Source organism: Melospiza melodia, chromosome 20, assembly GCF_035770615.1.
Source record: "Melospiza melodia melodia isolate bMelMel2 chromosome 20, bMelMel2.pri, whole genome shotgun sequence".
In the NCBI taxonomy this organism is placed as follows: domain Eukaryota; kingdom Metazoa; phylum Chordata; class Aves; order Passeriformes; family Passerellidae; genus Melospiza; species Melospiza melodia.
This window is the reverse complement of record NC_086213.1, coordinates 3,650,012-3,756,959: the sequence shown is the minus strand read 5'-3', so window position 1 is coordinate 3,756,959 and position 106,948 is coordinate 3,650,012. Positions and strand designations below refer to the sequence as shown.

Here is a 106,948-nt window from a genome sequence, read left to right as displayed (position 1 = left end):
AGGATTAACCCTTAAAAGCAACAGCCTGTTGCATATTCATACACCTCATACATGATCATAAATTCCATTCAAACACAGGATTCTGCGTGGTCAGTGACAACTTCTTCCTCTGAATCTTAACAGCGCCTTCAAGGTGGGAAGAAGTTAGTTTCTTCTGATAAGAGGGCAATAAATTCTTTTTCTCTGAAAGATTCAGGTGTCCTGGGGCTGCTATGTGGTGCGAGTGCCTCATTCCCTTTTTTTAAAAAAAATCCCACTTACACAGTTCTTATTTTAACTACAAAAGTTACCTTTTAACTACAAGACTACATTTATCATATTATTAAAATGTTTACACAGCACTAGTAATCAATACATCAAAATACATATGATAAATATCTGTATAGAGCCATTTATTATGCACTTTTCACACAAGCAAAGCAAGCCTCAGAGAGGCTGACATAACCATAAACCCCAGCTCCACAAACAGCCCTTGCCATGTCCTGGTGCAAAAATATGAAGGTCACTGGTACTGTGCAACTACAGATGTAGGGTCCCAGCTCTGTCTGGGTTCCAGGGATAACAGCATTGTTCACAATAACTTCCTTTCCTCCTGAATGGCCCTGAGAGCCCATGGGAAGTAACCTTTTCCTTGTGCAAGAGCACAAGAAACTGTTTGCTTTCTTCCCTAGAAAGTGGAAGAGCAGCATGCAAGAAAAGAGAAAATCAGTTTTGTAGAGTTTGTTTTCTGTTCTTTTTCCCCGGTTATCTTTCACTGCTGTTTTACTTTGGAAATTCCCTGGTATTCAAATTTCAGGCTGTTGCACAATTCCCTTTGGAGCTGTTGTAGCACTTCTCATTAGCCACTTTCCCACACTGTGATCATTGTAAATGTCTTCTTTAAATTTTTACACTCTTTCCTCTAGGGACATGCTGATATTATAGTCCCAAAATTTACTCAGCTGGAACACGGGGTAGAAAATGCAAGAAGTCAAATTTTGATCATTCATGAGCATGAGCAATGGGAATGGAAAAAAATCCCCGCTTTCCCACATTCAGAATCTGAATGCTCATCTTCATCAGTGTTAAATATATAGTGTAAGAACACCTGAGCTGAGATGCCTTAGTACATCTTTTTATTTCAACAGAAAATAAGCTGTTTTCAGAATTTCGTGCATATCCTCCCTTTCTTTTCTACTTTGCATATTAATTTTAATTTTCTTTGTACAACAGCTGGTTAAGTTTCTTATCATATTGAAGTGAGACATTTTCAGCTTATCAGATTGGAAAATGCAAGTAAGTTATTGTTAGCAATGCATTTTAGTTCTCAACCATGGTCCTTTCCCCATCATGTGGCAGCAGCTGTACCAGCACAGAACATTTCACAAACCTTCTCTGGATTCAACCCCTAAGCCAGTACAGTAATTTCCACAGAAATCATCAAAAAGAGAGGCAGTTGCATGTGGAAAAAGGACTTAAGAAAACCTTGAGGGTTTGTGAGGGGTTGTTTGGGGTTGGGTTTGGGTTTTTTACTTGAGTTGTTTGTTTGTTTGTATTTTTGGGGTGAATTGTTTGTTTTGATTTGGGGTTATTTTGTTTTGTTTTGGGGTTTTTTTTGGTTTTTGTGATTTTTCCAAAAAAGCAGAGCTGCTGGTCTCCATACCAAAGGGCAGATGGGAGCAGCAGCATTTAACAAAAAGGAACAGTTTCTCCAGGGTCAATGTAGAAAGGACAAAATAAATAATGAACACAGAAACATCTGGGGTTTGTCTGCAACAGATTAAAGGACTTCCAGCAGTGACTGGACAGAGTGTCCTAGTTTAATGAAAATTAAATTAATTTGAAAGCTTTTGGAACACATAATCTGGATCACAACGTGCATCTCCAGAGCTCCATGCTAGCAGGCAGGATGGAATATTGTCCTTCAGGCACACACACCAACCTCTCTGAAATTCAGGAAACCAAAACCCAGCTCCAGGTACCAAAGCCATGAGGCTGATGGCATCTTGGTTTCCCTTCTGACCTTCTTCTCCTTTCTGTCTGCACTGGCAATTTTCACAGTGTTTCCACTTTCACTGCCTCGTTCAGGCAGAGTCTTTTGGATGCTGTTCATGAGCAGTGACCAAACTTTCTGTCACTTCAGGCCCCTGGATGAGTTACAGAAATCCACAGCTCTCCTACCAGGTATTTCCATCCCTTTATCCCATCAGCATCTATCCTCCTGCCTGCTGCTTTCTTCTCTGAGCTCTGCTTCTTGTCCACACAGCTTTCCCAGCTGGCCATTCCTGGTGCAGCCTCTTGAGTGCTGCACAGCCTTGAAAGCATTCCACACCCAAACCATGTCGAATTTATAATCAGTTACAGAGATCCTTTGAGCTGCCCAAGAGCATGGACAGTGCCTCATTATTAAAGCTTCATCTCTGTCCTTTCTGGGACACTTGGTGCCTGGGGCTGCTGTCTCCCCAGCAGTTCCCTCCTGACATGGCCATGCCCCCACCACAAGGACAATTCTTTTCTTTCAGCAGCTCTGCCCAGCATCTATCACCTCCTGGAATGGGAAAGCCTTGTCCTTTAAATCAGGCAGCCATCACCAAGGCCCAAAGAAACAATTCTGGACTCAACCCTTTGCTCCTGCCAAAAGGAACCAGCACTTTTCCCTTCCTTTGCCTATTCCCATTTCCCACTGCCTGGGACAAGTGAAACCAGCTCCTGAATGTCAGTCTCTGTTTCATGTCCCGTGCTAAAATGGTGCCACATCTCTGTTTTGGAGTCAACTTGGACTTTCCCTTTTCTGCTTCCTCCCAAAGCCTGCCTTGCTGCAGAATCAAGGGCAAATGTGTGCTGGATTCCAGAAAGCTGCCAAGGACTCCCAGCAGACTGTGCAGGTTTTGTATTGCCTTGCCTGACATGAAATTCAGTCAGTCTGAACAGAGTTGGACACATAAACACACTCATCACACACATCAGTGGCCAAGATTGCCCAACACCATATTTTGGAGGCTTGTTTATTCAAGATTAACCAAATGGCCATTTTGAAAACATAAACACAGTAAAAACGAAAGTATTTATATTGAGAAAATGTTTATATTCTGTATATATTGTTTAGAAAGAGAAAAAAATTCTAAAATCCCCTGAAACAGTTCAATGTTCAAATGTAATAGATATGTCTATATAATGTCTGTATATATATAATGACTATATATATAATATGTCTACATAATGTCTGTATATATATAGACATTTTATATATATATATAGACATTTTATATATATATAGTCTATATCTATATATATATATAGTCTGTATATATATGACATCTATACATATAATATGCTTGTAATAATGTCTATACAGCACAAATCTGTCCTGGTTTCATGGTCACAGATATTGTTTCATCTAAAGAAAATTTGTCTCATTTCCTTACATTTCCATCCTTTCCAAACAATAGGCGTAGATGTTGACTATATTTATATTATTGTTCTATTGTTCTATTATTGTATATTTTGTTCTAATATATAATTTATATTAGAACAAAAAAACAGGCAGGTGGATAAAACTGAGAGCTCCACAGCACCTGTCTCTGACAGCAGCCAGCACTGGATGCCCAAGGAAGACTAAAGCAGGAAGAGTACAACAATAAATGTGTAGTGATTCTTCCCTAAATGATCTCTCAGCCTCCAAATACTTGGAATTCAGAAACTTCCTGAGCCACAAGTGCCTCTTTGTATCTGGTACCCCCTGATAATTCAGTTTAGGGGATTTTTGCAATATCATCCAGCTTCTGATTTACAGGATGATAAAAACTTTCAGAGCAAAACACCTCTTCTCTGCGCTGCTTCCCTTCAGGCTCATCACTCTTGATGCCCCAGACTGCTGCTACTCCAGCAGTGCAATAACAGTGGTGGGGCTCTGCTTTAGAAAAACAGAACAGCCCAAGGAAACACTGTCACTGCACCACTGGAGAGGACTCAGTGCTGAGTCCTGTCACTACTGCTGTCACCCCAGCGAGCCCAGAGCACCGATGTGGCCTGCAAAGAGCCACTCTCAAAGCAGCAGCTTCTGAATCCCTCTGCAAATCCTGTCCCCTTTGCCACCCTCCTGACTGCAGCACCTCGAGCCATGAAATGGCAGGAATATGTGCAACAAGCCAGAATAAAGGCTTTGGGAACATTTCCCAAAATGAGCAATCAGAGGGAAAGAAACCCACTGAGTGTGAGTCTGAGAGAGCTGCCTGTCCTCTGACCCTTTGGGCAACTGAGCCAACATCTCAGGGCTTTTCTGAAAAACAGGCTGAGCACAGTCACAGCACAGCAGGAGTCCTAGAATGTGAACTATAAAGGGATTCATAACAAGAAAGAAAAAGGGAGATTTAAGTAACTTCTTGCTCTTTCAAAAAACCACAGACTTTATCAATTTAGCCACAACCCTGCACCCAACAGCCAATGTTTAGCTCATGCCTCATGGATGTGTTGGACAGTTAAATATGATCTCGTGATAAATGCAAATACGTTGTGTCAGAGGAGTTCAAGATAAACCCAAAACCATCTCAACTCATAGCTTACAAATTAAAAACTTCATTTCCCATGACCCACTAGAAACCCAAAAGCAAGTTCCTATTATAGTTGAATTTATGCTGACACATGAAGTCACCTGAGATTCAAGGTTTAATTGTCAAAGCAATAATCACAACACAGTAACAACTCTCTGAGAACATGTGATAGACTGGAAATCATTTCCAACAGAGAACATGACAGAGAGTAATACTGACATCAGACTACAGTTAAGAGCTCTTCTCCATAATAGCCAGTTTCCACAAGAAATTAAAGATGGAACTTGCTTTTGAGTCCAAGCAGTTCCACTGATAGTTCCCAGTGATTCAGCAAAGTGAGAATTAATGGTGACTACTTGCTGCAGAGAACAGGTGTCTACATTTCTGAAACTAATAGTGCCCCACTGTCACTGTCATTGTCACTGCCACTGTCAATAACAAGGCTGGATGTTGGAAGTAGCCCTCAGGCACCTCCTTGCTCCAAGCTGATTTCTGCTCCGTTGTGACAGCACAGCATGAATTCTCATCCTGCAAATATAGCTCATGTAAGAGAATGAAAGTTTTGTTCTTCTTGAGGCTGTGATTTGGCATTTCTGATCAGCCACACAATGTTGGTAACAGTAAAATGATGTAGAAGTTGGTGTTTAGTCATTTCCTTTTACTAGAAGTAACAGGAATGTCAAATCCAAACACTCAGAGAACAGCAAGAGAGCAGTTTGAAAAGGACAGCAATAGGCAAGGAATTGCACAGCTGCAGCTCAGTGATGGTGGGGAAGCAGTGTGAATGCCCAGAGGTTAAACTATCATGGACAGGAAGAAAGGAACTCTCAGCATGCTAGAAATATGAGATATGACTTCTAAGGGTCAAAAAGCTCAACACATTTCTGGGAAATAAAGAAGAGGTTTTTTTAAAAAAAAGATACAGGCTTGGAAACAAAGTTCATTAGTGAAACTGGGAACTCTGCCCTCTGCCCGGACCTCTGTGCAATTCTAAACACAATTTGATAATAGGTCCTTTAGAAGGATTCAATGAACTTAATCTTTATTTACATAGGAGAGTAGCTCTGTCTCAAGAAAAATAAGTGTGTGTTGAGGGTGATTGTGTTAACCCTGGCTGTGCTACGGAAAAATTCATGGCATGGTTCTTTTCCTCTCTGGCAGTGACAGCCCCAGGGCTTTCACCATGGGTGGATGCCCTGCAGAGGGCTGATTGTAGAACCCCTGGTCCTGTTCCCTCCTGGTGACCTGCAGGGCCTGGACGGGGCTGCTCAGACAGAGGCAGAGGGGAACAAGGCTCTGGATGAGAAGCAGTGCTGTAATAATGGCTGGACTTGATGATTTTAAAAGCCTTTTCCACTTACATGACTCTATGACCTGTCTGTGTCTGCCCAAGAGCCACTAGACCCCATCCCTCACCCACCCTCAAGATGTCCCTTATCCATGGGGCACTCCAGTCCCCACTCAAAGGATCACACAAGTAAAAGCCCTCAGTTTATTGTGGTATCACCTCTGAACTCCACTCCTGCCATATGGCTCAATTTCTCCTTGTCAGAGCAATAATCTTGACTCTGAACCTTGACTGGGCTCTCAGCCAGAGCAACAGCCACACTTCAGGGCACATGGTGAACCCTATAAACTGTTTTGACAACCCCTCTCGATGTCCCTGTGTCACTCTACATGTAGATTTCTCTTTCTTTAGTTCCTAACTCTAACTCCATGTCTGTACTGAGGCTTACACCTTGGGATTACTGCAAAATTTGGGAAGGTTTAGGTGGGAATAAACCCAGCTGTGCCCAGTGGCAAAGCTACTGCTGTTCTCCAGAGACGCTTTGATAAGCACACTGTCCTATCAGGTGGGCTGTACTTTGACAAATACCTGTGCAGGATCCATCAGTGCCTCAGGGCATTTGGAAATTAATACACAATTTGGTGAATATATTGGGAGATGAGGACACCTACAGGAAAAAGGATCTTCCCCAGGCTGTTCCTGAAGCATTACTTCAATAAGTCTTGACATGACATCATGTTTTGTGCTGCACAAAACAGCTGATAGATCTGGAGATGACTGTCAGCACTCCAGGTTCAGCAATAGCTCTGCTGGCATTGACAGAGGTGATTTTTTAACCCCTGGAGCTGAACAACACAGAAATTTCTGGGCTTTTCTGCTAATGCATTTCAATAACTTTCAGCTAATATACTTTAGACGCCATAAGGTTGCCAATGTCTTTTTCTCCTCTGTTGTGGCTTGTTCAGCAACTCCTAAACTTCTGAACTTGAAGCATATAGGAACAAGACATGGAGGCATAAGGTACTTGCCATACAATCTGAACTCTATCCTTGAATGACAGCCCAGCCCAAGCACAATTCCTACTCTCAGTCAGTCTCTGAGCTCCCTAGAACAGGAACTGTTGATAGCCATAAACTTACACAGCACAACAGAAATAACCCCACACGTGGCACTTGTCTGAATCCCTTCCTCTTTGTGCAATAAACTGTATTTCATTTTAACCAACAGCAATCCTACAAATCATATTCATTTCCCACCACGGCAGCAATAAAAAATTTATATTTCCCCTCAGTCAAACGTTTTACTCACTCTCCAAACTTGCATGATTTACAGGCACCTATTGTGACATTCACTATTCAATATTTCATATTTAGAAGCAAGATTATAAAGTTTTATTATTTTGGAGAACAGAACAATGTGATGTTCTGTTTTTTATGATATTCCTGTAAGCCCTTATATACTGTAGGATTTATTTTAAATCCACTCTCATGATACAAAATAAACTTCAACCCAGGAAATCTGGCAATTGAGAATTTCACATGTAAAGGATGAATTTTTGGTTGGTAATCCATCTGCTCTGTTTCCTGCTGTGTGTGACAGGCATGAGCCTGGAGCCCCTGCACACAGTTTGCTTTAGGGTGGCTCTAAAACCCCAGGGAGAAAAGCAATAGGGCCTGTCCTCCTGGGCCCCAAATTTCAGTTCTGGGCCCATTTCTCAGTTCTGTTCAGTACTGCTGGAAATACACCAAGAAATCTGGTTCAGGATGAGAACAGGCTGTTCAAGACAGTTGCTCTCATTTCAACATTTCAAATGCTCTTGAACGCTTGGCTCAGCATCCAAAGCAGAAACTCTTAATTCCACCCTTAATTCCATCTCCTGTATGACTGGGAGATTTTATCATGACAAGTTTGGTTACAGAATTGGGCACTTGGAAGAAGAAATAAAATTAAAGAAGCAAATATTGGTTTGAGGTAAATCTGTTACATTCAAAATGGTGTTACATTAGAAACGCAACTTCAGCTCTCGTACTGCAAGGAAACAAATCCACCTTCCATCTTCCAGGAACAAGAAAGTGTCAGCTTCTGAGAATTTAAAAATAATATAAATCCAAAACATATTTAAAAGTGTGTTTGACTAAATACAAATGTCAATACCATGTCTGTAAGCATCTTCATGAAAACCTGTGGCCTCCCCCATTAAGTCAAATTAAAAAAAGAAGGTGGACAATTAATGTGAGTAATAGATTTGAAAGGTGAAATTACACCAGAAGTTGTTCAGTATTCACAAAAGTTTCTTGCATGAGTCCCTACTTTATGCCTCAGTAGACCTTATGTATTTGTTCTTTTTTATGGTCTTTTCTGAGGTCCTGTGACTGATCCTCCCTCATGGCTCCATGCAGCTCCCCATTCATGCACACTTCATTATGCTTGTCAGGCTGAAGCAGCCAATATTCAAGGCTTTCAAGTTTCACCTCCTGGTCACTCACCCCAGCAATCTACATTGATTTCTCTCTTCTTGACTGCCAGGAGCTAAAAACAACATGCTCTGAGAGCAAATTATTCACATGGGTAGAGGCTGCAGAATCAGAAAGGATAAAGATGAAAGCCAGTTGGCAGACAGCCATTAGTGGGAGAGACATCCTGCTTCCAAAATATGGCTTTCAAAAGGAAAGCAAAGATTATTAAAGGTATCATTAAATTGATTCTGTGCTCTTTAAGGATGGCAGTATCTGGGTTTAACTGGAAGGATAAAAATAACATGAAATACTGTATCAGTTACAAAACCAACCAGCTACAGCTTATTCCATTCATATTATAGCTCTGAACTGCCTCCCTTCCTAAGGCTATTATTTCTTCTTTATTATATTTCATTTTATTAAGCAGTTTAGAGCTGTATTTACTTGGTTTTTTTGAGTACAGGGGTTGTAAAAGGGACCTGGATGCCAAACTAATCCAAGGACCTCTTGCCATGGTTTTAGCTCAGCAGGTTCCTTGGGAATATTCACCTAACACAAATCTTGTAGCTGGAGAAGCTGCTTTTCAGGGACACAGACAGGGTGACCACAGTCACAGGTACCCAGCACTGTGCAGCAAGGACTGTCACTGTCCCTCTGCAGCAGGACAGATGCTTCTCCACCACACTGGTGGACATCCTGCAGCTGGGAAAACAATGGAAATGTGCCAGAACACAAAGAGGTCTGTGCTCTGAGTGAGAATAAATTACCTGACAAATAAAGATTCTCTCTGGGAGGCCCAGATTGCACAGCTGGAAACGCGCAGGATTTAGAGGCTGATTCAGGGCTCTGTGGCAAATTCCAGAATTTAATCAGGAGCCCACTCCTCCCCTGAGGCTGTGGGGAGCACTGTGCACACCCAGGTGCAGCCAAAGGCAGGCCCCTCCTGCACAGTGCCCCATTCTACAGCTCATCAGCAGAAGGTGACTTCGCTGCCAGGGGCACTTTGCAGAAACCTGGTGAACTGAAACATCAGCTCCTGCAACAGGAACATCAATTTGGCAAAGTATAAACAGCAAGCAGAGCTCCCACTGCATGCTTCGAGTATTAGTTAAAGCTGAGCAATTCATCCTTATCTTACTGCAACAAGATCTCGTTTAAGAAACAGGGAGATTTCTGGAAATGAAAGCAGTTATCAGCTTGAAACACTATTTCCTTCAAAATCAACAGGAAAAGCTTCTCACAAATGGCACAAAGAGTTTTCTTGCCCAGGCTAATCTTACTTAAAAACAGATTATGGACCACCAGAAACTAAAATGGAAAATGGAACCTTAAGTGTGGCTTTACTTTTCAAAGCCCAATCCCAGACCTCAACCTCTATAATAGAAAAGCAAAACTCAGTAATGGTCACCATATGCAGCTTCCTCAGACTCTTGATCCAAGAGTTGCTTTATCCCCCTGCATAATGCATTATGTTCACACACACTGCCACCAGAACTCATATTTTATCCCAAGTGTTGAAATCCTGAGATTACTTCTGCCTCAAGCTCCTGGATTCATGTGATTATGCAAGAAATCCAATTTTAATGAAAACCAGATTTCTAGCGCTTCATATGGTGAATAAAATCTTCAAAATGGGACTGCCAAAATTTCAAAACAGGCACAAAATACACTGCTTATTAAATCAGAATATTCTTAAGGTACTCTCAAGACTGTGGGAGGCAAGCTGGAGCTAGAATTCCTGATACCATGCTGTCATGCAACATCTTAAGCAATTTCTGCCTGCAGAAACCAGGCAAAAATATAACAAATTTGTAGAAATCATTATGAAAAATGACAATGGATGCCCAAAGAGCTGCACACACTCAAACTGGGTGGAGATGGGGATGCCTCAGCCTGCTGTGGTTCAAGGCTGCTAACATTTCCTTCACAGGAGAAGCCATCACAGGCACTGGGTGAGTTAATATTTAATGTTTTCCCACACTACACATGAAGTCCCATCTCCAGCCATGTGGAACTCTGACTGGCAGCCTTAGCAAGCCTGTGCACGTCAGGAACAGCATAAAGTTGGTGTCTGCATGAACTGAACAGCTTTGGAGTCAGAAGTTACTTTGATTGGGCTAGAAACATAATGACAGGTCTGAAAATTCCCCCTTTCTCCCCACCTATATGAATCCAGGCCCTGTTCCAGATGATTTCTCATGAACTGGTAGTCTGGTTTTGTTCCCATCACAGCTGAACACACTGGATATTTTCTAGTCATTTTACCCATCCCTGCCATATCAACACCCAAACAATTCTCCAGCCAAAAGAAAACATTTGACAGATCTCCACTGTTAGAACACTCTAACCTGTACTTACAGGAAGAGATTAAATTAACCCTGCAAAAGCAGCAAGGTCTGACCATGTTATCAGATGCCTGTGCTGTTTCTCTAAATTAGATTATTTCTAATTCGCCATTTCCTTTCATTAATCAGCAAAATCAGGTTGCAGTCACATGTTCCCACCTTGGACTTGTTTGCTGCATCTGAGTCAGACTTCAAGAGAAGCTGGAGTGTCCCAAAGCTTCTGGTTCTCCCCCTGATGTCCACCAGCTCTATAAAAGATGACATCTCTCACTACAAACACTTCTTTTTGAAGGGGAAAAGCCCCTTCCTAAAGCCTTGATATAACACTCCTGAACCCAAACTTCCCATCAATGCCCGTGGATGGTGCAGTGGTTGCTCCATATGGATTAATTCAAAGGTTTTTAGTACTGCTTTCAGAAAAAAAAAGGCTTTGTGAGCTCCAGAGCCAGCACTGTGAGCACCAGAACCACACAGTCTGATTCTTTACTTGTCCCAAATGTTTAACCTGAGCATCAGCAGCAGTGCAAGCTGGCACTGCAGGATTTAGAGACATTTTTCTTCATGGATTTTCTGGTAACTGAGTGTTGCATTAACTCCATATTCTAGGCACAAATTGAGTTATTAATCTTTATGACAATTACATTAACCTAATTAGCTCTGTAGAGCTTGATTAATGCTCTAGTGATTACACCAAGGTGACAAAATGTGAGGCTACCCAGGAGAGCTCCTGGTACGGCTGGTTAGTCACTTCTTTTCCTGTCAGGAACCTCTGACAATAAATGATAAAAACATAAAACAAGCCCAAAACCACAGAATCCATACTTGCAGAAAACAGCTCAGCCTCCAAATCCCTCAGGAATACTTCTCTCAGGAAAAACATACCAACAACAGATAAAAAGCCTTTCTTGTTGCTGTGGCTTCAAGGTAGCTAAAATTTGGGAGGAGGGGGAAAAGGAAACCTAGATAAGCAGCATATCAGAGGAAATCTGGGTAAGGTGACTTTTCTGGACTTTGGTCTTTGCATCTGCTAAATGAGAAAAAAATACATATGCAATCTTATATATACATGTGGAATGAGGGATAATGAACCTATACTGTTGATTTCAGCAGGCTCCAGAGCACACCAAATTGTCCTTCCACAGTTCTCCACAGCAGTCCCATTAGTGCTTCAAATAATTGGATACATTTCTCCCATGCAGCTGTCTGTTTAAACAGGCATCACTAACCTCACCTCCAGTGCTGCGTTTCCACATTTTCACCCAATCCTTTATTTCCTCTTGCATTCTTTCCCTGATCCTATCACCTGTGGCACTCACATTCTCTGAAATGAGAGAGACATAATTCTCTCTCTCAGGGCTTTTTTCCTGGAGAACCACAAAGAGAAGAAGAGAAAAACAATTCTTACCTCTACCTGCTGCTCCTGTTGTTTTGCACATGTAGAATGTGTTAGGATGATTATTTAACTAAAGGGATTTGTCAATTGGATTCTGCTGAAGATTGTTTTGTTTCCTGCTGAAATTTGTTTTGTTTCCTTGGCCAGTCACTCAAAGCCGTGTCCTGGCTGTCTAGAGACAGTCACGAGTTTTCTTTAACATCTTTTAGTATTCTTTGTAGTACAACATCTCTTTAATATAGTATAGTATAATGTAATAGAGTATAGTTTAATTAATCAATTGTTCAGCCTTCTGAATCAATAGAATCAGACACCAATCATTCCTCACGTCGGAGATTTCCTGTTTTACTATAATCACCCACTGAAAACACACCAGCTCTACGTTTCCTTAATTCCTGACACTTTCACAGCCAAGTAAACACGGCAGAATCCTTGCCATCAGGTCCAGCAGCTTTTTCTGGAGCTAAAGCAGCTCGTTATCCCCATCTGGAGGAGCAGTGTTCACTCACAGCCACTCTATACCTACAAAGGGACGTGTAGGACACGGCAGGAATCCCACCAGGACACAGCACACCCAGCAGAGGAAACCCCTGAAAAATGCCTATTTTATGACTGGCTTTTTGCAAATATTCAAATGAATATTATATGTGCTATGTTAGAAATTGATGCTGTGTTAATTTTCTTAAGTAGTGTGTTAAGTATAGTTTTAGGTTATAGAAAATGTTAAAATAGAAATTATGCTACGTAGGATGCTTTTTTAAAAGAAAGGACTCGCAGCGAGATAGCAGCCACAGGACACCTGAATTTTTCAGAGAAAAAGAATTTATTGCTCTCTTCTCAGAAGTAATGAACTTCTTCCTGCCTCAAAGGTGCTGTTAGGATTCAGAGGAAGAAGTTAACAATAAGCAGACAGAATCCTGTGTTTGAATGGAATTTATGCATCATGTATGAGGTGTATGAATATGCAACAGGCTGTTGTTTTTAAGGGTTAATCCTTTGTTAACGGGTGTCCTTTTTCAGGCTTATTTTGCCCAGAAAAAGGTACCCGGACGTCCGTAACTCTTTGTCTCTATTGTCTCTTATTGTCCTAATTCAAATTGTCCAAATTATTATTACTCTACTTGTATTACTCTTTTTATAACCATTTTATTACTATTAAACATTTAAAATTTTAAAAACGTGATTAGTGTTTTTCACAAACACCTTCACAGGGGCAGTGCAGGGACAGAACTCGAGGAAAGGGCACAAAGCTGAGCCAGGGGAGGTTTAGACTGGATACTGGGAAAAGGTTCTTATCCAGAGGGTGGCTGAGCACTGGAAGAGGCTCCCCAGGGCAAACCTGGCGTAGTTCAAGGAGTGTTTGGATAAGACCCTGAGGCAGGCACAGGGTGGGATTGCCGGGTGCCCTCGGTGCTCCCTGAGGGGCGCTCCCGGCTCGGGCCATTGCCCGGCCCTGCCCGCCCTCAGCGCGGGCCGGCTCCATGGCAACGCCGCCGTGACGTCATCCGCGCGGGCCGTGACGCGCAAGGGGCGCGCGGGCGCGGGGAGCGAACGGGGTCCGCGCTGAGGGCCGGGAGCGGAGCGGCAGCATGGCCGGGCCGCACCTGCAGCAGCCCAGCTTCCTGCTGGTGAGTGCGGGGACACGGCCTCCTCCTCCTCCTCCTCCTGCTGCCGGGGGAGTGCACCAGGGACGGGCCGGGCCGGGCGGGCACTCAGCGGTGTCTCGGTGCATGGAGCTGCTGTGCCGGCCGCTGCAGCCCCGGGTGTGGCGGGAATGCTGAGGGGGGATTGTGGCGGTGATGGCCGCGGCGAGTGCTGTCCTGAGGGAATGCTGAGGGGGATTGGCGCCGTCATGGGCGCGGTGAGTGCTGTCCTGAGGGGGAATTGTGGCGGTCATGGCCGCGTTAGGTGCTGTCCTGAGGGAATGCTGAGGGGGAATTGTGGTGGTGATGGCCGCGGTGAGTGCTGTCCTGAGGGAATGCTGAGGGGGATTGGCGCGGTCATGGCCGCGGTGAGTGCTGTTCTGAGGGAATGCTGGGGGGGAATTGCGGGGTCATGGCCGCGGTGAGTGCTTTCCTGAGGGGGGATTGTGGCGGTCATGGCCGCGGTGAGTGCTGTCCTGAGGGAATGCTGAGGGGAGATTGTGGCGGTCATGGCCGCGTTAGGTGCTGTCCTGAGGGAATGCTGAGGGGGAATTGCGGGGTCATGGCCGCAGTAGGTGCTGTGCTGTCTTATCCTGCCCTGCCCGGCTGCCGTGATCGCATTTCCCTTGTGGTTTGTGCCAGGCCACGCTGAAGGCGGATTGTGTCAACAAACCGTTCGCGCAGAGGTGCCGCGATCTGGAGACGGTCATCGAGGAGCTGCCTGCCAAGGTGAGTGGCCCCTGCCTCTCCAGAACCTCCCTGCTTGGCGTGATTCAGGGAAACTGGGTTTTATATTACTGCTTAGATTGTTCCTCTCTGTCTTATCAAGACAATCTGTGTGGAACGGGCTGCCCAGGGAGGTGTTCAGGGAAGTGGTGCTCAGTGCCAGGGTCTGGTTCACTCGGTGGTGTCTGGTCACAGGATGGACTCGATGATCTCAGCTCTTTTCCAACCTAACTGATTCTGTGATTCTGGGTTTGGGGGACCTCCAGTGAAACAGTGGGAATGCAGGGTTGCCAAGAATTAAGAACCTTTTCTAGTCATTATAGTGTTGTTTCATTTCACTTACCTTCATTAACACATTTCAGCCTCAGTTTACAAAGAAAACTTGTTTTTAAAATGTGGCGAATAACTGCAGATGATGCTGATGAGCATTGTTGTAACTTCAGTAAGATGAGAAATCGGGATAGCTCTCCCATAATTGAGTTATAGTGCAATGTTTTGAATGGACAGTCTGCCCAGTGATAACCCAGAAACAGACATAAATAAATGGCTGACATATCTCTGTGTGTTCTAGTACATGCAGGAGAGATTGTCCAATTGAGGGATTGTGCACATCAATTCTTTGTGTCTGTTTTCCCTGCAGGAACTCCATGGCATCTTCCCATGGCTGGTGGAGAGCATTTTTGGCAGCCTGGATGGCATCATCGTGGGCTGGAACCTTCGCTGCCTGCAGGGAAGAACAAACCCTAATGAATATTCTGTGGCTCTGGATTTCCTGGATCCCAGGTGAACTCATTCATTTCAGCACAGATTAAGAAATGGATTGGTGAACAATGACCAGTGTTTGGCCTTTTTTGATTGTGCAGACTAAGCTCACAGAAGTGAGGCAGCAGAGGGGTTTTTATTTACCATGGGATTCACTTTCTGATGCTTGTTTGCAGTGGCCCGATGATGAAGCTGGTTTACAAACTCCAAGCAGAAGAGTACAGATATGATTTCCCAGTCTCATATCTTCCAGTGAGTAACTGAATAGTTTGTAACAAGGGAATGTAGTTGTTGTGGAAGCTGGTGGAAATTTGCTTGCACTTTGTACCTACATTTCAGTGCAGGCCAAAGCGTGGCCTCGGTGCTCCAGGTTTGGAGCAGACCCATTTCTTGAAATGGCTCTTGAGTGGAGCAGGAGAGTTCCCAGCCATAAAATCTCTGGGAGATTGTGGTTCTCAGCAGCTGCATGTGTGTGTTCAGCCAAGAAAGCTGCACTGTTATTCTTACTCTGTCCCCAGAGAGAGTTGTGTGGTTATTGGTAGTTGCAGGATTGAAAGTAGTTTTCAAGCTTATCACAGAGCAGAGCCTTGTGTGCCTGTGTGTTTAAGGTCTGACTGCTGTCCTGGATGTGAAGTGTCACATTTCTAGCAAAAGTGTTCATCTGCAGAGTTTTTCTTCTATTGCTACCATTTACATGCTGTCTAGAAATTGGTTCAGATAGTTCTAGAGGCTTTGACAAAAGGAAACCTCATTTAAATATATGCTAATTGCTGGTCCACAGCTCAGTTACCTGGAGTAAACCAGCAGCCAAACACCAATACTCTGCTGCTCCCACTCCAACTGGGAAAATTACTGTAAAGTATTTTTTTTTAAAAAAATACTGAATTTAAATTTAGAAAATACTGAATTTCCATTTTCAGAGAGAAAGTTGACAGTCTTCAACTTTCCCTGTCCAACCCTGCATTTGGGCACAGAACTCCTGCAATGCAATAAAATCACTGAGCTGAATGTAGAGATCACCCCAGAATGCTGGAATGCACAATCTCACTATCTGAAAACATATCTTGCAGTATGCTGAGTACCCAGATTAATATTCCATTACTCTGTAATGAAATTATTAACATTTCCTTACTCTGTTTTTCAGGGCCCTGTGAAGGCTTCAATACAAGAGCAAGTTCTACCAGAATGTTCTTTATACCACAACAAGGTCCAGTTTCCTTCATCTGGGGGTTTAGGTTTGAATTTGGCTCTTAGTATCCTTTTAATTGTTGAGTATCTAATTATTTTTTTTTTAATATCTAAAACTGAGAGATCATGAGTGTTTCTGTTAAACATTTCTTATCTATGTGGGGTAAATCATGGTCATGCTGGAGAGTTTGGGCTGATTAGGAATGTTTAGATTTACAATTTAAAATAAACGTGTCCTCTTATAAACCCTTCTTGGAGGAATTTCTGGCCTTAATCAAGTCAACAACAAAATTCCCAGTGTTTCTCAGCAGAGTCTGTATTTCACAACTTTTGTTTTTGTAACTGCTTGTAGTTTATGCAATATGGCAGGAAAAGGGCACGTTCACTTTGCATTTTTGGAAGCAGTGTAGCTGTAGCTGGGCTGGTTTCAGTTTGAAGATGTCAGATGTGCCAGGAGTAGCACAGAACACTTTGTCACACAGAGAGCACCTCAATCACCAATGTTTCAGCCAGCTGCAGAGCGAGAAGCCAAGGCTGGATTTGCACAAAAGCTCTAGCAAGGTACATTAGCATTGAAAAGGGCCAATGTTGTGTCTATTCAGCACCTCCCAATATCCAACTGCTGTACCTGCTTTTTGTTATGTGATCCTTAATTCTGTTCTTCCAGATCCATTTGAATACTACATGTTTTACTTTGCAATCAGTTTGATTACACAGAAGGTAAGTACCTTTCACATTTTTCTCCTTAAAATAGTATTGGCCTTTCTCCATAATACTCTAAGAGCCTGCTGGGGTGCTGTGTAGCTAAATTAACAGCAGTTTCATCTGTTCTGTTGGAATTTGTTCACTTGGTGATCCAAGACTGGATAATAAACAAAATACCCCCCTTGGATTCACCAGTGAGCAGCCATGGCAGCAAGGAGCAGGCAGTGGGTTCCAAATGGTTTCTGTCCCCCTGTACCCAGTGAGGGTTTCTCTACAGTCAGAACCACAGTGTGGTGCTGTGGGCTGTGGTTCTTTGGTTCCTCTGCCTGTTGTTCCCTCTCTTCTGCCTGGTTGCAGTCACTGCTGCAGCAGCCCTTCTCTCACAGCTCATTTTCCTTTGCTCCAGGGGTGTTTGCTGCCAGTTCACCCTTTCTAACACTGGGCTTCTGCTTTTTTATGCTGAGGGGGTCTGACATCACCCCCAGCACTGCCTTAAAGCAGCAGTGTTTAACCCCAGGTACATCTGTGTGTCTCTTGCAGAACTCACCTGCCACCCATCATGTCAGCCCTTCCAACAGTGCTTATTTCATCCTGGTGGACACGTACCTCAAGTGTTTCCTGCCCACAGAAGGAAGTGTCCTTCCCCCACCTTCTTCAAACCCTGGGGGAGCCATCCCTTCCCCTACTCCCAGGTAATGGCTCCAGTGTCTGGGGCAAATTGTGGGAGCAGTGCAGGCAAAATATGGCTTGTTGGAACTGTCTTGGTTTGGAAAGACAGGAGTCTGTTAAGGAAGGCAGGAGCCTCCCTTGACTTGGAGAATGTAAACCCTCCCCACCCCTCCAAATTGCTATAAATTTTGAATTAAGGGCCTCTCAGGCAAAAATGTGGGAGCAGGAAATAACAGTTCTTTAATAGGGAAGAAAAAAAATAAAAGGATAAAATAAACAATGCAGTACAGTAGAACAACAGTGACAGAGTCAGAACCCAACCTGACACCCTGTGGGTCAGGGTGTTGGTGGCAGTGCCATTGGAATTGTGGCTCAGCCCTCCTGCAGTGTCAGGGGTGGTTCTGCTGGAGCAGGGATCCTGTAGAGAAGGATGTATTCTTCCTCTGAAGATCCAGTGGCAGGAGAGGCAGCTGCTGTTCCTCTGGGGAATCCAGTAGAGAAGCCGTGCTGGTGTCTCAAAACCTCTGGATTATATCTGGGTAGGAATGCTTGGCTCCTCCCCCTGGGCTCACATCTCCCAATGGGATGCTGTAGTTCTTATCAGTCATGCAGGGACATTCAATAGCTGTTATCACAATGTCCCCTCCCAGGGAGGTGTGAATGTGGTCACTCAAAGAGAGAGATAAGGCAAACTGCCCACTTGACAAAGGTAATCTGCCATACAGATGGGAATGGAAAACATCTTGCATTGCAATTTTCAACAGGAATAAAATCGAATAGAAAACACCTCCACACTTCATCTGTATGTACTTATTACATAGGAACAGTGGTGCAGTGCTTGGTTATAGTTAGAGCTGAAGTAATTGGTAATTACAGGAAGTTGCAGAAGTTTGAAATGTGCAATCAATTATGCAGTTTGAAAGACTGTTTCAAAGTGTATAAAATACTGATTCAAACAATGATGCATCCCTCCATCCCCCTGTGCTGCACCAAGCCCTCCTGACCTGTGTCATTCCGTGCGTTTGTCCTCCAGGTCCCCAGCAGTGCCTTTCTCCTCCTATGGCATGCACCACACCAGCCTGCTGAAGAGGCACATTGCCCACCAGCCCTCTGTGAACGCTGACCCAGCCTCCCAGGAGATCTGGAGATCAGAAACACTGCTTCAGGTACCTGCCATTTAAGGAAGGAAATGCCCTGCTCACTGAGGGATCTCTTCTTGTTAAAGCACTGGCAGATTGGCCAGTTTGTTTTAGCTTGGTTTTGGAATTGAGCAGTGCAGCTGCTGCTTCCTGTTATTGCAACAAAGAACCATTGTGAGGTGTTAAGTTGTAGCTTGGAAAGGCACTTAATACCTTTTCTTAGACTAAGGATCTAAGGCATTTGAGTATTTTTTTCTGGAAGAGTTTCTGCATCTGATTTTCTTTTTTAAATCTTACACCACTTTTCTTTTTTAAATCTTATACCACCACTGCAAAAGCAAAGGTTAAACACAGCCAAGTTGGTATTGTTCATTATCAAGGGAAGGAAAAAAAAATCTGGATTTAGCAGTTATTCTGAAACAAGTTCCTATCATGCTGCTGAGCTGACAAATTGATGCCTGGCAGATGCTGAGAGTTTGTCATCTCAGCCATTGGCATAACCTGGAACATCTTGAATAGTGCTGCCTATTTGCCAGTACAGCTTAGTTTTCAAGTTGTATACTGTGGTCTTTCCTATATTATCTTCTGACTGACAGTGTGGGATTACTTCTCTTTCCCTAGCTGAGAAAATATTTGTTTTACAGATCTTTGTTGAAATGTGGCTCCATCATTACTCACTGGAAATGTATCAGAAAATGCAGTCCCCTCATGTCAAGGTAATAGTTTGTACTGCCCTGCTGAACATCACCTGGTGGTTGAGCTCTTACCTTGGGGTAAATCTCCTGTTGTGTGCAGAATTTATTTTTGTGTATTGATCCAAAGGAAAGAAATAATTTACCAGAGTATCTACATAAGTGTGCCAGAGTTGATAATCCAGTTACAAAGAATGTTGTGAATAAGTGTGTCATCCAGATTTGCCTTCATTGCAGAAGTTGTGTTAGTTTTGTTCTGTTTTTGTTTCTTTTTTTTGTTCAAGATGAGTTTGTGGGATGGTCACAACAATCTGAACATCAAAGTATTAATGATTGAGAAGATGCCACTATAAAACCATTGTGTTAAATCCCACTGGGGCAACATGACTGCTAAAAATAGCCCAAATTGATTTCCAGCAGAGATAGCAACTGTTACTGAAATACCAATTAGTAATTTCTAACATCCATAACCCTTTTTAGCCTAAATCCAAATTTTAAAAAATCTTTCTAAACTGCTATTTTTATTGTTTCATGTTCCAAAATATGCTTTTCACCATAATGGTGTCAGAAGCAGTTCTGTAGCTGCAGAATTTGGATTATCTGACAAGCTCTTGCTCAGATAATGCACTGTTGTAAGCAGTTTGTGGTGGCCTGTTCAGTAACAAACTACTGCATGTAAGAAGTGAGTAAGTGTTGGGGAGGCTAAGATTGAAGGCATTATAAATGTAAAGGGAATTTGAAGGAGAAAATTCTGATCCTCTGAATTCCCTCTGGGTCACAGTGGGACTTTCATAGAAGGGGAGAGAAATGATAAAAGCTACTCAGGATTTATTCCTGTGTGGAAGTGCAATATGGGAGTTGACTGAAAAATTCTAATCCTTCACTCCACAGGATATGAAATAAAACACATTTATATTTTGCTAGGGAAAAACATTGGAGAGCTGAAATGTGATGGGTTTTGTCTTTTACTCTCAAAGTTGAGGTCAAAATGCAAACTCACTAATGTTGCAAAGTCTCCACTTGGGACTCCCAGCAGCATGGCTGTGCACCTGTGATGGAAAGGCTTTGCTTGAAGTACCTTTGGTCTGTCTGTCTGTCCAGTCTCTGTGCATCAAGCGCTGTGCTTAGGGCAGAAATGATGATTGCTTTAAACTTCTCTCCTCTGTTCACCCTCTGTATTTCAGATGCTTTCTTCTAGCACTAGGGAGCAGCAGTTGCAGACAATGACTCTGCACCTTATGGTGGAGTAGGGCCTAGGTAGAGCTTACAGTTCTCTGAAATCAGCACTTCAGGATCCTCCACAAGGTGTGTTGAGCCACAGCCTGAGGCCATAACTCCCTGATGGTATTTTAGTTTCATTTTTGATGGGAAGTAATCATGAACATGTAAAATAGGAAGTCTTCCTCTTTGGGAGGGGGGGTGGAGCAGTGGAATGGGGGACTGGAATTCCCCATGAGATACATGAATGGATGAAGGATCTCTCCTGCAGCACTGAGGAAAGGTTCCAGATCAGGGCAGGACTGTTCATTAGCCTGTGATGCTTAAACTGAGCTTTGTAGTCTGGGTGGGCTGAGGGGAGAGCAGGCTGCCTTGTAGTTCCTCAGATGAGCAAGTAGAACATCCAGAAGCAGAAGTTCTGTTTTAGCACAAGCATTAAAGACCTTGACTGGAAACCCAAGATGGCCCTATTCCTTATTCTTAAATTATTGACAATTCTGCAGGTTCACTTGATAGCATCCAGCCTTGTGTGTGCTTGGGAGGAAGGGAATTAGTGACATTCAGTGCTGGATCTAGAGCTGTTTGACCATCACTGATAGGAAATGGCTGCATGTCTGTTTTGGAAGGTGGGGTGAGGTTCTGCAGAACTTGCTCACTCTATCCAACAGCCAGATTTGTTTGCTGTCATGGGCCAAACAGATCTCAGATAAGTAACTTTCTTGAGAAGGAGAGTCATAGATTTTTCTTAAGCCTTGGTAATGTCATCACAGACTTCCCTTTATAAGTAGAAGGCAGTGGAATGGGAATGAATAGTAAACAATTTCTTTTGAGAAGATACACATTACAGCTTTGAAATCTTCTTGGGTCTGCTACGAACCTGAGGTTGATGCTATTTGCTATGCTGTCATTGTTTTCCCTTTCAATTCAACTGTTTTCCAATTCTTTTGTCTGTTTGTTTTTTCTCTCTCTAATGATCTAGAGTCCAAGTGTGCAGCAGCTTTTTTCCTATTCCCTTCTGCTGTTACCACAAGAAACACTTAAAAAGAAGTAGTTTGATCAAACTTTATGTCATGCTTCCTGACCTTCCAAAGCCAGGTGTTCAGCCCCCAGCACTGCATGTGGAACAGCCATGAAAATCCAGGGGGTTGCAGGTTCCTGTGGCAGGGGAGTCAGTTTGGAAGCAGAAAATCTGCCCAAGCTCTTGGGGAGCCTGCAGGAACCATCCTGCCACTCCAAGGGTGTGGAACCAGAAGCTGCCAAACTGGCAGCAGAGGAGATGGGGTAGAGGCTGTTTAAAGACAGCAGAGGTGTGATCTGGAGAGTTAGTTTAGATGCCTGACAACAGTCATTGGGGTCTGTGTAGTGTACATTTTTTGTTTTATGTTTTTTCATTAATTTCATACATGTGTGTCACTGTTGCTACAGTATCCTCTTCACTGTCATAGTCAGAAAATGCTGATCAGGTTGTTCCTTCAAAAAGGGATCTGGCTGAGGCTTGCAGAGACTTCATCGTTATGGCAAGGTGCCTTTTGCATCAGCATACCTGTGCTAGGTATATCTATGCCTTTTTAGATGTGTAATGTTTCCCTCACAGCAAAAGTAATTTCCTTGTTTGAGGAAATTCACAAGACCTGCAGCCTTCCCAAATAGCCTTTAGTAGAGAGAAGACACAGGATTTCTCTGGACAGGAAAGTCCAATTTGAAATTCTTCCACATACAAACTGTGCTTCTCCAGCAGAACAGGAAGAAATGACAAAGTTTTCAAAACAAATGTAAAAAAGCTTGCAGAATATTGCTCTCTTACTCCATTTTTAATAAACAGTGTGTAAATCCTTGTTGCTGCAGTTCAATTCGCTTCTGAAATGGGGAATTTATTTGGCAAAAGCTCCATATCCTCCACTAGTCCTTGCTCTGAGCTCAGCAAAGACAGCGGCCAATTTTTTGATACTTGCTCCCAGTTGTATTTCTAAGTGGATAAGAAATACTATGAATCAATCTACTCAACACCAGAAAGAAGAGGATACTGTGGCTGCAGTTGTTATTGTGATATGTTGTCCCTGACTGTATTTGTGATGTTCATTTTTCCCCCCACCCTTCTTCCTTGGGCTCATTCTCACTTTTTTTTTCTCTTGCTCTCTTCTCTCCTTTTTTTCCCTCCCCCCTTCCTTTTTGTTTCTGTTGTCTCAGCTGGAGGTTCTCCACTACCGACTCAGTATCTCCAGTAAACACCACGGTAGTCCTGCCCAATCCAGCTACCAGGCCCTCCACGCATACCAAGTATTACCATCTTTTCATTTGGTTTCCTTTTTTAAGAATCTTGTTCCATCCTATAATCTGCCAAGTGTATTGGTGCTGGCTGTACAGCAGCTCCTTCTGCCAAGGTGTGGTTTTGTAATTGGGAACGTTGCATTGAAATTCACCAAATTGGTCAGTGAAACTGATACTGAGAGATGTTAGCAAAGGTGATGGAGAAAAGAGTTAAAGTCTAGCATGTTATGAGGACTGATTGGAAACTGTATTTCTAAAAATGCATTTTTGCAATGTAAGACTTACCAGCTATGCTGTTTTTTGGCACCAAAGCTGTCTCCACCAATGGCAGATTTCTGCCTCTCACTCAGTAGTCATTTAATCAAACCTTGCGTGGAAGAAAAGATCAGAATTTGCATGGCTGTCACCCAGATTAAGGTAGGTAACATCTGGGGGTTTTTAGCCAAGGAAATGTCATTGGATAATACTAAATTTGTGGTGGCAATGTCAATTTGGCTGTCCACTTTTGCAAAAGCACAAGTGGTACATTTGCAGATTGTTCAGGAAATGTGCATGCAAGAACATTCCTGTTGGAACAGATTGCTGATTCCTCTTTTCCTACTTCAGCCCTTTATTCATTGGGTCTTCATTTTGGGAATGGGGAGGGTTGAGCTTATGTACTGTAAAGCTCTTTAGCCCTACATGGCATTTCCCTGCTCTTTAATCCTTTTTTTTTGTTTTGATTTGTTTTAATTAAGTGCTATGATATCTCAAGGTGCTGTTTAGAAAGGGACACAGAAAGTACTACCTTAAATCTATTTTACTTTATATTCATGTAATTACTGTATTAAGAATTAACAGTGGTACACATCCATCCTGTACAAAAAGGTTTAACAACAAAAACACTTGTGGGGAAAAGCAGTTTTTAGACCAGTGACATTCACAATGGTGGTGATCCAGGCTAAGAGGAAATTGTATGTGGAGAAACTACTAACATCACCCAAAATGCTGTATTGAAACAGGGTGGTTTTCTAAATTCCAAAGGTACCTTCAGGGGTGGCTTGGGGCTTTTAAAATTACACCTTTCAAGGCCTGTAGCAGAGTACTCAGCCTCTGTAATTGCTGTGGAGATCCTGGTCCAAACTCCAAGGCCAACACAACTTCTTGGAGTTCTACCTTCTGCATAAACTCATCAGGACTGTGGGAAATGTGCTGATACAAGTTGGAGCTGTCAGAAACAAGCCCAGCCTTCATTAGAACTGGTAAAGGTTTAACCCTCCCTCCCTTAGGAGAGTCCCAGGCCTGGCTGCACTGCAGGGCTGTGTCTGTCATGGAGCCTGCAGTGAATGTCACAGTGTGTTCAGAATCTCAAATCTCAAAAGGCATCTGCTGTGCCTCAGGCATTGCTGAGAGAGGACATAAACACTGACACTGACACTCCCTCCCTGCCTCAAGCACTAGAAACTTCTTGCAGCTAATCCCACACACCTTTCCAGCACTTTCCATTATATTTGCAGCTGTAAGTTACATTTCATGTACACCATTCTTCTCAACTTTTGTGAAACAGAATACAAATCTCAAATCTGCCTTTAGTGGTGGATTGGTATTAGCTCCCTACTCTTAGAGCAGATTACAGCAGCAATGGAGTTTGTGCTTTGAAGCAGCACTTCTGTGCCTCGTGCACCTCCCTGCTGTGTCACACTCCTCACAGTAACATCACTGTAGCTCACCATCACTCCTGGTGCTGCTCCCAGCCAGGCTGTTCTCCCCTGAGGGTGCTGGAACCAGCAGGATCTCACAGGACTCAAACCAGTTCCTGTTTTACTGTAACTGTCCAGGATTGTTCTCTCCTGTAAGGCCGATGGTACCAGCCTAGGAAGGAGAACTCAGTACAGCCAGCCATGAGTGTAAGCAAAGGACCTGCTGTGCTTCTGCAGCAAGGAACTTGTAGCCATAATGAAAGGCTGAATATTCTTTTTTCAGAAAAGGGTAAGTCAAAATCTACAAGTTATTCTGTTCTTTAAAGCTAGCCCAAAATTCAGTGCATTAGAGAACTGTAGATAACTTTTCTTACAATCCAAATTTGCTGCTGTTTCTTAGTGAGCTGATGGCAGAAGATTGATGCAGCTTGTCCTGGGGAGCAAACCTGTCCAAAATCAGGTGGCACCAAACTATGGTGAAGAACCTAGAAGGAAAAGAGCATTTCCTTTATTTTGATCTGAGAATATAATTTTCCTGAATTCCCTGGACATTTAGCAAATGACACTCATTAGTGCCTCTCTTTTGCTTTGAATCCAGGAGTCATTCAAGCCCACTGAAGAGCACGTGCTAGTGGTAAGACTGCTTGTGAAACATCTGCATGCTTTCAGCAACAGCCTGAAACCAGAGCCTCTCTCCCCTTCAGCCCACTCCCACACAGCCAGCCCACTGGAGGAGTTTAAAAGGTTGGTACATGAGCATGTCTCTGAAATGTACAGAACTGGAAAGCTGAGCTTTCTCCATGAACATCTCAGCTTTCCTTGAGAGGTTGAATTAGGCTGTTTTGATGCTAAAGAGAGAAGTACATTATTAAAAATACATGAGAGCTAATGGATTATGTTTCTCACATCCTCTGAGGGAGGGCATCTTCAGCAGCAGCTATTGCACCAGTCTATAGAGGAAAGAAAATGCTACCAGAGAATTCTGGCCAAAATTAGTTTAGTATTTGGTATTTAATAATTTGAGTTGAAATTCAATGGCTTGAAGTAGTTTCAGTTAAAAAGGAACAAATTTTGCTCAGTTCTTTCTCTATTTGCATTTGTGGAAGTGTGCTGGGTTGGGTGTTTAGTTTTCAAAATTTGCTACCAGTTTTATGTATGTGACTGTCTTTGAATCTCTTTGCAGGGTTGTGATTCCTCGGTTTGTCCAGGAGAAGCTTTATATCTTTTTGCAGCACTGTTTTGGGCACTGGCCTCTGGATGCCTCCTTCAGAGCAGTATGTACTTGCTTCTCCACTTAGTCTGTACTCAACAGAACTACTTATCAATTACTAGGACTAGTTATTAGTTACTAGAACTAGTTATTAGTTATTGCTGTTTAGCAGCTGTTTCTTGGTCTTTTTTTGTTGTTGTTGTTTCTTGCTCATCTCTCTTTTCTAGACCAGTAAACTTTATATAACAAATTTAAAAATCAACAAAAACCCTTCCTCCCTTCTTTCCAATAAAGTCCTGGCACTCATGTGGGTTTATGTGTGACTTTGCCCAGGTTCTGGAGATGTGGCTGAGTTACCTGCAGCCCTGGAGGTACGCGCCCGAGAAGCCCCCGCAGAGCACGGAGCCTTTGCCTCGCAGCGTCTCAGAGAAATGGTGAGGAGGGGAGCAGCTGGGGCTGATCTGAGCCAAACCTGAGTGAAACAGCAGGATTTCAGGAACTGTGCACAAACCTGAGTTAAATTCCTCAGTTATTCCTTAGTTATAAGACTAGAGAATGATTTCTTAGAACACTAGTTTTTGTTCTGAGAGTATTCTTTTCTCTCAATGTAAGTTGACCATCTTTCCAGAGACAGTATAAAACATTCCCTTAGTGCCTTATTTGATAGAAGACAAAATAACAATTCTTTAAATAGCTGTACTCACAAATCCTGTACTCACTTTGACAGGGCTGCCTTCATTCAAGAGAACCTGCTCATGTACACCAAGCTGTTTGTGGGATTTCTCAACAGAGCTCTTCGGACAGACTTGGTCAGTCCAAAAAATGCCCTCATGGTGTTCCGAGTAGCAAAGGTCTTTGCTCAGCCCAATCTAGCTGAAATGATCCTCAAAGGTAAAAGGATACTTTGACATCTTCTGTTGTCCTGTCTCAATCTTTCCTCACAATAGTTGCATCTTAACTCATTAGCAGAAGTGCACTTCTCTCCCATTTTTCATGCTCTTTTCCCATTCAAAATCTGTCTTCACTAATGTGTCTCAATTGGTTTAGTAAGTCTGTAGTTCTCTTCTAATCACCATAGATTGCATTTCACAATTTTTCTTTAAAGGATAAAGAGCCCAATTACAATTGTCAGTTTTTCTTACACTTCTATTATTTCATTACATACCTCAAGATTTAAACTTCATATATCTCTGAAAGTCTCTGTACTTAGTAAAAGAGTCATGCATGCATTTCAGGATAATTAGGATATAGTGAATTTGGGAGTGGTGACATTTGACAAGTATCAATATCTGAAGTATGTTTCTCCCCTGCCTTTTGTTGAAAAATATTACGAATTTTAAATGCTGCTTTGTATGGTCTGCATTAAATGCAGGCTGACATTTCCTGCTCTGGGCAGAGAGAAGTAAGTAATGAACACTAATTAAGGCCTCCTTCCCCTGCAAGACCAGTGTTATGCAACCATCATCAGTTCTTTTTTCAAATTCCAGGAGAACAGTTATTCCTGGAGCCAGAACTTGTGATTCCCCACCGGCAACACCGACTTTTTATGAGCCCCACTCTTGGTGGGAGTTTTTTGTCATCACGGTCTCCAGCTGTTACAGATGCCTCATTTAAGGTGAAGAGTCATGTTTACAGCCTGGAAGGACAGGATTTCCAGTACAAACAGATGTTTGGCACAGAAGTCAGGAATTTGGTAAGCAACAAGCTCCTTTGCACCTGCCTTTCTGCTGTGACAGATGTTCCTCAGTGCTGAGCATCCATATCAGAAGCTAAAAGTAGAAAGCTTCACACCCTGCATTACTGAATAATTTCGTTTGCTTTTGGACCCTGAGGGGTCTCAGTCCAGCACAGCTGTAAAAATCTGCTTCTCTTTGATAAATAATAAGTTAATGTAACAGCTTGCTGCCTTGGAGCAGGACATGGTGTTTCCTGTCAAACATGCTTACTGTGATCTTCTGATTCATCAGTACCTACCAGCAACTCAGACAAAATCAGCAGGAAAAATTTAAAAAGCAGCTGAAGAACCTAAGCAGCTCTGAGGGTTTTTAAATGCTTCAACAGAACTGTCTCTGCCCTGTTGGAAATCCAGCTAACAGCACAAACCCATATGCACTAAGGGAGTGGGTTTGCTGGGATTGCACTCACTTGCAGCTGTCAAGGCACAGTTTTATCCATGTATTGATGCTTACTAGTCCTTTATCTTCATCTCACACAATTTTTGGTGTTTGTTTTAGGTGTTAAAACTGGCCCAGTTAATTTGTCAGGCACAGCAGACAGCAAAGTCCATATCAGACCATTCTGCAGAGACCATGGCCAGCCAGTCCTTCTTCTCATGGTTTAGATTCACACCATCTGACATGAATGGTTCCTACACAGGCAATGACCTTGATGAAATTGGGCAGGACAGTATCAAAAAGACAGATGAATATTTAGAGAAGGCACTGGAATATTTGTGCCAGATCTTTAAGGTAAGTAACATCTTTCTAAGAACTTGGCAGTGAGAACAAAAGTCAGGATTTGTCAAATGTACATCTGTGTCTCTTGTACTGTGTGGGGTCACAAAGCTGTCCAGAGACCTTGCTAGTAAATTTTAACATCATCTCAACTTTGCCATTTTCAATGTAGATGGAATTAGGTGTTTTGAATTTCTAAGTATCAAACCTACTTTGTTTAAGTGATGACTCTTTTGGACTGTATAATTTACACCAAACCTGTTTATACCAAGGTGTCCTCTTGTTTCCAAACAGGCAGTTTTAAAAACTCTCCTGTATCTTCTAAATGTAGAGCTGTAAAAATACAACTGCAGCTATGGACAAACTGTTAAACTTAAAAATAATAGATTATTTCTCTGCAGCCACACTCCCTTGTACAGAATTGCCCTAGGAGACAGCTCTTTGATACTCCTTGGGAGCTAAGGGAGATACAAACCAGAGCACTGATCTAGAACTGGACAAGAACAAGCAAATCTGGAGAGGTTTATCTCATTTTAATGTCTAACTGAGGTGCTCTTAAACAGTTCTTGTTATCTGAGCTGGCTGTCAAAGACTTCCAAGGCTAATGACTTTGTGAAGTGAGAAATAAATTAAATAGAGGGTGGATCAGACACACCTGCTTTAGAAGTGTGTTATTTATTCTTGCATAGCTGAGTGAAGCCCAGCTGACCCAGATGATGATGAAGTGTGGGACAGCCCAAGATGAGAATGGAAAGAAACAGCTTCCAGACTGCATTGCCAGTGAGAATGGCCTCATCCTCACCCCCCTTGGCAGGTACCAGGTGAGAGAAAAACTACTCCAAATCACTGCCTGGGCTGTTCTTGAAAATACAAGAGAAATGCACCTTACCTGGGGCTGAGAGGTGCCAGTACAAAGCTGTTTCAGGTGGGAGCTGCAAGATGAGGTGTTTCTTTTCCCATTTGTAGATCATAAATGGCTTAAGGAGGTTTGAGCTGCAGTACCAGGGGGACACCGAGCTCCAGCCCATCCGCAGCTACGAGAACGCGGCTCTGGTGCGGCTCCTGTTCCGCCTGTCCTCGGCGCTCAACGAGAGGGTGAGCACAGCCCTGCCCTCCTCCTCCTGCACCTGTTCCTGTTCCTCCTGTACCTGTGGGACACTTGGTTTGTTCTTACTCCATCTGTACTCTTCCCCTGTACTCGGCACTGGTGAGGCCTCACTTGGAGTATTGTATCCAGTTCTGGGCCCCTCACTTTAGGAGGGACATCGAGTTACTTGAGCGTGTCCAGAGGAGGGCAACGAGGCTGGTGAGGGGCTTGGAGCACAAGCCATAGGAAGAGCAACTGAGGGAGCTGGGGTTGTTCAGCCTGGAGAAAAGGAGACTCAGGGGCGACCTCATCGCTTCTACAACTTCCTGAAGGGTGCCTGTGCTGAGCTGGGGTCGGTCTCTCCTGAAGGGTGGCTGTGGTGAGCTGGGGGTCGGTCTCTCCTGAAGGGTGGCCATGGTGAGCTGGGGTCAGTCTCTCCTGAAGGGTGGCTGTGGTGAGCTGGGGTCAGTCTCTCCTGAAGGGTGCCTGTGCTGAGCTGGGGTCAGGCTCTCCTGAAGGGTGGCTGTGCTGAGCTGGGGGTCGGGCTCTTTCTCCGGGCGACAACAGATAGAACAAGAGGACACAGTCTCAAGCTGCGTCAAGCCAGATGTAAGTTAGAATTAAGAAGGAAATATTTCACAGAAAGAGTGGTCAGATACTGGAATCATTTACCCAGTGAGGTGGTGGAGTCATCATCCCTTGAAGAATTCAAAAAAAGACTGGATGTGGCACTTGCTGCCATGATCTAGTTGAACAGTTAGAACATGGGCTGGACTTGATGATCTTATAGGTCTCTTCCAGCCTTGAACTTCTGTGATCTTCTCCACTGTGGTCTAGACGGGTGTTGTCTAGTAGTATTAGCCTGCTTCTCTACCTGTCATTCTGCTTTTCCTACACAAAACATTGCATTGTGATTTATTAAGGGACTTATGGTTGATGAACAAGGGAATAACATTCATAGTGAATGCTTCTAAACAGGAAAAGTAAATTCTTTTCTTAGTGCAGACTTGCCCTGTGTTTTCATACCTAATGGTTTTTATACCATTTCTGCTGTTAAAAAGTGCAGTTTGATCCTTATAATACTCATTCTCTGTATTAAGAAAATCATAAATAAGTTACTTTATGACAGCATTTGCAGGAGGAACTAACTTTTAAATGCCTCTTCCCTCAGTTTGCAGATCAGATGGAAGTGCTTTGCTCCAGGGATGATTTTGTTGGCAGACTGTGTCGCTACCACCTGACCAACCCCCAGCTCATACAGAAAATCAGGTACAGCCCCGTGGTGAGGGACAGAACCAGCCAGAACTGGGGACCCAGGATCAGCCTGAGGTTTCTGGCCAGCTACAGGACTCTGATCTCCTTGCTGCTGATCTACTTCCTTGCATCCTGGTTTCATATTGGGCCAGTTGGCTGCACATTCATTATCCTAACTGGATATTTTCTGTATGCTGTAATAATGACTTTTTTCTTTGAAGGATGGAAACCACATGAACACTAGTGTCCTCTTCCTGGCTTCTAGAAATAAATGTTTTAAGGATGAGCCTAAGATTCCATGACTAAAATGTTTTAATTATATCAGCTCTTCCTAAAATATTTTTTAATACTAAAGTTAATGGAGTTTTATAAACATTGATGTGGCCTTGTCAAGATAATCAATGTAAATTTTATTTTTATAAAAGTCTTCCTGTAGACTCGAGTGGATATATTGTTTGGGTTTTTTTTTTTGAGGGGGGAGAAATAAGCCTTGAGTATTTATAAAACTGCAGTGCTGCCACAGGTGCATCATCACTGACCTCCTGACCAGTTCTTCCAGTTCACTGAGGACAGGAAGGATGTGGTGCATGACACTGAGCCATTTGTGATTTTGTCCCCTAACCTTCACTGCCTGTGAGTTTGCACTTCCCACAGAACACAGCAACCCTCATCCCATGGTATCCTAACAGGGGAGGAGCAGTGCAATGTCAGCATCCAACAGAGGAATAATAATAAATTTATTACAGTAGAAACAAACAGATAATGCATTAGCTCATGTACAAAATCCTGACAGCGTTCTGCTGCCTCAGTCAGTGCTCACTAAGTACCCACATTTAAAAACATCCTAGAACTGATGACACCACATGGATTTACAGAGGTCACAGCAATTTCTTGACACTGCTGTAAGAGAGCCCAGCTACTCTTTGAGGTTTGCTGCACCATACAGAGAGGTGGGGCAGGATATAATTGGAACATCTGATATTTGAAATTCTCCTGCACCTCGGGAACTCAAGAAGGAGCAACTTGGACACATGGGGAAGTATGAAAAATGCATTAAATTAGAGTTACATGTGGTAAGTGTTTTCATTCAAAGTGCCCACACTAAGGCAGCTGCTGACTGATCTGAGTGCCCACCACAGCTGAAGGCACAATGGATTAATTGTCAGTTCCACTCCTGAGATGTTGTTTTTTTGCCTTTTTTGTTTAAACAAACTGATGTAGTATAGAAACACTTTCAGTGCACTGCATTAACTCCCACTGGAAGCCAGGTGCCTCAGAAGGAATCTGAAAGGAAGAAATGCAGCAACAAACCTGCTGGACTCATCATGTCACTTGGCCTTTATGCTGTTGGTTCCCCCATCTTTATGTGCACATTTAGTGAATTTACAGAGCAACTCAGTGTGCACATCAGGATCTCTTATTTCTCATCAACCTTACTCAGCTGGGGTGAGAAACCTGGTCCATGCTAACCAAAAACCATTTATACAAAGTTGCATTTAAAATAAGCTACAAAAGGTTTTATAAAATTAAACCTTTTTTGCTCTGTTTGGTTCCACATTCCCACCCCCAAGCATAATTATGTAGATTTATCTCACATATTTGAGGGATGCCATAAAGGATGTTATTTATCCCATCTCTGGGCAAAGCTAATTCATAGTCACAAAGATTTCCTGCACCCACTGGCAAGTTTTGCAAGCACATCTGAGTTGCAGCTCATTTATTTCTGGGGCAGTGTCAGGTCACAAAACATACAGTGTGAAAGAAATACTGGCACTGAGCAAACTTTGAAGCAAATTAGGACATTTTTCCCTACCCCCTCTTATACCAGACTCCCTGATGGAAGTCCACAAATAATTTCTTCTCTAAGAAGACAATAAAAAACTCATCCTAAATACAGTCTTGAGAACCATATATACACATTTTGTATATCTGAAAATGCTGGCAAAAGTCCACAGAGGCAGAAGATAAAAAGCATGAAAGCTAAGTCTAACCTCAGGTTCTCTACTGAACCTGCCAACCTAGGAACAAAACAACATAAGGCTTCTTTCTTCTGAAGTCACCTCCCATGCTGTGGTTTTGCAGTGGCTTGTGGAAGATGTTGGCCAGCTGTTGAGGGCTCCTCCTGGCTGCATGAGCAGGAGCTGTTATGCAGCAGACAGACAGGCCTGGCGGATGCTCTGTGCCCAGGTGTTCAGCAGAGCTGTGACTGAATGCTTGTCTGGCAGCTGCAAGAGCTTGGAAGTCATGTATCTGTACACTGACTGCAAAAAGGGATTGGCTGCTGGAGAAAAAAAGAGGTAACAGATAAAGGAGGTTGTTGTAAAATCATATTTAAACATTAAAATAAAATAAGTGTTCACACTTCCCCACTACTGGCACACACACAAATGTCATACCATACTGCCTGGGGTTCTTTATCCACAGAGGGCTCTGATCTGGATAGTCTGCTGGAACACTGAGCTGGAGTGGGGGGACATTTGGAAGATTCTTGTCATCTGAAAGGCAAACACACTTCCATCAGGGCAGAGCATTTCCTGCCAGACAGGAGGCTTAGTGCACAGCTGAGCTTGATTTCTAGCCTGTGAACCCCAGGGAGGAACCAGAGTGCACACCTCCCCCTTCCTTCTTACCTAGCTTGCATATGAGATGAACTGTGCCATTATTACTGCAGTGTGAAGGGTCCAGGTTCACCAGGAATTTAGGATTTAATCTTGCAACTTCTCCTTGTAGGACATTTGGGATGGTCTGTCTTTCATCCTCCTCGTATTTCCGCTTCCGAGGGGAAGCAACGGGGGCCCTGTGTACAACAACACAGCCCACAAAAGGAATCATTAAACATTCCAGACACGAAAAAAGGAATCCACAAACCCATCTGTCCTTTGAATGATTCCACAGAGGGATTTCTGCTCCACCCAGAGCAGCTGGGTACGTACGTGATGGGCTGCCCGTGGATGGCCGTCATGGCCGGCATGAAGGTGCGGTACAGGGAGTGGTTGAACACGGGGGAACGGATGTTGGCCAGAACAGCATCCAGCAGGGGCTGGCACAGGTACTGCTGCTTGGTGGGGGGCACTGGGGGAGGTGGTGGAGTTGGCTGAAACACAACAGAAGCTTTAATCATCACCAAAAATAGAAATATTTACTGTTGAGTCTGAAAAATTTTATAGCGGTAAACTTCCGATGCAAATGATTCTCAAAACTGTACATAGTAACATTAAGGGAGGAAGTAAACAAAAAAACCATAGGCAGTTTTGGTTTAGGAAGGCTGTCCTGAAATTAGCCACAGTCCAAAGAAACATTTACTCAAGTCTTTGCACACAGCACAAGAAATTGAAATTCACTCAAAAGATGCAACTTACACGAAAGTACATGCTTGCCCATTTTTTCTGTTTTCTTATTTTGTCCAACCTTACTTGAAGTTTTAACAGCATTGAGTAATAAAACTCAGTAATAAAAACTGTAAAAATGAGTAATAAAAACTGCAAAAATGATCCTGGCCAAGTCTTAACACCTTTTGGAATGAGTTGCTTATCTCTGCTGCCACAAAGCATTACATACCACAGCCATATCGTTTTTCAGCTTCTCCAGAGCAATTTCACATTTCTGCAGCGTCTTCAGGGGGCACCTGTGGGAGAGGAGAAATTTCATCCACGTCAGCCACCAAACAGGCACCTCAGCTGGAGTTTCTGCTGTGTGAGCCCCAGACAGCCTCTGGCAACAGGGCTGGGGCCAAGAGCAGATTTCTGCCCCAGCTGGGAAAGCTGACAGGAACAGTTACCGTTTGGAAGGGTCTGTCAGGATATCCAAGAGACTCTTCATTTTACTCAGGTCCTTCTTCCTGTCTGAAACAGTGTGAGAAGCAAACACTGACTACAAGAAAAGCTTCCGTTCTTGCAGACAGAGATACAGTCAAAATGAAAACATGAGCCAATACTAAAGAAAGTAGTGAGGATTAAAGATCTTTCATCTAATCCCAAGTATATCCAAAGCATGAACTCTACATGTTTCAAAACCATCAGAAGTAAAAAAAAAAACAAACTGATGAGAATTTAAGGATAAGAGTTTTGCCCATTCCTCACACTAAAGTCTTTAGTTAGAAGCAAGAAAGAACAGCTCTGACATTTTAAATCCCTGGAAAAGAAGTCACCACAAAAGACAAAGTATTGCTTCTCCCAGCAGGTAAGAGAGCTCACACAGGTAAATGCATGGCCAAATTCAGGAAACCTCACCTTCATTTTTATCTATTTTATTGATCATCCTCCGGAGTGGCTCGATGTATTTTGAAAGTTGTTTGAGTTTTTCCAGGTACTGTTGCTCCTCTGACTGACCAGAACTGGCTGGACTCATGACAGAATTTGGATTTCCTGGCAAAAAGGAAGACTGCATGTCACAGGGTGATAAAAGATACTTTTATCTTTTATCAGAACATTACTCTTAATTAATCTTGATCTGAAACGTGGCACTCTCAAAGTGTAGCACATGTCAAATATCCAAATCTACAACTGGATGCCCTCCATAGTTTAGGTGCTTGCCCAACCTCAAGTTTTCATATGGAAATAACATGTCCTATGGGCAGAACAGCAATTCCCACTTAATACATATTTTTCTGCAAAGTTCCACATACCCATTTTCTAGGTCTTTATTTTGCTTTCACTCTGATGCTTTAAACACAAAATAAACAAAATAAATTCACAGCGGTTTTTGTTAAGTGGTCCTTCCCTATCTGCAAAGCACACAGCAGTGGTAGGAGAAGGAGCCAGTCTGTGATACCATGAATGGAAGTGACAAACTGCTTATTCTGACTGGGAGGGAAGTGCCAAGTGCCAGAGGACACCTGGGAAGGTGTTCTGGAGCAAAGCAGCCTCATGCCTGGGATGAGCTGTAGTGCTGTCTGGGATGAAGTGGTTTTGTCCTTTACATCTGCACAGCGTCACTAAGCGTTCCTTCCTGTTGGAACTAAGGAATCATTATGCCTCTATAAACTTGCTCCATTAAATTATCATCCTTTTTTTCAAAGACTGGGGATGTCAGAAAAACCCACTGGATAGTTCAGTGATGAGAAAAGAGGTTTCAGTGGATTTTGATTTGGGAATCCAAGCAGTTCTGTTATGTGGTGTGTGTGACCTGCTCACTACCTGCAATACCAGCTCCTACCTAGAGCTCTTGGAAGTTCACACTGTGCCAAAAGGAACAGGTTTCCCAGGAATTATCACAGTTCCCAAAACACAGCCCAAGCCCTGGAGTGCAGCACAGCTCTCAGATGATTTACCTGGAGTGTTGAGAGGACCTGGGGATGGGACACTGAAGTTCTGGGGTGTTCGTGCAGCTGCTGGGCTCTGTGATGGCTGTGGAGAGGGACTGGGGAGAAAGCTGCTGGGTGATGGAGCAGGGCCAGAGCTGGAAAATAAACATAAATTAAACCTGTCAGAACCTGACAAGGAAAGATCCTCAGCCTGGAAGCAGATATGACTTTAGTTGTTGGGATCTCTAGCTGGTCAGTGACCCTGAGATTGTTGAAAGTCTCTTTTCCCAGCCCAGTGCTTGAAGAAAGAGCCAGAGCTCTTCATTTCTCAGTCTCAAGGTTGTTCATTGTATTTTATCTATAAAATTCTTTCTCCTGTCCTGCCAAGGTCCATTCAGCATGACAGTCAGAGGCATTCAGTGTTACACTAAAAACTAGGTGTACATTATTTACAATTACTTTCCAATACCTATGTTAGACAGTGAGCTTCTATTCTAAACCAATCTGTGAGTGCCAACATCACAGCAGAAGATGGAGGCCAAGAAGAAGGAGAAGAAAGGCTGAACACACCCAGTTCCCTCCATCTTGCCTCCTGAACCCCCATACCAAAACCCCAAAATCTACTTTTCCACCTTGTGATAAATTCACTATCATTCTACTTAATTTGTCATGGCTTGCAGATCTTCATCTAAGGTTGGTAATTTGCTCCACGGGTCATAATCAAACCCACAGGTGTTTTGGGCTCTGTGCCAGGGTCTCTGAGGGGTCCTGGCTGCTCAGGACAGCCAGAGGGATGTCCTGGCTCCTGACACTTAGTAAGCATCATTATGGCAGCCTGTAGTTCTGCCCTGGTGAGATTTCATACACAGACTCTTTATGTAAAATGTGACTTTTCAGAGTGAACTCAGCACAGTCTCACCAGTGGAGCTGGTATTAACATTCATTCATTTCAACAGAAGCAGAGTAAGGTTATTGAATATTTCTGAAAACCTCCCACCTGTGGCATGAGCAGAAGCTGCAGTGGGGCTCACCTGACATTGGAGTTTGGCTGGGAATTGGGCTGGCCTGGCTGAGGAGAGGGCTGGGGCTGAGGTGGGGGAGGCATGGACTGGGGAGTCTGAGCCTGCTGCACAGGAGATGGGGAGGACATCATGGTGATGTTGCTCTGGCTGACCTGCAGGGTGGGAACAGACACCATCAGCAACAGCAAAGGGAGCAGAGCAGGGGAACCTAACTACAAGGCTTTACCTGTGGAGAGAAGAGTTCCTCAGGCCTACAAGAAATGAAAGCATTAGTTTCCTTTCCCCCCACAAGGACACTCCCACCTGGATCACTCCTGAAGCTCTCAGGGCAGTAAATTCATCAACTTCAGTAGAAATGACCATTAAATCTGCACATAACCTGAATTAACTGCATAACAATTATTTTTCACTGCCCAAACCATCATGTTGCAATTAAAATGTCAGAAGTGCAATGTGAAAAACCTGTATTTTATTAGAACTAAAGAAGAGCAGGAAGAAAAGACATTTCCCATTTGATAATTAAGAGTCAAAAACCCCTCCTTATTTACACATTTTAATTACAGCCTTCAAAGGTCTGTCAGACTCTGCAGCTTCTCAACTGGTTTTCTTTAGGAAGAAGGAAGAAAGAAAATTAAGGAAGCCAAATCACCAACACCTTATTTAAATACTGAAAATCTGGGTTGAGATAAAAACTCCAAACTGAGCAGCTGGGTGGAATAAAAATGAAGCAGCTTTCTGACCTTTGGAGAATGATGAGGTGTGCCTAAAGGACAAAAAGGCAAGTAAGAGCATTCCAGAACAGCACCAAACAACCAAGTTTATTCTGTACACCCTGCAGTGCCAGAGGAACACTAAAATTTGAGCAACTTCTCACATTTGTTCTAATTCACATTTTTCCCCTTAATCACTTAAAACCAAACAAGAAAACCTGTGCAATGGCAGAGGCATGGGACAGTAATGCAAGTATTGAGTGATCACATTTGTTTAAGGAGCATGCAGAGTTCTTATGACTTGAGGCTATAAATCAGGACATACAAAGATAAATGGAATTAGCCTGCAGAGATTGTGGCTCATTAACCCATTGTCCATTCTGTAAGTCACTGATGAACACCTTGGAATTAACAACTCTTTCCCTCAGTCTAAACCATTTTTAAGGGAAGGTTCCAGTAAACCCACAAGTCCCAGGCACATCACAGGCACTGCAAACTGGTGTTGCCATTCACTCTCTTGTTAAATAACCCAGCTGTATGCAGAGGACAAGATATTTAGCACACTGAAAAATATTGCATTGTCTGCTTCTGCATGGACACACTGACTGCAACAGGAGCTGCTCTGCTTGGTGCCTCACACTGCAGCCATGCAAAAGGTCATGTTCCCCTCCAAAAAGGCACAGACAATCCCAGCTCAGTGTAAAACTACTCATCTTGAAGACACCAGTTTGTCACCCATTACAGAACAGCTCAAAACCAAATGCAGCCTGACACACTATGATTTTTTTAATCTTCAATAACCCCAGTACCTTTGCAACCTCTCACACAAAGTTAATATTAATACATGGAACAAGTGAGGCTGAAATTAAATATCTTCCTTTTCTCCATAACCAAAACTACAGAGCCTGGGCTTCTGTTCTCCAAAGGAGGTGGGTTTTTTACCAGCACATCTCTCCTCAACAGCTGGAAAAGCCTTTCTGAGGCTGAAAGGCACAGTTTGCCTCCTGCAGACACCACGTGTGGAAGGAAGGATGGACACTGCAAAGAGCATTCCCTGATCCTTCACAAGACCATTTAATGTGCTATCAGACAGAAAGGGATTTGGAATTTACCCCTATGGGTACTGCACCCATTTCTCATCAAGTCAGACTAACACCACCTGGAGTGGTTCATGTCTTCCTGAAAATCAGGTCCCTGTTAAGTGTCTCAAATTGGTTACAAAAAGGACTTCTGAACACTTAAAGCCTTGTGTTTTGGGAAGGAAAGAGAAATATCTCATTAGGTTTTCTGCCAGATTTAAGTTGCTGTGTGTAATTCAGCACCAAGGATATTATTTACATTAATTTACAAATGCTGCAGAAAAGTGAAGGAAAGGACACGCAGCATTTACTGTGCACAAAAGCACTGGATGAACTGCAATTTTTGCACTACCCCTTCTCATCCAAATACTTGCACAGGCAAACAGATTTCCTCTTTTCCAGGTTTGCTCTCTGCCACCTTCATTTCAGAACAGCAAAGGCCAATGCTTAACAGTAAGCAAAATTGTGATATTTTCAAAAACGTGCATTCAGAAATGTGCAGTTCTGAACTTACTGTCTTGGTTTTATTTGACAGCAGTTCATTGGCCACATCACTTCAGAACAAGTTTAAAGATGATTTCAGATTTAGGCTTCTACATTGTTTGTAGGATAAAGATTAAGACTGTAACAATTTAATGAAATTTCAACTTCTAGGGAATGCTCTTTGCAGCTGAGTAAAAAGAAGGCTTAAAAAATAAGAAAAACAAACAAACACACTACAAAAATAGCTATGAACCCAAAAGACAAAAACTCCCCTCCTCCAGAGTTTTAACTCCACTGAATGCATTCAGCTCCAGAGTTGGGCCATGGTTAGTGCTCATTTGTACACCCTGCATCTTCAGCAGACACAAGGAAACCCAAGCACACATTTTTCACTGAGGGATGTGAATTTCTGCACATAAATCATGTCCATGGACAGCTACTGCAGCCCATGAGCATCAATCTGCTCTGTGCCTCTACAGTGACCTGATCATGACACACACTCTCATTTTCTGAAGTCCTACCCATAAGGAACTTAGGCTTGCATGATAAAAGATTGCATTTACACCCACTAACCCAAAGCTTAGTGCTCAGAGCACTGTCCTGGAAGATAGAGCCAGCTGTGAGTTCCAGCTCCAGTTTGCTGAGTCTCAGGCACAGAACAGCACTCAGGAGATAAGGCTGGGAAGGGCTCTCAGTTCTGGCTCTGTTGTACATCAAAACACCAGGTGGTTGTGGAATAAAGCCTCATATCAGTAATTTTTGTATTGTTTGAAAAGACTGTAAGAAGCAGAAAACCCCAACCAAACAAATAAACTCACTGCAGAATCTAATGAGTATTGTGATAAAAAAGGCCAGACTGTTTTGTTATATGGGGTAAAAATAAATAGCCACAAGGTATTGATATCATATCTGGTCCTTCTGTTGAAAAGCTTTCCTCAGTGCAACACCAAGATTCTTTTCTAAAGAGAAAATACACCCTGAACTACCTGTCAGCACATCTAAATGGATTTTGATGCTCTGAAATGAGTGATCAATAACCACATACCTGCTACAGCCCTTCACTCCTGTTGTCAGCAGCTGCAAGGGCTCTGATGAGCAGGAAGTTACACCCAGCAGACAGCAGCAGTTTAGCATTTTATAAAATTAAGAGATGTAAAAGACAACATTTCTAATTTCTAATCTACCTAGAGCCTGAACCAAGTGTTTTGGCAGACAATGCCAGAGATTCATGCTGGTCCAGAGCTGTCAAGTATTTGCAGTAAACCATGAACCACTCACTCACCCCAGCACCTGCTTCAGAACCATTTTCACTACAATCATTGCTCATGAAAAATTTCTCTTATTTTTCTGCTTTGACCAGTTGTTCAGCTTCTACATCACCTTCCCACTCCCTGGCATGCTACTGAGACATTTCTGATGAGCAGCTCACTGGTGTCAGGAGCCAGAGCTCCTCAGTGACACTGGCAGTGCTCAAAGATCACCCCATCACTGAATGTCTGAACTAGAAGCCTTTTGCTATCAGTAAAGTGTTAAATAGAAGCAAAACTAATACTTAAATATCCATGAGAAAGCCTCAAATATTGTGGATAGAAGCCTTGTAACTAGATATAACTTGTAACTAGATATAATATTGTAACTAGATATAATATTGTAACTAGAAGCCTTTTGCTATCAGTCAAGTATTAAATAGAAGCAAAAATAAAATATCCATGAGAAAGCCTCAAATATTGTGAATAGAAGCCTTGTAACTAGATATAACTTGTAACTAGATACAATATTGTAAGTAGATATAATATTGTAACTAGATATAATATTGTAACTAGAAGCCTTTTGCTATCAGTCAAGTATTAAATAGAAGCAAAAATAAAATATCCATGAGAAAGCCTCAAATATTGTGGATATTTCAAATGGGTGATGATTTTCTCAGTCAGTATTAACTGCTACAGTGACCAAAGCACAAATTCCCCTCTGACTCCACAGCTAGGGCTGGGGTTTGTGTAAATTAACATACACACTGCCCTGGATTGAAAAGAGCATCCATCCTCAAGCAGAAATGACAACAGATGTGTTTGCCTGGGACTGCAGAATCTTTCTGGTCACTGTCAGTGCCTTTGCAAACTCCTGAGAGGAAATGAAGTGCTCTGACCTGGTGCATTTTCCAGCAGCAGCTGGATAGGAGCTGCCAGCCTGCCGAAAAACAACAGCTCAAATTCTTCTGGGTCCCTGATGCCATGCCAAAGCTGCTCAAACTGCATGAGCCAGGTTTAATACCACAAGAATCACCTGTACATGAACAAAGGCCAAGCAAGGTCCTGGGCACAGCTCAGCCAGGGACACTGCAGTGCTGACCTGCAACACTCAGAGATGCACACTCGTGGAGTGTGGACCTGTAATCTGAGGCTTGAATCAATTCTGAACACAGCACATCTCAGGTTTCTGTGGTTGAGATGGCTCCTGAGGTGTTAGAAAGTCTCTTTTTTTCCCAGCCCCATGACCAAAGAAGTTGAGATTCCTCGGTTCTGCTTTTCAAGGCTGTTTATTTTCTCTTATCTTTACATTCCTTCTCTGACCCGCTGTGATCTGTCCAGCAGGTCAGTTTGTGGCACAGTCCCTGCCCTTGGGGTGGTGTTGGCTTTTTATACTAAGAACTACCTGTACTTTATTTACAATAATTTTCCAATAACTATCACCTATGTTAGACAGTCTGTCTCTACTCTAAACCAATCATGAAGTGCCACCACGACAGCAGAAGATGGAGGACAAGAAGGAGAAAGACAGGACATGCCCAGATTCCTCCATTTTGCCTCTTGAACCCCCATTCTAAATCCCCAAAATTCTACTTTTTCACCCTATGACAAACTAACTATCATTCTACTCAAACTCTTGTGGCTTGTAAATCTTCACACAAAGTTGGTAACTGTTTCCATGGGCTAAAATCAAAGGCACAGGTGTTTGTGACTCTGCGCCAAGGTGTCTAAGCCCCTTGCCAGGGTACTGAGTCCTCCAGGGCAGCCAGAGGAATGTCCTGGGTCCCAACAGGCAAAGTTTTAAATGTTAAAATAAATATCTACCCCACTTAAAAAAAAAAAAGCTTTATTTGCTATCCCAAGAAAACCTCGCACTTAAAATAAAAAAGTATCCACAAAAACCACACCAACACTCTGAGTACAGCAGCAAGTTCACAGTTTGATGCACAAGTGCCCATTCCCGTTGCCGGGCAGGGCAGCTGTGCCCGAGGCTGTGACCCAGTAAATACCTGTGGCATCGGCTGTCCGCCCAAGGGCACGGAGCTTGGAGGTGGAGCCGGCACCGCGGGGGCAGGCGGGAACCGTGGTCGGATTTGCATCCCGCCTCGGGCCAGGGGTGCGGTGATCATCTTTGAGGACAGAGGGACAACAGACAAAAGTAATCGCAAAACAAGAAATGCAGTGCACCGGCAGGATGAGAAGCACATGCAGCCTGCGGGGGCTGGGGAGGGGGAGCGTGGAGGGGAGGTTAGTGAGCTTTTCTCTAAAGGGTTAACCTGCCCTGCTGGCCTGGAAATGCAACTCCTTCTTACACTCCTCCTCTCCATCTTCAGAGAGCACCTCATGAACCCCTGGTACCCTGACAGAGCCCATGGACAGCCTGATTCATGGCTCAGGGGCTGACTATCCTGTCATTTCCATAAAGAGCCTTTCCTTAATTTTTCCTGACATCTTGAAGTCCTCCAATCTTTGGAAATAGGTCCTCCAATCTCTGGAAATAAGCTCTCCAATCTTTGGAAATACTTCCTCCAATCTTTGGAAATACTTCCTCCAATCTTTGGAAATACTTCCTCCAATCTTTGGAAATACTTCCTCCAATCTTTGGAAATACTTCCTCCAATCTTTGGAAATACTTCCTCCAATCTTTGGAAATACTTCCTCCAATCTTTGGAAATACTTCCTCCAATCTTTGGAAATACTTCCTCCAATCTTTGGAAATAAGTCCTCCAATCTTTGGAAGTAAGTCCTCCAATCTTTGGAAATAAATCCTCCAATCTTTGGAAATAAATCCTCCAATCTTTGGAAGTAAGTCCTCCAATCTTTGGAAATAAGTCCTCCAATCTTTGGAAATACGTCCTCCAATCTTTGGAAGTAAGTCCTCCAATCTTTGGAAATAAATCCTCCAATCTTTGGAAATACTTCCTCCAATCTTTGGAAATACGTCCTTCAATCTTTGGAAATAAACTCTCCAATCTTTGGAAATAAGTTCTCCAATCTTTGGAAATAAGTCCTCCAATCTTTGGAAATACGTCCTTCAATCTTTGGAAATAAGCTCTCCAATCTTTGGAAATACGTCCTCCAATCTTTGGAAATAAGCTCTCCAATCTTTGGAAATACTTCCTCCAATCTTTGGAAATACGTCCTCCAATCTTTGGAAATAAGCTCTCCAATCTTTGGAAATACTTCCTCCAATCTTTGGAAATACGTCCTCCAATCCTTGGGAATAAGCTCTCTGCTGTCAGAAGCTCTCCATGTAAGAAGCTCTATAATGCCACAGGTTTCTGGTGTGCTTTCCCCACTGTGGGCCCCACGGGTTCAGCAGTGCTGGCCATGTCCCCTCTGTCACAGGACATTTTGTCACACAGCTCAGCAGCAGCTGGCAGTGCACTGCCCCACAGTGAGCAAATTGCACACCAGCCCAACCTGTGCCACTACAACAATGCCAAAGATGACAAAAAGGACTTCTAGCTTTGAAAAATCTATTTCCTTCCTTTTATAACCCATACAATAAGTCAAGTATACTTTTTTAATTACCATAATTTTGACAAATGTGTATTTGCCAAATGCACACCTTCTGTATTTGTCAGAAGCACACCTTCTACTACTAAGGTGTGCTAAATTTTTCTGAGTCCGTGATTTTCCTCAAGCTTTTTGATTCTCCAGCTGTATAGAGTGAGCACACCCTAAAGTACAATAATTTAGGGTAAATGATAAAGGTGAGCATTAGAATCAATTTTTATTTTAAAATAGTATTGGGACTGTGCTGCTCTGCAGTGTCTAAAGTACCTTTCAGCCTGCATGAGCCACAAAGATTTAATTTTTTATATCTATATAACCCTCTGCTAATTAAAATTTGATATTACCCCACATACTGAGAATTTACAACAAATACAGCATATATTTGAGGTAGTATTCAGGTAGCTTTAGCAGATTCATTTATCAGTGAAAAAGCTTCTCTTTGGAGCTTCAAATATCTACAGAAAAGTTCTCTGAGCTACCTTTTTTCCCTACATAAAGGGAAAATCCTACACAATCCTAACTGACCTAATGTAGTCTCCTTTCCTGTAAAGGGTTTGGGGCACTCCTGCTGGGGGTTTATGTAAATGGACTGAAGCAGCCAGCAACACATCTCTAGAGTCAAAGAATGCATGTGCTTACAATTGTTAAAAATAAATAAAATTAAATACAACATAGCAAGACTGAAAAAAAGAAAGCAATAACTGATAAAGAAAACAGTGTCAAATTCAGCACAGCTGTTAGTTGACAACATCAGAGCAATGCAGTCCCTTTCCATCCAGCAAAGAGGGATGGTCAGAGACAGGATTTCAAAGGGGAACAGGGGGGTGCCTCAGACACACACACACATGCACACGTGCACACACAGCATGCAGCAGCTGCAGAGCAAACACAACAACCCAGCAGTGCCACGGAGCACAGGGATGCCAGGAGTGCAGTGAAGAGCTACAGTGTCAACATGAGAGCTGGTGAAGCAACATAACCCTAACAAAACCAAAAATAAAAGGGGGGATTGCTGGGGTGGGAGGGGAATACCCTTTCAGGCACAATCACCCCATCTCAGACCCTGGTGAGTGCACACAGATCTCTGGAGCTGTGCAATCCCAGGCAGGTTGTGGTGACCCACATGTCCCATCTTGGGCAAGTTTCTGAAGCCACACCACCAAAAAGTGAAGATTTACATTACTTCCACTGAGGCAAAGGAAATTAGAAGAATATTCACAGGTTAAGTGTCTGGCAAACCACTGAACACCAGCATGACAAACTCCAATTCAAGGTTTTCAGCTGTTTATAGTATTGTGGTTGGTCAAATGAGTGCACATGCTTCCAATTTTGGGTTAGGATTTTTTGTATTTTTTTAAATGTGTGCTCTGGAAAGGAAATACATATATAAAATGACACCAATTCCACTCTCTTAACAAAAGCAAACTATTTTCCCCCACTCTCCAGCTCAGTTATATTTACAAAACCCATGACCCCTTGATAAAGGAGTCAGGAAATGGGATTCCAAAGTAGTATGTCCATAAAGGAGTTACTCTTCTTGTAAAATAAGAACACAAGCAGAAATGTTTAAGTACTTTTAAGATTTTAACTGAACACATATCTTCCTCCACAAGTGAAATTGATTGTTCTGAGGTAAAATTCCAGACCCTGTAAATTGAGATAAATCAGTGAGCAAGAAGAGGATCTCCCTCCAAAGTAAGCTACAAACCTCATTATTTGATAAAAATGAATTGGAATAGAACAAATAGAATCCAGAGCCTGCAACCTTCTTTTATTTAACAACCAAACATTCAGCAGCCTATAAATACACAGCTTCTGGTGAGCACATGTGTTACAGTGCCAAAGGCAGCTCAGATTTTCAGTCAGCATCAGCCACTCTGCATCCTGAGCACCTGAGGGAATTGCAGTGACTTCACTTTACTCATACTTTACTTGAACTTTACTCACACTTAACTGCAGTTGATTACAGATCTTTTTCCTTGGTGCTGCATGGATTTTGTGTAGGTCTCTTAGATGCTCACAAGGACTGGAGCAGGGTGACACTGACCTCTGTGGGGTCTTTATAACTTCAGAGAATTTCTCACATGAATCCACGTTTAAACCTGGCACTGCTTTTGCTTTGATGTAAAAAGGATTTACAGAAACTTTATGGAAAAGGAAAAATGCAGCCACAGCAAGCAAAATTCCCAGTCTGAAAGCCCTTAAAGACTAAGTTTAAATGTAACAAGGAAAGATTAAGATAGGGTTTGTTTCTAAAAAAAACTTCCCTGAACCAAATAAAGAAAACAAAGCAGATTTATTAAAAATGCTGATGCTACTGAAAAATGTACTAAATAGAAAGCAAAAATCTAGTCTTAAAAGAGTCTTCTTATAAAGGAAATCCTTACTCTCAACACTGAAGCTGCATTGTAATATTATATACAGCCACAATCTTAAACCTATTATATACAGAAAATATTTAGACAAGTACAAGAAACCCATTTAGTTATTGGACTTCATTGTGGTAGGTGAATTTTAGCAGACTCATCTTGCACTGGCATGAACATCAGTGGAGTAAAACCTGTGTGTGGAATATCCCAAACTCCACGTGTGGCAGATAAAGAGCAATCCCCACACAGGACTGGATAAAGCTGCAATACAAAACTGGCTGTCAACCATGTCATCATCACCCAAAGCTTGCCAAATGCACTGTGCTGTTAAGCCACTGGCACATGAAGCCACTAAAGGGGCAGGAATTCAGCTGACTCTACATAAACACAATCCATCTGTTCAGAGTTGAAAAGAGCACCACTGAAGTTAGGAACAAGAAAATAAAGTCAGTGTCTCCTTCCAGTCAGCCTAAGTCCCTGCAGCTCCCACCTGGAAATTATTTAAGACACAAACAAGTTTTAATTCACATTTCAGCTGTAGGAAGAGAATTCTGCATTGCTGCCAGCACTGTCCCAGCTGTACTTACCACTGCCCAGCTTTACATCCTGTGTTACACTGACACAAGCCAAAGGAGAAACTCAGAAACAGAAAGTGGTCACACCAGCAAGGATGTGGCCAGCTGAGAGGTACCATGGTGCAAGACACTGTCCCTGGTACAAGCCTGGGAGGTGTTCACTGGAGAATCACAGCCCACATTAAAAGCTTCTTCCTGAATCTATAAAATGACTTGTGCCCTGAATGGAAATGGTGCTTGAAAACCATGGAATGGCTGGGAATGCATAAAGAATTCTGCCATTAGTCCCAGTCAGCCTCATTTCATCTGTCTGCCTCTCTCTTCATCTACAGAGTGCTGATATTTGTACTTACCCTTGTCTGTAAAATGCCTCAATATGAAGCACTACACAGGTAAGCCACACAAGACTTCCACATTCTTGTGGAAAATGGGATAAGAGGTTCAGCTCAAGCCATTCCCCATTTTTTCCCCATGTCTCCTTCACACCAGACACACATCAAGAAACAACCACTGGGGCTGCAGGTGTATTGCAGGATAGAAAACCATGTTAGACAACAAGCTTTCACCCAGCACTTTTCTTTTTTCCATGTAACTCTGCACTTGTGACACACACCATTTGTTCTTCACAATTCACACCCAGAACAAGAGCATCTAGATCTACTGCCCATCTCACTCAGAAGAAAATGAAAGATGAAAGGACTGAAAGGGGAGTGCAGAGAGATTTCATCATCTATACTATTTTTTTCTAGTCAATACATGAAGATGGAAGGTAAATCACATGTGATTAAAGAGAGCAGGCAAAGATTCACAGTACAGAAATCAGTTTACACAACACAGCAGTCACCTAGGAGAGTCTAATGAAAGAAGAGGTGATACACTCCAGGTACCAACAGTCAGACTTGTAGTGTGCCCACAGGAGACCATCTGTGCATTCCTGTGTCAGTACAGGCAACACTGGAACCTACTGGGGACAGAGAGCATGCACAGAGAGGTTGGCAATGAAATCCTGCCTCTGACTCCAGGCAAAGGAGAAACAGCAGAGAAATCCACACCCCCTTCATGGAGGGGATGAGCAGTGTCAGACCCCTCACCAGGAACCACCAGAACCCCACTCCATGCTCATCTCCAGCATGCACCTGGCACAGGCTGGGAGCTGTGACACTGGGCCCTTACCTGCCCTGAGGCTCCCATCTGAGCAGCCTGGGCCTGAGCTGCCTGCACTGCTGCTGCTGCTGCCTGCTGCTGCTGCTGCTGCACCAGCTGGGCTCTGACCTGGGGGATGACAACAGAACCCAAAGTAAAAATGCATACCTGAGCAGGGGAGGACACTCCTGTTTCAACTGCATTGACTATGCCCATTAAAAGGGGTATGGAGACAAGACCAGCCTCACCAACTGAAGTTTTTAATTTATTTTTTTTTTTGTGAAAACAAGTTCCCATGTTTAAAACATTTAGAATAGTTTTCCCACAGACTGCACAACCAGTTCAACAACTTCTTGCACATCTTACCTCTACTATTAGGTCTTATGAATAAAAATCATAGGCACTTAAATTTTTAGCAAGCCTACCAATGACCAGCATTGCAAATGTTTATAAATTCATTACATCTGTCACTGTGACAATCATGACATTTAGCTACTTCTAGCTCAGCTGGGAGTAGTTAAATGTCACTTCACAAAGTGGAGACATCAACTCATCCATTTCTGAAGTGTGGCTGACACTCCATTCCTCCCCAGTAAGGCCCAAAGAAAAACAGGTCTGAGCTTTGGTTCAATAGCAACCTATGCAGCCCAGATTAAAATGACTCTAACACTTCAAAAAGCTGCACCATTGCAGCTTTGACCCAGCAAGAGATTCAACAGAACAGAACTATTGTCCTGCCCACCTTCTCTTCAAGGCAGGAACAACAGCACATCAAACTGTGACCAAATCTCCCAACATGGCAGAGAGCAAACACTGGCTGCAGTCTAGAACACTCCCCAGTACCTGCTCATGTTCTAGAAAAGCAAACTGCATGGAGGTCATTTTTCTTTAACCAGAGTATTTTTCTTTTCCTTTTTTTCACTTGTCCATTCAAGAGCAAGACAAGAGATTATTTTTTAAAATATTAGCTGCAGTTTTCACAGATTTTCAGAACTCTTAGGTACAAAACTGTTCTCTATTGGCAGGACAAGATATAAACCTTTAAACACCCTGTATCATAACAAATTATGGTTTTCCTACTTCATTATCAGCAAAAGTCAGATATATGTTTTATTTCTCTAGATGGGCATAACAAAACAACATCAGCCAGTCTCTAGCCCTTACCTGCATAGCTTTTAACTGCTGTGGTGTGAGAGTGACAGGCATAACCTGGCTGGGAATTTGTCCTGAGATTGCCTGAGGCTGAGACACCATGGGCTGGGGCTGAGGCTGGGACTGTGGTGGGAGCTGAGACTGCTGTGCCTGAGCAACCTGTTGTTGCTGCTGCTGCTGCTGCTGTTGTTGCTGCTGCATCTGTTGCATCTGCTGTTGCATGACTTGCTGAGGTGCCTGCTGCTGTATCTGTTGCTGTGGTATCTGCTGCTGCTGTTGCTGCTGCTGCTGTGCCTGCATGACCTGTGCTGCCTGCAGCTGCTGCATTTGAGCAATCCGCTGCAGCTGCTGCTGCTGCTGTTGCTGCTGCATCTGAAAAAGCAGGAAAAGACAGCACGTTAAAGCTTCCAGCAATGCAACAGCAGAGTTATTTTATAGTATAAACCAAAAACAAACAGAATCCTAATACATCAGATTGATGTTTTAAGCCCAAAGGAAAGCCTAACCTTTTTATCCACTCATCCCTCACGCATCTCAACCCTCAATGGTTAAATACTCTGCATTGCAACATGACAGGCTTTGCTGTAACTTTAAAAAGCAAAGGTGAAGTCTCCATCAGCTTCTCTTGTACAAATGGCCTCAGATACAGTTTTCCAAATGTGATCACCCCCTAACAAAAACTGCACAAGAATATGACAGCTGAAGTTTCCTCCCTGCTTTTGTACCTAAGGATTATATATATATATATATATACACATACACATTTTTCAAAGTGGCAACACATTAGTCACACAATGACAAAACGGCCATTATTGCTACAGTAATTCAAAGGCTATTCTTTCCCAGTTTCCGTCAGAATGAAAGACTAGCCTGATATTTATAAAAAGAAAGAGACAAAGATTTTAATTCCCTATTGCTATGACAAAAGAAAGCAACAAAACATCTTTAAAGCCTTTCCTCCAGCATGTAACATACTGCTGTCAGTTAAACTGCCAATCTAAGCTGAAGCCCTACCCTGAAGTGGAGATGTGTTAGTAACAGGCAGAGCTGATACTTCCACACAAGCCAAGCCTCACCTGACAAGAAACTGATTGTCTTAGGTTACAATGCAAGATGTAACCAAATGTTTGTATTCTATCACCATCTGTTAAAACCAGGTGGGGCAGTGCTCTTTATCTCTTCCATGACCCACCCTCCCTCCAGGAGATCTCTGCTGTCCATGGCCACTGAGTGTCCCTGCAGGGCTGATCCAACCCCAGCATCCCATGGGGAGATGCTCCGCCCAGGGGAGGAGCCAAGCATTCCTGCCTGGATCCAATCTGGGCCTGGCACAGCACAGCAGCCTTTGCCCCCTGCACTGCCAGAGGAGCAGCTTTCTGCTGCCCTGCATGGCCAGAGGGAGCCCAGGCCCATCTGCAGCAGCCCTGGAGCTGCAGAGGAAAACTCCCCCCTTGTGCAGGATCCCTGCTGCAGCAGAGCCACAGCTGGCACTGCAGGAGGGCTGAGCCCCCCTGGGATGGGGCTGGGACACCCCCCTGACACACAGGGGGCAGGGCATATTCTCACTCTGTCAATGGTTTTGTACTACTACATTTAATTTTAATTTCCCCATTAAATCACAGTTCTGACTTGGGATCTCCTATTGGCTCCCTCTCAAACCAGCACACCCATCACCACATTTGCCACGGGAGCTGTTTGCCATCACCTGCTGTTGGTTTTGCTGCTGCTGCATCTGCAGTTTCAGCATGTGCTGCTGCTGCTGCTGCACAGCCTGCAACTGCTGCTGCTGCTGCTGCTGCGCCACGGCCGCGGCCGCCGCCTGCTGCTGCTGCACCTGGAACTGCTGCTGCATGGCTGACTGCTGGGCCTGGAACTGCTGCTGCTGCTGCAGGGCCACCTGCTGCTGCTGGAACTGCTGCTGCTGCTGCTGCTGCTGCTGGGCTATCTGCTGCAGCTGAAGCTGGGCTGAAGAGAAGATAGACAGGACTTAAAATATGATACCCAAATAATGCGAGATTTATTAATGTCCTTCCTTAGCAGTATACACTTCTGCTTCCTCAAATGGATTAACAGCAGAATTAATTACACTTTGTACTACCAACTTGTAATTCACTCTCCCTTCATTGAGAGTAAGTAGAGAGTAAAAATGTGCAGGAAGAAATGTGCACTGAGGTCAGCAGCAGGAAGCATCTTACCATGGAAAACATGGGAACATGTTTGCACAGGCAAAAACAATGTTCTCAAAAAAACATTGCTCTGAAGCTGGCATGATGAAAGAACTTTCTCATACAACAGCTACACTGTGCTGGCTATACTAAGGAAGACATTTATCCAATTAGGCAGCAGTACTTGAAATCGATTATTTCTGAGTTCACTTGGCTGATTTAGCCAGAAGGATGACATCTATTATGACATTTAGTGTGACATCTCTTCAGCACCCTTTCCCTGGGGAAAGGCCTTATTATGCAAAGCTGATCCAACAACCTCAGTGGCTGAAGCAAAGTGAGCACTTACTCTGCTGAGTAGCTGTGGAGACACCAGGCATGCCGTGAGGGGCCATGGCTGAGGTGCCAGGAGGCTGCTGCTGCCCTGGGAGGCTCATCTGCTGTGCCATGGGACCAAGGCCTGTCATGCCACTCATCGGTGCCCCCTGAGCTCGGGAGGCCATGCCCATGCCAGGTGCCCCTGCTGCAGGACCCCCTGTTAGATTCTGCAGGGCATTCATTGGATCTGCAAAGGAAACAGACACTGAAATGCAGCCAGCCATGCCATTCTCCACAATCCCCTGCTCTCTATCATCCACTCTCGGCTCTGGCAACTTCAGACCATGACTAGACCCAATATCCTGACAAAATCAGATTCCCTGCCCTGCCTGTGAGGCTTCTGGCACATCTCTGCCTCTCTGTAAAGAGTGACGATGATTTAAAATGCTCCCGTGTTGTGAAGTTCCACACAGATTTTAAATACTTATCAGCCATCTCCAACTTGGTACACAAGTCAAGCCAAACTGCCAACAAAACTCCATGAGGATATAAAGCTTTTAACCTCAAAAACCAAGGGAGTCCCACTGTGGATCTTCCTCCTCAAGTCACAGAAGCAATGCTCAGAGCAGAGGATGGACTTTGCTACACATTTATATCTCTAATATCACTGTTATTAGGCATTGAATAAATTCAGTGCCTTTCAAGACAGTTTTCATCATCTGAATGCTGGGCACACAGAAAAGTGAAATTAGAGAGAGAAAGGCAATTCAAGAGGCCAAAACACAACACAGGGTGCAGAAGCAATATGAACCAGGTACAGAACACACACCACCTCCTTCTCAAGAATACTTATAAAATAATTCCCAGCAGGCCAGAGGCATGTTCATGAACCCCAGAGTGCACATTTGCCCTGCAGAGGGATAAAAGCACAGCACCACACTATGTCCCTAACACCCACTGCAGTGAGAGGGAGCGCAGGGGCAGAAGCCAGGATCAGATCTAAGCTCAGCAAATGGCACCACAAATATTTCTGCCTCAGGTGCAACACCTGGGGAGCCACAGCAGCCAACAGGAACCTGGGCTGCTCAGCAGGAGATTATTTATCACTCTGGTACTTTCAGAACCTGATTGCTGTGAGCTAACAGAAGTACAAACAGGGGCACAAAGAAGCCTGCAGTGTTACACCCAAAGCACTGGCCAAGCCTGTCACCCTCAGCACTGAACAACCCCAACCCTGTCCTGCTCCCCTTCCTTTACTCCAGCAGCATTTAATACATTTAATATCCCAGCTAGGCAATACACAGATGCTTTATTCTTAGTAACCACAGCCCTGATGTCTAAGCTGCTCTATTTAGAAATGGAGAGTATGGCAAGGAAGAAAACAACAACAAAAAAGGAACTCTTACCACTGACTGAGGCTTGAGATTTCTTATTGTCTGCAAAGAAAAAATGATGAATCATCTTTGTTAATAGTGTCACATTGACCTTCTGGATATACCCTCTACAAGAAATATATTCACATTGTAATTTTAAAACCCCACTATCTACTGTAGCTCTAATAAAATACATTAACCTAAGCCAATTTGGTAATCAGAATGCTATTTAAAAATATGAAAGATGCAAAGATACAGAAAAAAATTAGGAAGGAGGAAAAGCAGCAAGTTTAAATAATTTCTCAAATACTTTTCAATTATAGATGTTGTATAAAAGAAATAGGATTTATAAATTAGGCATGCATACTACAGGAAGATTTTTAAAGCAACTTTTTAAGAATCAGCCCTAAAATTTACTTTGCTTTTATGATGATTCAATGAGAAACCACAATTGAGAAGAAAATAAAACCAAAAGTAAAAAATTACTTACGAATGTCTCGGAAATGGATAATGAGCCTGGCCACAAGAGAAAGATATTCCTCCTAGAGGTGAAAAATGAGTATTTTAGCATAAGAAATGAAAACAGAATAACCATTACATTTTGGTTCTTCAGGATTCTTCCTCAACACACTGGATTTTACTCCACAATGTGTGTGGGCTTTTCAGAGCAGTTCAATACCAAGAACTGTCTGTTTACAAACCAGGAATATTTTCACTAACACGTCATTGTGGTTGATGGTAAAAGAACACCAAGAAACCACAAAATTCCCAGGAAAGAACCTCCCTGACAGCCACACTAACAGCACCACAATATGCAAATATTACAAACCAACATACATTCTCCACTTCTTATCCACTATAATTCCTTTTTTGTAAGGACAGAACCTGCTTATTTGCATATTGAATTATTTAAGCCCTTGAATTATGTTAGAGTTATGCAGTAACTCTTTTTAAAGCTGAATTCATATTACAAATACAAGTAAATTAATAACTTGGAAAACTAACGTGACAGAAGAGTCAGAATTGAAAAGACAAATATTCTTTGAAATGTTTTCTTAGTGTGCTTCATAATTTGTAGGAAGTTGCAGAGGCTGAGACAAACCCATGAAATAACTCATCAGGAGGATGCCAGCAGTGGGTGCAGATTTGTGGCATCAGCATTGTAACATTTTCACCAAGAAAAGTTCTATTTCAAACATAGAACTTGTTTGGAGACAGCAACACTTTCCAATTTCTCATAAAAGCTCCAGGGAAGAAGTTTATGATTTGGTAAGAGTGTAGAACTGTAATTACAGCCAGACTTTCACAGAGACCACTCCTCACTTCCCCTCAAGGTAAAAGAAGCCGCACATAAAAATCAAAATTTCACATAAATCTGTATTCTTAAGTGCACTGGCTTTGCTATTTCTGCAATTCATTACAAACTTCTGACACCAAATAACTTCTGGAAGCAAATAGAGCCTTACCCTTGTTTTGGCCTTCATAAACACATGGCTCTCCATATCTTTGCTAGATTTGTTATGGGCAACACCAGCTTTCCTCATGGCTTCATCACTGAAAAATAGAAGAGGAAAAAAAAACAAGGCTGGATCTTAATTGAGGCTATTACAAATATTTCCTGCAGTTAGAAAGGTCTGTGAAACAGCTTTTTACCCTTTCTCATTTATAGATTAAAAACAAACAAAAAACTCGAATATCCACCACCTATTACTTAAAACTGCCACTTTTATAAAGTTTCTTCAAATAAATAATGGAGAAAAAAGCCAACTAATTCCTAAAAGGCAACACAAATATTCTTTGCAGAAATTCAAGGCCAACTGCTAAACAAGTCATTATTTTACTGCCTGATGCATTATTTTGAAAAAATACCAGCACTTGTTTATTTGAGAAAAACTAAATGACAGGATTAACGTAATCCATGTTTGGCAAACAATGAGATTGAGCTTCCTAGCATCAGGGTTTTCCAAAAGAGTTCTCTAAACATAAGGTGGAGGAATAAAACAAAAAATGTTGTTTAAAGGCACAGAGGCTTTACCAGTGAGTGAGGACAACCAGGGGGAGCATGGGCTGGGGACAGAGGAGCTGCAGCATGGGCAGGGTGGCAGGGGACATGAAAAGAAGGGACATTTGCAGCACATCAAAGAGCAGCAACTAATTCACTGTGGAACATGCAAAGAAAGACATCCCAAAACAAGGAGTTCAGCCAGGTGAAACCCTGTTCCAATCCTCTGAAATTCTGAGAATTTCATTCTCAGAAACTTCCCTGCAAAACCTGTTCTTTTCTAAAGCAGCCTGGCAGTTACAGTCTCAATTCCACAAACCAGTGGTCAGGAAATACTTTCACTTCATAATTAACATATCAGAAAGTTATTTCTTGGTGCCTGCCTTGCATGAGCAGCTACCCAGCATTAAATGCAGGTCGGGGCAGTGAGCCCTGGAAGTTTCAGCCACTCTGAAGAGACACTACTGCTTTATTTCCCCTGAATTTCTGTGACCTCCCATGCAGCAGCAATGGGTAAATGGGTTCAGCTTTCTGAATCAACTCAATGACTGCTGGAATGTTGGGGAACACCAGACAAAGATGGACTTTGGACCTGGTTAACAGCAGAGATTTGCTAACAGGATGCCTTGGCAAGAGCAAACTTTGAAAATTAGACTTAGATTGCAAGAAGATTAAATCAAAAGGAAATCTTATTAAACTTTGGACAGTCTCAGCAGAGAAGAGCAGATGTTTAAAATGCAGAGCTTAGGCTGTCACAGCTCACACCCAACACTGCACCTGCTGCAAGGTTCCCATGGGAACCTTTGTGGGGTCTGGCAGCCACCAAAACAATGCTGTTTGTGTATGAAGCTTTCCTAAACTGCAGCAGCATCTGAACACAGCGCAGAGCAACTATTCCTCCATCAAACAAGCCCTGAAGTGAACTGCTGATAAAGGAGCTCTGCTGTGGAGGAAGAAACTACACCCAATTCTCTATTAACAAGTCCTTTTTTTCACTTTCCTTTTTGGAAAGGCTGTCTCTAAATCCACACTACCCTGAATCCTCCTGAACTTTCCAGTCCCAGTACTATGAGAATGCTTTTCATGTTGAGAGCACTGAAAACTGAGCAGACAAAAAGAGAAGACAAAGATTGCACAGAGAGAAGCAAAGAAAGTAACAGGTAAGGTAGCACCTAGGGGATGTGATAGAGACAGTGATCAATATGGTATCAGGAACCTGAAAAAAATCCACAAAGCAAAGAAAAAGAAGTCCAAAAAGCAAATAAATTATCTGCTTTTATATGAATCATCTCCTCTTGACATTACAGAACATGGAAGATGTATTATTGTGGCTACATCTGCATTACTGAAAATGTCCTGTCTGTTAGAGTTCCAATAAAGGTTTAGACTGGGAAACAAAACCACACAACTTGTTCCTTGTTCACATATTTAACTGCAATCAACATAAAAACAGTTACATTAAAAGACTATGGAAGTCAGCTAAAACAGAGTCATAGCTTTAGCACAGAGCACATTCCTTGCAGAAATCCCAGCTCTACAAAACTTTGGGAATGAGAAGGTACCAACCAATTCAGCCTCCATCTGCTTGGTAAGCACTTAGGAAATGTGCAGATGTGCACTAAAAATCTGATTTCATGCAGAACACCCAGAGCTGTGTAGATGTAGACTACTGTAGATGTGTAGATGTAGACTAAATGTGTAGATGTGCACTAAAAATCTGATTTCATGCAGAACACTCAGAGAGAGCTGTGGTTTCACAGGATGCAGCACTCAGCACCAACAGAAGCTTCAGGAATTCCCCCTCCACTCTCACAAAGCTTCTTTCCAGCCCAAATATGTGCAAGCTCTCACTCAGGCCAGCTGGTCTAACAAAAATCTTGCAGAACATGTTCTCCTTCCCAAGGGCCCCAGCTCCCTCCCTGGGCAGAGCACAGCAGGGCTCTGTGAATCACAGCAGGACAGGGAGATGCAGGGCCAGCAGCTCCCAAGGCATCCCAGGGAGCATCAGAGCACAATTCCCTGCTCACACAGCCTCAGAGTGAGTTTACAGCCCAGATCAGACCTGTCCTTCAGGCAATACCAACATCCAAAGGCATTTGAATGAAAGGCCTTTAGGAGGGAGAATGTACTGGAGCTATGTAAGGCCAGGATAAAGTGGTGCCCTCCAAGCAGAAGTGTTTCTCCACACTCCCACAGCTCTGCTGGCTCCTGGAACACCCTGGGAGAAGGCAGAGGTGCCCCTCAGCCACTGGAGCTCAGCATTTCCCAGCCCTGCTCCAGTATGGAAGTTCTGCTCAGCCCTGCAGCCCCACGGCAGCCAGTGCTGGACTCAGGACATGAAAAGCACAATTCTCAAATGTCCACGAGCAAACCAAGCACCTGGAGCACTGAGAGATTCCTCAGACACCCACTGCCCACACGGAAAGGGTCACTCACAGCATCACTCCTGACAGACAAAGCCAAAGCCCAGAAAACTTCGGGGCTGTCGTGAAAACCCAAGTGTGGAATTGCAACAAATGGAGACACCCAGAGCCAGCAGCTCTACAGAGGCTGCCTCAAAACTCAGAAACTACTCAGATAATCACATAACTCATTTTGTATTGTTTCATGCTTTCAATGTTCAAGAGTTAACATTCATCCTGACAAGTGTCACCTCTTGCTTGCAGGATGAGCTGGAAGATGTGCACACATGCAAGACTTTATTTCCCAAACTGCTCAGAACAACCTTCCCACAGATTATAAAAACCTTCAGGTGATTCACCAGATGTTTAATTACATCCCTCTTCCACCGACTACATCAGCCTCTAATGACAAAGCTGGGAAAGAAACAGGAACTTGGAACTTCTTTCTGGAAAGAAACAGGAACTTGCTGCATGGAGAGCTCCAGGTTTTAGCAAGTGCATTGATTTTATTTCTCATTCCTCTTATCCCAAGAGCCCCATGGAGCCGGGCCAGGCTGTTTTGGATACCTAACTCACTCACAATAATTTCTTTTAAAGTCTGCTGCAGTCACTGTAACAACTCATCCCAGCCATCCCAGTAACAGTTTTGCTTGCTTTTTAAACAAGGCCATGAATGCAAATATCTGATCCATCCTGTAAAACTGGAAGTGACAAAAAAAAAGCTGTCACAACATCTAATAAAAGGTACATGAATCATACAGAGACATTTGTGCACTTGTGTAAAAGAAAACAAACAGAGGGCATGTATTAAAAGTTTAGGATTACTGTCATCTCTTCATTTGGCATTAAATATTTTTTGGTCAGTAGCAGTAATTTTTTAATCCCTTTTTGTGCACTTCCACTGAAACATTTTTGAGCATTGTTTGCTGCTTAGAGAAACCACACTGCAGTTTGCAGGGCAAATACAAATGCAGGTTTGGTTGTGTTGGGTTTGCAAGTGCTTACTCACGTTTATTCCTCAAATCACAGCACTCAGGGCACTCCTGTTTGCTTGTTTTGACAAAGCAGCAGAACAGAGAGGAAGGAAGGGATTAATCTAACAAGATTAATGACTTTACAGAAAGTTTAGAAAGTGAAACATCCCTCGTGAGCACCAAGGAAGTCTGGCTGGCTCTGACACACAAACATCATCCTACTCCTTCAATACTATAACAGTTTAATTTTGGAACAGCACCCTAATTGTAGAAAACCCACAAACACTCACACTACTCATCTGTCATAGAAAACCAGCCCAGTTTTAGACATTGAAAGGAATATCAAGCTTTCCAAAATACACGAATTAGCACTCCAACATTAGTTTAGAAAGAACGAACAGGGCTTGCCTTCTGTGCCCATCACCTTACATGGAGCAGAAGAACCTTTAAATATAGAAAAAGCCTGCAGAGCAGCAAAGTAATTCAAGGAAAGCAATTGTTTCACAAAGGAAAACTGAAAAGGCAACAAGCTGAGCTTCACATTAACCCACCAGCATTTTAATTTCATATTCACCCCCAAAAGCCAGACACAAACCCAATAACAGTGATTTTCATAGGGCTGAATGTGCCAAATTTCACACATCACGGACACTGGCAAAATCACAGCCCCAAACCACACGGTGTCAGGCAGGGTAGGAAATCGGTGTTGCTGAGGAAGGGGAAAGTGAAGGAGAAGGAGGATCGGGAAAATCCAGTCACGGACCGGTCCCGGTTACCGCGCACAGAGTCTGGGCAAATCTGGCAACGAGGCCGCTCAGGAGAGGGCCACGCTTGGGGGAGGAAACAGCGGGGAGCGGGTACGAGCCCAGGCAGCCAGGGCAGGCCCGGAAAGCCCCGCAGAGCAGCGGGCACGGCCGGGACACGGGCGGCCCCGCAGCCGAGGCCCGAGCGCGGCCTACCCATCCCCGAGCCCGCGGCTGCCACTCACATCTGGCTGACGAGCTTCTGGCGGAAGTTGGTGCTGCGCCAGTCGGTCTCGGGCCCGGTCACGTCCATGGCGGCCCCCGGAGCGCGTCCCGCCGCCTCCGCCGCTGCCCTGGGCCTCCGCCGCGGAACCGCTTCCGCCGCGCGAGGGATCGCGGGAAATGCAGTCCCGGAGCGAGCCCCGCCGACTCGCGCGGGATCTGCCTGCTCGGAGTGAGGCTCGCTGGGAAATGTAGTCCGGCCCAGGAGCGCTACTCGGCTGTGGCGGCCCGGGCGCGCCCCGCGCTGGCCCCGAGGGTGGCGGCCGCGGCAGCCCCGCGTTCCCCGCGGCCGTGACCGGCCCGGCGCTCACCGGGCACAGCAGCGGCACCTGGCCGGGCGGTGCTGGGGCCGCCCACGCCGCCCGCCCCGGTTCCGGCCGCCGCCGCCCCTCCCTCGCCCGGTGGGTTCCGGGTCGCACATGAAGGCGGAGGCGCCGCCGCCGCTCTCGGTAGGTGCTGCGGCGGGGGCGGGGGAGCGCGGGCCCCGGCCGGGCTGCTCCCCTGCCGGCGGCACCGGCGCTGCCGTTCCCGGGGGGCCGCGGTGGGAGCGTGTCCTGGCCCGACCCCGGCCGAGGCCGCGGCCCCCGCCTCAGGGCTGCCCTCCTCAGGGCTGCCCTCCGCGGGCACCGGGGCAGGGAGGGCGCCCCACGGCCGAAGCCGCTGCCGGGGCCGTGGCTGCAGCCGGCGGCGCGACCCGCCCGGGCCCGGCAGCCCCAGCCCAGCCCCGGCAGGGTGAGGCCGGCCCCGGTACCGGCACGAGGGGCGAGCACGGCGGGTGTCAGCCCTGCAAGGGCAATGGCAGCCCGGCAGGAGAAAGTAAAACCGTGACTGGGCTCGACCTGGCTGTGACCTCCTCCTCTTCCTCCTCCTCAGGGCTGGTCCGGAGCCAGCTGCCTCAGGGAGGGGCGAGCGGTGCCAGGTCACCTTCCCCCGCAGGGAACGCTGCTCGTTCTCTGGCACTGCTGAGAAATGGCGAAACCATGGGGCAAAACCCCACAGACTCCTGCCAGGACAAAATTCATGTGGTGAATAATGTGAAAGAATTCCTGTTCATGAGAAACTGGAGCTGGAAATGCTGGAAGAGGCCCTTGCTCTCTTCCGGGTCATTTAAGTGTTGTGTTTGGCATAGGAATAATTACTATCTAACTTTTTTCCTCCTTGTGTTTTAGAATGCTTAAAAAGTCACTATGTGATTTAAGCAATTCAGTCAATCAGGTTGAATTCTTGGCAGCTACCTGAGTTTCTCAAAATTCTTTGAGCAGATTGCCTAATATATAAATTGCACAACAGAAAACATTACAGTTCTATGAATGTGGGTAAGTTGCAACACTGAAGATACAACTAAGATAAAACACTCAAATTAGAAAGCTCATGTTCTGTAGGTTGTTAGTACAACCTAAAGAACATGGGCTTTCTAATTTGAGTGTTTTACCTCATCTGTATCTTCAGGGAGGAAAAAATACTTAAATTTTAAAAATTATTCATGGGAGGAAAAAATATTTTTGAATACCCGTTTATTTAATTATAGATATACTCCATGCCGGTGTTGTCATATACATTTTAAATGAGGTGCTTTATTCTGGATATGTCTTAGAAATAACTTGTAATGATTTGGGAGGGAAAAAAGCAAAACCAAAAAAAATCAGGTGTTTGCTGAAAGGAATGAATGCCAGCATTTGTGAGACAGCAGCATTTGCAAAAGCTGTTTCCCAAGACACACCTTTGGGTTCCTCCCACTGTTCAAGTATGCTACTAATGCTAGAAACTGAAAATGGCTCAGAAAGTCAATTCAGAGTGTGTTCTGCTTATTCCCATTAGTGATGTGATGGAGGACTGTGTGTACAGACCAGGCAAAAGCACATCATCATTTGAGTGCTCAAAAATAATGCTGAGATACGGAATAATACCAGATACCCTCCTTTCTTTCCTTCTTTTCCTAGGGACCTGGTCAAAAGGAGTTGTTTGGGTTGTTCCTTGTATTTGTAGGAGGTTCCTGAAATGGAGTATTTTAGAATATTTATTTTTGCACAGTTGTGAATGCATAGAGGGATCCTGAAAGAATTACTGATAAAAGCTTCTGCCTTCCCGTTTCCTTGCAAAAGCCTGAAACTGGCTCAAGTTTTATCTACACATAACATGAACTCAGTTGGCTTCTCTGTAGCAAGTGCCCATTACACATTATCACACAGCTGGTGAATTATTCTGCTATTTGCACTCCAGTCAGAATGAACAATAGTTTTGCTTTTCATTTTACATTGTTTGTGGCATCGCATTTGTTTTCCCAACTATTTTGGCAGGCACCCAGCTGCCTCCCTTGCTCCTCATTCCCTGAGTTAGCTGATGTGTGTTTGTGTGTCCTGCCTGCAGATCCCCAGGGCTCAGCACTTTGCTCCTGCAGCTTGTCTCTTCAGGCTTGAAACCTGCTTTAAGTCCTAATCCTTGTCGCTCCCTAGGGAGAGATGAAGGTGTGGGCAGCCTTAGGGCACAGATTTCCAAATTCTTCCAGTGCATTAAAAATTTTAAGTGCCTGATGTGTTTGGATCCCAACCAGCAGAGCACACTGGCTGTTCTGTGTCGGGGAAAAGCCCCTGCAAGAAGGGACCAAGAGGAACTACATCACTTTGAGCAGCAAAAGCAAAGTCATGCTGGGTGAGAGGAGCTCCAGATGTCACAGCAGGCAGGAGACAGGCCTGGCTGCAAGGCAGCTTTGGAAGGAGAACCCTGGGGGTCCTGATGAGCTGAATGCGATTTCTCCAGTGGGGTCCAGCTTCATTCTGGGCTGTGTCAGCAAGAGTACAGCCAGTAGATCGTGTGGATTATTACTTCCCACTCTGTTAAGCCTTCATAATCCCAAAAAACTGCCCAGTTTTGAGCTCTCTACTGAAAGAAAAAGCTGAGAATTCAGTGGAGGAGCCATATAGGGCAGGAGCACTTACAAGAGGATACAAGCACCTGCAAGGCAAGAGCACTGGATTTTGTTCAGTACAGGGCAAAAAGAATAAGGGCAGAGCCAGCTGACATTTTTTAAGCTACCTAATGGGCACAGGACAGTGTAGAGCCAAACTCTCCTTTGTGCATGCCAGGGATGAGAGGCAACTGTCACAAATTGCAGAGAGAAAATTCACACAGCTAAAGAAAAAAATAAATCTGCTGGTTAAACAATCAGTTTTCTGACTGCTGACAAGGATGGAGATTTTGCTCTTGACTAGACAAGGCTCTCCACATCCTGACCTGATTTTGAAGGTTTCCCTGCTTTGAGCAGATTGGACTAGAGACCTCCCAAAGTTTCTTTTTCAGTCTAAACGATTCCACACTTCTAAGAAAGCAAGGGACCCCCACCAAGCTGGAGCCACCTGTCCATATGGCAGTGAGCTGAACAGATTTGGATACCCGACACCAGCAAGCCTGAGTTTATTTTGGGCACAGCTGATGCACAAGAAAATATCACTGTGTGCGTAAAACACCTCTTTGGAGTGATGTAACTGACAGCCACGAGCTCCTGAGTACAAAAATGGCTGAGTTTCCATAGAAACTAACTTGGTTAATCCTTCCTGCATCCAGCCATTTCTCTACAGGAGAGAATCAAGGCTGTCAGCACAACTTTACAAGAAGACACCCCCAAAGGCACACATGCAGGTGACATCAGGGGCATCTCTGTGAGCTGGATGCTGGTCAGCAAGGGGAGAATACCTGGCTAGGTGTGTATCACACCACACACACCAACTACTTCAGCACTGGAAATGAGCTGTACCTTGTTAGAGCACAGCATCCTTCTCCAGAAAAGAGAGGCTGAGTTAATTCCTGTAATAATCTATACCATGTTAAACAGCATCCCTCCCCAGAAAAGATAGGCTGAGTTAATTCCTGTAATGGCAGCACATGTGTGACAATGGATCTGTGCTGAAAAACATCATTAGGACAGACATTGCATTCTTCTCTATCTTATCTGTCTTGCCATGCCCTTAACTTTTCCCTTCCCCTCTGCTTGTAGTTGAGTTACTCCATTTCTAGACCTTAAAAGGTGTTCTTAAAAGGATAAGGATTTTTAGTGAGCATACCAGTTTCTCACCATTTTGCCATTGATCAAACTACAGTGCATTCCCTAAATTCCTCCTGTCCCACTGCCAACTTCCTCAATCATAACCCACATACCTTTATTATGAAAGCAGATATTCTGTTGTTGATCAGAGAGGAGATTTTATTTTTAAAAATTACCATGACTCTTTTAATGGGTAGTTAATTAATTATTTCAGTTGAATAATCAGAAGGCTAAGACCTCTACTTTTCTTTGTGCCAGTAATCAGCAGAAGCATGTTGTAGAATTTGAATACAAGACAACCACAGAGTTATCTGCAGGTCACTGAGACATTCAGCTTTCACTGTGTCCATAGCTGGTGATTCAGTGAACTTTGTGTATAATACAGGAAAGAGAAGAAAGAACTTCTTTGCTCCCTCCATTGCAAGGCATGGCTGCCTTCTCTTGGTTCCCAGATGGAATCCAGACACAGAATGTAGAAGATTTCAGTCCACTGAAAAAGAGCAGCCTTGTGTTTCTAGGTACCCCTGAGGGTTTTTCCATTTATGGGGGATTTTTCTGCCTGTTGTCATTTTTTTAACTCCTTGATTCAAAGTGACCAAACAGCCAACATCTTTCTACACTTGCCTGCAGACATGCACATACAATTACTGATCTCATATGCTTTCTTCTTTATGTACTGGAAACTCAGTTGTAATACCTTAAAATTGATCACTACATCAACCCACATCCTCTAAAATACAAACTAACACAACTGCAGGGTCAAATACATTGTCCAGCCAGCAAAGAACATGTCTAGCCTGATTTTCTCTGCAGTTTCAAAGTGGTCAGAACAAGGACTTGCCTGTTTCTGCAGACAACATCCCACAGCACATGAGACAATACTTGTTGTCTTTGCTACTGTTAAAGATGCACAATGAACTCAAAGAATTCCTCATATTTCCCACCTGCAGGGTTAGTTCTGCAGTACTCAGCCACTGAACTGACAACTGACCACTGAGAAATTTTCTCAAGAAGAGAAGGGAAAGCAAACATATTACTCAAATTTCTAAGAGCTTGTCTCAGTCCCAGAGCTGTTTTCACAATAACAGAGATAAGAGAGCAGAGAAGCCTTAGGAACATCCTATGAGCAAGAAGCTGAAGGTACAAGCAGGAAGCTGAGAGTAGAGAAGCTCAGGTTGGAGGAACAAACCTGTTCTGTCTCTCTGTCCAGAACTGTCCTGCTTACATTACATTTAGGCAGCTTTGTGTTGGTTTTGGGTTTTTTAAAATAAAGATTAGGCAAAATTGATTTTTAGACAGCATCAAATGCACAAAGCACACTGGTCAGACCACACAGTTTGAGAAGCAGGGTGCTGTGCTAACAGCAACATCCCTCCTCAGCAATTTTGTAATCAGATTTAGAACAATACCCAAAGAAATACACAAAATGATCAATCAACTCAGCGAACACACTGCATTTAATCCAGAAACCTCAAATCCCAAATCCATCCCACTTCTCTTTGAAAGAAGCCCACAACACAACCCCACTAACCCTGCCTGAGCAGCTGCTCCTGGGGCAGCTGCTGCAGAGCTGAGCACCCTCAGCTGAGGGAATCCTGCTGGCCACATCCCCACAGCCACCCTGTGGTCCTCTGCCCTCCTTGGGCTCACGCCTCTTGTCTGACAGCTCCTGAAACTGCCCAGGTAGGAGTTAAGAGGGTTTTGGCTCACATCTGTCAGTCAGACTTTATAGATTAATACGACAAATGTTCACCTTTAATTGCTTAGGCTGGGAGCAGTTCCTCAGGATGATGTACAAGCACCACCCCGAGGGACAGTCCAGCTCACCAGTGACAGCTGGGTACAGCCCAGGGACAGGAGTTGGGAACAGGAGGTCAGCACTGCCAGAATTCAGAAAGGAGAGCACAGCAAAAAATCTGCAGGTTCAGCTGTTACCCAGCCAAAAATCAGCTGTGGAGGATGGCTCAGCTGCACTCCCAGCATCTCCTCTTGCCCACACTGGGTGGTCACAGCAGAGCTGGTTGGTTCAGCTCTTGATAATGGTTGTGGCATAATTGAAGTATCTACTCCAATTAAGTGTGAGATAAACTCCCTGCAGATCTGCAGGACAGCTCCCACTTGTCACTGAGAGCTGTTCAGATACTAATGCTCACACTGGCTACAGAATCACTAAATAATTTATCCTTTTAATGTATTTCTATTTTCTCTCTTTCATAATACCATTTCATCTTCCTGCTTCCAGTTACATTTGTAAGATCAGATCTCTTCTGGGGCTTTACTTGCTGAAAGCCTCATCCTCTTTCTGTTACTTTTTCAGATTATTCAGCTCGAGAATATATTCTGAACAGTTACTATCTTCAATAATATTAAATAAAATTAAATTAATAAAGGCTTGCATTATTGTATGGGTTTCCCACTCTACCCTGCATGTATCTCTGTCTGTAACAAGCTTCCCCTACAATACATTTATTTTCTAACACTTATTACAGGGCTTCAGTGCCCCTGTAGTTTTATCTCTCTCTTATCTTGCCTTGGCCTCTCTCCCACCAATGACTGCAGTATAAAATATAGGATTGTATCAAAGGTCCCCCTAATCCTGAAATGTCCTTGGATTCAGAAAATAGTTAATTTGTTGCTTTTACTTCTGCTTTTTGATACAGTAATTTTACTTCCATAGGGACTCCTTTTGATACAGCTCTCTAAGAGGAAAAGATAAAACCTGTTTTGGAGCTTTAACCACATTAAACCACATTAGCAGAGTTAATCTTAATCAGTTCCTCATTTGGACCATATGTCACCCTACTTTGGTTTTGCTGTATTTCCTTTTAGTGAAATGGGAAATTTCTGATCAACATCATGTAACACTCACTGCTTCACTTGCCTTTCTTACTACATTATTTCCCTTGCCTCAATCCATCACTCTTAGTATTCCCCAGGAGCAAATGCAATGATACACTAATGTTTTGTCTGCTTTCATTTGATTTCTAGGAAAAGCATCAACCTGTCATGAAAAATAAGCCATTACTCATCTCTTCAGCTGATGATGGATAGTTTTCCCTCTCTAATCAACCTGAGTGCTCCCCACAAAGCTGTTTTGTCAGAGCTGCTCTTGGTTTTGCTGGCAAAGAGCAGATAAACATTAATTCACTTTCTCAGGGTATTTTCCATCCCATTCACCTTTTGTTTTGGGCAGTGTAGGGTAACTTCCTCAGGCAGAACAATAAACATTCTCATATTTCTTGGTGTCATCTGGGCAGCTCCTTCCTGGCTGCCATGCCCAGAGTACCTGCAGTGTTTGAGATCTGCAGTGCTGCCCTCACTGTCTGTGGCTGCCACAATGAAACAATGGTTCCATTTCTTCACTCTCTGTTTGCATTTGCTGGGTTTGTTCTCTTCTGCTTCCCTGACTGCTGCTAACCCCTTGTGACTGTCCCTTGTGGTTCTAAGCTATTTCCCAGGCTGCTGAAGAGAGGATCATCTGAGTGTGTCAGCAGCCAAATCAGCTCACTTATTTCCTTTGGCTAATGGGGGGTGTTTTTTAATGTGTGCTGACAACTGGATAGAGTCTATAAGCCCTGACTGCCACAACTTCTGACATTCTTCAAAGACAATGGACAGGGTAAATTACAGGATGGTAGAAGAGGACTCATGAGATTTTGATTGCTTAACCATAGACATGAAACAATCACTTGCAGAGAGTTTTTTACAGATGTTTCCCAATGTGCCGTAGGGGACCTTCCCAGTGTGTCAGTGGCAGCCCTAGAAAAAGGTACAGGATAGCCTTGGACAGTGCCCATTCTGGAGGAAATACTTCCTCTCTGCAGGGAGTCATGGGGAAGTGGAAAGTAGCTGTGCATGCCTGCTTGAAATTGCCAAAATAAAGAAACTCACTTTGAAACCTGCAGTTTCGTACAGTATTCTGCACAATTAAGGTTGGAAATGTGCTTAGCTACAGAAAATGCAAAAAGCAAAAACAGGGAGAGAGAGGAGAGAGGAGATTCTGTGATGAAATATTAATAGAAAGATGGAAGGTGCAATTTATACTGCTGAAAAGTTACCTGAGAATGCCAGGCGCTTGGAATTTGGCATAATTCCAATTTGAAATTTGGCAAGATTACCATTTGGAATTTGGCAAAATTTTGGTCCATTTTCTGTTGCAGATGATGCAGAAATACAAAAGAAACAAGGGGGTTTGGTAATGGATTGGCAAGTGAAACTCTTGCTAAGAAAAAAAATACCTGCTGACACGTACTCTGATATTGGTGTGAAAACCCAGGAATCAGAATACCTGACTCCTGGGTTTGGAAAACCTTATTCTTATTTGGAAAACCTGTTTTTGGAAAACCTTATTGTACCCCTTTGGTGTGCTGATGTCCATCTGTGTGTTTTCAGTATAATTTGGAACAATTTGTCCAGGGCAGAGCTGTCTCCCCATTACCTGAAGAGTCGCGTTATTTTCTGCGACGGGCAAGGCTCAGAGCGCCGTCTGTAAAGCAAAAAGCACAAACCTTTGCCGATTCCGCTGTCTCACAGATTTCATTCTGCTGCAGCTGGTGGCCGAGCATTTGTGCCTGGGATGGCTGAGGAGCAGGAGCTGACTCAGGCCCACAGAGGTGCCCTGGAGGCGCCGGTGCAGCAGCAGCAGCAGCGCAGCAGCAGCACGTACCGCAGCGCGGAGCACTCGCAGGCGCTGCTCAGCGGGCTGGTGTCGCTCCGGGACAGCAGCATCCTCTTCGATGTGGTGCTGGTGGTGGAGGACAAACCCATCGAGGCTCATCGCATCCTCCTGGCTGCCTCCTGTGACTACTTCAGGTATGCTGCTGTCACCCTGGTTCTTGAAGTTTTTCTGATTTTTACATTCTTGTAACGAACTTTCTCACATGCTTTCTGTAAATAACTTATTGGTTTGCATTCTTTTATGGACGAAGAGAAATTTGATAGACTTGGTTTGTCCAGTGTCATTGGAGAGGTGGCACTGTCATCCTCCAATCCACTTCTGGAAATTAAAAAACTTTTGGAAATCAATAAATGTTGGAGTCAGAAATTAAACGCCCTCTTTTACCTTAGAAAGTCCAGTGTCCGCTGTGGTGGTGTTTGTAGGGGTCTTAGGACGAGGGAAGAGATGAGATTCTTGACCCCATGTTTCAGAAGGTTGATTTATTTTATGATATATATTATATTAAAAGAAAATTATATATTAAAACATATATTTATATATAATATACAATGTATACTATATTAAAAGAATAGAAAAAAGGATTTCATCAGAAGGTTAGCAAGGAATAGAAAGGAATGCTAACAAAAGCTCATGACTCTCAGAGAGTCCGAGCCAGCTGACTGTGATTGGCCATTAATTAGAAACAACTACATGAGACCAAACAAAGATGCACCTGTTGCATTCCACAGCAGCAGATAACCATTGTTTACATTTTGTTCCTGAGGCCTCTCAGCTTCTCAGGAGAAAAAATCCCAGCAAAAAGATTTTTCATAAAATATGTCTTTGAACGTCCGCGTTCTTTTATTTCGTGTCCTAGAGCGACACACTGCAGCAACAGGCACTTGTGGTGTTGTTGTGGGTCTTAGGATGAGGTGAGAGATGAGAATTGACTCCCAAGTTCTCAGAAGGCTGATTTATTATTTTATTATATTATATTAAAAGAAAATGATATATTAAAACTATACTAAAGAAAGAGAAGGGAGATATCAGAAGGCTAGAAAAGAATGAATAATAAAAACCCCTGACTGACTAGAGAGTCTGACACAGCTGGACTGGGATTGGTTATGAAGTAAAGACAATTCACATGCTGGGTAAACAATTCTCCAAATCACATTCCAAATAGGAAAACATGGAAAGGTTGAAGCTTCTCAGGAGAAAAAATCCTGGCAAAGGGATTTTTCATAAAATATCACAGTAACGGGCACGTGGCTGGCTGTTAGTCACAGCTGTGACACCCAAAGCTTCTGGCTGGGCAGACTCCTTCTGAATGGAAAATCAGACCTGTAAGATGGAGCTGAGGCTGTTGTAGCCACATTTCTCCTCACAGAGAAAAGCAAGGCAATCTTCCCAAGAATATTTCTGGGATTCACATTCTCTGAACCTCAGAGAACAATCTAAACAATTCTCATCTCATTTGCTGTGCCTGTGTTGTGCAAAAGTAGAATGCAATATGGAGATTGTTTACCCAGTGATGGAGTTTTGTTTCCTTGGCCTGTCAGGGCCAGGTGTGTGTGTGTGTCTCAGGACTGGTTCTGTGCAGTGGAGTGCAGTTGAGTGATTGGCACATTCAGTTTAGATGTAATGTAACATAATGTAATATAGTATAATAAAGTAATTAATTAGCCTTCTTTTGCTCTTTCTACAATACTGCCTCCTGCCTGTTCCTGTGTTATTCTCAGCACAAGAGTGACAGGCTGTTTCAAAATACTAACTATGGCTTTATTCATCTCTCTGTTATTTCTCTGCAGAAATAAAGCTCTTGTTCCTGCACACTGAGCTTACCTCCACTAAATTCACTGTGGTACTTGGAGGTTTATAAAGAGGAGAGACTATCTGAACTGGTGTCTTCTGCTTAAGTGCACTCTAAGTGGCTTTTAACATATCCTTGGCATTGTAAGACTTTGCCTGTGGTGGTGATCATTTCATAATACACAAAACCTCACTGGAGCTGGGTCACTGCTGTGTGCCTGTAGGGTGACTCACTGGCCATTAAACCAGGCAGTCCCCAGGCAATGTGATGAGCAGTTCCTTTGTTTTCATAGAGCAAACACCCAAGTCAATCCAGACAAATTTCTAACTGAAGGAAGAACTGCTCTGCCTTGGAAAAAAAATCCCACTGTCCCGAGTTCCTCTGTTTCCTCTTCCCCCACACCCAGAGTATCTGCCTTGGGTGGGTATTTAAGTCCTTCACTTGTGAACTGTCCCTTCTAGGTTGCCCCTACTGCTTTCCTGCACAATGAAGTGTTACTTTCTTAGGACCTAAAGGCCTGTACTCTTAACTTAGATCACATTAAAGTGTCCAGCTAGGTTTTTGTATTTCCGAATATTTTTTATGTTCCCAGGACAACATAAGATGAGCAAACTGGAAATAGCTTCAATGCAAATCTGCCATAGCATGTGCCATTGTCTGTTTTGCAGAGGAATGTTTGCAGGAGGATTGAGAGAGATGGAACAAGAAGAAGTTCATATTCATGGCATCACCTACAATGCAATGTGTAAAATCTTGAACTTCATTTACACTTCTGAGCTGGAACTCAGTGTGAACAGTGTACAGGAAACCTTAGCTGCAGCCTGTCAGCTCCAGGTGAGGTACTGGGAGATGTGACAAAAAAGAAACAAAAGCAATGATGAAAGAAACAGAAAACATGGATATCTAGTTAGAGGGAGGGTTAAGAGGTGAGCAGGAGCTTGGGCATGATAAGAAGGATTTCTGGGATGCTGTATCCACTGCAACTAACTGTGGAAGGGTAGGAACAATGAATGGGTACTTGCACATCTCATTTGTGCCAGTGGTTCGTTAGTTAAAACATTACCCATTTCATCTAGAGAAGTATTTTATGTAGCATTCACTTTCACTGATGTGTTTGTGAAAGTTTCCCTGAAACAGAAAATCCCTGGCCTATGGTAAAGAATTGGGTTTGCTGCTCAGAAATTGTTGTGCTGCTCAAGGTGAGTCCACAGGCACATGAGCTCTCCTGACCCCATCACTACAGGAAATCCTGCCACTATGGTCTGCACTGAGTGCAGGGTTCATGTGCTTTTAAGACAAGTTTTTTTCCTTTCTAATTTCCCCTGCAGCTAACTGCTGCACAAGGCTTTGGTACTAAATCCTAAACTTTGTGAGTGCTTGCTTGGGTTGGTTTTTACATACTTTGTTAGCAGAGGGGCTCCTGGACAGCAGTTAGATCTTTGTTCCTCCTGCCAGATACAACTTCAAATTGTGTTCAGAAGACAGTACTAAATATTCATTTTCCTTTCCAATGGCTTCCTGTGCTCTTGAGTGAAATATTTGTTAGAGATACAATCTTTGATATAGCATGTCTGTAGTGCTCTGGGAAAACAAGCACAGAGTGACTGTAATCACCTTGTCCTGTGTGTTTTCCTGGCTGCTCCAAGCAGGCAGCAGAGCAGGCAGTGCCCAGGGTTACACATGTCCTGGAAGGCACATTGCTGCTGCACCTGAGGCCAAGCTTAGCCTTGCAGCAGAGCATGGCTAGAAGAGCTGTGTTATATTCATCCACACACCCATGCTGAGTTCTGTTTCTCTAGGGAAAGCTGAATAGGGCACAGGTGACCACGGTGCTCAGACTGTGAGGAGAGCAGCCATTCTCTGGACAATTTCCATACAGTCATCCCAGGCTTCAGTCTCCTGTCTTTTAAGTGTGGGGCAGGTGGTGTCTGAAATGGAAAACCTCTCTGTCTTGCAGATTCCAGAAGTCATTAAGTTCTGTTGTGATTTCCTCATGTCCTGGGTCGATGAAGAGAACATCCTTGATGTGTACAGACTAGCTGACCACTATGACTTGAAGCATTTGAGTGAGCAGCTGGACTCCTACATTCTGAAGAACTTCACAGCTTTCTCAAGGACACAGGTGTACCGACAGCTGCCCCTGCAGAAGGTCTACTCCCTTCTCAGCAGCAACCGCTTGGAGGTTAACTATGAGTTTGAAGTTTATGATGGAGCACTTTTTTATCATTATTCTCCAGAGGAACTGGAGACAGATCAGGTCTCCCTGATGGAGCCCCTTAAGCTACTTGAGACAGTTCGTTTTCCTCTGATGGAACCCCAGATCCTGCAAAGACTCCATGACAAATTAAGCCCATGTCCTTTAAAAGATACAGTTGCAGATGCATTAATGTACCACAAGAATGAATGTCTTCAGCCAATGCTTCAGAGCTCCCAGACACAGCTGAGATCAGAGTTCCAGTGTGTAGTGGGATTTGGAGGGATGCATTCTACTCCCTCCATTGTCCTCAGTGATCAAGCCAAGTATCTGAACCCTTTGTTGGGGGAGTGGAGGCACTTTACAGCTGCACTAGCCCCCAGAATGTCCAACCAAGGGATTGCTGTTCTCAATAATTTTGTATATTTAATTGGTGGAGACAACAATGTAAGTGGTTTTCGAGCCGAGTCAAGGTGTTGGAGGTAAGATAAGGATAATCCTGCTATTAATTTTATTGCCTATTTCTGATTCAGTAAGCCAGCAGACAGTCAGTACACTTGCCAGCCAAAAGATCAGGAACTGAGCAGGAGCCTCACTGAAAGCAAACACAAGAAATGAGCTTCATTTAATGAGCTTCATAGTAACAGGAAGCTCCCAGCAGTGCTTGTGAGACAAAGCTGAGCCTGACAGTGTAGAAACAGCTACTCCTTCAAGAGTGTTACTTGTGCTTCTTTCTGCCTTGTTGGAGGAGGGAGTATTAAAGGTGTGGGAAGCAGTAATGAGCCTGAACTCTAGGCTGTCTAGATGTTCTCTAACTAGCATTTTCTGGAAGTCTTCTATGTGTAGTTTTTGTCCCAGTACAAAAGGATTTAAAATAAAATGTTCTTACCAACAGATTTTCAAGAATCTGTGTGCACAAGAGCAGCATTCCAGAGTGCTTTTATATTACTGTGTGACAGGGAAGAGCAGGAGGGAGGAGCAGGTTTAGACCTTCATCCCCTTTACATTGCAAAAACAGATATAAACCCTTCTGTCTTTATATTGTGCTCAGTTCACAAGTCTTAGCTGAGTTGCTCTTATTTTATGGCATGGATAATTTCAATTCTCAACCAGTTTTCTCTGTAACTAAAATTTCCAGATGAGAGAGTTAGTTTGACATGAAAGTGAATAATGAGATTCACTTTGAGCAGCAGATATTTGGGGAAAAGAATCAAAGATATTTATATCAAAGAATCAACATATTTATGCCATTCTTGTATTCTTGAAGATCCAGATTGAGTCTTTGTGCTATTTTTAGATTGTGTTACCTTGTAGAATGGCTTTGTGCAAACAGAGATTGTGATGTGTAACCTGACAGCAGTGTACAAGATAATGGAAAACCTAGGCTTTGATAGCATCATTATGTCAGCCAAACTACATCTTCTATAAATAGAACAAAACAACTTTGCTAATAATAAAATGCTGACAAGGCCAAATTTCACATCACTGAGAGATGAGTTCAATTTCAGCTGAAGCCAGTGCAGTACCCACATCCCCAGAGCTGTCTGGTATTCCTGCAGTGATTCTGCAGCTGCAGGAATAACTTTCTTTGATCCCATTCTTTTGCAAGGTATGACCCACGACACAACAGATGGTTCCAGATCCAGTCCCTGCAGCAGGAGCATGCTGACCTCAGTGTTTGTGTCGTGGACAACTATATTTATGCCGTCGCAGGCCGAGATTACCATGAGGACCTGAGGGAAGTGGAGAGGTATGACCCTAAAACCAACACTTGGGAATATGTGACACCTCTGAAGAAGGAGGTAAGGAGTGCATTAGCCACACACACTACCACAGTCCCTCAATTCCTTATTTAAGCTTGCTAGATGTTTTTCTCAGGTGTAACTTTTGATTTGCTGATATTCAGATGGGAAGCAGTAAATTCTGTAAATGGAGTAAATGGATGACAAGAAAATGAAATAATAATATATGTAAATTACATTTTCCAGTTAAATGTTATTTTTTTCCTCTTTCTTGTTGATTTTGCCTGCATCTTTATTGTGTTAATCCTTAAAGCTATTAATAAAACAAATAATAAATGTGTGTCACTGCTGGAAATATAAAAAGCCTGAATTAAGTGCTACTGAGTAGAATAACTTGCATTCCTGATAATGCTGCTTGTATAAGAAAAATCACCAATAAAAAGGCTTCCAGGTAGATTAGGGAGTAAGGTTATAGTATGAAGGAACAATAAAGACAGAGAATGCTGCATTTCTGGAACTTTTAGAAATTCTAGTGTGTTTCATTAAGAAATTCACAATTATAATATCTTAAAGAAAACTGTCCATAAGAAAATCCTTTCTGCTTTTGATCTCTGCATAACTCATGACCAATATCACTCCCTTCATGTCTATTCCCTGCTTCCAAACCGGGAGAAATACCCAAGGTGTTGCTTTGCCGCGGTTGTGCCGTGCAGGTGTACGCGCACGCGGGAGCGGCGCTGGACGGGAAGATGTACATCTCGTGTGGCAGGAGAGGAGAGGATTACCTGAAGGAGCTGCAGTGCTACGACCCCAGGACGGAGCGCTGGGACGCGCTGGCCGACGGCCCCGTGCGGCGCGCGTGGCACGGCATGGCCGCGCTGCTGGGCAAGCTCTACGTCATCGGGGGCAGCAACAACGACTCCGGCTACAGGAGGGACGTGCACCAGGTGAGAGCAGGGCACGCCTTGGGAGATCCACGTCTCTGGGCTGTTGTTGGAGGCCCCTCTGGTTAGTTATGGACCCTGGCCTCTCGGGGCATTTCTGGGTCACTGCAACCCCAAGGTTGTTCAAAGTCTCTTTTCCCAGCCCGGTGCTTGAAGAAGGAGTCAGAGCTCTTCATTTCTCAGTCTCAAGGTTGTTCATTGTTCCTCATCTATAGAAAATTTTCTCCTGCCCTGCCCGAGGTCCGTCCAACAGGACAGTTCCAGGCACTCTGCCTGCCCCCAGGGCAGTGTTATGTCTTTATACTAAAAACTACGTGTACAATTATTATAAATCAAAGGCAACTCTGACAAAGGGGAGAGAGAATGATGCATCTGACTCCATCATCAGAAGGCCAATGAATTACTTTATTACACGATACTATGTACATTGTATCTAAACTGAATCTGCCATGCACTCACCCTTGCTCACAACTGCTCACACTGCACTCATCTCTGATTCTCTCCTGACTGTCCCATTACACACACACCTGGCCCTGATAGGCCAAGGGAACAAACATCCTCACTCTGGGTAAATAATCTCCATATTGCATTCTACTATAGCACAACACAGGCACAGCAAGTGAGATAAGAATTGTGTTTTCCTTCTTCTCTGCTTGTCTCACAGTTTCTTTCTGTTCAGAGGGCATGTGAATACAACATACAATGTTTACAATTGCTTCCCAATACCTATCACCCATGTCAGACAGTGAGCTTCTACTCTAAACCAATCTGTAAGTGCCAACATCACAGCAAGAGATGGAGGCCAAGAAGAAGAAGGAGAAAGGCTGGACACACCCAGTTCCCTCCATCTTGCCTCCTGAACCCCCATACCAAAAACTTTAAAATCTACTTTTCCACCCCATGATAACTTCACTAATATTCTACCTAAACTGTTGTGGCTTGCTGATCTTCATATAGGGTTGGTAATTTGCTCCACGGGTCATAATCAAACCCCCAGGTGTTCTGGGCTCTGTGCCAGGGTCCCTGAGCCCCCTGGCAGGGGTCCTGGACAGCAGAGGGATGTTCTGGGTTCCCACACTGGCCCACACGGTCCTACATGGACAAAGCAAAAGACAAGAAATACTCTTCTCCACGTGGGGACAAGTGTCCTGTTTATTGGCTTGGGAAGGGACACCTCAGACTCTGGCAACCCCCAGGCAGAAAGAGAGGGTTCCCTTCTTGCAGGAGACTTTTATACCTGAGGAATGGGGCAGGGGAAGAGGACCCCAGCCAGTGGGATACCATTGAGGAGGGGTAACCAGGGGCCAGACCACCAGGGGTTATAGGATGAGGGAGAGACCATGTGATGGGAGAAGGGAATAACAATCCATGTGACATAACATAAACTATTTAGTGCAATACAACAACACCTGGGTCTTTTCTTGGCTACTTGTGGATGCTGGCACTTAGATGTAATGTCTTTCTCCTACTGAGTGTGCAAATAAAACTGTCTGCTCAGCTAGATGAGCTCTCCCCCACTCACCTGCAGAACTGGCAATGATTTCTTTACTGTTGTAAATAAACATTACTGTCTTGAACACTTTGTCTCACCCACAAAGCACTAAAGCTCCAGCACTTGGAATTCTTACCAATTTTAAAACATCTCTGATGGATAACTTCATTGGCATGCATATGCCCAGTAAAACATCAGTTAAATTTCCTTTATGCTGTCTTTCCATTAATTTTTTATAAGTGGAGAACTTTTGAATTACCCATGTGTAATTGCAGGGCAGAGCTGTTAAGGATGTAAATTCCTACATATTGCCCCTACTTGGGGGTATGTTGGATGGCAGTTGTATAATGCAATTAAAATGTACAGTATGGTAAAAGACATCTGGAGAGAACCTTATTGCAGCTTCTAGAACTGCTAGAGACTTGAAAAGAAGAAGAAATGCAGAGAAATGCAGTAAGTTCCTGCATATTCCCCTTACTTGGGGGTACTGGATGGCAGCTGTATAATGAAATTAAAATGTAATTAAAATGTACAGTGTCTGATTATAAGAGACATCTGGAGAGAATTCTCTTCAGCCTTATTCCAGCTTCTAGAACTGCTAGAGACTTGAAAAGAAGACACAAAAAGTAACTGTTTTTATAGAGCCAGTGGAGATGGCAGAATTAAATCTAGCTGAAGAGTGTGTCTGAATGATAAGAAGGTGCCTACAAATGAAAGCAGTTAGCCAAGTAGGTACCAATGAAATCTGAAGCTCTCCAACATATGGCACAGAGGCAGCTTAGCAGATTTGTCATATTTGTATGTTCCAGCATTTCTTCTCTAATATGCAAACAGGTGAATTATGTCTGGGCTTATATTAGCACGTGTCCCCATCTCTTTCACTTTTGTATACATTTTAGGAATGACATAAGCTGTTACTCCAGCAGCAGGGACAGAACTTGTGATTTCAAAACTATGTGGCATCTGTGCACAAATTTCTGCTGAGTACTGTACTTGTATTAGGTAGTCACATGCTGGCTCCATTATCAACTGATGACATTCCTTCCTAAACAGTTTACATTATGGCCAGCCTACAAGTTTATGGCCAAGGATAAACTGGCCAAGCATAAAAATATGGCCAAGGATACAAGTCCAGTTTTGCCTTCTCTCATTTCTTTTTTTTTATAGGTTGCCTGCTATAAGCCAAGCACTGATCAGTGGACAAATGTGTGCCCACTTCCTGCAGGACATGGAGAGCCAGGCATTGCAGTCTTAGACAACAGGATTTATGTGCTGGGAGGCAGATCCCACAACAGGGGAATCCGCATGGACTATGTGCACATTTATGATGCAGAGAGAGACTGCTGGGAGGAAGGGCCCCAGCTGGAGGATGACATTTCTGGCATGGCTGCCTGTGTCCTCACATTGCCCAGGGCTATTTTAATGGAAACAGAGAAGTGGCTCTCAGAATGGCATGCAGACAGAATGAAGCATCATCTTGACTTTCCACCAGAAGTTATGAGTGTATCAGACTGGGAGGAATTTGACAACTCAAGTGAAGATTAGAAAATTTTAATTTTTTTTCTTTTTTGCCAGTGAATGAAGAAATGAAGGCTTGGGAAAAGTACTTGAGAGATTTTATATGTCTTTCTTATATCATAAAAGTATTTAAAGGTTTTAAAAAGAAGTGTTTCGCACAAGATGCCATTCACAGTCAATACCTGCCCACCTGCAAGTGTCCTGCACAAAATGCACTGGCAGTCAGTACTGCCCCCCTGCCAGAAAGCAGCATTTTCACAGTAACCACACAACTGCCATTTCCCCCAGGTGTATAGAGGTTCTTGTACTTTGGAGGAGGCTTTTCTCAGCCTTCAGCATGGACAGAAAAAAGCACAGAAGGCTCAGCTTGACTAGCTTCTTTCCTTCCAGCTTTCAGCTCAAAATGGCTTCTTGAGATTTTTTTTTTCCTTTTCTTTTGGGTAATAAAACTTCCTAGCCAGCTTAATACAGGAAGGTAACACCTAGTGCTGCCCTCCTGTGCCAGGTGTCAGACAGCTTGATTAGGTTTTCAGCAGGAGTGAACATACAGAAACAGGAAGAGTAGCAAGTCTGAACCTTCATCCCATCTGGGCATGCAGCCATCCGTGGAACTGGCTGAGAGTCTGTGAACTGACACCCACTCCTGAACTTCTATACTGCAAGTTCTGTCAACACAGTGGAAAGGAGATTTCTAGAAAAATCTCTCTGTACAGAATATGGCAATCTCATAATTTCATGGTCAGACACATTTCATTGTTCTCAACCAGAAATTAATAAATTCTTGTCAGAACTTTTTTAACTGCTGTCTCCGTTTTATTAACAGTGATGTGGTGGCTGAAAGTTTCATTATATCCTGCAGCAGGATTGGCAAAGTTACTCCAGCCTGGGAGATGGGCAGGTTTTTCATTCTTTTATTATAGGCTTTACAAGAGAATAAAGACAGCAGACATTGGTTTGCCACAGCAAAAGAAAAAAAAATAATGAGATAACAAGAAGTATGGGAGATTACACTGGTCCAAGACTCTGCAGTAGCTGAACCAATGCCAGGAACTACAGCTGAGAAAGATAAGGCACAGTAAATCCTTCCTTCATGGGGCCTTAAAATAATTGGTTCCTGACTCCTATCTTGCTTACCATTAGGTTAGAAGCTGATTTAAAGTCTGAACCAGTGTGGTACTGAACATTGTGAGATCCTTCCTGTAGGAGGGGTGGAGTAATCAGTGCAGAAAATCCTGAAAAACTCCCAAAAGCTTTTAAATCTTACAGCAATAATGGGCTTGCAGAAAGGCAAACCAGTGACAATCATGGGACTAGGCAAGTGTCATCACTTGTGACAAATACTGCACTTGGATGTGCCACTCAGAGAAATGCAGGAAATTCCTGCATATTCCCCCTGCTTGGGGTATTGGTTATGGAGGCAAAGATGATTTCAAACCAGACCTCAGTTACTCTGCTTTAGTAGACTGGGCTGCTGGAACAAGATTAAGAGTACTTGCACATTTGTTTGAATAAGTTCAATAGCTTTGTCTTGGTAAGAGGGACATTTGTTGGACTTCAGCACTGTCAATTTTCTTCAGCACTTCTTTCACTGTCATTTCTTCAGCACTGTCAGTTTTCTTCAGCACTTCTTTCACTGTCATTTCTTCAGTACTGTCAATTTTCAGCTCCATCTCTGAACCTTTGCCAATTGGCAAATAAAACAAAAGACCTGGTAACAGCAGGAAACCCTGATTATGAGCTTTTTCAGAAAATAATTCTTTGATAGTGAACTCTGGTCTGCGCACAGGGTCTGGAAATACAGACTTTATTACACTGCAATATTAGAGACTGATAAATATTCATTTTTTGCCTGCAGAGTTACTTGTGATGGGTAGGAATTCAATGTAGCCTGCAGATGTAGGGACATCCCTCTCTGACCCGGCTATCACTAGAACCACCCCTTCCAGACTGCAGGGGGCAATTTGTTTCCTCTGCAAAAAAGTGATTAAAATGATTGTTTTCCATTTTCTATTTTAACCAGCACCTCTAGACAGACCAGTGATGTTATACAAAGATATTGGGTTATTTTTGTTATTTAGATGAAACCTTACTTAGCCTCTATAACAATGAAAAAAGAATTAATCATTCTTTGTCTAGCTCCTTTTCCTGTGTGTGCCACTAGAGGGTATTACTCACTGTTACAAATAACCAAGCTAATTCTTAGATTACAGAGAACAGAAGACATTCATGAGTAATTAATGAGCCAAAGGAACTTCTTGAGAAAACTTTGGGGGAGAAGGTTTCCATCTTTCTACCCTGTCACTCCTTCTGTGTGTGAATACTGAACCATTATTCCATTTATATGCATATGCTTTTTTGTGAATACTGATTGCTAGAGAGCCATCCATTATTCCATTTTCAGGATATGCTATTTTGTGATTTTATTATTCACTAAATGTTGCAGTTGGATGCTCTGCAAAGCTAATGAATGTAAGGCTCAGGATGCAGTTGCAAGGGAATTACTTAAAGCAGATGATCACCTACCTTAGCACATATATATATATATATGCCAGTTATATACTATATATTATATAATATATATAATATTATATATTTTTATTTATATATATTTATATATATTTTTTATTTATATATATATATATATATGCCAGTATATATATTATATATATATATATATATATATATATTACCAGGTAAAATAACCCTAAGTTACATGAACTAACCCTAAGGACAGGTAATATTTGATTAAAATATAACTTTTTGTTTTCAGCCCCAAAATTTCTTTACATCTGAGCAAAATATGATTGTTAAATATTACTCTATGCACTATCTTACTTGCATGTATTTCATTTAGGTAAAAAACCAAAGAGTTTAGCTCAAACCATCCCAATCATTTTTTTAGCAGTTGCTCATTTTAGGCCAGCATGTCTTTTTTTCCAAACTCTCACACACACACTAAATAATAATAAAATTGCTTTGCTTTAAAAATGTCAATTTTCTCTTACTCAGCAGACATAAAGCACTTCTTGTTTACTGCCATTACCTACATAAACAAAATAGGAAAGATTTAAGGTTTGATAGGAGGATTTTTCAGGATTATGCAGGAAAAATTACAGGTTGATACAAGAGCTGTAATTATTATTGATTGGTTTTCCTTTCAGGAACTGAACTTTCATGAGCCCACTTAAGCTTTCTGTTACCTCAAGAAAAACATTTACTCATAGGGACTTCCAGCTGATTCTGTACTTCTTTTTAATTTATAAATTCTCTGGTGTCCTAAATTTGTCAATCTTGTATCTGACAGTAAAAGGCTTTTTTTTTTTAATTTTGTTTTTACGGTAAGCTCTCTGAGCCAACAAGACATTGTGGGCAGATGGACAATGAACTAAGAAAGCTTTAAGTTATTTCTGATCTGTGAGAGAACAATCAAACAGCTCTTCCAGGACTGAGTGATCAAAATACCAACACTCAAACTGCTGATACATTAGGAAGTCCAGAAGAATAGTAATTAGCTTCCTTGATGATCTATTTTCCTATTTCCTGCCAGCACAGAGGTAAAGCTGTACAGGCATATTTGCCAGATTTGTAATTAGTGGACTTGTATCCTGAAGTATTTCAGGCTTCCACATTTGCAGAAGTGATTGTGATTGCTTCAGTTTTGTTTCATAACTGCTTTCACTACTGTATTTCTTCTCCAGCTGTCTACTTCCAAATCCAACAGATCCTTTCCCATTTCCCTCCTAGTTTAAATTATGGTTGTTAATTTTGCATTGGAAGCATAGCCAGTACTTGATTTGAAACAAAATAAGGATTTTTATTCTGTCCCCTTGACAGAAATTTACTTTTTACTTAGGGATGAGCCACATGTACAATTTATTTGGCACTCAGCCCAACTGATGGGATCAAAAGCTTCTGGTGAAGGGAAGAAGGAACAGCTGGGCACAGGAAAGAGGTGCAGGGCCTTCTCAAGGGAATATTCTGCCAGCTGAGGTTTGTTTCATGGGCAGCTGATGCACTTTGGAGCTCCCCATCTCCTCCACTGCATCAGAACTGGCCCTGCTCAGCTGCCAACAGGTAAAGTCAGAGAGAACAAAGGTTTTTATATGTGCTAAAAGGGTAAAGTGGTACCAGACATGCATCCATTCTTCCTAAACCAAATGCATCTGTAGGGGTGTAATACACCTGAGATGATTTGCTGTAGTCTAGGGAGTTGGAGCCCAGTCTTATCAGAAAACATTCATGATGAACAAATCACCTTTTTCTCATATGGAAGCAGAATGTGGGATCTTTTACCTAAAATACCTGGTTTAGTTTAACCACAATTGCTAAAATTGAGGAGGGAATTACTTAAAGGATGCACACATCACACAATACAAGTTCAGAACATCTAATTTAAAAATTCATTCAAACTGAAAACCTCTCCATGCCTTAGAATCCTCTCTGGGTGGGAAGGTGGAAGTGCTGGTTCTTCAGCAGCAGTCCAGCACAAAAACTGGTTTATAATTAATACTACCTATTTCTGACAAGTTCCAACTATTTTGAGATTCTTGTATTATCTCTACAAAATGGAGGCAAAATCACTATGTATTATTGGTTTTTATTTTAACAAAAATTGCAATTCAATCAAATGAAGCAGCAGGAATTTTTATTTCCTTTTTATATACTATGAGTAATTAAATCTGCTGCAAACTTACAGCTTTTGTAATTATTTTTAAACATTATTTAGCATATTATTGCAAGTCCAATTGCTATATTTTGGTCTGTATTTTGGCCATGGTCAGACAGAAAGCAAGCCAGATCTGTTCAAATGACACAAGAAAACATCATAACCTTCATTTTGTATTGTAGCCTGACTACAGGTGTTTAAAACTGACTTACTGGCAGATACAAGCACTCAAACCAGGAGGAATGGATCAGAGGTATAGCTACTAAGTAAGATTTCCTAGTAAGTAAGATTTCCTAGTAATGGATGAATTTTTTTTTGCATAGATGTGACTTTTCAGATGCAATTATTCATCTCTAGGTCACTGTTCTGCTGTACATGACTAACAGCTGTTGTTTTCCACCCAGGAGATGGCTGGATGTCAGCAGCTAGTAAAATGATACCTGCACATGGATTTAGGGACTGCTTTAAGATCGTTTCATCTTAATGATGAGACTTTTCCTGGATGGTTTTGCCTAAAACGACACTGGAGAAGTCTTCCATTTTAGATCATTTGGACTCTGCTAAATGCCTGCAGAGACAGAGCCCATATGTTCCAATCCAGACACCTCAGCTGGCACTGGCTGCCAACGCAGGATGAGGAACAAAGAGCAAAAAAATGACTGAGTAATGACTGAACTTTTGGAAAAGAGCATGAAATAAAGACAGCAAAGCTGCAATAACACTGCACAACAGTCCAGTTAAGGGCTTCAAGACAGACATCTTAAATCTATTTCTCATTTAAACTGGATTTTTTTTTTTCTTTCAAGCGCTGCTTCATTTCACGTTGCCAGCCCTGAAGCAAAACGAATACCAGAAGCACAAATTAAACGAAGTCACAAGACTGAGCTAAAATCACACCATTTGCAGAGGTTTCTACACCTCCGGGGAGCAGCGCCGTTCTTCTGTCGCGCCCTTGCCCAGTGCGGCTGGACAGAGCCCCGGCACTGAGTCAGGGCTCCCGGCGCCAAGCTCAAATTCAAACAGCTCATCCGCACCGTGTGCCAAGCGCTGCCCCCGGGCCCTGCTGAGTCCTTTCCGGGGCTTCCTTCCTCTTCAGCGGCTGCGGCACCATCGTCCGTCCCGCCTGGGCCACGCCGGGCTCTGACCCCGTTATCTGGGAACAGGGCTATGAAGAGGCAGGAAACGGCCCCTTAGAGCACGTAGGAAATTATCTGGAGATCAGAGATGATTATCGCAGCGGGCCGTTTTGTTCCTTAAAAGAAAATTAATTAACTAGTAAAAAGCAGCAAAACCTCAGGGGAGGTGGTGTCTGTCTGCAAACCGCCTGGGGTTAGGGTGCTGGCACCCCTCAGATGCAGGAGTAGTGAGAGCGGCCCGAGGCAGCCCCGGGGAGCAGAGCCTGGGGCTGGGCGGCACCGAGGGGACAAGATGAAGGGTCCCCCTCAGATACCTTAAGGCCAAGGGCTGGGGAGTTTCTGGGGGTGACCCGTGTCAGAGCGCGCCTGCCGCATCCCCTCACAGGGCAGGGCTCCCTCAATGCTCCCTCAATGCGGTCACCCCCGCCTCACTCACCGCACTGACCGGGGGTGCACCGGGGACGGCAGGAGTGACTCGCGCGGAGAAACGGGGAAGAGGCGGCTCTCCCGCACCCCCGGACTCCAGGGAGGGGCGCCGGGGCACGAACCCCCGGGCCAGCCCCGCCGCCCGCCTCCGCCCGGCCCCTGAGGCGGGCGCGGCCCCGCGCTGCCGCCGCCGCCATGGCGCGTGCGCGGGGCGGTGTCTCGGAGGTTCGCGCGGCCGGCGCAGCCGCCATTTTGGAGCTCGGCTCGCGAGGGGAGGAACCCGCGGGAGGAGGACGCGGCGCCCGGCGCTTCTGCCTCTCCGTCCCGCCCCGAGCCGAGCCGGCTCCGCTCGCCGCCTTCCCGGGCCGCCTGGCCGTGCCGGCCGCCGCCGCTCTTCGTCACTCGCCTGGCCGGGCCGGCGGCAGGCCTGAGAGAGGCGGGAAGGATGCCCTGCACACCCCGCCGCTGAGGGAGACTCGGGGGCCCTGCGCGCCGCGTCTGGCCAGCCCCACCCCAGCCGCCGCTCGGCCCTTCGCCGCCAGCGGCGCGGAGCTTCCTTCTCCCCGATCCCCCTTCCCCTGGGTTTCCTTTCCCCCGGGCTAGGCACGAGCCGCTTCCCCCTCGCCCCCAGCCCGCTCCACCTCCCAGGCCTCTCTGCCCAGGCCTCCTCCGGGTCTCTTCCTCCGCCTGGGCCTTCGGGCTCCTCACCTCCCTTCCTCCCTTTCCTTCCCCTTCCCCGCCCGGAGCCATGTCCTCCGCCGCTCGTTTCGATTCGTCGGACCGCTCCAGCTGGTACGTGGGCCCGGTGTCCCGGGCGGAGGCGCAGACGCGGCTGCAGGGGCAGCGGCACGGCATGTTCCTGGTGCGGGACTCGTCCACCTGCCCCGGGGACTACGTGCTCTCGGTGTCCGAGAACTCCCGCGTCTCCCACTACATCATCAACTCCCTGCCCAACCGCCGCTTTAAGATCGGCGATCAGGAGTTCGAGCACCTGCCCGCCCTGCTGGAGTTCTACAAGATCCACTACCTGGACACCACCACCCTGATCGAGCCCGCGCCCAGGTGAGTGTCGCCCCCGCCACACCCTCCGCCACCTGTGCCCGAGTGGCGCCCGAGGTGCGACCGGGGGCGGTGTCACAGGCCAGCCCAGTAGCTCCGAGCCTGGCGCTGCGTGTAGATGCTGTGAATAAATACTAATAAATTCGTTTCTAACACTGGGCCTTCTTAACTGTCTGGACCTCGCCGACAATTGAAAGTGTTGCTCTTTCAGTCAAATCATCCACGGTGCCTGTGCTGACCTTGTGCGTGGAGGTTCCATGTACCTCTGCACGGGCTGTAATTGCTTTGAGAGAGGGTGTGGCCGCACGTCACCCTTTTTGTGTTACCCTTTTCTTCTGGCATTGTCTCGGTTCCAAGGATGGTTGAGAAGCTGGTTCACCAGTCCTCTCCCTGATGGAAGTACAGCCTGTGAGCTTAGTTTGCTGTCTACCCCTGCACCCACACTGATTACAATAGAGCTGGCTTTTATGTGATTAGACTGCTTTGCCCTGTTAAGTCAGCATTAATACATTCTAGGGCAGCATTTCCCAAACTTCTAGAGTGGCATTTCTACACGAAAAAAAAGGGAAACACTTATTTCTCACAGTTTGCTCATGGCACTGTTCATCTATATGTGCATACACCATACGCGTCACTGAGAAATGCTGTTTTAGGAGATGGGAAAATGTGACTTGGCTGTGAGCTCCTTCTTTGTCCTGGTCCCAGCATGGGACATACCTGCAACATGCATCAGTGAACTGCTTATGAAGAACCCTAGAACACATTCCTTGCTTTTAATTAATAAAACCTTTCTCAGTATCTTTTGTCAAAACTTTAGGGCTTCCTGGATAGAATGAAATTAAATTAAATAAGAGAAAAGTAGTGACATATTAAAAAAATAAATCCAAATTGGTTCACTTCTGAAGTCTGCATTTTAATATCTTATTATGTTTTGCAGATTAGCAAGCTCTTAGGAGGGAAGAATAACTTTGAGGTTTATAATCACAATTGAACCTTGGCATGGACCAGTGCTTAATGACAGTCACTTGTCAAAGATTGACAATAGCTTGTCAAGTTGAAAAACTCAAGTGTTCAAAAGTCATTCTGAAAGCTGTCAAGTGATGGGCAGGATGTGACAGCAAGCACAACCTTCAGGAGCCCTGCAAGCTGCTGGCAGCCTTTGGTAGTGATTGTGGCTAGAGAGATGGGTAGATGAAAAAAAAATCATTTCCACCATTGCAGGAATGGAGCTGCCCAGTGTTACATGCATGCTTAAACTTGTGGAGAGTTGGGAAGGAAAAATGCTGAAGCAATCTTCATGCTTACATCTGCTCTCCAACCTGGATATTCCTGAACCTTTCTGGATGCAATAATTTGTTCTTAATCATTTATGGCCATGACTGGCTTGGCTTTCTCAGAACACTTGAGAACTTAGAGCTGATTGCACTTGCACACTTGGTATTTGTGAGGAGTCCTGTGTGAAATGTTCTGTGAGCATTTCAGTGCCACCTTATTTTCAAGGTTTTGGTTGCATATTGTTCTCTCAGCACAGAGACAAATGGGACCTAACCTGCAGTGAATTGACTTTTTAATAGAGCTACAAATGGGATCAACTTAGCATGACTTTGAAAAATCAGAAATCTTAGAAATTCAGTTATATGGTTGATGGTTTTAAATGCTGTGCAAAGGAGGCTTCCTGCTGCAAGAGGGAGGATGAAAGGTAGCATTCCCAGATTTTTGGGATTTTTATTTTTAACCAACTACATTTAGAACAGGGGTATGTGCTTCAGAACTGTTATGTTAATTCTTATTTCTCTGGCATTTTCCTGGGCACAGATGCTCGTGCTTTTGAAAGCTGTTCATTCTTTTAATTTCACAAAGTACAGTCTGAAAGGTGGTTTCTATATAGAGCTCTTCAGTACTTCTGGATCTTGGAGATGACATCTTAAACTTTTAAAACAGCTCTAAATGGACCATTTTAAACTTTGTTTTTTTGCATCTCTAGTAGTGAGCTCTGACCATCCCTGCTGATGTTCCTGAGCTCTTCCTGATGCAGAGCAATGCTCCTGAGGGGTTCCCTCTGTCCCCCTGCCGTGGCTGCAGCAGGGTGTCTGAAAGATGGAATATCGTTATCTTCAGGGCTTCTGGCAGATCTTGCAGAAATCACAGGGATTTGACTTCCATGGTGTTTTGCAAGTAGCAGAAGAGAATTGAAGTAGGCTAATGACATGCATTCTTGCTCCCATAGCTTAGATAATAACTATCTGCTGTGGCCTATATCCACTGAGGCTTTTTGACAGCTGCTCTGAATAAAATGGGTGACATTTATGATGAAAATAGTGAAAGCATTCTCATTTGATGGACAATCTTATATATTAACACAGACAACAAAGTGAGTGTATTTGACAAATTATGGACATAGTAATAATTATGTAAATAAATTATAGATAATATGGTTAATAGGCAAAGGAATATTTATGGAAGGCTTGCTGGGTTTTTTTCCCTAGTTCCTTCTTATCAGTGGATGCAAGTATTTCATACAGTTTTTATGTCATACCATCTTACTTCTGTTCCCTTTTTCCTCTACACTGCTTCAAGTCTAGCATTCACTCACTGAATTCTTTAGAGTGGATGCTGAAGTTAAAAACAAAATTACTTGGATGACTTTGGAAGTAACACAGGACTCTTGGAGAGATTCTCAGCTACATTTTTATGTGTTGCCCTTCCACCTCAATCACCCAAACAGTCTTAATTTGGTTTTCTGTATCATTACTCTCATAACTTAAGCTATAGAATTAATTTGACTCTAAGATTTTCACGACAGTCCAGAACAGGTGGATGAAGATTTTTGCATTATTTCTCCCAGTTTTCTGCATCCCATGATAGATTATATTTGGCTTCTGGGGAAGCTACTTTGGGTATTTAAGTCATTATTTGAGAAGTGTGAGTTGCTCATTAAATTCCTCACAGTGCCACCAAGCAATGATTTTGTTACAAATCCAAGCAACTCTTCTCTAGCTGATGTTCCCACTGCAGACCTGGCACTTGGCTTTGTTCCTGGAAACACAAACCAACAGCTTTCCTTTTCCCCACCCTCAGGTACCCCAGCCCCCCCATGGGATCTGGATCTGCCCCTGCCATGCCCCCTGCAGAGGAGAACCTGGAGTACGTTAAGACTCTCTACGACTTCCACGGCAACGACGCCGAGGATCTGCCCTTCAAGAAGGGAGAGCTGCTGGCAATCGTGGAGAAGCCAGAGGAACAGTGGTGGAGTGCCAGAAACAAGGAGGGTCGGATTGGGATGATCCCTGTTCCTTATGTGGAAAAGCTGGGCAGACCCTCAGTGGGGAAGCACGGGAACAGGAATTCCAACAGCTACGGCATCCCAGAACCTGCCCACGCGTACGCGCAGCCGCAGACCGCAACTCCCCTGCCCTCGGCGTCCAGCACGCCTGGAGCTGTGATCAACCCTCTGCCATCCACACAGAACGGACCAGTCTATGCCAAAGCTGTCCAAAAGAGAGTTCCCTGTGCTTATGACAAGACTGCGCTGGCATTAGAGGTAAGTGTGTCCTCCAGTCTCAGAGTTTTCAATTGCCTTGTGAAGGAAGAAACTAAAAATTGTTGTGGTGACTTCATGTGGAGTCTGCTGGTTTATGTCGAGGGACTGAGAAGTTAGGTTACATTCTGAAGAAACATCCACCAGAATTGCTTCATCTCTACCACTTCCTTTGAGAAAAGTGACCTAGTAAATAACTTTAGACCTGTATTTTGCCTCCCTGCTTGCTTGTTCAACTGTGCAGATGTTACAAGGGTAACATGCTGAAGAGTGTACCCATGCTGAAGAATGTTAGTGAGAGAATGGCTTTGCTTCTTCACCTAATCCTGGGGCAGGAAAGAGATGTTGCCTTAATCATTGTAGAGTTGCAGGCTAAGAGCTGGCAGTGGCACCCTCCAGAGAAAGGTAAAGGTTGCTGGCTGCTACACTTGGTGTTTCTGATCCTCAGCTGTGAGATGCAATTAAAGACCTTGTGCTGATTGATCTTCAGTCTGGGCAGAATACATCAGACATTCTAGTCCCTTTTGCTTTGTTTTTCAAAAGTGGAATTTAAGAAACCTTAACACCTAAACTGGGGATGAGGAGTGTAGTGTAACCTCTAAAGTGCTGCAAGTTTTTGTGCTTGCTATTGCATTTTTAATTTTATTTTTATTAGAGATACCTTGTAAAACTTTAGAGTGTTGTTCTGTAAATAGTAAAGAATTCATATCATACTGGAACAATGATTGATTGGAACTTGTTTTTCAAAGCTATATCCAGAAGACTGTTACTTTTACATTTAGATTATACTGAAGGCTAATTAACCTGTAATTCAAAAATATCTCACCTGGAAAAACTGAAATTTGAGCATGCTGCAGTACTTCCAGGCACAAGTGCAAGCAAACAAGCATAGAAAGCAGCAACATTTTAGCAAGTAAAATAATAATGGTTTTTAAAATACTTTAGAACCTTTCCTGTTGTTTTTGCTCAGTTACTTTGCAGGTTAAAGCTGTTACCTATGGCTGCTACTTTTGACTGAAATTTGGAAGGTTATATTTGTGACTTCCCATTTTTCAGAGTGCTCACCCTAATTGCTTTACTCCTGTATTTGTAACACTTCTAAGGTTACTCTTGTGGGGTTAAAAGTTAAATATGAATCACTGGAATTTCTTTGTCTTGTGAAATCTAGCAGCTTGTTATTTGTGAACAGTGTGTGAAAAATTACCATAGAACAAAGTGTAAATTCACTGCCAACTGCACTGTACAGAAAATTCCTGCCAAAACTACTCATGCTTCTGCAAGCAGAGCAAGGCAAGAGATTGATTTTGTTGTGCTATCAATGTGTCATGGAATGACTTCAGGGAGCAGAACCCCTTGGAGAGTTGGTCCTTACATGAAGACGTTTCTGACTTGCCCTGTAAGTGACCCAGTTAACCCCATCAGTTCAGCTCCCCTAGGACACCAGCAGGATTCTTTCTCTGGCCAACAAATAGCTTTGACTTGGTTTGAACCTTCAAATTACTCAAGTTTTGTTTGAGAGATTCTTCTCACCCTCTAATCACTTACTGCCTCATGTTTTTGTGTCTGTTTTCTGTGCCAGTGCACCTCATCCTCACTGTGCCTTCTCAAGAGGCTTCAGAAGCAGAATTCTGGGAGCTGCTCTGCATTTTCATTGAAATCAGAGATTGCAGTTTCTCCATATCTATCCATGCACAGGGAACTTCAGCAGCTTCATTACAGCAGTATTTTTTTTTTTTGTCACATGGGCTATGCTTAAAGAAAAAAATAATTCAGTTTCTTTTCATTATTTTCTTTTAGTTTGCCAACCCCCTGCAGGACCCTGATTAAATATTTAATCCCAGCCCTCTGAGAGCTCTACACATTACTAAATAAACTGAACCATTTGAAACTTCTGTTTTGTAAGACCACTGAAAGTGGTGTTAGACAAAAAACAGGTCATGGGACTGTTTTGGGGAAGAAAGTTAATGGTGTTCTTTGATAAAAATATTATTTGACAGTTGTCCTCCTCAGAATAGGGGTGCCCTGAGTGGCTGCTCAGCTGCTGCACCTTGGGAGTGTAATTACTGATTGTGCAACCAATTTCAACTGATAAAGCAATGTGAAAGCAAAATATCTGTTTGCTGGCTGGAGCCTTGTGTGGTCAGCACACAGACAGTACTAAAAAGGAAGAGAAGAGCATCTGGAGTAAATAAAGGCATGGCACAGTAATCTGCTCAGCTTCCTTTTAAGTGGAGCACTGTCATTCTTCTTGGTTCAGCTTGAAAATGGGACAAGCTCCCTGCCTGCAAGTCCAGTGGTTCCATTGTACACCATTATTGTTTACAGAGCTGGCAGAGTTTTCTTTAAGAAAAGGTAAGAATTTATAGCCTGTTAGAGAGAAGTTTGTTTCTTAAGCAAGTTTTTTTTCAGTTTTTTTTTTTTTTTTTAATTTCTTACATGGAAAATGTAAGTGACCAAGTGACTGTTCTACAGAAAATCTGAAATGAGATCTGATAGACTGGATAAAGATTAATTCAACAGGTGAATTTAAAAGTGTGACAGCTTAAGAGCAACTACAATTTTATTTCTCTAAGATAGTCTATAGGGCATTTATTTTTGCTGGGCTAAGCTTATTTAACATGATACAGAATCACAGAGTGGTTTGGGTTGGATGGAACCTTAAGAGTTCATTTCATCCCACCCCCTGCCATGGGCAGGGACACCTTCCACTATCCCAGGTGGATCCAAGCCCTGTCCAGCCTGGCCTTGGACACTGCCAGGGATGTTCACAGCCTCTCTGGGTAACAATATTGGTGTTTTTGAAGTTACTATTGCATAAATGTTGACTTGATCCTATTGTGTTATTATCCAAAATGAAAAATTAAATTATAATCTGTTTAGAGGCTAAAATGGTAATTGTAAGTATAGACACTATCTCAAAGCTTACAGCAGGTGGTACATGGAATTTTGTGCATCTCCCTGCACCAGGGAGCAGTTAGTAAAGCCTACAGAAAATTACATGTATTTCTAACATTTACATGTGCTCTTGTTGGTTAAGTTACTTTGGCAGTTCAGATTTCATGTTTTTAATGAACATTAAATTCTGCAGATTGAGGTTTGTAGCTTCTCACTACAACTAACTTCATTACTAAGATGTGTAGAATATTATGAATTCTGCATTAAAAACACCCAAACCACAAAACAAGCAAGCTACAAAACAAAAATAGAAACCACCAAACCCAGCCCCTAACCGAAGAGCTCAACAGCCGAGGAGCCAGGTCTGTTTCTGTACTTGTGTGTTTCTGGCCAAGCAGCAATTTCCTTCCTTTCTGCTGCTGCACAGGAAGGGGGATGCAGGACAGCCTTACAGTGTCCTGTGCTTTTTGGGACCACAACTCTGCTCCACAGGGTTCTGCATTGCTGTTTTTCCATCCTGCTGCTTGCTGTGGGAAAACCAGGAGGGCAATCCCAAGTTCAAAGGATTTACACTTTAAGAAGGTGATGGATTTGTCTCTTTGGCATTGTTACTGTGATACAGAACAGCAAAGTCTACCTGAAAGTTTCCCAGCCTTTAAAAACTTGCAGTAATTCTATAGCCAGCCTATTAGAAATAGTGTGCTAATGAAGCCTTGTTTCAAACTGACAAGCTGTAAGCAGGACATGAACAACAAATCCTGTATTCACTTATAAAGTGGAATTAAATAGGGTAAGGAGCCAGACAGTGGGAGACCAGCAGCAGCCACCAGATTTATACCTGCTGTGCTTAAAAAATGATTCTTAAATGTCAGAGTTAATTTTGAAGGCAGCAGTGGTTCCAGAGACCAGCAGTGGTTCTAAGTCTAGAGAGTTCATCTCTAGACTTAACAGTGTTACTGAATGAAAGATTTTATTCTTTTTTTAAACAAGAGTTGCACTTTATTTTTAAACATTTTTATACTATTGTTGGCTTTTTATAGACTTGTGCCAGCATTATAGTTTGCCTTTTTGTGAGGTAGCAATCATACATGTGTGTGTTTGCTAGTACAGAGTTAACCTGTCACTGAAATGTTTGGTGCAATAAATATCCATCCACCATAATTATATAACTGACTTACAATATTTCTCCTGAGCCTGTTACAATTAGGTTACAGTTAACTTTCTCCCTCTTCAAAGGAGAGCTGAGACAAGTAGGCCAAAATGTGCTAGCAGTGGAACTTTCTTAATTAGGAAATTAGGCTACTTCTTTCAGTAGACAACAAGCATTGTGTTTTTCTTTAGCCAAGGAAACTTAGCCTTGCTGTGTTACACATTAAAGTGCAGCTAACCCACAAAGTCTGGATTTTAAGCAAAGTATTGATCTTATATTTGGGTAGTGTGAATTTTTGATCAGGGAGCTTTAGTTGCTATAAATGTTGAACTGAAAATGAACTCTCCAAATTCTGTACAGTCAGGACAGTGACTGGAAGGAGACAGCCTGCAATGAAAAGCAGCACTTTTTTGATGCTGCAGCCCCTGCTCTCACAGTTTTCCTGGCTCTTGGTGAAATGGAAAGTTCCTTTGTTTTAATCTGTTCCTAGGTGAGGCCACATTAATTGCATCTAGCACTTCCACATTCCTGTGTTGCCCTTGAACCTCCTTTCGTGCCTCAGGAATGGATGGAGCTTTTCCTCTGAGCTGTTTGATTCTGCAGTTTGGGCATCAAGTGTGTTCTGGCCCACAACATCAGAAGTGAAGGATAATTAAGTAATTAAGTTGTGCTTTTAGCCTGGTGCTTTCTTGGATCTCCCAATCCAGCAGCAGCTCCTTCAGTGTCCCTTGTCCTGTGTGCAGAGTGGCTGAGCTCTGCCTCTCCTGTGTCCCCTTTGGGGACAGTGGGTGCCAGGTATTTTCTGGGTTGGACCTTGTCCTCCTCCAGACAGGCAGCTGGCCTGAGGAACTGTTTTAGTGTGAATGTTAGTGAGCTGTGACACTAATTAGGATAATGACTGACATTTAGCACCCTGTACATTGCAGAGAGCAATGTTTGCTATAGCATTGACCCAGTGGGCTAAAATGAGGATTTAGAATATTAATGCATTTTTATCACCTTAAACTTATATTACACAACTTTATCATCCAACTATTAACATAGAATTGTTGGAAAATCTGTAAAACTCATTGAATTGGGTGACTAAAATGGCTTGCAGGAAACCTTTTGCAGAGTATGAATCAGATGGAAGGCAGGTATGGGAGAGTCTGGAGTAATGAAGTAACCTTTCTGACTGGCATGTTCCACAGTTGTGTTTCCCCAGGGCTTTGAATTCATGCTCTAACAGGGACATAATGAAAGATGCTATCTAAAATACATTTTGATTTTTATCACCTGGGTGTAACCAAATGGCTGCATTTCAGAAACATTACTCATTTCAGCAGTGATACTCCATTCCAGTGATGCTGGTGTGCTTCCCAACTGAATTAACTGAGCTGGGAGATGCTGAGCCTAAGGAAGTGCTCTCCTCATCTGAGATAAGGGCTATCAGCTGTCCAGAGTCATACAGGAAGTTTGTGGCAGAGATGAGAATAGAACCAGGTCTCCTGACTCTGTCCTGTGCCTAATCATAAGACAATTCTTCTGACTGGCTTAAAACATTCTCTGAAAAAAAAATAGTGTGTTAAATAATTCTAGTGGGAGATTGCACCTCAGCTGACCATGTTAATGGCATTAACATGCTTTAAAAGGCATTTACAAAATAATGCTTTCACTTGGGGAAAAATACATAGGGGCACTAGTTGACCAGATTTTTCTAGGCATTTTTCAAATTAAGGTCTATAAGGTAAGATCCATGAGTAAGGTTAGCATGAAATCAAGGTTCCTGCACCAAAAATCTTATTTCAACGTGCTGTTTAATTTACTAAACTATATTTTTAAAATAATATAGCACAAGAGGATATTCAGCAGCTTTCATTTAAATAAAAGCCCTCTCAAAGTCATTGCAAATTAATTTACTATTCCAGTGGCTCTCAGCACATGGGAGTGTGTTTTTGTCAGCCAGCTCTCTTTAGTGGCAGATGCTGGTGTGCAGCAGCTTTGCCCACCCAGCAGCATAAAGGACATTTCACATCTTTAATCTACAGGCCAGTTTGTTGCCATGCAATAGGAGACATATTTTAAATATTCTTTTCACTCAGCTGAAGCCAGGATTTCCAAACCTATTCCCACTGTGAGGCTTTCAGAACCAAGCTGAAGAATTTCTGTTCTGGAGCTTCAGAATGAATAATGGATTGATCTCTACAGCACATGAACAGAACTTCATTGTCACACTCAGAAAATGCAGGTCCACATTGTTGATTCAAAAGATCATTTTTAAGATTTAAAGGTTTCAGAGTGGGTTTGGTTTATGGTGTAGTGAAAACACAACTCATTAGCTTTAAGCTGTTGTGATATTGGCTGCATCTTCCTCAGGTTGGGTCTAGAATTTGGAACTTAGATCTGTCTTCAAGGGTTATTTAAATGTAGCAAATGTAACACTGAGTATTTATAGATCTTATCAGCATTTTCCTAAAGAAACATTTGCTAGGTTCCTGTTTAGGTCATCTTGTTACTATTTAAAGCTTTCTGGAGTGAGGAGTCTGACAAATTGTGCTTTTTAGCAAATGTTCAATCAGAGCATGCTGCAGCAGGCCCTGGGAGATGAAAGGCATTTGGGTGAATTCTGAATTCTGTGTGTACATGCAGTGTTTAACTGCTCAGTTCTGTATGCTGGCTGCATGATTTTAGGAGCAGCATATATAAAAATGTCCATTTAAGAAATAATATGGCCTCAGTTATATCCTAAGAACTTAGGGGAGCTCAAAGGGTTTTCTCCTCTCTCAAAAGCACAAGATTACAATTGTTCCAAGTGAGACAGTCTTAAATATGGGGAGCAGACAGGACACAGACAACCAAAGTAATGGAGAAAAAGGAGGGAAGGCAGAGCAACACATAAGGCTTAAATCTCTGAGAATAGTTTCAAAGTTCAACTAATTTTATTTTAAGAGACATAACACTGAGTGACTGACTGCCAGTGAGTTTATTAAGTATCTTAAATTTTACTTAAGGGTTCTTGCTTTTGTGTGATCTTCAAAAATACCTGTTCAGGTGATGGTAACTGGGTTAAATGGGCTTCAAATAATCTGGTGACATGCACATTGTTTTGTAAACTTGGTGCTTTTTCTTTAACATAAACAGGTCTCACCTGAAAAGTTTAAGGGCCTATCTGCATCTGGTCTGAATTTCAATACTGTTTAGAAAATGCAGACAAATTGCTTTACATACTGTATCAATGTCTGTGTTTTCCTTAAATAAGATTAAAGTTTATTTCCTTTGAATTTCACAGCAGTAGTTTGGTAACTGAGGCTCAGTTACAAAGAGCTTGCACCGAGTTTGGGAAAGAAACTTAGGAACTGTTGGGCATTAGTCATAGGCTGGTTCTACTTTCTGTGAAATTAGTTGCTAGCTGCTAATGTCACTTTTCTAATATTTACTGTAGTTACCACATAGAGTCAAATAAGTAAACAGGAAGGGAGGGGGAAAGTCAGAGAGCTGCTGTAACAAACCACGTGCTCAGCTCTCCAGAAGCATCTCTGAAGAGTGAGGATTTAGCTTGTCTTAAATGCTTCTTGTCAATTTGGATATTTCACTTTGTAAATTGTCCTGATCCAGATTCAATACAGCTGTTGAACAGTAAGAGTGTAATTTATCATCATTTGGGCTGTTGTTTCATGCTTGATCATGGCTTAGACTTCTCTCATTTTCCACTGCCAGATAGGAAGAGAATAGTTATGGTAGGAAAGTCTTGACATGTCATCATTCCTGCTTCAAATGCTCTGACAGGAAGTAGATGTGAACCACAAATAAAGTTAGAATCTACACCTACTACTACTAATAAAAAAAAAATTGAGAGTGCTTTTCCTCACTTTGAAGTGTACCATTATTTTAGAAATTACAGAAGGTTCTTAGACTGTGATCATCAGAATTAGAGCTTCAAGTAATGGGTTTTTTTGCCTTAGGAATCTTTCTTTGAAAAACTACATTTCTTTTAAGTCAGCTGCTGCTAAAAGCAGTCCCAGCACTGTGCTCTTTTGAAAGGATGTTGTGACTCATCACCCATGGTAGCTTTACTGGTGTGACTTTATATCTAAGCTAAAGATACTGTTGCATGAAGCTGTAAGCTCTCCTATAAAAAGAGGTGTAGTTCAGTAATCTGTAAAGATATACATGCAATTAAGAGTCTCAGAGCACAGACAGCATTATTATGTTTGGCAACAAAGTGCTGGTATTGTAATTCAGTAAAAGTAACTGTTCAATTGATCCTTCTGCCAAGAAGAGGGCAAGATTTCTTTCCTGTGATGGGCTTGTGTTCTTCATTTGGTTTGTATCAGAGCTGAGAAGCCGTGCATGATCAGGTGTTTTTGTTCCTGGTTGGAGATACTGAAGCCATGCATGACCAGGTGTTTGTGTTCCTGGTTAGAGATGTTGAAGCCATGTATGATCAGGTGTTTGTGTTCCTGGTTGGAGATACTGAAGCCATGCATGATCAGGTGTTTTTGTTCCTGCAGGTTGGAGATACTGAAGCCATGTATGATCAGGTGGTTTTGTTCCTGGTTGGAGATACTGAAGCCATGTATGATCAGGTGGTTTTGTTCCTGCAGTTTGGAGATATTGAAGCCATGCATGACCAGGTGTTTTGTTCCTGATGTTGAAGCCATGCATGACCAGGTGTTTGTGTTCCTGCAGGTTGGGGACATTGTGAAGGTGACGAGGATGAACATCAACGGGCAGTGGGAAGGAGAGGTGAACGGGAGGAAAGGGCTCTTCCCCTTCACGCACGTGCAGCTGTTCGACCCTCAGAACCCCGAGGAGAACGAGTGACTCCCCTGCCCCTCTCACTGCTGCTTCATTCTCCTGGCTACCATTGGCATTCTTTGAGGTGGGATGATGACTTCATGGCACATTGCTAGCATTGCCCGTTTTCCAGCTTGCTGCAGTTTGACAGTTCCTTTAATGTACATTTGGAATTCATACAACTGAAGTCACTGCCTGACCTTCAGACCATAGTTACATCATCCAGAATTTAGTTTCACTTTTAAAACTGTTTTGGGCCTTAAGCTGGACAAGACTGAACCGGAATATAGCAGAGAGGTTTGGGAAAGAAGCCTTTCCTGTTGAGACTTCCATGGACTTTTTTCTGGTTTGCTCAGTAGGAAGAGCCCTAATCTTAGATCAAACGAGCAATTTCGTGCATTACTGTCCAACAAAAAGCAACAACAAAAATGCAATTTTAGAACTGAAGAAGATTTAGTTTTGAAATTACCTGTGCTAAGGTAGTACATTTAAAATGATGGTTTCTTTAAAGGACAATAATTGGAGCTTATGTGTTCTAAGCAGTTGTATTAGACACTGCTCTTTTCTGTTAACCCTTAAGCTTGTTGTTGACCTTCCTGAAACAGTGTGTTACATGCAAATAACCATTGATTCAGCTGCATTGAAGCTGAGGCATTTATTTATAAGGAAACCCAGGAGGAGGTTGTACTTGTACCTTGGTTTTGACATATTTAATGCATTTCTGTTGATTTTTGCAAGCACTAACTGTAGAAAGTGAGCTTTAAGGGGAAACACATTGGCCTGGTCTACAAGCAGCTCTTCTGCAGTGTTGAAAGTGTAGTTTGACTGGGACAGAAGTGCTTGTCATCAAGCTGTTACTTGGTAGACAGATCAGACTGCCATGAGGAGAGATAGGGGTGGGACAGAAGAACTTGGTAAATACTGATAAAATCCTCTTATTTAAACATTTAAAGACCTTTTATATCCATTTCTCTGCAGGCTCCCTGCTCTCTCCAAAGTTTCCTAGCTGTACCAGCCCCAGCCCATCAAAAGCTCCTTTTCAAACACACTCAGTACCTTTTTACCAGGGTGTCTGTGTTGCTGTGCTTCTCTTCCAGAGCTGCTTTCATCTTCTTTTTCCCTTTCTTTTTTTTTTCCTTGCATCCCAAGTCCTCTGCATGCTGACATCTTTCTTTTACCCTCCCTGAGGCATTGGCTGTGTTTTATATATGACCCAGGTCCCTCCCCTCCCAGCATCCTGTAGAGAATGGTCAATTGGATCAGCTGCCTGCCTTCCCATGGGATAAGGCTGGGGCTGGAGGAGGTCAGGAGGTGTCTGTTACTCGTGTAGCTCCTTCCCTCTCCTGCAGCTTTTCCCTGCTAAGCTCTCTTTCCCTGCAGTGATTGTTCTGCAGCTGGGTGCTCAGCCCGAGCCTGGTGCAGGATGTGAAAGGGCAGGCACAGGGGAGTCCTGTGCCACCTTCCTCAAATGTGTGTTGTAGGTGAACTGGAATGCTCTTTTCAAAATGATGGAACACTGAATTAACAGAATACATGTCTGCAAAGATACAGCTACTAAACCTCCCTTTTCAGGAGCCTGGTTAAGGCAGATGTCCAGTGTGGAAGCTGGCAGGAAAACAGCAGCTCCCATTTTTCAGCTTTGGTAGGCTGTTGTTTGTAGCAAAATGAGAAACTTCAAACACCTGCAGAATGTCACCAGATCTTACAAATGTCTAATGATATAAAGATTGTCTTAAGTTCCAGCATGTTTTCTTGTTGATTTGTGTTGCTTGATCCTAATAAAAGCATGTTGTTGGTAGCTCATGTGGGAGTGCCATGACATCCTCCATTGAAGGCACTGAAGAACTGCAGAAATGGCATTCACAAGCAGCCATTCAAAATGCCAGGTTTTAAAATGTCTCTCCATTCATCTGTTAACTGTTTTCTGTAATATTGATCAAGTGGCTGACAGTCTGGAAGTTCTTGTAGAGCATTTTACTACCAAATTAACTGTGAAGTAGAGTAGCATTGACTGAAGTGTTTGGTGCTGTAATTCTTGACAATAGGCATTGACATTTTGTCTTGCAAAGAAAAGCTATGCAGTTCTCTTAACTAAAGAAGGTCATGTTTTTCCTGTGCCCCAACAATACCTGCACGTTTACTACACAGATTGTACTACTGAAAGTCATCTTCTGAATACAAACTGCACTAAACTCAGTCTGCTGCAGAGAAATCTTATTTCAGGCCTGACCTAGTTACAGGCAGCTCTTCAGAAGACTGATTGTAGAATTCTTCCTTTGCGTGGTGAATAAATACTGTGAGATTTCAGATCTTGAACAGAACTTTTAACCTGATTTTTTTTTCACTGAAATAAACACCTTGACTCATCCCCTCATTGAATAAGGTGCACGCTTTGAACACAAACATTGTTTTAGGTTTAATTATGTTCCAATACTGCAGAAAAGCAAAGTACTTTACCTTCAAAACTATGCAAAATTTGTGTGTAGTGGTATCTGATGCAAAGACAAGAATTCTTGAATTTCTGTGAACCTGGTTTTAGGTCATGAGTGAGCAGTGTTTCTCCAAGTAGCAGCGGTGTGGTTCAGGTATGTAAAATGTGGTTTCAATGTAGCATACTGACCAGCCTAAGCTGATTGTAACCTCGCTTCAAAATGTGTCTTGGCTATTTTACTATGAGACAAGTATTTTCATATAAAGACTGCATTGGATCAGTGTGTGTTTCTCTTTGAAGGACTCTGCAATCTCAATTGCTCGTCGCTTGCTTACACGTGTGCTGTCGTTTTCTGAAACCTCTTAAACCTGAGTGATAATCTTATCAGTGTCAGTGTTCTTGGGCGTGTAAGGTAACCTTGATATGAAGCATGAGAGCCTACAAGTGATGGCTTCAATCTATGCACCATTAAAGTTGTCCTTGCTTTGGAACTGGTGTAGTGAGCTGGTGCCACAGTAGTCAACTATCACGAAAGGCTTGGCTTCCTCCTGCTGTGTACATGTGTATATAGACATTGAAGCCTCTGACCAGTCTGAAAGTTTAAATGAAAACTGTTTTAATCAGTGTCCATCACTGGATAAGCGCTTATTTAATTCATGATTGTTTACAAATTGGGAAAGAATAAACAAAAGGGAATATCCTGTTTGGGTTGAGGCTCTGAAGAGCCCGAGCATTATTTTTGTAAAGGGAAAAACAGCATTCTTTGTGCCATTTCATGTGCCTGTAAAGTAATTTTTTATATTGTATTAACATCCTGGGAATGAGTGGGCTGCCTTTGTTTTTTAGTCCAGTCTTCAAGCATTTTCCTCAATACCTGCATTTGAAAGTGAGACCTGCCTAAAAGACTGCCTTTTGGGACCAGTGAAAGCGTTCCTGTATAGTTGTCATTTTCTGTTTATTTGTGTTAAAGTGTATTTTGGGACAAGGATACAATTATTGCAGTGGGAAAGGTGGCCTTGTATTTGAGACAGTCTTCACTGTGTAAACTTTTAAACACAATATGTAATTTAAAGACCATGATCTTCAGGCAATAATATTAAGTGTAAGCTTTTAAATTTTATTTTGGGGATCATAGTTTGTTTTATTTTCTGTGCTATAAGATTAACAGTATTAAATGAATTATATTCTTAGAATATACGGAGTGTCTTTTCTTAAGATTAGTGCCTTTTTAATTTCTTACTCCACTTAATTCATAGAACTGGTCCCAACATCAAGCCACTGTGTTTTTCCCCAAGGCCCTGTTTGTACAGTCTAAATAAAACTTGCCTCAACTTACAGTATTATTTGTGGTCTTTAGTCTGAAACCCTCGACAACAGCAGCAGAGTGTTGAAGCCCTTACTCTGTCCTTACAATGCCTGTTCTGTGGGTGAGCAGATCCTGCCAGCTGAAGTTTTCCAGAATCAAAGGAAGAATTAAGCAGGAGAAAATGCTGTTGCCAGGCTGAATGAAACTCCTGCTCCATCCTCGTGCCTCTTGTCAGACAATGCTGCTGGGCTCTGGAGGCTCAGATGGAAAAGCTGCACCTCTGGTGATACAGATTCCCACTGCCTCCTCCACCCCGGCGCCCGACACGTCCGTGCTCCTCCTGCTCCTCCACCTCTGTATTTATTGTGTTCTTGGCCCAGGGTCTCTGGAACCATAACCTTTGTTTACTGTGATGCCCTTGACTGTGCTTGTAAGAATGACTGGTTCATGCAATGGTTTGAATTTTGCTTATTATTGGTTGAGTAACTGAGGTGTAACCTGTGCAGCACTGGAGAGCAGGGGCTGCAGCTCTGGGCCCTGCCATGAGGTGCTGGTGCACATCAGAACCGTCTGTGTTTGGAAGTCAGAACCCACATCCTGGTCATCTTCTGCCTTTTCAGTCCAGATCAATAGTAACTTAACTAAACTTAAAGGGTTTTTTCAGTTAATCATTAACAAGGTGTTGATATTTGAGCTGACCCTGTAGAGGAAGAAAACTTAAAGAAGAACATCAACCATGCAAGTGCTGCGAAGGAGAAGCCTACAAAGCTTGTATTGGTTCCCTGGACTCTGTAGGTATGGTGACAGCCTCGTGTTTGTCTTCTCTGGAGTACAGATTTCCATGTGATGTTAATAAACATTCATAGCCAACTCTGCATAGTGTCTTATCATCAAATAGTCACATTTGGCAAGTTATGTTTTGGAGAAAATCAGTTGTGTTTTAAAGATGAGAATACGTCAGATACTTTCAGTGGGCTTTTTAACCTGTTTCAGGCTAAAAGGCAAAAAGTAAAAGGAAGCAAGCAGTAACTCAGGGTGGGTTTATTTGTCTTACTTGCATTCAGGCTTCCACAAGTGCAAATCTGAGCTAGTTCAGTTACTTCAGTCCAACAACAGGCAGCACAAGCCTCCATTTTTCAGTGCAAGCTGGGATCAGCTGGGTTCATCAGTTTGTCACTGATTTAGGTTTGATTTCTAAACTGGTGTGATTTCAAACACCCTTTTAGACATACCCAGAGGTGTCTGTTGGAGCTTACACCAGTAGGAAATACACCTAAATACACCAAATAAACTGCAGCCACAGCAGAGCATGGTTCCTTTTCTACATGATTCTGCATGATGTGGAGTGTGCACAGATGAAAAGCTCCTGAGGTCCACACTCACCTTGGAGCATTCATACTGATTTTTGCTCCCCTTATCGTCCCTTCTGCCTTGTTTTCTAGAGGACAGGTCAGCTGCTCCTGTAGCAGCTCTTGAAGCACCAGCCACAGCTCAGGGAAAGGTAAAGCAGTTCTGATTTCAGGAGCCCTCCAGCCCCCGAGATGCAAACCGGCGGTGGCTGTTGAACAGCTGAGCCCCGCTGCAGCAGGGCTGTGTGTCCAGGGGGGACAGCAGGGCTAGAAACCATCACAGCTGTCTCAGAGTGAGCCCCGAGAGCTCGCCGAGAGCAGCACCGATTGTTGTGCTCACTGACACCGAGTGCTGCGTGCCCACCCTGAGCCAGGCCCTGCTCCAGCTGCCGCCCTCCCCGGGAGCTTCCAGCCTGGGGACCCAGAGCCCAGCACCGCCCTCAGCCCCGTCTGCTCCACGGGCTCCTGCTCCGCAGTGCCACAAAGCTGAGCCACCCCTGCTCTGCGGTGTGGCCAAGGGATGGCGGCCCCTCGGGGCAGCCTCACCTGCGGCAGATCCATCCCGCTGCTCCCAGGCAGGCGGGGCAGCCACAGGCGATGGAATTAACGCTGCTCCCCTCAGTTAACCTTCCCGGCACCTGCTTGCTTCATTCCAGGCATTTTGTAACCAGAACCCTCCCTGCACGCGTTCCTGGCCTAACCCGCCGCTGGCACAGCAGACAATTGGGATCAGAGCTAAATCTGGGCCGTCCACAGGGAACTGGCTCCTGCTTTGTACGTCCTGCCTGGTCCAACAAGGGCAGCTGAAAGTCAGCACTGAGAAATCCCTCACCAGCATTTGGTCTAGAAATGTATCACTAGAGCTCTAGTGAAAGTGTGGATCCAAGGGAATGTTAATCCCCCTGCACTGCACTGCTTCCCAGTCTGTGCCATCCAGTGAATCCTCTCCAGACCCTCTCACTGGGCTGCAGGGGTGGAAGGGCAGTGCTGGACATGCTGCTTTGCCTTCCCCCAGCTGCCCCTGTGCCCAAAATCCAACTGGTTTGGGGGGAGTGGCAAGTCCAAGGAGAGGATGCTGTTTTGAACAGACAGAAGGGACTGACATAAGTGAACAACAGGAGCTGGTTTGAAACTCTTGGCACTCGACTCCTGTTCAGCCCACCAGCAGTCAGCAGCCAAGCTGGAGACCCCCAGGGATGCTCCTGACACAAGTGACAAACCCAGCCAGGCCTTAGAGTGCACTGTTGCTATCCTTGTCATAAAAAATACAAAAATCAAACTTGCCCATTTTTCATTACTGGGAAGTGATGACCCCCTGTATTTCTAGACTTGATTTCCCCAGTTTTTAATTTATTCTGTTACTTTACTACTTTGATCTGGATTGTGTGGCTCAGGGGCTCTCATGAGGACTTCTACCTGCTGAATCCATTTCTGTTATGTTAGACCATCTCTTCTTTCCCTCTCTTCTTGTGAGCAGTGATACAATGAATCCACTGACCTTGAAGAGAAAGAGCTTTTCTCTTTCCAGGTATCGCAGCTGGTGCTCTGGCTCCGAGTCTGCAGTGAGGATGGATTCACAGCTCGGGGCTGGAGTCCTGCTGAGCACCAGCCTCATGCTCTGCAGGGCACAAAGGAAATGTAATTCATCAGGCTTGGCCTGCGTTGTGTGAGGAAGAGCCATATCCCACAAAGACTGAACAGCCCTGCTGTGCCCGACTACCTGGAATAGCTGTGCCTGCTCTGCACTTTGGAGAATGAGATCTAAAATTAACAAAGATCATTTCCCTGCAAGAAATAGCACCTTGGCCTGGACACGAGACACATCAGCAGGAGTCTGAAACAGAAAGGCTAAAATTAACTCATGTCTGGGATTCTGCTGAATGCACTAACACAGGTCTGACCATCACAGCATCACTGGAAATCTCTGGCCAAAACCATCCCTAACTGCAGGGTGTACCCCAGCACTGACAAAAAGGTTACTAAAAGCACTCAGTAGCAGCTCCTGCCTGTATGAGGCTCAGTGACCCATCCTCACCATCACTAGTGACCATCTGATGGAGGCAGAGGAGGGTGATGGGATGGGAACAGCTCCCTCATGGTGCTGGATTTCCAGCAAGGCTTTGTGCTTTTACAGCAGCAGAAGCCCACAGACCTCCACAGGGTGTTTGTGAGAGCAACACCAGCAAATTTAAACAGACAAAAATAAAGACACATAGGAGAGCAGCCTAGGAACAGAAAGTGTGCACTGTCCCTAACAGGGCAGTAAAGATATCAGCTGTGCAGGGCTCACCTCCCTCACTGCAGTGCCCTGATTTCAGCCCATGGCAGCGCTGCATGGAACAGCTGTGGAAAATGGAGGGGGGTGGAGATGCTGTACCTGGAGAAGGACAGGCTGGTTTAACACCCCTCCCTGCTGCCAAATGCTCTGTGGGCTCTGCAGTCATCACCCAAAATAGAGGCACAGTCTGTGCCTCCTCCAGGAGACAGTCCCTGCTGGAGATGTATCAGGGCATTGCTTGGGGCAGTGATTTCCTGCAGGAGCCCCCTCGGGAGATGCCAGCTCCATGCCCTGCTGTACCTGCTCCTTTCCCTCTCCCCCACCATCCAAGCTGCCTGTTGATGCTTGTTGCAGCCTGGGAACAAAACACAGGGCTTGACCTAGCAAGGAACGTAGGCAGGGTTTGGGCAGAAGGAAGGAAAGGTCCTGCATTAACCTCACAAACCCTCCACATGTGGCTGTCACCTACTGCTCAAGACACAAGGAGTCCCTTCCTGCCAGAGGAGAGGGGCTCCAAGGCAGCCCCTGTGACAGCCTTGTGTCTCTGGGACCAGACACTGCCCCGGAGCCACCTGCATTTCTCAAGCAGAGACACATCCTCCCATGGAGAACAGCTTGTCCCAGGTAAGCACCTTCTCCTCCCTGCTTTTGCTGCCAGGTCCCTCCTAAAACGTGAGCTGCTTCAGCCCCAACTTGCCTAACACAGGCTCCTGTCAGCACCTGAGCAAATCCTGCAAAACCCTGGCTCCAGACACAGCACAACAGCCCCAGAGCTTTACCCTTTGTGCTCTGTAACCACAAAGCAACAGCAGAGATGGTTTCTTGGCTTTCTGTTCTCCACGCTGCCCCGGGACACCCTTGCTGCAGCCCCCTGCAGGCTGCCCCGGCTGTCCCCTCGCAGGTCACACGCAGTCACTGGGTGGCACTGTGCCCCTGCCTGTGCGTGCCCGGCTCCAGCCTCCCGCGCTGGGGGTGCCCGGAGGAACCCCCGGCTGGGCCAAGGGCAAAGGCTCTCTCTCCTTGCCCAAGTGCTCCCACGGTGGCACCGACAGAAACCCGGGGACCCCAGGAGCCCACAGGGACCCAGAGCCCCAACTCCCAGGCCTCCTGCTGCCTCCCTGCCAGGGTCTCTCTCTCCCCACCGTGGTTATGTTTTCATTGCTGTGGCAAAAGGAGACCAACTGCACCCTTACAATGGGCCCCTCCATAAAACTAATAGGCCAGGCAATTGGGACAGGCCTGTGAAGTGCTTTATAGTCTGCATGGAGGAGTTGGTGCCACAGCTCACAGCTGTCCCAGCCCCACATCCCAGGAATCCCAGCCTTATTTCTCCCCATCATCCCCACTTCCAGCCTGGGAGCAGCACGAGGATGAGCATGGTGCCCCCACACCTGCTTGTGTCCTGCCACCCAGAGCCTCACCTCATTCCAGCAGCACAAGGCTCTTAGGAGCATCCATGAGAATCAGCTTCCTTTTTCCAGGGCACCATGACACAGCTCTGCCCTGATCCCAGGAGATGTGACACCATCAGCAGTGTCCAGGGTGGGGAGGCTGGCCAGGGCAGAGGCCAGGGAGGTCCTTTGTCAACTCTTTGCCATTTGCTCCATTTGCAGTTGAAAGCCAGAGGAGCAGAGAGCCCCTCTGACACTGTGGTGGCAAAACCAGCTCAGCTCTGCAGATCCTTCCCTCCACACTGACTGACAGCCCGTGTTTGTTTGGGAAGCTGGGGTGACAGCTTGGTGTGACCCAGAGCCCCATTTCAGAGGGGACCTGGTGAGGTTTGAGGGACAGCTGAGCTGGGGCTGGCTGCATGACCTGGGGACAGCAACAACCAAACAGAGCAGCCACTGCCACCTTCCCTCTCCCTGCTGTGTAAAAACTGCCCGAGAAAAGCCTCCTTTAATCGCTCCCCCTACATTAGACCTTCCAGGGGAAATTAGCACAAATGCAACACCAGGGGCACCAAGGGAACAGACCCTGAATGACTTGGAGGGAGGTTAATTAGTTTGTTAAAATCCTTCTCCCTTTTAGTTGCCAC

General features: G+C 43.7%; 4 protein-coding genes across 8 annotated transcripts; 3 read left to right on the top strand and 1 right to left on the bottom strand.

Moving 5' to 3' along the window:
- Nucleotides 1–13,557: 13,557 nt before the first annotated feature.
- Nucleotides 13,558–31,146, top strand: SMPD4 (sphingomyelin phosphodiesterase 4). 2 transcript variants are annotated; one of them, XM_063173204.1, is made up of 19 exons: nt 13,558–13,639; nt 14,297–14,383; nt 15,021–15,163; nt 15,319–15,394; nt 16,287–16,395; nt 16,998–17,050; nt 17,576–17,727; nt 18,738–18,870; nt 19,488–19,559; nt 22,941–23,030; nt 25,299–25,444; nt 25,884–25,974; nt 26,244–26,344; nt 26,638–26,801; nt 27,398–27,603; nt 28,145–28,378; nt 29,053–29,184; nt 29,330–29,458; nt 30,622–31,146. In XM_063173204.1, the coding sequence occupies exons 1-19, from the start codon at nt 13,601–13,603 to the stop codon at nt 30,946–30,948; spliced, it is 2,484 nt and encodes an 827-aa protein (XP_063029274.1). In that variant the 5' UTR covers nt 13,558–13,600; the 3' UTR covers nt 30,949–31,146. The 2 variants fall into 2 exon arrangements, with proteins under 2 accessions (XP_063029274.1, XP_063029275.1); XM_063173205.1 differs by lacking the exon at nt 22,941–23,030.
- Nucleotides 31,147–31,424: 278 nt separating this feature from the next.
- Nucleotides 31,425–59,587, bottom strand: MED15 (mediator complex subunit 15). Of its 4 annotated transcripts, none has more exons than XM_063173206.1 (18): nt 59,468–59,587; nt 54,568–54,655; nt 53,592–53,643; nt 53,135–53,164; nt 51,760–51,975; nt 50,951–51,210; nt 49,258–49,617; nt 48,124–48,222; nt 42,497–42,616; nt 36,978–37,120; nt 35,974–36,101; nt 34,934–35,068; nt 34,483–34,546; nt 34,263–34,329; nt 33,638–33,798; nt 33,335–33,501; nt 33,101–33,199; nt 31,425–32,985 (listed from the first exon to the last, which is right to left on the bottom strand). In XM_063173206.1, exons 1-18 carry the CDS (start codon nt 59,533–59,535, stop codon nt 32,849–32,851), a joined length of 2,394 nt encoding a protein of 797 aa, XP_063029276.1. In that variant the 5' UTR covers nt 59,536–59,587; the 3' UTR covers nt 31,425–32,848. The 4 variants fall into 4 exon arrangements, with proteins under 4 accessions (XP_063029276.1, XP_063029277.1, XP_063029279.1 ...); XM_063173207.1 differs by having other exon boundaries at nt 31,425–32,982; XM_063173209.1 differs by lacking the exon at nt 42,497–42,616.
- A 282-nt stretch (nt 59,588–59,869) lies between these two features.
- On the top strand, nt 59,870–78,699 carry KLHL22 (kelch like family member 22). The gene is made up of 7 exons (XM_063172855.1): nt 59,870–59,953; nt 68,094–68,355; nt 70,679–70,844; nt 71,968–72,686; nt 73,814–74,006; nt 74,660–74,893; nt 77,550–78,699. The coding sequence occupies exons 2-7, from the start codon at nt 68,120–68,122 to the stop codon at nt 77,925–77,927; spliced, it is 1,926 nt and encodes a 641-aa protein (XP_063028925.1). The 5' UTR covers nt 59,870–59,953; nt 68,094–68,119; the 3' UTR covers nt 77,928–78,699.
- Nucleotides 78,700–84,593: 5,894 nt separating this feature from the next.
- CRKL (CRK like proto-oncogene, adaptor protein) lies at nt 84,594–102,158 on the top strand. The gene is made up of 3 exons (XM_063173520.1): nt 84,594–85,190; nt 88,266–88,728; nt 97,439–102,158. Exons 1-3 carry the CDS (start codon nt 84,877–84,879, stop codon nt 97,571–97,573), a joined length of 912 nt encoding a protein of 303 aa, XP_063029590.1. The 5' UTR covers nt 84,594–84,876; the 3' UTR covers nt 97,574–102,158.
- The last annotated feature ends 4,790 nt before the right edge of the window (nt 102,159–106,948 follow it).

Excerpts from the sequence above, each read along its gene's own strand:
- SMPD4 (XM_063173204.1), top strand. The coding sequence starts at position 13,601 with ATGGCCGGGCCGCACCTGCAGCAGCCCAGCTTCCTGCTG. Across the intron at positions 15,395-16,286 it reads TCCCAGTCTCATATCTTCCA|GGCCCTGTGAAGGCTTCAAT; the intron begins GTGAGTAACTGA and ends TCTGTTTTTCAG. Across the intron at positions 29,459-30,621 it reads CCTCGGCGCTCAACGAGAGG|TTTGCAGATCAGATGGAAGT; the intron begins GTGAGCACAGCC and ends CTCTTCCCTCAG.
- CRKL (XM_063173520.1), top strand. The coding sequence starts at position 84,877 with ATGTCCTCCGCCGCTCGTTTCGATTCGTCGGACCGCTCCAGCTGGTAC. Across the intron at positions 85,191-88,265 it reads CTGATCGAGCCCGCGCCCAG|GTACCCCAGCCCCCCCATGG; the intron begins GTGAGTGTCGCC and ends CCCCACCCTCAG. Across the intron at positions 88,729-97,438 it reads AGACTGCGCTGGCATTAGAG|GTTGGGGACATTGTGAAGGT; the intron begins GTAAGTGTGTCC and ends GTGTTCCTGCAG.
- KLHL22 (XM_063172855.1), top strand. The coding sequence starts at position 68,120 with ATGGCTGAGGAGCAGGAGCTGACTCAGGCCCACAGAGGTGCCCTGGAG. Across the intron at positions 68,356-70,678 it reads GCCTCCTGTGACTACTTCAG|AGGAATGTTTGCAGGAGGAT; the intron begins GTATGCTGCTGT and ends TCTGTTTTGCAG. Across the intron at positions 72,687-73,813 it reads GCCGAGTCAAGGTGTTGGAG|GTATGACCCACGACACAACA; the intron begins GTAAGATAAGGA and ends TTCTTTTGCAAG.
- MED15 (XM_063173206.1), bottom strand. The coding sequence starts at position 59,535 with ATGGACGTGACCGGGCCCGAGACCGACTGGCGCAGCACCAACTTCCGC. Across the intron at positions 53,644-54,567 it reads TTATGAAGGCCAAAACAAGG|GAGGAATATCTTTCTCTTGT; the intron begins GTAAGGCTCTAT and ends TTTCACCTCTAG. Across the intron at positions 33,799-34,262 it reads TGAAAAACGATATGGCTGTG|CCAACTCCACCACCTCCCCC; the intron begins GTATGTAATGCT and ends GTTGTGTTTCAG.